This window comes from Arvicola amphibius, chromosome 4 (genome assembly GCF_903992535.2).
Source record: "Arvicola amphibius chromosome 4, mArvAmp1.2, whole genome shotgun sequence".
NCBI classification, from domain to species: Eukaryota; Metazoa; Chordata; class Mammalia; order Rodentia; family Cricetidae; genus Arvicola; species Arvicola amphibius.
The window spans coordinates 62,601,737-62,742,865 of record NC_052050.1 but is presented as its reverse complement, the minus strand read 5'-3'; the positions used below and the strand labels follow the sequence as shown (position 1 = coordinate 62,742,865).

The following is a 141,129-nucleotide window of genomic DNA, read 5'->3' as shown; positions in this document are numbered from 1 at the left end:
CTTTTCACGTGGGTGCTTTGGATTTGAACTCGGGTCCTTATGCTTACACAGCAAATGTCACACGCTGAGCTGTTGCCTCAGTCCCCGAGAGAAAAAAAAATCAGCCAAGCATATACATTCCTAATTAAGCACTTAGGAGGCGGAGGCAGGAGGATTAGTAATTGAAGGCCACCCTTTGCTACATAGTGAATTTGGAGGCAGCCTGAGCTATTTGAGATATTGTCTCAAAATTTTTTAGAAATGTAATTTTAATGTTAGTATTGGGTTTACTTTTATGATTTAGAACTGGCTTTTGAGATTTTTATAGAGCGTATACTGCCCTGTATATACATCTAAATTGGTGACACACTGATGTGACCACCACTCAGGTGACATTGCAGATAATTTCTCATAGGCCCAGGAAGGTCTCCTGTGTCTGGTCTCAAGCAACACCTTCCAGAGATCAGCCCCGTGAACACTTCTGTTGTTGTTAGGGACAGAGTCACCTTTAGTCCAGCTGGCATGGAACTCACCATGTAGCTCATACTGACCTCATGGATGGCCTCCAACCTCAGCCTCTGGGGCGCAGGGATGGCAGGTGTGAGTCCCTGAAGGTTACTTTATCTCCATTCTCAGGTCTGTCTTTTCAAAATATCGTACAAGTGTGGAATCCCTATAGATGTCTCATCTGATTTTCTGATCCATGCTGATCTGGGGGTCCTCTGGAGACACTCAGGTACCCTAGCAAGCAGCCTGCTGCGTCATCCTCTGACTGGCACTATGTCTGTCTCTGGTGAACCCTTCCTGTTGTAAATCTGCTTGATGAATGAGCAGGAGAGGTAATTAGAGTATTAAGAGAGGGGATCTGAGGGCCTAAACCCAGAATCTGGTGATGTTCTTGCTGGGTGGGGTCAAGCCTCAGGAGCCTTCCTGGCTCCAGATGTCAGAGGGCCAGAGCGGGGCTGTGCCCGAGCTGGGCTGTTCTGGGCAGCAGGAGCCTGTGCTTGTACTTGCTCCCTTCACCCTGCTTTCCACCAGGCCCAGGTTCGCCCCTTATGCGGGTAGGTCTGCAGATGCACCAAACTTTACATGGGCTCCACCACACCTCCACGGCTCTCCATCCCACAAGGGAGGGACAAGGAAGGGTGATGTTTCTCAGAAGGGCTTCAGGAAAAACAGTCAAGTCCTGGAAGGGAGAGGTGTGTCAGAAGAACAGCACACACCAGGGATGGACCAAGCAGGAAACAAGCACAACCCTGGAGTTTCTGTTCCCAGTGCCCTGGAGCCCTGCAGGAAGGAGGAGGTCGCTTTTTCAGTCTGAGTAAAACCTAAGGGAAAGAGAAGGATGATGGAGTCTGAGGTCAACTGGAATACACAGTGAGCTCCAGGCTAACCTGGGCTACATGGTGAGATCCTGTCTCAAAAAAAGGAAAAAAGGAGAGGAGAGGAAAGAGAGAGGGAAATGGAAGAAAAAGAGAGAAAGAGACACATGGCAGGGGAGGGCAGGCAGACAGACAGACATCATTAAGCCCCTTGTCTAGGTGGTGGAAGCAGTTGGGAAATGGGCGGAGGTGAAAGGCCCTAAGCAAGAAGTGCTAAGGAGCCCTGGACAGAGACGCAGGAGGGTTCAAATCTCTCTAAGGTTTCTGGGAAGAACTGGTGGAAGGATTCGTTAACCCCCTAGTTAGTGACAAGGAGAACCGAGCTCAGCTTGTGTGTAGATCGCACCAGATTGGGCATGATACCCCAGGCTCTGGGCTCGCTTCTCCAGGGCTCCCCCATGTGCCTCTCGTGGCAGTCGCGATTCTAGTGCCGAGATAGGGGAAGCTCTGAAGTGGGAGAGAGACAAGTTCTGACTGTCTACCCTCAGACTGACTCAAGGCCTGTAGTCAGCTGGCCACTGGAGACTGAGATCCATGCTGGGCTTCTGTGAGAACCCCAGGAGCCTTCAGTCTTCCCTTGTAATCCCCACTGGCCAGCTCTAGATCCAAGGTGATTATGGTTTCCAAACCAGTAACAGAAATGAAATTCTCTGACAGGTGTATTTTTAAAGGACAGAGTTGGTTTCATTTTAATTAATTTGTTAATTTGTTTTAGTTTTTTTGAGACAGGGTCTCATGTATCCCCTGCTGGGTACTGTAGCTGAGGATGTTGAACCCTTGGTCCTCCTGCCTCCACCTCCTAAGTGCAGGAATTACAGGTGTTCGCTACCATGGCCAGCTCTATTTTCTTCTTTTTAATTACACATAATGATCACGTATATTCATGGAGCACAGTGTGATAATTTAGTACATACAGTGTGTAATCATAGGGCAGAGGCAGAGTTTTCATCCATTTACACTATTACTGTTGTTCAGTATCTTTTCAAATCCCCCCTTCTTGTTCTTCACAAAATGTGCAAGGAAATCAGGCATGGTGGTAGGCGCCTGTGGTCCTGTCACTTGGGAAGTTGGGGCAAGAGGATGGAGAGTTCAAAGCTAGTCTGGGCTACAGAGTAAGACCCTGTCTCAAAACTAAACTAAAGCTGGGTGTGGTGGCTCAGGCCCTGTGATCCTAGCACTTGGGAGAAAGAGGCAGGAGCATCAGGAACTCAAGGCCAGCTTTAGCCACTTGAAATCCTATATCAGTAAACAAACAGAAATACTAATTAGGTTGTTGGTTAGTTATCTTATTGTAAAACATTAGAACCTTTTCTTTCCCTCCTTTTTTTGGGAGGGGGGTAGGTTTTAAAATATATATATGTATGTATATGAATGTTTTGCTTGCTTGTGTGTCATGTGTGTGCCTCATACACATGCAGACCAGAAGAGGGCACTGGAGCCTCTGGAACTGGAGTTACAGATGGTGGTGAGACCCTGTGGGTGCTGGGAACAGAACCTAGCCAGTGCTCTAACCATGGGTCACCTCTCCAACTTCCCTTTTGGTAGATTTTTGCTGTTGTTTTTCTGATACAGGGTTTTTCTGTGTACTCCTGGCTGTCTTGGAATTCCCTCTGTAGACTAGGCTAGCCTCAAACTCTAATATCTGTCTGACTTGACTCCTGAGGGCGGGGATTAAGGTATTCGGTACCATGCTCCGTCTTTGGTATGTGTGTGTGTGTACACACACACACATTTTTTTTGAGGCAGGGTCTTACATAGTAACTTCTAGAACTCCCAGGCCAGTCTGATCTGCTTTGCGTGAGGCTTATCTCAAGGAAACAAATGGATTCAGGATGTGAGATTTCTGTGTCCTGTTCCTCACTTGCAGATTTTACCCATTCCTCCATGAAAGCCATTACACATACGTCCACAGTATTTCCGTGGCCACATAAAGTTTAGGGTTGATGCAGTATGGCTAGGGCAAACATGGCTCCTGACTCCAGCAGACACCTGGGCTTCTCAGTGCTCACCCCACAACAGACACAGGGCACAGCACTCTTTAAAGCCAAGGGTGGGTGGAGGGACGCTAGGGCTGGTGTTGGCTTCACCTTGTATAGTAAATGCCTGTGGCTGCCTGGGCCACCACAGGTTCCCTGGCTTCGTTCTTTTTTTGTAGCTGGGGACTGTGGGTTGTTTTGATAGCTCCTGAGGCTCCGCTCGCCTCTGCTCTGGAGTCACCCTGTCGGCATGGTTCTCCAGGGCAGGGCAGCTGACAGGAAGACAAGAGCAGCCCAGTGCAAACTTCCTCCACGCAGGGAAGAGCTGCTCGAGGGAGTTGTGTTTCCCAGAGGGCCCATCCCTTTTAAGGAGATGGTTGCTGGGAATTTCGAGCACCATTTTCCAACAATACACGCAGTTAAGGTGATGGGTGTGTGTATCATACTGAATCATGTGCACATATACGATGAATAAATGTCAATAAGTGCACCACATGGGAAAAGAGGGAAAACCTGAGACTTCCGGTTTCAAAGTCAGGATCCACTTCCTTAGTCCTAGAGATGAGTGAGTCCAAGGGGTGGAAAGAAGCCTGGATTCTGATCATGGTGATGTGTGTGAGTGTGTGTGCATGTGTGTGTGTGTATGTGTGTACATGTGTGTGAGAGTGTGTGTGCATGTGTGTGAGAGTGTGTATATGTGTGAGTGTGTGTGAGTGTGTATGTATATGTGTGTATGAGTGTATGTATGTGAGTGTGTGAGTGTGTGTATGTGTGTGAGTGTGTGTATGAGAGTGTGTGTGCATGTGTGAGAGTGTGTGAGTGTGTGTATGTGTATGTGAGTGTGTATGTAAGTGTGAGTGTGTATGTATCTGTGTGTGTGTGTGTGTGCGTTTCATTCCTCAGGAATAATTTGAAAGCCAGATGCCCAGTGCCCAGGTTCACAGAGGGAGTCTGGAGTCAGGCAGGCCCTGAGGAAAGCAGACAGAAGTAGGTTGTAAAGCTGAGTCGAAGGGTGAGCAATGACAAGCCCAGACGAAACCCCAGTCCCTGGCCCTGGCCCTGGCCCCAGGGCTGGTGTCTGTGATGACTGCAGAGGACAACCTGTCCACGTGTCTGTCCCTCTGTCTACTCATCCACTCCTCTACCCACCACCTTTCCCTCTGTTCATTGCTCCCCGCTCATATCCCTCAGCTTCTCTGAGGACTCCTGGGAGCCAGGCTCTGAGCAGACAGAACTGACTTCTGATACCCAGGTTGAGCAATTATCTAACGTACCGAGGGGCGAACAGGAACTCGCGAATACAGTGATGGGTGGAATGGGGTGAGAGAGCAATCAGTCATACACAGGTGGCAATCCCTCTGCCTCCATTTGCTGTAATGCGACTACGTGTTTCCGTGGTGAACTATGTTCCTGGAGAAAGGGACCTAATCGGTCGTTTCTTCACCAACATGGGGACAGACACAGGGGAACAATCTGTATTAGTCAGCTCAAAGCGTGTTAGAAAATACATAGAGCATGGTATGTCTCATAGCAGATGGTGGATGTCTCAATGAAGGTGTGGAGGGTGGGCCTTGGTCTCTCAGTGTCACCACGTCCCCATCAGTTTTGCCTTCCGTGGGGGCATCCCTAATGTTTCTCTTAGTGTTTGCATTACTTCTTCCTTTTTAAAAACATAATATTATTATTACTGCTTTTTTTTTTGAGAATTCCATACAATTTGGTCACTTTTAACTCTTCCCCCCCTAACTTCCCGGGCCCACCTTCTCCTCCCTCCTCCCACTTTTCCTGTTTTTTGTTGTTGTTGTTGTTTTTGTTTGTTTGTTTGTTTGTTTTGAGATTATCTCAAAGTAGACGTCCTGGTCCTTTGGCTCTTACAATCTTTCTGTGCCCTCTTTCCTGAGCTGTGGTTGTGGGGATTGTGTTGTAGATGTATCTGTTGGGGCTGGGTACCCCACAATCAGTTGCTCTCTTCACTTTGACCAGTTGTGGCTTCCCATACTGGTCTCTCTGTGTGCAAAAAGAAGTTTCTTTGGTGAGGGACAAGAACCACTCTTAGCTGTGGACATAAGGATACGTATTTAGGGTGCAGTTAGAAATTATGCTGGTTTAGGAAGGAGGCAGTAGTAGTTCTCTTGTAGACTCCACTTCTTATGAAGACATCATATTGTGGGAGGACCCACCCTCACACTTCATTTTAACTCAGTCACCTTTTCAAAGGCTACCACCCCTAAAAAGAGTTACGTTCTGAGATCTTGTGTGTTAAAGCCTCAGCAAAGCAATTTTGTGAAAACACAATTTGTCCCAAAACACAGACAATAGCTTTGAAACCAAGAACTACCTACCACAAAACACACACCTTTGGGCTGGAGAGATAGCTCAGAGGTTAAGAGCATTGCCTGCTCTTCCAAAGGTCCTGAGTTCAATTCCCAGCAACCACATGGTGGCTCACAACCATCTGTAATGGGGTCTGGTGCCCTCTTCTGGCCTGCAGGCATACACACAGACAGAATATTGTATACATAATAAATAAATAAATATTAAAAAAAAAAACACACACCTTTGATGGGCTCCCGAGGAAAGGCATGGTTTGCCTCACACAGCAGAGCCAGCATTGACAGAAACACATCAGAAGATGTAAACTTAACTTCAAGGAGCCAGGCCCATCTCTGAGAGGCAACCTTGTGATGATCCTTTGGGTCTTGGAAACCTGGTGACCTATCTCGCACTTCTTGGGGACTGTTGCTTTATTATACAAGGTTTCAGGTTCCCAATCTTCTGTCTTTCACTGTGGTACTGAGTTAAGGGTCTTCTCATTGCAGCAGAAAGTCTGTAGTAGCCTCAAGTGGTGGTGGACATTGGGAAATCCCATGTGGTGGGCAGGTCTACCTCATTTTTTGCACGGCAATGCAGACACGTGCATGTGTCACTCTCTGAGTGAGAGGCTTTGGTACCTGAAGGGCATTTTTGTGGGCTAGCAGGAAGAGTGGCAGGTCCACTTGGGAGGACCCATGACTAAGGCTTTCTTGGGTTGGGGAGTGCCTGGGATGTTGCATCACAGGTCCAGTGATAAATCTTCTTCAGATCAAGGGCTATGGCCAGTCCTCCTTCATCCCTAGTCATTTGCCTAACTGCCACATCCACAGCTATGTTCCCAAGCTGGCTGGCTCTCACCCTCCTGTCTGTGCTGAGCTTGGATACCCAGGCCTTCAACAGCCAGCTCGTCAAGTGCTTTGAGGACCCGCAGTATGAGGAGCTGCTGCAGCTGGCTCGAAATGGACTGGGGCAGACAGCAGAGAGGAAGCAGGTGGTGGTGATTGGGGCAGGCATGGCTGGGCTCACCGCTGCCAAGATCTTGCAGGATGCTGGCCACCAGGTACGTGATGGGGCAGGGGAGAATCTCTTGTGGGAGGATTGGGCTCTAAGCAGGGAGGTAGAAGGTCAAGCTTATAGACATTCCTGGGGAGCTGGGGCTGAGAGGGAGCTCTAGGGCTCTAGGGTAGCTGGGTTAGGAGGGCAGATACGCTCACCCAGTATTCAAGAGTGGCTTCCAGAAAGAGGCAGGATGAAGCTGGGGCTGTAGCTCAGTGGTAGAGTGAGGAACACTGTGTAGTTTCCATCCGCAGCACTGCAAAGGAAAGGAAAGAAGGAAGGACGGATAGAAGGGAAGAGGGAGGGAAGGAGGAAGGATAGAAGGGAGAGAGGATAGAAGGGAAGGAGGGAGGGAGGGAGGAAGGAAGGTTAGAAGGGAGGGAGGAAGGATAGAAGGAAAGGAGGGAGGGAGAAAGGATCCAAGGGAAGGAGGGAGGGAGGGAGGGAGGGGAGATAGAAGGGAAGAAGGGAGGGAGGGAGGAAGGATAGAAGGCAGGGAAGGAGGAAGGATAGAAGGGAAGGGGGGAGGGAGGGAGGAAGGATAGAAGGGAGGGAGGGGGGATAGAAGGGAAGAAGGGAGGGAGGGAGGCAGGGAGGGAGGAAGGGAGGGAAGGAGGAAGGATAGAAGGGAAGGAGGGAGGGAGGGAGGAAGGATAGAAGGGAAGGAGGGAGGGAGGGAGGAAGGATAGAAGGGAAGGAGGGAGGGAGGGAGGAAGGATAGAAGGGAAGGGGGGAGGGAGGATAAAAGGGATAGGGTGGTAAGTCTGGATCACAGACACAGGGGAGGAGAGTGTTGTATGGGGGGTATGCAACAAGGCTCACTGAGTCCATTAAAGAGCTGTCTACCTTTCCAGGTGACTGTCCTGGAGGCCTCAGGGCGTGTAGGTGGCAGAATCGAAACCCACAGAGTCCCTGGAGCACACTGGTACATAGAGCTGGGCGCCATGCGGATCCCAAACAACCACAGGTAAATAGGAGGAAGGCCAAGATGAGGGCTGTCAAGGGAGGACAGTGGATGGAGCTCTTTGCTGGAAGCCTAGGGTTTAGGGTCTGACTCAACTGACTTCTCAGCCCTAGGGCAGCCCAGGAGTGTCCCCCAGCCTCAGGGTTTAATCCACGTAAGGAGAGAGCTGTGCTAGGTTTGGCTGCCAAGGAGCATGGGTTCAGGATCAGAGAAGAAAGGTGGTCTAAGATAAACCTGCTGCAAAGTCAACAGCAGCCTTCTGAGTTTGTAAATGAAAAAAAGCCTGGTATCCTTCCAGGAGACTCTTTCTGAATGGGTGAGAAGTGTGGAGAAGTTCAAGAGTAGTGAACGTAGCCTCCAGGAAGGCTGGCTCCACAGACACACCCCGCACACCACCCTCATTGTGCCCCCAAGAACTGGAATGTTTAGGAATGTTCACCCTTGAAAGTGTGAAGGTTGCAGGTTCTGCACAAAGTGGCCAAGATCTCAGCCATCATAGAGGTCCATTGGCAGGAAGTCCAGCTCACTCTTGGCCTTGCGGCTTCTAGTCTACTGTAATGCCCAGGGTGCCTGGCATCCCTCTCATGGAGAAAGGCCAGGGGTGGTCTTGGTGAATCCAAGGGAGGCAGGAGGTAGGCCCAGGGAGCAGGAAGGGCTGTTGGCTCGCTGCTCTCAGAGCCTGAAGTCTCTGTCCCCCTTCACAGGCTTTCTCGTGAGCTCATCAGGAAATTTGGGCTGATGCTAAAGGAATTCAGTCCCTGCAACAATCAGACCTGGGTGCTGGTGAATGGAGTCCGGCAGCGCTCCGGGGCAGTGCAGGCCGACCCTGGGCTGCTGGGTTACTCGCTGAGAGCTGACGAGGTGGGGAAGACGGCAGAACAGCTCTTTGATAAGTCGCTGAGGAAGGTAAGGCAGAGTGGAGGGCAGCCCACCTCTTCCCCCAGGGTCACCGGGCACGAACACCCTCCAGGTCATCTGATTCCTCAGGGAGGAGCTTTAGTGGACCCCAGATCTTTGAGGGTAGGAAGCCTGCACCAAACTGAGCATCACTGGCCTCCGCTCCCTCTCACGGCTCTGTCCTGTGTCAGGCACCGGCTCTGCAGTCAGTATATTCTCAGACCCCAGACATGGGTGCCTGTACAGACATGTACAAAGTAGCAGCTGAGAAATCATCGTGCTGGGACCAGGTTCATTTCAGAGAGAGCCCTGCAAGCTCTGGGTTTGAATGTGCTGTGTGACTCCAGACATAACAGTTGCCAGCTCCCTTCTCTCTTCTCCATTATTGCCAGAGCTTCCTGTTCCCGGGTTGCTATGAGGATTAGGTGACTGGACGTGTTAAGGTGACAAAATGGTGCTCGTACAGGACCAGTGTTCGTTTATTTTATTTTATTTTATTTTTTTTTTCGAGACAGGGTTTCTCTGTGGCTTTGGAGCCTGTCCTGGAACTAGCTCTTGTAGACCAGGTTGGTCTCGAACTCACAGAGATCCGCCTGCCTCTGCCTCCCGAGTGCTGGGATTAAAGGCGAGCGCCACCACCGCCCGGCTCAGTGTTCATTTATTGAGCAGTCGTAATGGCTGGCAGTTTGTCAAGGAAGAACAATTAGCACTCTACCTTGACTGCCTGCCCACCTTCTCTACCTGGCCCAGCAGTGACGATGCCATTGCCTTCTCCATGGCCTGGAAGGACCCCAGGATGACAACTGAGCTCAGTGGGAGGCCCCTGCTCGGGTGTCCCCCAGTGTTGTCCTGCTGTGGTTCACTTGGAGTCAGCATACCCAGCCTCTCTCAGCAGCTCTATGGGGCCAGCCTCTGATGCCTACATGCTTCACAGTGACCTAGAAGTCCACAGAAGTGTCCCCAACACAGGGCAAGGAGGTAGACTTGAGGCAGAACCTCAAGGCTGATAGGGGAGCCTGGACACCTACCTTTGCATACCTGGTATCCATGCGAGGTGAAAAATCCCACCATCCCAGATTTATTAGGGCACAGTTTTGGAAGGCAGGATTCATTAAAGTGTGACACACACACACACACACACACAGAGAGAGAGAGAGAGAGAGAGAGAGAGAGAGAGAGAGAGAGAGAGAGAGGAGAGAGAGAGAGGAGAGAAGAGAGAGAGAGAGAGAGAGAGAGAGAGAAAGAGAGAGAGAGAGGCTGTTGAACAAATGTAGTGCACAGGGAAGGGGGAAGGACAGGGCGGGTTGAACAAACTCTGTAGGTCGACCCTCACTGCATGTCCTCCCTGTCCTCTTCCCTCCTGAGATCGTGGAAGAGCTGAAGAACAGCAGCTGCCGTGAGGTCCTGGAGAAATACGACTCCTTCTCCACCAAGGTCAGTTCTGAGACCTTATGCCCCGACGCCACCCCAGCGGGACTGCTTCCTGGGGCGTATTGTACTACACTGTACTTGTCTAGTTTAACTGTCTGCTCCGACAGAATGCAAGCTCCATTAGGGGAGGAGAGAGGGAGGGGGAGAGAGGGAGGGAGGGAACTAAACAGAGACACTCCAAGGAGGGCAATCAAGGTTACTTAGTCACAGCTTGCTGTATCAAGGGGGTCATCCATAATTCCCACAGAGCCGAGGCAGACAGAGTTATGGGAAAACCTTATATAGGTGTGTGTTGCTTAACAAGGTGCTAATGTCTCAGAATGTATCTTTAGATGATTATCTAGTTGTGCAAAAATCACAATGTTTACTTGCATGAACCAAGACGGCTACAGAGTTGCTTGGCTACACACTGGCTGGGGACCACTGCTGTATGTAGGTTCCCACTGATGAAAACATAGAAACCAGAACTATGGTGACAATCAGGAAAGGCTGGACCTGCGGTATAGCCCACGGGAGTAAGAGCTGGTCTGTCATGTGAGGCCCCGGGTTCAATCCCTGTCATTGCAGATAACAAAAGCACAAGGAAGGTTCCAGATGTGGCCTGATTGGAGGCTGTTAGCTCCTGGATGCTGGAGCTAGCTCACCCATGGGGCTGGGGACGGGAGGGAGGGTGGTAGGATTGTCCAGCTGATCCTGAGAGAGAAGCTGATAGTCACTTCCAGGTCCTGACTGTAGTTTGCCTCCGTGGGCTGCTTGCTTCAGCTGTTGGGTGGGTCAAAGCCTGTGGCCATGTGTGGTCTGACAATTGCTTACTCAAGAGAGAGATTAGAGAAGAGACAAGTCAGAGATTTCCAGGACCCACACCCCATGAACATGCCCTCAGATGTGGGGCAGAGATAACCTCTTTGAACCTTGGTGTTGGCAGTCCTAACAGATCCAGCATGTCTACAGGAACCCTGGTGTTGCTGTTCCTAGGATTTCATGGCCCTCTGGTTTAGCCTCTGGGTTATACAAGTATGTTGAATAGTGGCACTTTTCCCAGCCGGCAGTATCTGGACATCCTAGCAGGTTCTTTCAGAGCCTGGTCTCTGGCCCTGCGTGTGCTGGTGACAGGGAGCAGTGCAGCCCCAGGCAAACCAGATGGCCACCCACTCTAACTGGTGAAGCCATTCCAGCCAGCTTTGTCACAGCCATATGCCGGCTTTATCTAAGGCACAGAGCCGAGAAAAAAAGCATAGGGCACAATCAGGGCAGCAGGTGCAGCATGAGCCAGCTCTGAGGTCACTTGCTGATGGAGTGGCTGGATCAGCAGGTGATGGGGCAGGGGTGGAAGGTCAGGATAGGATGATACTCAGATTTGATACTCAGATTCTTCCTAACCTGGTCTTCTGTGGAAGCCAGAATGGGTCCACATGGGCAGACACAGAGACCAGGACTCAGTTTCTCCATCGGCAAAGCATGAACCCTTATCGTTATTTAGAGGATTATACGAATGAACGGCTGATAGTGTGTAGGCTGAAAACCATATCTACTGTTAGCTGTTGTCCCTAAACAGGGACCAAGGGGATCGTGTCTGGACACATGTACAAGGTGGCCTTGGGGCTCAGGGGCTACACACGTGTCCTTCTGCTCCATCTAGCTCTGTTCCTTGCTGTCCCTGCATAGGAAGCAAGGCGCACATGTTAGCTCCTTATACATTCTCATCTGCCTGCCTCATTTCCTCAGGAGTACCTGATCAAGGTGGGGAAACTGAGCCGCGGGGCTGTGCAGATGATCGGGGACTTGCTGAACACAGACTCTGGCTACTACAAGGCCTTTACGGAGACCATGCGTGGCATCATCTCCTTCTTCCAAGAACCCCGGTGAGGAACGGGGCAGGACAGGGGGTCACTAGTTCCTGATGAGGATGGCAGTGAAAGGAGGAACTAAGAAACTGGGAGAAAAATTCCTCCAAAATGGGAAGCCAGTGTGGTGCTGCGCAGTCCCAGTACTCAGAGGGCAGACACGGGTGGATTTCTGAGTTTACTAATCTCAAAAAGGGAGGGGAGGACAAAGGAGGGAATCCTGACTCAAAGAACTCTGAGAATTGCTGGAGCAGATGGGGGTGTTAAACACCTGGGGTAGAGCCTGGAGGCGAGCCTTCTGAGATGCTGCCTACGTTGGGACTCCACCCTGAGAACCTCTGGATAACACTAAGGGTCTATGGAAAGAGTGTGAGCCTCACCTGCTCTGTGACAGGGACTCTGGCCTCAGCTCTGCTTCAAGGGGCACTTGTCATCTTTCAGCCCAGGAAGACTTAGCAGGGATGCAAACCTGAGACTCCAGTCACCGTTGGTCCCTGACCACGTGATCTGTCGCTCTAAAGATAAAAGGGCGCCAGGCAAGGTGGTGTGCACCTGTGATGCCACCCGAGGTAAGGGTGGGAGGATCTGAAGTTCCAGACTCAGCTTGTCTCAAAAAGCAACAACAAAAAGATAAAGATAAACTGGTTTTGTGAAGAAATGAAAATAAAAAAAACAGGCTACAGAGCCGGGCGGTGGTGGCGCACGCCTTTAATCCCAGCACTCGGGAGGCAGAGGCAGGCGGATCTCTGTGAGTTCGAGGCCAGCCTGGTCTACAAGAGCTAGTTCCAGGACAGGCTCCAAAGCTACAGAGAAACCCTGTCTCGAAACACCAAAAAAAAAAAAAACAAAACAAAAAAAAAAAAACAAAAAAAAAAAAAAAACAGGCTACAGGACAGCTGAATGGAAGGCCCGGATATTGATTTATTCAGACATTCTGGTCTTCTGGCATGGACTCTTGCCCTTCTTATCAATTTGAATACAAGCCAAGAACTGCTTTGAAGGAGCGTGGGAGGAAAGGAAGTCCTAGGAGGACTAAGTAAAACAGCTTAGTAGTATTTAGCTACTTTCCTTGGAAGGGCTATAAGAACCCGGGGCCAGGGCTGGGGAATCTGGCTCAGTTGCTAGACTGCTTGTCTAGCGTGCATGCATGAAGCCCTGGGTTCCTTCCTAAGCACCACTTAAAACTGGGAGGAGCAGCAAATGCCTATAACTTCAGAACCTGGGAGGTGGAGGCAGGAGGATCAGAAGTTCAATTCTGGGTGTTTGTCAGTTTCTGATCAGGCATCCTGGGTGGCGAGAGGAGGTAAGTGACCAGAGGAGGGAGTTTTATGAGCTCAGGGTAGATGCATGTTTCCAATTTGGTCACCTCAAAGCAGTGCCTTTCTCTAGGTCCCTGGAGCTAATGGACACTCTGCTTGCCCTTGTTTCTTTGCCAACAGTTTGTCCCCCTAAAACATGGCTGGGACATGCCTGTGAAGGGACTGAGTCATTGTCCAGTCCCAGTGGCCTGTCCTCTGAAGGACCTGTCCATCAACCCACTCATCTCCCTCTCTGCTGTTCACTCTCAGGTTTGATGAAATCGTTGGGGGCTTTGACCAGCTCCCCCAGGCCCTACACAATTCGCTCGTCCCGGGGACTGTCTGGTTCAACTCCCCAGCTGAGGAAGTGGAGATGGCTGGCGACTGTGTCCACGTGACCTACAGGACACCTGACCCTCTGCAGCCCAGGGCGCGGGTGACTGCCGATTTTGTGGTGGTAGCCAGCACTGCCAAGGCTGCCCGGCTCCTCCGATTCCAGCCATCTCTTTCTCTCAGCAAGCAGGATGCTCTGCGCTCCGTCCACTACAATAGCGCCACCAAAGTGATCCTGGCCTGCACACAGCGTTTCTGGGAACATGATGGCATCTTCAGTGGGAAGTCTAGCACTGACCGGCCTTCCCGCTTCATCTACTATCCCAACAACATCTTCCCCAATGGTGTGGGTGTCGTCCTAGCATCTTACACCCTGGATGATGACTCCTCGTTCTTCACAGCCCTGGACCACACCCGGGTAGTGGACATTGTTCTGGATGACCTAGCTGCTATTCACAATCGCAACAAAGAAGAACTCCGTGCTCTCTGTCCCTACTCCACAGTCAAGAACTGGAGCCAGGACCCCTATTCCATGGGTGCCTTTGCCTTTTTCACCCCTTACCAATATGTGGACTATGCCCAGGAGCTCAGCCAGCCAGAAGGGCTGGTATTTTTTGCAGGTGAGCACACAGGTATGCCCCATGGCTGGATTGACACAGCTATCAAGTCAGGACTTAGGGTGGCAAAGAACATTCAGGAGGCTGTGGACTCATCTTTGACAAGGAACCCCAGAAACACAAAAGAACACTTCCCCAAAAGTGAACTCTAAACACCCATATGGGCCTCAGGAACTACAGTGATTCCAAACAAGTCTGTCCATCAGAAGACGATGCAAAACCCACTTTTACCCATCTTCGCTTTGCTCAGATTTGACCCAAGGCCCATGACCCCTGGATCTGTGACAACAGATCAGGAAGAACTTGTGGCACAGAGAGAAAAACAATAAAGCAATTATTGAATTCAACTCTCATTGTTTTATTTTTATTTAAAAATTTTAAACTTAAATTTTATTTATTCTTTCTCTCTGCGCGCGCGCGCGCGCGCGTGTGTGTGTGTGTGTGTGTGTGTGTGTGTGTGTGTGTGTGTGTGTGCAAATGCCATGGTTCGAGGCATGGAGGTAAGAACATAACACCAGGGAGTCAGTTCTCTCCTTCTCCTTCTACTGTGTGGGTCCCAGGGATTAAGCTCAGACCCTTGGCTTGGTGGCAGGTATCTTTAGCCTCTGAGCCATCTGGCCAGCCCAAGTGTTTCCTGATATTCTAGAGTCACCTAAATAATTTTAGAGTTGTGTTCGGAGGGCAGATGAGACCCTTGGCTTTCTTGGGCCTCGGCTTTTATCCTTTATCTAGTCCTAACTCTCTGGCTTACTTTTTTATTGCTATGGAGACAGCATGACCAAGGCAGTTTATGGAGAAAAGGAGTCTATTGGTGGCTTACCATTTCAGAGGGTGAGTCCATGACTATTGTGCTAGGAATCATGGCTGCAGACAGGCAGGTGTGTTGCTAGAGCAGAAGCTAAGAGTTCACATCCTTACCTGAAAGGAGAGGGGGAGGGAAAGCTAACTGGAAGTGCTATGGGCCACCCCAGTAACACACCTGCTCCAACAAGACCACACCTCCCAGTCCTTCCCAAACAGTTCCACCAAGGGGGACATCAAGTCTTCAAACATATGAGCCTATGGGGGTTGTTCTCATTCACACCACTACCCTCCCCTCCTCTTCTCAGTTCTCTCCCTTCCATGTCTGAATATTTTTAAGACAAGGTTTCTCTGTGTAGCCTTGACTGTCCTGGAATTCACTCTGTAGACTAGGTTGATCTTGAACTCATGGAAATTTACCTGCCTCTGTCTCCTGAGTGCTAGGATTAAAGGCATGTGCCACCACTGCCCAGATCCATGACCAAATTTTGAGGAAAGTTGAGATGCTGGTCACTTGAGGCCACCGTGGCCAGCAATCTGCTCCATGCTTTCCTGTGTTGTTCCAACAGCCTCAGTGGACACATTCTAATAGTGTTGTTTTGGGGATTCTCACAGCCCCAATAAGTCAGGCTTGTCCATCCATTCTTAACATACTGTTTAAGGAGACAAACAATGTGGCCAGCAAGATGCCTCAGCATGTAAATGCACTTACCACAAAGCCTGCTGACGAGTTCAGTTAACAGGTTCCTAGTAGTTGAGAGAACTGACCACTACACACGACCCCAGAACACGCCCCACCCCTATAACTCCAGATTCAGAGGATCCAATCCACTCTTTTGACCTCCACAGGCACTGCACACACGTAGTACATGTACACACACACACACACACACACACACACACACACACACACAGGCAAATACTCAAATACATTGAAAATATCTTTGGAAAGAGAGTAAGCCAGGTATGGTAGTACACACCTTTAACTCCAGCACTCAGAAGGTAGAGACAGAAGAAACTCTGAGTTTGAAGTCAGCCTGTTCTACATAGAGAGTTCCCGACCTGCCAAGGCTACATAGTGAGGCCCCGTGGAAGGGGAGGATAATAATGGCTGGAAGCAGAGAAAGCAGATGTATTCGGTGTAGCCACACGGGGAAGAATCAAGTCAGGCCATCTTCAGGGTTGCTAACACAGTGTAAAATAGAAGGCACCATGTCTGAATAACCAAACCATCCTGTCAAGGTGTGGCCCTGCCCACACTGACCCATCAATGTCTCAGTTCTTCTGGGGAGACAAGCTCCATCTCTGCCTGGTGCCAGGCTCTGGCTTTTCCCCTCTCGCTGCAGGAGACTTCCGGAGGAATTCCAATCCCTTGAGGTCCATTGTCTCAATGGTCAAAGACAGGACCCAAGGGTCTCTCTGCATAACATCTTCATTCTCACCAAACCCATCTAGCCGTCACTCCAAATCCTCGGCCCTGTCTTATTCTCCTTTGTGCTCACATAACTAGTGATTCACACTGGGGACCTGTCACAATGAGTAGGTTAGGTGTTTGATGAATACATTCTCGGAAGGCCCAGGACTGCATTCTGACTTGTGTGCCCTACTCCTCCCTGTCCTGGCAGACCCAAGAGGAGGGGTGTAGAGATGGCAGAGTTGATGCTGACGATGCCTTCTAATCAGAGAGATAACAAGATGAAGGGTGTAGAGATGGATGGATGTTCTAGACGAGCCCATCATTTGGCAGTGACTTGGTCTGAATTTTGCCCTGAAGGGAACTCTTGGGGTTTTGAGTTAGTCACCCTGAGGGTCACAGGAAGAGACCAAGTGGCTACATAGTGAGGTGATAGTTCAAAACCAAAGACAACTAGGCACTGTCAAGAATCGGCTGAGAGGCCGGGCGGTGGTGGCGCACGCCTTTAATCCCAGCACTCGGGAGGCAGAGGCAGACGGATCTCTGTGAGTTCGAGACCAGCCTGGTCTACAAGAGCTAGCTCCAGGACACAGAGAAACTCTGTCTCGAAAAACCAAAAAAAAAAAAAAAAAAAAAAAAAAAAAAAAAAAAGGAATCGGCTGAGACCCCAAAACTCGGGAGGCAGAGGCAGGTAGATCTCTGAGTTTGAGACCAGCCTGGTCTACAGAGCGAGTTCCATGATATAATTTTCTTTGGGCAAGGTAGGCATTATTTTATCTCCTGGAGTTGTTCACCAAACCACAACCATGACAAACAGCCCTGGCCCAAACCAGCCAGGATCTCACCTCCGCAGCACACCCGGAAGGCATGTGGAGAGACACTCAGGCTATAGGTTGTTTCTCCCAGGACTGACTCACCCGCTTTCTTAGTCTCTCTCTCCCTGCAGAGAGCAGTGAGCTGTGTACTCCCACTTCGGTAGGGAAGAAAGGGTCTAAGCTGCAGTCCATCACTGCGGGGGAATCTAGGCAGGAACTCAAGCAGCTGGTCACAGTCAGGAGCAGAGACATGGCCAGGACAGATTGGTCAGTGGTGAAGAGCACTTGTTGCTAGCTCATGAGGATTAGAATTTGCTTGCCAGGAACCATGTAAAGTGTCTCACAAACACTGTGACTCCAGCTCTAAGGGTCAGTGCTCTTCTAGCTTCTTTGGGCACCTGCACACACATGCGTGCATACTTTCAAGAACATACACCCCAAAACATAACAATGTGAAGCTGGAGACATGGCCCAGTGGTTGCTCTTGCAGAGGACCCGTGTGCTGTTCCCAGCACCCACATAGTGGCTCACAACTATCTGTAACTCCAACTCCAGTGGATCCAATGCCTTCTTCTTTTGACCTCTGAGGGCACCAGGCATGCACATGGTGAACATATCTACATAGCTACCTACATACATATGTCCATACATACAAGGAGACAAAACACTCATACAAATAAAGTAAATCCAAAAATTTAAAAATAAATAAAAATTTAAAATTCTTTTTAAAAAGAGCAAAAAGAGAATAGATGGACACATGCTTTGTGCTTAATAACTTTCTTTAGTCTTATAAAGGTCAGGGCACCAAACCAGGGAGTGGGGCTGCGGGCTCTTTCAGCCTGGGTCTTTCCAGGTGGTCTTTCCAGTTAAAGCAACCAAGACGCTCTCCAACGGACACTCCAAATGACCTGCTGTTCGGGGAGGCCTCGGAGCCTCTTACAATCCAGCTCCTTGTTCTTCCTCTTGGGGTACCCACCAGAACTAGTTGACAAGACCCCGTTGCTGAAGACATCACATGATCTCAAGGCGAAGATCAGAATCAGAGAAGTCAGATCTGCTGGCCAGTTGCCAGAGTGCAGGAAGGCGCAATGCGGGCGGCAGGGAGAGAAAAGGCATCAGTGGTCCCACCCCGCTGAGAACCCAGCGAGCTAAACCACCAGCCTTCCGGGTAAGAGGTGCCTCCTAAAGCCATACTGGCACGACGATTGCGAAGCAAACCAAACGCTCTCTGATAGGTTTTGAGGCCTGCTCCACAAAAGGGAACTCATGCCTGGCACTGCAAACGTAGTTAAAAAAAAACCTATGGCCAAGGAGGCTTAATGTCCTAGGAGGAGCTGGCTACTACTGTTTGCTAAATCAGCATAATGCCAAGCTGCCCTCTATGTACTGACACTCACATTCACCGACAAATGCTACTCTCAGTCTGAGGGGATCTTTACAATGACCGGCGGTGAAGGCAGAGACGGGCGGTTCATGGTGCAAGTGATGGCGGACCGCTCTGTTCTAAAGAGAACATTGGTACCAACCCCTCTCACAGTGCAAAGGAAGCAAGCGGAGGAGGGAGTGGGAAGAATGTGAGGCCAGAAGACAGGGAGAAGGGCTGTGAAATTCCCTCTCCTGCGCATGGCATGACCATCGCAAGCATGGTCAAAGCCACAGTATTCACTGCATAAGGCTGGGCCTGGGTAAGATGCCAGTCATAGCTAGGGGAGGGGCCACGTAGCTTTACCTCTTCCTGTTGAACTATGGGGCTACTGATGGATTCTGGGGGTGGGGCAGAATTGTCTTGAGTTGTACCTACTGGTAAACCCACCAGGCTCCAGTGAACACTTTGAAAGCCATGGTCACCCAGGCCTGGTTAAACCCAGGGGTAACAACAAAACAGAAAGGCGTGAATGGGAAAGAGACTTGGGGGCGGCAATAGGGGTGGAAAGGAGGGAAAAAAGGGCCAGGGAGTAGCCAGAATGCACTACGGAATTATCAGAGAACCAAATGAATAGGATCCTTAGGGGGAAATAAAGAATTTATGGTCTCAGGACAGGAGCTGCCTTCCTAAAGTCCACTCAAATGACCCAAGAAGGCCAGGCTAGGGGACTTCTCTCAATTGCTGTGGAAAAAAAAAATCCCAGCCCCTGTCAAGGGAGTGACTATTTATTAAATTTTTTTTTTTTTTTTGGTTTTTCGAGACAGGGTTTCTCTGTGGCTTTGGAGCCTGTCCTGGAACTAGCTCTTGTAGACCAGGCTGGCCTCGAACTCACAGAGATCCGTCTGCCTCTGCCTCCCGAGTGCTGGGATTAAAGGCGTGCGCCACCACCGCCCAGCTATTAAAACTTTTATATCAGTTCTCATCTGGTAAATTCTTTTGCCCTAGTGCCCTGGGTCACTCCACCTACAACAATCTCCTCGGATTTCAGCAACAGCAGGGCCTCTCAGGCAGACCCCTGTGTGCCGACGTCATCGTCAGGGAGCCAGCTTCTTCCCTCAAGCAATAAGGACTTCTCTGAGCAGTCTTGCGGGGCCAGAGAGCAGTAAGACCAAGCAGTCTACACACTGACCAAGAGCAGCTATGCAGGCCTGGCTCCCTGCCCCACTTCTCCCCTATTTGATCCTAAAGCTCACGCGAGTGCCACAGGGCTGGGCTGGAATGCTCACCTTCTACCTTCTTCAACTGCACTAAAATTTGTATTGTGTTATTTAAAAATATTTTAGATTATTTTTATATGTAGTGTGTGTGTGTGTGTGTGTGTGTGTGTGTGTACAGAGAACAGAAAGAAATATGGCTGAGCAAGTATCTCTACTGTAGGATGTAGAGTCCTTTAGGAACGTATCCGAGAGTGGAGAGGCTCGGACATGTGGAAGTTTTTTGGGAAATCTCCACACTGATTGCCATAGTGGCTTAGACCCCCACTAGCAGTGGGTGATGGCTCATTTCCCCACATCCTCGCCATCATCTGCCATCAGTTATTTTCCTGATAGCCATTCTGACCGGGGTGAGGTGGAATCTCAAAGTAGTTTAAATTTGCATTTCCCTGATGGCTAGTGATGTTGAGCACTTTGCAAAACATTTATTGGATGTTTGTATTTCTCCTGAGAACTCTCTGTTCAGGTCCTTAGCTCTTTTTAAAAACTGAGTTGTTTGTTTTCTTGTTTAGCTTTTTAATCTTTGTATATTCTAGATATCGATCCTTTATCAGATGGATGGGGGTAAAGGTTCTCTCACACTCTGTAAGCTGATGGACTGTAGAGAAGCTTTTCAATTTCATGAGCCTGGTTCCATTTGTCAATTGCTGGCCTTATTACCTGAGCAACTGGAGTTCTGTTTAGAAAGTCCTTATTTCTATCTAAGTCTTGAGATGTTTGCCCTACCTTTTCCTCTATTATTTTTTAGAATCTGAGGTCTTAAATTAAGCTCTTTGGTTCATTTGGAGCTAACTTTTGTGTAGGGTGAGAGGTGAGGGTCTAGTTTCTTTTACAGGTAACACCAGTTTTCCTAGTACCATTCAGTGAAGAGACTGTCTTTCTCCAACACAGACTCTTGGCATCTCTGTGAAAAGTCAGGTGTATGGGTTTGTACCTAGGTCTTCTATTCTGTTCTTTATATAAAGATCTGGTTTTTGTTTGTTTCAGAACATGCTGTTTTGTTACTATGGCTCTGTATAGTATATCAAATCAAATTTAAAATCAGGGTTAGGAACATCTCCAGCATTGTTTTTGCTTAGGTTTGCTTTGGCTAGCAAAGATTGTTTGTGTTTTCAGATAAAATTTAGCTTCCTTTTTTATTTCTGTGATTTTTATGATTCTGATGGGATTGCACTGAATCTGTAGACGGCCTTTGGCAAAATAGCCAGTTTTGCAATATTGTCTCTTCTGATCCACGAGCATGGGAAGCCTTCCCATCTTCCAGAGTCTTCTTGGATTTCTTTCTTGACTGTCTTTAACATTGTCATTGTAGAGGTCTTTCACTTCATTGGTTGGGTTTATTCCAAGGTATTTTTTTTTTTAAATTGAGTCAATCTTGAGTAATATCGTTCCCCAGATTTCTTTCTCAGCATGCTCGCCTTTGGTTTGTTGGAAGAGTACTGATTTTTGTGTTAATGTTACATATTGTCACTTTGCTGAAAGTGTTATCAGCTCTAAGAGTGTCCGGGAGGAGTGGTTAGGGTCTCCCACTTAGAGAATCAGATCACCTTCAAGTAAGATACTTTGTTTCTTTCTTTCCCTCCGGAACCCTTCTTATTTGTTCTCGTCTTACTGCTCTGGGACCTCCAGCTTTCAACTGAATAGAAGGGGAGAAACTGAACACTGATTCGGTGGGAAAGTTTCATGTTTTTTTTCTCCATTTAGTACAATGGTGGCTACAGGTTTGTCACGTGTAGCCTTTACTACGCTGACATATGTTCCTTTTATTCAGTATTTCCTTAAAGCTTTATCATGAAGCGGTTTGATTTTGTCAAAAGCTTTTTCTACATCTTACTGAGATGATCACATGGTTTCTGTCCTTGTCCGTTTATACGATGCTTTATATTTAATAAATATTTGCTTGTGTTGAACCATCTCTGCATCTCTGAAATAAAGTCAACTTGATCAGGGTGAATGATCATTTTGATGTGGTTTGGAGTTAGATCTGCAAGTGCTTTTCTGAAAACTCTTGCATCTATCCCCATCAGAGAGGCTGTGGTCTATAATATTTGTGTGTGTGTTTGGCTTTAGCATCAGGGCAATAGTGGCCTATCAAAAAGAGCTTGGAGGTGGTGCTTCCTTTCTGTTTCATGCAGTAGCTTGAGAAGCATTGCTGTTAGTTGTTTGAAAGTCTGAGGCTTCCTGAAAGCATCTTATTTGATTTATTGTGATTTTCATTTCCAGTATTCCAGTTTGTTTTTTCTTCAGTATTGCTACCTCTTTGTTGAATTCCTCTTTTTTCTATATTGCATTGATTTAAATATTTTTTTTTACTTAGTTGTTTGTGTTTTCTTGAAATTTGTTCAGGAACTTATTTATAACTTATTTCATTTCTTCAAACATACTTATAATCATTTATTTAAACTGAGATTTCATCTACTACCTGGAAATCAGAAACACAGCTGCCCTGTGCCGTGTGCCACACCAGGCAGGGCTGCTCGCAAGATACAGGACACAAGACAGAACAGACAAACTCTAGGCCAGCAGGTGAACTCACTGTGTAGCTTGGACTGGCCTGGAAATCAAGAGGTGGACCAGGTTGGCCTCAAACTCAGAGAAATCTGCTTGCTTCTGCCTCCCAAATGCTGGGATTAAAGGTGTGTGCCGCCACCACACCTGTTCCTGGGAAAGCCAGGTTTAAGATCTGTTAGTAATAGGTTGGGGATGATGGGTAGTGGTGATGCACACCTTTAATCCCAGCACTCGGGAGGCAGAGGCAGACAGATCTCTGAGTTCAAAATCAGCCTGTCTACAGAGCTAGTTCTAGGACAGTTAAAGCTACAACACAGAAACCCTGTCTCAACTGCCCAGACCTCCCATCCCGCACCCCCCCCCCCCAAAAGAAAAGAAAGGAAAAGATGGGTTTGAAGGTATCTTGGCAAGGGAAAGGTTTTACTGTTGCCGAAGGGTGCACAGCTGTGTCAAAGCAAGCAAGCAAGCTTACTCTGGATCCCCACTGGATTTTTACTCCGAACACTAGGGGCAGGGCTGAGCCTCAAAATCTTGTACAACTGGCTGATTTAAAACAGTGCAGCTGATAAGCACACTGTGACCTTGATCACAGAAAGCTTTTCATTTCGGAACGGTGTTGACTCAGGAGGGACTGTTGACAAATGGTGTTTTTTTCATTTTTTAAAATGGTGTTTTGGGCCTGGAAAAGATGGTTCAGAAGTTGCAGAGTTAATTTGCTAGCACAACACCCATGCCAGGTGGCTCATGACAGCTCCAGGGCACACACCCATCCATGTGCACGTGTGCACACACATAGTTAAAAGTATTTTAAAAATTTAATGGCATTTCCCTTGCCATATTTAACCCTGGCAGAAAAAAACAGCACAGGTCTCTCATAGTTCACACAGTCCTAGGCATTCAGAGTACACAAAACAGATCTGGAGAGCTAGAAAAGGGACCGACGGAGAAATGAATACTTTGATTGATGGCTACAGATGCACAATCTTATGAAGATGCTAAAGATGTTAAGAAGGTAACAGGTGAGCCTGGAGACACAGCTCACCCAGAAACACATGCCTACTCTGGGACTGAGCTCCAGCACTGGTGGGGGGGAGGGGAGGAGCCTGATATTTAGAATGTAAATGTCATCTAAATGCTTTCACTTGTTAATACAAATTATTTTCCACAGGCAATGGAAATTTCTAGAATGAAAAGCATGAACACTGTGGCCAGTAGGAGCTTGAATGTGGCCGAGCTTTGACAAAGAATGTAGGAGGACACACAAACGACAATGTTCTTAGTGTCTGTGTGGAGCAACAGTATGCAACTTTCAAATGGTAGGATGGGAGATGGGCCCTATCATCTGTCTATCTCTCTATCTCTCTATCTATCTCCTACCTGCCGTTTGTCTATTAATCACCTATCAGTTATGTATTAATAATCTATCATTCTATGATTAATAATCAATCTATAATTTATATAAGATAGAATGATAGATTATTAACAAATAATATTTTTAATTATTTGTTAATAATCTATCATTCTATCTTTTTATTATCGGTCAATCATTTATTTATCATTTAACTATCATTCATTTATCATTTTATTTGCTTGTTGTTTTTTTTGAGAAAGGGTTTCTTTGTGTAACCCTGGCCATCCTGGAACTTACACTGTAGATCAGGCTGCCATCGAAATCAGAGATCCACCGCCCTCTGCCTCCCAGGTGCTGGGATTAAAGGCGTGTACCACCACTGCCCGGCTCATTTTATTTATTTTATTATTCATTTATCATTTACCTATTATTCATTTGCTAATTGATCTGTTCATCTATCTATCTATCTATCATCTATCTATCATCTATCTATCTATCTATCTATCTATCATCAATCTGTCTATTATCTATCTATGAATAATCTAACATTTAACTGTATACCTATCATTTATCTGTTTGTCTATCTTCAGAGAAGCAAAGAATGTGACAACATATTGATCAGCGTTGACTCTAGGTAAAGAGAACACTAGTGTCTGCAGCACTGTTTCTAGAAAGGCAAGCACTGGCAGAAGAGCTGCTGTGAGGGTACCCTGGGTGTATGTAGCACGGATCTGAGCAGGAGCCAGGCGGGGCTGGCGGGGAGTGCTGCTTTGGGTCGTATTTCAGCGTCTACGCCTGACTAGCTTGTCTGCTGGTGTCACAACCTCAGTACGGTTCTCTGTTAAAACAGAGTTACCGAACTCGAACTCACTTTTATTTCTTTAGCGAGGTATTCAGTCTGAGTTTTACTAAGTAATGAAACTTTTGAAAAGTAAAGAAACAAAATGAGTCGCTTCCCTGACCGGGAATCGAACCCGGGCCGCGGCGGTGAGAGCGCCGAATCCTAACCACTAGACCACCAGGGAGGACATGCTGGCTTTCCTTTCTAGCAGTACTAGACCAGATGACGACAGGGTTGCCGGGCAACTGCAGTGGCCAGGGAGTAGGCAACTAGGCACCTAGCAACTCGCTGCCCTTGAGGAACTGACAACGCCGGCAGCTGAGAGAAGTCTTGCACGGAAGGATCGGCTCCTGAGCGGAGGAAAATTTAAACAAAAAAAAAAAAAAAGAAAGAAAAAAACATGTGTCAGAAGTGGGATTCGAACCCACGCCTCCATTCGGAGACCAGAACGCCCGTAGGGAAGGCTCGCGCCTTGAGTCTGGCGCCTTAGACCACTCGGCCATCCTGACACCTGAAGTCTTGCGCCTTCCCGCTCATCCTGGAGCCTGTTGAGCCTGTGCTACGCGTGCTGCCACGTGTAGCCGCCCGACAACGTCCCTCCCCGCTGGCTCCAGCGTCGCCGCCGCCTGTAAACCCAGAAAAGCGATGCCGGGAGAGACGCAGGCAGCACGTAGCCGCAGCTGCGGACCGCACGGTCACCCTGTTGCCTTGCAAACGCACCCAGCGTTCGGGGCTTAGCCGACTGGGAGCCAGACTAGGAGCTCCAGGCTTCCCCCTCTCTGAGCGACCTGGCTTAGGCGAGGGTGGCTCCAGCAGCGGCGACACGACTCTGAGAGTTTTAGCTTGCAAAGTGGGGAAGGCCCAGGACCTCCCTGCAGAACAGTCCTGGACGGGTTGGCGGGTGGCCCAGTGTTTTTCTCCCAGACACCCACCCCCCACCCCATTTCTTCCACGTAACCCCAAAACTTTCCTTTGCCCTGGTGAGCTGCTGAGGGAGATAATTGGTACAGCTATTCAACCCGCGAGAAAAAACCAAAACCAATCATCACCAACAAAACCACACAAGACTTTGATAGGTAGAGGGTTCAGAACTGCTGGGGGAGGCCTCATTAGAGCAATATCCTTTTGAAAAATATTCCTCAATAACTAATATACACGGGCAGAGCGATTGGTTCAAGGTTATTATCCTCAGCTGCACAGTGAGCTCTGGAAGCGCGAGAGCTGGTCTCAACGAAATGAAGCAGAAGACTAGCACACGACCCCGCCAATCATGAGTTTTATATATGTCGAGATCTTATTCAATTAATGAATGAAGCTAAAGAAAAAAAATACCCTGCCCTTGTTACACTGGAGAGGAAGGCTATTCTATTGAGACTATGGTAGAAGCAGAGAGAAAGAACGCCCTCTCTTTTCAGGGCCAGCAAAGACAGCTGTGGGGTGTAGCCAGGGAAATGGTGGCCCGGGTGGGTGGAAAGTTCTTAAGAACAGATGTCAAGGACAAGAGCATTCCCACTAAACACGCCCTATGAAATTCTTCCAAAAACCAAGCCAAAGCCTTAGACAGCAAAGGTGAGGGACGATGATAAAAGGTTCATATAAAAAGGTGAGGATAGTGAGAAAAAGCTGTCTCTCGGAGCAGGGGGAGCGAGCTCTCCATGGACGAATCCCAGAGGGTAGCTGAGGCCAGAGACAAGTGGGGGTCAAGGCTCAGGCCTAGTCAAAAGAAGGCTCAGAGGATAGTAACTGAAAGTTGGTTAATGATGATTTGTAGGACGTTGAAACCACACAGAGAAGAGTTTGAGATTTTAAAAATAATCCACTCTTTTGGGGTCCTCACAGACTGGGCGTAACAGTACCCAAAGTGGTGAATGAATGAATAGGTAAAGTACACTGAGTAAAGAGATAGCTGGTAGACTCTGGGGAGTTCGTGTCCCCACTGGAATCAGTGATGCTTGACTGCTTGACTTTACCACTCTTCTTCGAAGCTGTCTTTATCTTTTTGTCTTTTTTTGGTTTGTAGAGACAGAGTTTCTCTGTATAGTTTTGGCAGTTCTGAAACTTGCTTCTCAAACAAGGCTGGCCTGGAACTCACAGAGATCTTCCTGCCTTTGCCTCTGCAGTGCTGGGATTAAAGGAGTGCCCCACTACCACCAGGCAACTCTCTCTCTCTCTCTCTCTCTCTCTCTCTCTCTGCTCTCTCTCAGAGCAAAAATTCTTTCTTTTAATAAACAAACAAATAAATTAGAGACAGGGTCTCTTTACATAGCCCTGAACTATGTAGATGAGGCTGGCCTCAAACTCACAGAAATCCTCTTGCCCCTGTCTCCTCAGTGCTGGGATTAAAGATGTACATTATCCTGTCTGGTGATCATGACTGGCTGCAGGAGAAAAATTCTTCATTAAAAAAATTATATGCCGGTTTTTGCAGGTGCCCTCAGAGACCAGAAGAGGGTGCTGGGTCCCCTGGAGCTAGAGTTACAACTTATAGTGGTCTGTCTTGATGTGAGCGCTGGAAACCAACTCTGGATTTCGGCAAGAGCAGAAAGCACTTTTACCTCCCAAGGTATTCTTCCAGCCCCATGAAGACAATTTTTAAAATTTGTTTTTGGAGACAGGGTCTCACCCTATAGCTCTGGTTGGTCTAGAATTCAATATGTAGATCAGGCTGATCAGCAAAACTCACAGAGATCTGTGTACCTCTGCCTCCTAGGTGCTGGGATTAAGGTGTGCACCGGAGCACCACATCTGGCAATCATCTTTAAAAATAAAAATTAGTATTCTGTATGTATGTAACACGTGTGGGCATGTGTGCCATGGTTCATGTTTGTGGAGGCCTGGGGACAACTTTGTGGAGCCCATATTTCTCTCCTTCCACCCTTATATAGGTTCTAGGGATTAAACTACAGCCGCCAGACTCGCTCAGCAAGCAGCGTTTGTTGCTGAGATACCTCACAGTCTATGGGGAGGGGCTTGAGTATTGAAACACAGTTTCCTCAAACATCCCCTCCCGGAATGGAATCTGTGAAAACTGCTCTCTGTAGCAAACGCCGTGCAGATAATTGTTTGAAGCACTGAGATGGGAGATTGTCTGGATTACCTAAACTGATTCTGTCTTTGGAACAGGAGAAGGAAGGCTTGCCCTCAAAGGAGGCCACGTGACCGACCGTGGAGTCAAAAGCTGATGTGGTGTGGTCAGAAGGGGGTGGGGGGGATGCTGGACACCACTGGGAGACAGAAAAGGCCAGGAGAAAGTTCTCTCCGGGAGCTCTACTTGACATGTGGCCCTGTCAGCATTTTGGCGCTGGCCTTCTGACCTCTAAAACTGCCAGGGAGTGAATTTCTGCCGTCTCCAGCTTGTCAGTGTTGTAGTGATTTGCCACAGAAAAGCGGCCAATAGTGCAGGTGGCTGGGAGTGAGGTTTGAGCTCACTCTTGCAGCTGTTCATTGTTGATATCCTTGTGCCAGGCATTGCCCTAAATTCTTTATATTTTTAAAGATTTTATTTATTATGTGATGTGAGATTCCCCTCTGTAGGCTGTGAATATTTTGTTGGTCAATAAGGAAACTGCTTTGAGCCTATAGCAGAGCAGGGCAGAATAGAGCTAGGTGGGGGAAAACTAAACTGAATGCTGGGAAAAAGAAGGCGGTGTCAGAGAGAAGCCATGTAGCCCCATGGAGACTGGAACTTTACCCAGTAAGCCACAGCCTCCTGGCGATACACATTAATGGAGATGGGTTAATTTAAGATATGAGTTAGCCAGGAATACACTTAAGCTATTGGCCAAACAGTTTAGCAAATAATATGGTTTCTGCGTGATTATTTCAGGGCTGAGCAGCTGGAAACAAACAAGCAGCCTTCCTGCAAAATTATGTGTAGTGTTCTGTCTGCATATATGCCTACATACCAGAAGAGGGCACAAGATCTCATAATAGATGATTGTGAGTCACCACATGGTTGCTGGGAATTGAACTCAGGACCTCTGAAAGAACAGTCAGTGCTCTTAACTGCTGAGCCATCTCTCTCCAAATCCCTAAATTCTTTATATGCAAGAAGTGTATTAACTCAGTTAACCATGAAGGGCCAACTAGGCAGTCAAAGGAGTCTGGAATACAAAGAGGGAAGCCAGAAACATAAACCTCGTGGGCCATCAATGGGTGACCTATATAGATCACCCCCAAAGAAAGCATCTAAAAAAGTAGCTTGCCAGGGTCTGAACCTGGTGCACTTTATCCTTTGTTAACAGTTGATTCCCAGAAGAAAAGCCAGCAAGGAGGGAGGAAACCAGGATTAGGTGAAGTCAGAGAGCGAAGCTGAGGAGAAAGTGGGAGGAATGCATTGGCAGAGGAGAAGAGAGCTAAACTCTCCTGCAACACAGAGGTGCAGTCCTGAAATGGCAGTACTTCCGAGGTGGAGGCAGTTCAAAGTCACCTTGACTTCATAGTGAGTTGGAGACGAGTCTGAACAACATGAGACCTTGTCTTAGGCAAAACAAAAACCAAAAAGTGACATCGGAAAGCCCCGTTGGGGTTGCTTGATGGAAATAGTTCCGTCAGAGCCATTTGTAGATAGGTGAAATGAAAGTCTGCATAGAATCTAGGCCACTTCTTGAAGGAATGTTGATAGTAACAGGTTATGGGCTGCAGCTGGAGGGTGGTCTAGTAGTTCAGAAAGAGCTCCAGTTGACTTCAGGAGGGGGATGCTGCAACTAGCGTTTGCTTGGTGGCAAATGAGAGGCAGAGATGCTAGCAGAGAAAGGAGCAGTTGACTACAGCAGGACCAGGGCTAACTACAATTCCCGGTAGGCTTTGCGCGGGGCGCACGGCGCGCAAGCGCAGGCCTCTGGCCTCCCTCTGTAAGTCCGTCTGCAACCTCCGACGCCAAGGGGGACTGTTTCTTCTTAAAGGAGAAACGGCGGCGGCGAGCGCGGTGGGCCCCGGTCCTCCCGCGGCTCTCGGAGGGAGCACGCGGAACCGGGAGGCGCACGCGCAGTCTAGGCGAAAGCGGGTTGGGGCGCGCAGGTAAGACTCCGGCGTGGGCCCGCCCGGTGCCCAGGCAGTGCGGGACGGGCCTCTCCTTGCCTGGGAAGCAGTGAAGAGGCCGAGGCACGGCTACACGCAGACCCCACCACCCTGGGACAAGGAGAACAAATTTCCCAGTGGAGGTCTCTTGTCCCTGCCTGCGACCCCCGTTCCCCAAGTCCCATCCTGGCTCTAAGAATGGGTGGCTGGATCCGAGAGCCGCGAGTGCTTTGGAGGCAGTGTGCTCGGGTCCCCATTCAGCGCAGACGGAGCTGGGGCTGTGTCTGCCCGGCACTCCCCGATGGCACCACGTCCTCCCGCAGACCCGGGCGCGAATGGCCTCTCCGGTGGCAGATGCTTCCCGCCGCCGGCGGGAGAAGCGTAGGCTGTTGGACGCGCGCCGCAGCAAGTGCCGCATCCGCCTGGGCGGCCACATGGAGCAGTGGTGCCTCCTCAAGGAGCGGCTGGGCTTCTCCCTGCACTCACAGCTCGCCAAGTTCCTGCTGGACAGGTTAGGGGCCGAGAGGGATTGGGGTGGACACCGAGGCAGAGCGCCCAGTCTGTTCCTACAGACTCGGTTTTCTCGCTCAGTCAGGACAGGCTGCTCCTCCCCTCACAGCCCCAGGGAATGGGAGGTCTGTAGGGTTGGCCCCTTAAGTGTCTGAGTGCCTGGGTGCGGGTGATTAGCTTCCTAGGTTCTGAGCTGACTCCAAGCTCTTCTCTGGCAGGTATACTTCTTCAGGCTGTGTCCTCTGTGCAGGTAAGTAAAAGATGGCAACAGGTAGTGGCAGCTCCCAGAATCTTATGCCCAAAGAGAATTGGATCAGAAGCCCTTAATGAGTTTGGAAAGGGGACGAGCCCGAAATACCATGGTGCAGCAGCCTTTGGGAAGAGAACTTTGTCTCAGGACCTGGGATGGGTGTGCCTAGGCTTAAAGCCAAAGCAGAACAACAAGAGCAAAACAAACCAACAACCAAAAGCAAAACTCTCCAGAGACTGGAGAGACAGATGGCGGAGAGGTTAAGAGCCGGTGCTGCTCTGGCAGAAGAACAAGTACTCATGACAGGGGGCTCCCAGCTGCCTGAAACTACAGCTGCAGGGGGACCTAACACCGCTGACCTCCGGGAGCACCCGCATTCATGTGCACACCCCTCTCTCCCCAACACTAAAGCTAATTAAAAATAAGATATTTTTAAAAAGAGTACTTTAAAAAACGATAAACCAGATTTGAACCGAGGTTGCCCATGGATTTGGAGGGATTAGGATGCTTTGAGTGGTTTTCTGGGTGAGAGAGATTTCCAACCTTGCATGACTGCAACATCTTACCTCCAGGTCCAGAACCTCTGCCCCAAAAGGGTCTGCAGTACCTGGTGCTCCTATCTCATAGGCACAGCCGGGAGTGCAGCTTAGTGCCTGGGCTTCGGGGGCCTGGAGGTGGAGATGGGGAGCTTGTGTGGGAGTGTTCAGCAGGCCACACGTTCTCCTGGGAACCTTCTTTGAGTCCTACACCTTCAGAAGTGCCTAAGCAGCACCCCCTTCCACAAACTACTGAGAGAACCTGGTACTCAGAGGCCAGGAGGAAGCAGGAGCCTGAAGGTGAGTAAGGAAAGAAGGGTTGTGGAGAAAGAAAAAAGTTTTCCAATCTTCTCTAGCTGAGAACTGGTTTATAAAAATGATCTTGTTATTTGTTAATATATTGATTGAGACAGGGTCTCATATAGCCAAGGGGCCTTGAAGTCCTGGTCCTGCCTTCACCTCCTGAGTGCTAGAGTTACTAATAACGATCCTTTTGTGCTAGCAAGGAAATATATCCTCACATGCATTGTTAGGTATAGGAAGCAAAACCATAGTGATGGTATACTACCTTTGACAGAAACTAGAAATAAGGTTTAAAAGAGAATGCATCTGTAAAAAGTGCCACCTAGCAAACCAGGTTGCCATTGGGAAGAAACTGTCCTCAGCCTTTTGAGCACAGGCCTCCTTCTCTTATGTCCTGCTCGTGCCGACAGGTTTGGACCATGAGCAGCATGAAAGGACTCCAGAAACCAGGCTGTCCAGGTGAGGACGGGAAGTGAGGGACAGGCTAGAGCTGCACAGGGTTGAGGTGGCAGTTTCTCAGGATTGTCTTTCTTGAGCTTGCAGGGGACGAGAATCCCCACCGGAGACCTTCCCACCCCCGGGAGAGGAACAGGATGCAGACGAGGATGAGGATGAAGAGCTGCTCAGTGATGCCAGCCCATGGACCTACAGCTCCTCCCCAGATGAGCCAGTTGGGATTGAGGGAGGATGCTGAACAGATTGAGAGAGGGAGGAAGCAGCTGGCTCCTTATAATTCAGAGATGTGTCAGCTGGAGGGATGGACTTGTTGCAGGGTGGGCAGGGCAGATGTTGGGAAAAGTGAATTGTAGGCTTTGAGTTGGGAATGTGGGAAAGGGATGAAGTCTGGGGGAGGCTGAGAGCATGAAACCTGCTGTGGGAGTTGGGATTTTTTTTCCATTTAGGGGCTGGACTTGGTTAGGGCTTACTGATTGCCCAGAGGGATAATGTCCTCCTCCTCCTTCTTTTCTTTCCAGTAGTGAACCAGATGTCCTTAAGCCGCCTCCATCCCCTGTTACCCATACACCTAAGGAGGGAGAGATACCACCAGTACCTGCAACTCTCCCTGCTCCTTGTGTTGTTCTTTCCTCTCTGGCTTCTACAGCTGCTCTAACATCAGATGCTGAGGCACAGCTGGAACTCAGCAGGACCCCTCAGGCCTCTGTAGAACTGCAAATGACCGAGTCTCTGGACAGGTAACCTGATGGCTGAGACAGGGAGGGCCAGGGTGCCCTGGGATGTGTCACTCTTGAGGTGCTTCGCTGCTTCTTTGCTACCCATAGGCCTGGGAGTCAGGCCCAGTCTGATCCGAACCCGACCTGGGATGAGGACACTGCCCAGATTGGGCTCAGGAGAATTAGGTAGGACTGGGGAGATCGGACGGTGTGGGGGGAGATCAGGAGTGAGGCAGAGCGCACAAGAGTCCTGCTCCCATTCTCCCCACAGAAAAGCTGCTAAAAGAGAGCTGATGCCCTGCGACTTCCCTGGCTGTGGAAGGATCTTCTCCAACCGGCAGTATCTGAATGTGAGGGACACAAGCCGAGGCCTGTGGGACCACTGGGGTTGGGGTTGGGGTGGAGAAAAAGACACTCCTGGGCTGAGGTGTAGATATAACTTAGTTGTAGTGCAATTGTCTAGCATGTGCAAGGCAGCACACAGCTTTTGGAGTAGAGGGAAAAGCCCATGCTCCAAAGTTAGTAAGGGCTTCTGGCCCCAAGTATAGGGAGGGCCAGAGAGATGGTGAGGCGTAGGTGGACAGGGTGGACCTGAGAAGGGCACCTGCAGGTCAGTCTTGAGCCTCTTATGTGGGGGACTGCAGCAGCTGCTGCCATTAACTCTGGGAACAAAGGACTAGAATGCGGAAGGCATCCAGGACTTCATGAGCTAGGATGAGACTAGATCACATAAGAAGGACTTGCTATTGGGAAGTTCAGTTCGAAGCACTATCTGCCAGGTGGGGGTGTAGCTCAGTGGTAGAGCACCGGCCTGTCATATGCCAGGTCCTGGATCAGAACCCCAAACTGAAAAAAGAAAATAGAAAACAAGAACTTCCTCCTCCAAACCCAAAAGAACCCTTTTCCCTCAACAGTGCTCTACTTTGAGAGCCTATGAAGCCTTTGTATTTTCAAAGCAGGTTTAGGAGAAAACCCCACCTTGGTATGTATAAATAGCAGCAGCCAGAGCCTGACTGCAGCACACATCAATGGGGGTCATCATAGTCACTTAAACTACACTCTGTCCCTAACAGATAAACCATGAGTGTCACTCAGAATGTCATTTTGTGCAGGCAACTCTGGACATTGCAATAATGGTGTGTAAGGAAGTGAGTGGGTGGGCATCCAGAGGGAGCAGGTGAGGGCAGTTAGTGGTCAGGGTGGAAGGATAGTTGTGCTACTTAGGGCATAGGTAAAGTGGTGGCCCAGACAATGACAGAACTGTGGTAGGAAACAAGGGTGGAAGAGGAGCCTGCCTGCCCACCCAGCTCAAGTCAGTCTCCCTGCGGAGGCAGCCATCCTTTTGCCTCGTCTCGTCACCCATTCTTAGCACCACAAGAAGTACCAGCACATCCACCAGAAGTCATTCTGTTGCCCCGAGCCAGCTTGTGGCAAGTCCTTCAACTTTAAAAAGCACCTGAAGGAGCACGTGAAGCTGCATAGTGGTGAGTGCTGGACCCCTTCAGCTCCCTGGGGAGGACGGCATCCCTTAGTCCCTGTGTGCCATTAGCCCTTGCCTGCTTGAGACTGTTGTGAAATGTCTACTCTAGTCATGTAGGGTCATGAAGAGATAAGAAAGAAGGGGAGAATGGAGAGCAGGAAGGGCAACTTGTTTCTGTGGTCAAAGCTTTGAAGCAAGACCTGAGTGAAGTGAGGAGCAGAGGGCAGCACATGTGGGAAGCATCCATGTGTTCCAGGAATGGAAAGGAGGCCTTGAAGGCCACAGTAAGGATGATGTGGCTTCTACTTGGGGATGAGTCCATTGTGAGATCTCCCAAGATAGGGAGATAGCTGACTTTCAGAGATGACCATGTGGAGAATCCGGACTGTAGATGAGTAGAGATGTTGTACACTGATGGTGACAGCTTGGGTTTGTCCATAATAGTTGGTGAGCAATGCCTGAGGCTCTTACAGGAATGCAAAAGGGCTGTGTGAGAAAGATGGGTGAGCTGCAGGTGGGACTGGCAGGGGAGAGGGTGACTAAGAAGATTCTGGCCTGGGCAGCTGGGTAAAAGGTGATGAGTCCCTGAAAGCAAACAAGGGACTGGTGGGTAGGAATCTGGGTTAATATATGTTAATTAGATGTCAAAATGTAAGCATGAGATTTACAGAATGGCAGAAATCTGTCATGAGTATATGGGCAGTGTTGGGAGCCATGGGGCTGGAGTGTGCCTGCACAGGAGGGAGGGAAGTCTAACATAGTACACCTGCCTTCGGAGCATAGGCCAGGGGGAAGGCAAAGAAAGTGGCAGTGCAGAAAACTGCTCAAGGAAGGAGAACAGGCTGACAAAAGCTGCAGGCCAAGGAAGGCGTGGGGCCTAGATAACAAGACCCTGTGACAAGAGCTCTGCTCTGGGGATGACACCAAGAGTGTTGGAGAGAGCGGTTGCTCTCTTTGGACAGAAGCCATTGTAGAACTCATCAATAAAAGGAAAGACCATGGGGAGGGTTGAGTATTTATGCCCAATCTTACACAGGACAGGGGGTAGGTTTGGCCTGAGTAGGACTTTTACCGAGCAATTACTGCTAAGGGACAGGACAGATTGGTAATGTGAAAGAAGGCCACAAAGACAGCTGTGGAAACAGCTGAGAGGGGCAAGGGCTATGAGAAGGTAGAAGGGATGATGGTGACCTGGAATCATCAGATTGTCACACTGGACCTGGTTGGAGCTAGGAGGCTTGAAATGTTTGAGGTGGCTGGGTGCTTGGGAGTGATGTCTGAGCAGAGCGGAGGGTAAAATAGATGATGATGAGACAAGGGTTCAGTACTGCTGTATGACAGCAGATAGAGGAGAGGATTTGAAGCCAGAGCTTATGGTGGGAGGTGCAGTGATGGAGGAAAGAGTCTGCAGGTGATGGCCAGGTCTTCAGAGAGCTATGAGATAGTCGTAAGATGCAAAGGAGGTTTCTGCTGTAGGCATTTAGGTTTAGTGGCAGAAGAGAGGAACCACAGTAGCCTGAGAGCTGTCGATCAGTAACAATGGTGACACCAAGTGCTGCTGGAATTAGCAAGTTCAGTAAAAGGAAGACTGGCCACTTGTAGACATGGCACTGGGGGTGGCAGGTCCAACATGCACCTGGAAGATTTCTGGTCCTGGGTATGTGCCTGCTTCTTGGTACTTCCTATCCACACAGGCCTCCAGCTCTCCATTAATTACTCCATTGACAAAGATGCAGCCCAAGGCCCCAGATAGAGGAGGTATCCCTGTGCCTAGGAGACAGTTGGAGCTAGGGCTTAAAGGTGACAGGAGTGCAGTTTTAGATGCTCCATTGTCTGTCTCACTTAGTTTTTAGGACCAGTCAGGTATTAGGACCTAAGACTCCTGAGCCCCAGTACTTACCTTCTGTTGGGGATGGTGGGCTAAAGCCTGAAGATATGTCCCTTGTGTGCCTACAGATACCCGGGACTACATCTGTGAATTCTGTGCTCGCTCTTTCCGCACTAGCAGCAACCTTGTCATCCACAGAAGAATCCACACAGGAGAGAAGCCCCTGCAGTGAGTGCCAGGGGCCATGGAGGGAGCTGGTATCTGGCAGCCAGGAAGTGGGCAGCAGAACCTCCAGGGAGGTGAAGGTGGACCAAGGCTTCTGTCTCTGGCTGCAGGTGTGAGATATGTGGGTTCACTTGCCGTCAGAAGGCCTCTCTAAATTGGCACCGACGCAAGCATGCAGAAACTGCAGCTGCCCTGCGATTCCCTTGTGAGTTCTGTGGCAAACGCTTTGAGAAGCCAGACAGTGTGGCAGCTCACTGCAGCAAAAGCCACCCAACCCTGCTCTCTGCACAGGAGTCACCTGGCTCTTTGGAGTCTAGTCCCAGCATCTCTGTGGCTGAACCCCTGCAATCTCCTGAGGGCGCTAGCCTCTCTTCCTCTTTTGACTCTAATTCTGCCCTCTCAGCAGCCAGCTCTTCACAACCTGGGCTGCCAGACCTCAGGGATGCAGAGAAAAGCCAGATGGTGGTCCCCAGGAGCTAGGTATTGAGTGAAGTTGAGGGTAGGGCACGACTGGGCTCCAGATACCTTGCTTTAGCATTCCTTAAGGAACAATAAATGGTATTTTATACAAATGTGGGCAGAACAAATGCTTTGGTGTTACAGAGTTAAGAATCTGAGAATCTTTTGAAAAAAGGATGTTATCTGTGCCAGAATGCAGCAGAAACTGATCCGCTCACATGCCCAATTTCTTTCGAGACTTTTCCTGTACAGTGTATCATCATCTGACCTGGTCTGGGGGCAGGCTGCACCCTGCAGTTTGACCTGGTATGCAGTACCAAGCCCTACAGAGAGACAGCTGTTCGGAGTTAGGTTAAGTTCACAGCTGAAGCTCTGTGAATGAGGCCACAGTCCCTGGGGAGGCACCTCTGGCCCCCCCATGCCTTTTGGCTTTGCTTCAGGCCCACAGAACTGGAACCGGTTGACAATGGAGTGACACTACCGAAATCACGAGCCAAAATAAATCCTTTAAGTTGATTTTCTCAGGCATTTTGTCACAGCAGTGAAGAAACCACCACCAAAAGGGATGAGAACTTGGAACTCATTTTGACAAAGGGGTTCTTGGTGTCACAAACCCAAACAAGTAACAATTTCACTACCTATAAGCAGTCATTGACCAATTCCAGGCTTTACATCCTGCCCTTACCCAGGACTCCAGGGAACTTGTCTCCTCGTGCCTTGAAGCTTCATCTGTAAATAACATTTTGTTTTACATGGTGTCACTGAGCTTTATGGACCCACATAGTCCTGGGCTGCATACCAAGGCAAACAATTCTTACCTGGCTAGAGAAAACTGTCCCAAGAGCCATTTATTGGTGGAAGGGGAGATACTTCTTTGTGTGTGCACATGTGCCATGGATGGTACATATGTGGGTTCAAGAGCTCAAACTCAGGTTGTCAACTGGTGTTGAACCATTTGTTGGGCCCTAAGAAGCATCTTGTAAAAGGACATATGGCTAGCCAGGCTACTGGCTACTTTTACCTCTTCGAGTAACTTGCCACAGATTTTGGTCCTTTAATGAATGGAGCCATTCCAGTTTTCCATACTGCCTATGTTTCACCTCTGCAACTACATGTCTTAAGTAAGAGAAAGCAGTAGAGATAACAGATCAATAAGAAGCAAGAGATCTAACTGAACAAATGTTCCTTAAAGAGCCACACCAACAACGGAGAGCAGAGTGGCAGCAACAGAGCACAAACACCTAGTCTATCTTGCATAGGGATGTGGTGTTGGTTCCCTGACTCCTAGTACTTAGAGCTGGGGAAGATGATGGAAGAGCTGGTGGGGATCTCAGTTTAGAGACAAGGCAAGCTAGGTGAATACCTAGCCATCTGAGCTGCCCTGTTCCTTGGGGCTCAATGTGTGTCCACCCACACCCCTCATGGGGTCCTCTTAGCAAGTTTCCTGAAATGGAGACACCAAGAGCCCTGGTTTTTCCTGTTGCATTGGCCCTGTGAGGGCAAGGGGAGGACTTACTGTCACCTCAGTGACTACAGTGGTGGTGGTTGTGGCTGCCATGGCAGCTGCTCGAGCACGTCTGTGGGACCGCTGGTGTTGTGACAGTGACCGGCCATGGCTAAAGAATTTGCCACACTCCGAGCACTCTGCTGTCCGCTCACCTAGGTGTGTCTTTCTGTGCAGTGCAAGTTTGGAGGCAACACTGAAGGACTTGCCACACTCTGGGCACTTGTGTGGTTTATGGCCAGCATGATTGCGCAAATGCACATTGAGGTTGGAGATGCAGGTGAATCGCTTGCCACACAGCTCACAGTGGTAAGGCTTTTCCCCTGTGTGTGTGCGCAGGTGTTTGGTTAGGTCTGAGCGGTCTGTGAAGCCCCGGCCGCACTCTGGGCACGGGAAGGGCCTCTCACCCGTGTGGCTGCGCTGGTGCACAACAAGGTCATACCGCTGTCCAAAGCCCTTGCCACAAGTGGGGCACACATGTGGCCGTTCACCCTGGTGGCTGCGCTGGTGGCGCAGTAGTGTGGAGCTCTCGCTAAAGCAGCGTCCACAGTCGTTACACGCGTATGGCTTTTCTCCAGTGTGTGTTCGCTGGTGCCGCACCAGCGTGGCACTCTCCAAGAAGCCCTTGCCACACTCAGGGCACTTGAAAGGCTTCTCCCCTGAGTGCCTCTGGAGATGTCGTGTAAGCGTGGAACTTTTGCTGAAGTTCTTACCACACACACCACATTGGTGGGCCTCAGCGCCAGGGTCTCTGAGACTGAGCACCACGTGGATACGGGAATGGTTCCGTAGCCCAGCACTGCTACGGAAGGCCCGTGGGCACTGTGTACAGTGGTGGAGCGTGCTAGGGGAAGGGGCAGTGGCAGTGGTGGTCTCCGGGGGGTGCGCCCGTGCCAGGTGAAAAGGAAGAGCACTCTGCCGAAAGGAACGGGCACACAGTGGGCAGCGGTGCGGCTTCTCTGGTGGGTGCTGACGGACCCGATGCAGCAGCAGTGCAGGGACGTGAGGGAAGCGGTGGTTACAGAGGCGGCAACGGCAAGTGTGGCTACGCCTCCGGTGCGTCCCCAAGTGCAGGTCCAGCAGGCTGTTGTGACTGAAGCTCTGGCCGCACTCACTGCAGACGTAGAGGGTCTGGCCAGCATGGGTCCGCCTGTGTGCACGCAGATCTGAGGCTCGAGCACAACGTTCACCACACTCTAGACAGCGGAAACGCTTATCACCACCATGGGCACGTTCATGCCGCAGCAGCACTGCACTGTACCGAAAACTCTTTCCACATTCACTGCAGGAATAAGGTCTTCCCCCAACCGCTGCCATGCCAGGTGCTGTGAACATGATGCCTGTCTTTCCAGTCAACAATCTGTGGTTTTAATACCTGGAAAGTACCAGGCTGTGGCCTTGAAAACTGGTCTGCAGATTCCTCGGTTTCTTCTTTCAAGAGCTGATGTCCCCGCCGTTCCAAAGGCAGGCAGGAACTGGGCTCATCATTGTGATCCCTGCAGGGAGGTCACCCTAAGTCCAGCACTGGCTGCAACAACTCTGGCTGGGGACACAGAAAAGGTACCTTGAACTCTTTAGGCCTGTAACATATTAGCTGGCCTAGCTCTCAAGAGAAGGAAGTCACTCTGAGTCCTAGAATTCAGAGGGGTGTCTCTGTAGTACCAGGTAAGGCAAGAGGGGCAAATGACACTTGTCCAGTAAATAAGCATGTGTGGATTCCAAGGAGAGAGTGTGTGTGGTCTTTGCTAGAACTAGAAACACACAACATTGCTGGGGAGGCCAAGAGGGAAGTAAGTACTCAACCTATTTTCCGGTGTGACTGAAGCCCCTGGGGATTTCTCATTGCCTGGCATTCCTCCTTGGTCATTTTCTAATGCATCCCAGTGGGGATTCCCTACCTAGCAGAAAATAGGTCTGCCACACTTGCTGATCCAATGGGTGATACAGCTACACTGATCACACATCATACTGGTGTCTGGGAATAGTGACAGATCCCAGGCCCTGAGGGAGAAGTCACTAGTAAAGTCAACCAGGTGAGAGATCAGTCAGCCTTTGTTTTTATATGCATGGGACATCACACAACCTCTAGTAAGGTGTGCTCTTAGATCACTGAGCAAAAGCAAACAAAATGGCCAATAGTCATTCTCTTGTGGGAAATAGAAATATATCCCTCAATACCCAGCATTGTTGGCTTGGCTGAAGAACCTACTGACTGGGCCTCTTACTTCTGTAGAGTGGAGTCAAGTGAATGAAATGCTTGGCCAACAAGAAACCAGAGTGAACTCTACATCTGCTGCTTCTCCATGCTGGGTGGAGGATCACCATGGATATGTTCCTCTTGTGCGTTTTTTTCCTGAAGGAAGGACTTTTTTTTCCCCTTCTTCAATTTTTGAGGCAGGGTCAATCTATGTAGTAGTTCTGGCTGTCCTGATATATAGACCAGGCTGGCCTCAGACTTAGAGATGCACCTGCCTCTGCTTCCCCAGTGCTGGGATTAAAAGGGCACATCACCACATTCAGCAGGAGGAAGGTATTTCTTAAATAGTTATTTTCAAATACCAAAACTGGGGTTGGAGAGATGGCTCAGAGGTTGATAGTAGTGACTACTTTTCCAGAGGTCATGAGTTCAATTCCCAGCAACCACATGGTGGCTCACAACCACCTGTAATGATATTTGGTGCCATCTTCAGGCCTGTAGGGACACATGCAGGAAGAACACTGTATACATAATAAAGAAATCATTAAAAAAAAAGCAATTCCCAGTACCCACATGGTGACTCATAACTAACTGTAGTGAGATCTGGTGCCGTCTTCTGGCATGCAGGTAGAGCACTGTATAAATATAAATCTTAAAAAACAAAATCAAAACTGAGGAATAGTGCCACGTGTATTCATTTATTCCTCATCTTACCTGTGATACACTTCACTTTTCATGTGTGTCCCTCCTGTCCTACCCCAATCTGGAATATTATAAACCCCAGGATACCTTATTCAAAGATGACTTTTAAGTCCCGCAAAGCAGGGGCACCTTTGTAGCCATAGAGCAAACTTCAGAGTAGTTAACTCTGAATCCTCCAGGGAGAGCTTTGCTTCTATTTTTAATTTAAATATTTATCTTATTTTTACTTATGTCTATGCATATGTCTCTGTGTAAGGGTATGTGCATGAGAGTGCAGGTACCTACAGAGACTACAGGACATCAGATCCTGTGGAAATGGAGTGACAGGTAGTTCTAAGACACTTCAAGTGGGTGCTAGAAACTGAACTTGGATCCCATGGAAAGAGCAATATGTATTCTTAACTGCTGAGCCACCTCTCCAGCCCCTTATTTTATTTTTGATCCAGGGTCTCATGTTGCCTTGGCTGGCCTTGAACTCCCAGAGAACTGCCGGCTTCTACCTCCCAAATGCTAGTCATTTAAAGGAATAGTTGCCATCATAAAACTAAAACCCAGTGGCTGGTTTCAAATGTCCAAGAGCAACACTCTGACTCTTAGAGGCTGGCATCTCAGCCCATGCTTTTGTGAGCTCATCCTCTCTTAGGCCAGTGGTTCCCAGGGAACATGCCCAAGGAAAGTAACCCCAATGCACAACACATATAAATATATAAAAGGCAAATAAAAAATATCCCATCTCTTCAGTATAACAGACAGGAGTGTAGGGTGTAAGCTTGCTACTTGGCCATTTTACATCTCTTCCTTACCTCATCCCATTACATGAGCAAAGGTCTGTTTCTGGGGAAGAAGCCTGTAAAAAAAAATTATAATGCTTAGAACTCTTAGAAATCATCCATCATTGATTTGAGAGTGAGTCTTATTATTTATTTAGCTTCTTTATTGACTCTTTGGGAGTTTCATATTACGTACCCCAATTCTGCTCACCCCTCATATCCTCTCCTCACCCCTGCCAGGCCCCCACAACAAAACAAAGCAAATCATGCAAACAAAAGCAAAACCAAAATTCTTCCCCCAAACCAAAACAAATCTGTTTGTTTCTCCTCCTTTTCAACATCTCTTCATTTGTGCTGGTGGCACTGGGGCTTCAGTGTGTCATCTGTATACCCCTTTGTCCTGTCAGCTTTACTGCAAATGTCCACTGCAATGAGTCACTGGTCTGGTTCAAGACCTTTGGCTTCTGGTACACTGTCATCACTGGGTCCTCAACAGAACTCCACTGGGATATCCATAGAGACCCAGGGTTGGGGCTGCAACCTGAGGCCTTGGTGGTGTCCGGTGGCCATGCTGCTGCCAAAACCATTCCCACCTGAGTTGCCATTCCTTCCACCCAGAGCCAGGATGTTGTCCAGGCTCAGGCTACAGCTAGGGACTGTGTTGATGTCTGTGGCCTGTATCACCTCAGGAAATCAAAGGGCCATGCTGAGCCAGCCCCACCCTTTGTTGGCCTTCCCTCTCACTGGTCACTATAAGAGAGCTGGCCCCTGCACTTGGGAGAGATGGCCCCTACCCTCACCTCAGGCAAAGCTGCCTTTCACATGCTGGCTCCTTGGTTCCTTTTCCCCATGGGTAGTGGGCTTCTCCTGGACCCCCTCCTCAGGCTGCTGCCACACTAGGTTAGCTGCTCCGGCACCAGCTCTGGCTTCTATTGCTGCAACTGCTACATACTCTCAGCTCACAATTACACACCAGCAGCTACAGCTGCCCTTAGTCAGGCTATGCACAACTTGTGTTCTCCACCCAGGCATGCTACACGGCTTCAGACATCCTCACACTTCACTGCCATCAGCAGCAGATCTGGTGAGACACCTGGTAATTCTTAAAGGGTGAAATTAAGATTTGAAAAAAAAAAAAAAAAAAAAAAAGAAAGGAAGCCGGGCGGTGCACGCCTTTAATCCTACTTTAATCCTAGCACTCGGGAGGCAGAGGCAGGCGGATCTCTGAGTTTGAGACCAGCCTGGTCTACAAGAGCTAGTTCCAGGGCGAGAGCGAGAGCGAGCGAGAGAGCGAGAGAGAGAGAGGAGTTTAAAGAGGTTTTTTTTGTTGTTTTCTATGTTAAAAATGGGAAACATGATGCAGGTCTCTGTATAGTTCTATAATGAATGGTTTGAAAATTGAACAATCAAATGGATAAATCAACTTAGTTATAATTGACATAATGTCAATTATCAATTTGGTAACTCTTATTTTACCCCCAAAAAGTTATTTGATATTAGTGACAAATACAAAAAACTGACTGATAACATTCTTAGACAGACAGACTAACAGAACTAAGAAAAATATTTACACACAGAGGAGTTTACAGCAGAAGTTACCACACCATGGTATTTTGAAACTGAAGGGGAGCAGCCCAAGGCTATTAGATAATAAGACTTAATTTATCCAGTTAATCATTCAAGAGCAACCACCAAGTGATAGGCATCCCCAAGGCTATTCAGAAGTTAACTGGGAACCTATAGAAATGTTAGATTTGAAGAGATTTAAGAAACCAATAGTTTCATATGGTATGCATTCACTTTTTGTGAAGCAGACGTTAAACTCATGGTCCATTTGGAACAGAATCATTCCATAAGACTGGAAAGACTTAGTTACAGCAGTATTGGAAGCTGGTCCTCAGTTACAGTGGAGAACCTAGTGGAGAGATGAAGCTAGGGCCATTGAAGAGCAAGGTAGAGATAGAAGTTATGAGATTTCCCAAGGTCAAAGTTTTGGTGAGGGCTATTATGCTGATGTGGAAAGACAGGTTATATTTGATGATCAGACCTTGTCCCTATGCTGTACAGCAGCTTCGAATGCTTAGGACAAGATTAGAGAATCAGGAAAGAAAACTGAGCCATTTGCTAAAATTATACAAGACCCCCAAAGAACCTTCACTGATTTTTCAAAGATGGACTTCATCTGTAAATAGAATGATATCAGATACAGAAGTTAGAAGAATATTAATTGAAAATGCTAATTCAGAACATAAAAGGGCAATCGGGCCTTTGAAAGCAAGATCAGCACCCACAGAGGAATGGATTAAAAAACAGCTGATATTAGATCTCACACTTGTGGTGATACTTGGATAGAAGTGACTTCTAAAAATTAAGAAAAATCAAAAGGGTTTTATGTTTTAATTGAAGCAAACCAGGTCATCTGAAAAGAGATTACAGGTAAGATGTTCCCAGGAACAATTTTTTTTTTTTTTTTTTTTTTTTTAAAGAGAGATTCCAAACAGAAGGCCCTAGCCTTCTGGAAAACACAGAAAGTGCGACAAAGGCCAACATTGGCCTAATGAATGCAGACCAACATGGGACAGGCAAGGTAACCCTTTGCCATTGGGAAACACCATGGGGGGGCCTCTTGCAAGTCCCATATTAAATTTAGTTCAGTCATTCAGTCATGCTCCTCCACAGAGCAATTAAAAGACTTAATGCCTGTTATGGAAAACCATACTGTTCTGGATGACAGAATAGCTTTAGAAGATAAAACAAAAATTTCAAGGAGAAACCATAAAACACATTTTAGCAAACTTCTATAAATGATCAAAGAACAAAGTTAAAAATATGAATAAATGGCATTGTAGTTGAGAGTTTGATAGACACAGGGGCAGATGTAACAATAATTGCACCAAGATCTTGGCATCAGAATTGGCCTCTTTAGGAGGTAAATGTTTGATTGGAGCTTTATCTTAAGTAAAACAAAGTATAAGATGGGCTGAATGTATAAGGCTGGAAGGACAGAGAGGAAAAAAAAGGCCATATGGGGCTAACATAGCAATGAATTAATGGGAACATGACTTATTACAGGAATGGAATGCCCAGATTAACATTCTTCCAATCTTGGGAACAAACCAAAAACTAACATATGTTTCTGAGAAAAACATTAAAAGGTATTATAAAGAACAGCCACTGACCATACAGGTTGTACATAAACAGGGCACAACAGCTGCTGATCTTTCAAAGGTACGAACAACACTATCTTAAAAATGGTTAACTGACAACCCTGTCTGGGTGGAACAATGTCCTTTAATATCAGAAAAATTACAGGTCTCAGAATAGCTGGTACAGGAACAGCTAAATGCTCAACATACTAAAGAATCAACCAGTCCTTGGAATTCTGCTGTATTGTTATTAAAAAGAAATCTGGAAAATGGTACTAAATCTAAGAGTTATTATAAGGTGATTCAGCTAATGGGACTGGAATTCCCTTGCCTCTCTATCACCTAAAGGATGGTCTATTATACGGACTGATTTAAAAGACTGTGCTTTTTTTTTTTTTAAACTATACCTTTGCAAGAACAGGATATAAAAATTGCCTTCACAGTGCCTACTTACAGTTCCCAGCCTGTTAAAAGATATCAGTGAAAGATTCTTCCACAAGGAATGTTAAACAGTCCTACCTTGTATCAATATTTTGTATAGCAGCCACTGGAAATAATTCATAATCAGTTTCTTCAATCTATAATTTACCATTTTATGGGTGATATCTTACTAGTTGATTCAGATGCAGATACCTTAAAGAAAATGTTCGAAGTAAAAAAAAATTACCTCATTGGGAATTATAAATTATTCCTGAAAAACCACAAGGAGATTCTATCAATTCTACCAAGGATATAATAGAGGTTTACAAAAAAAGTTCAACCACAGAAAGTACAAATCAGGAGAGATCAATTATGAACTTTCAATGATTTTCAAAAATTTCTGGGAGATATTAATTGGCTATGTCCCACAATTGTACTGATAACCCAAGAACTAAGTAATTTATTTCTAAACTACAAAGTGATAAGGACTTAAATAGTACAAGAAAATTATCAGCTGACGCTGAGAGAGAACTGGCTTTGGAAGAAAAAAATTTGTAGAATGTACATGTGGATTGTCTGGATCTGCAGCTTGATTGTACTCTGCTTATTTTACCTTCTACGCATTCTTCTATACTGAAATTCTAGTTCAGAAAAAATAATATATAACAATGGATATTTTTATCATACAGTAAAAAAATTAAAGAACTAGTTTCTGAGTTGATTCTGAAAGGAAAATTAAGACTTCATCAATTAGTAGGAATAGACCCAACAGAAATTGTGGTACCTTTTACTAATGCTGAAATTTCCTCATATTGGACAGAAAATGGACACTGGCAAAGAGTTTGCAGGAATTCTTTGGGAAAGAGTAGTAATAAAATATCCCCAAATCAAGAGATTTCCGTTTATAAAAACAACTCATTGGATCTTTCCTCACACTGTAAAGAGAATACCAATTTCTGGAGCCCCTACATTCTGATGCAAACAAATCAGGAAAGTCAGGCTATAAGTCAGGAAATTTAAGTAAAGTGGCTGAAAGCCCTTATAATTCTGTTCAAAAGTCAGAATTATATGATCTTCTCATGGTATTATTAATTTTCCAGAACCTCTTAATATATATAGTTACCGACTCAATATGCAAAAAGTTGTTTCACATACTGAAACTGAATTTATTCCAGATGTTTTAGAATTAACTTTGTTATTTATTCAATTACAAGAAATAATCAGAAACAAATATCATCCCTTGAGCTGGGCAGTGGTGGCACACACTTTTAGTCCCAACACTATGGGGGGGGGGGCAGAGGCTGGCAGATCTCTGTGAGTTCGAGGCCAGTCTGGTCTACATAGTGAGTTCCATAACAGGCTCCAAAGCTACTGAGAAACCCAGTCTTGAAAAACCAAAATAAATAAATAAATAAAATAAGTCATCCCTCGAATAAACACAGATCAGATCCTATATGGATCTATCAGGCCATATAGTATAAGGTAATGGTGAAATTGATGAACTATTAGTGGGAAAGTGTTAGAAGCCTCAGAATTTCATAAGAAGCACAATGTTAATAGCAAGAGTTTGAAAAAAAAATTTTCTCATCACTTGGCAAAAAGCCAAGGAAATTATAAGGCAATGTCCCACTTGTTCTTTGTATAATCAAACACCACTGCCTACAGGAAGTAACCCAAAGGGTATCAAATAAATGAAATTTGGCAAATGGATGTGTTTCATTTTGCAGAGTTTGGAAAATTAAAATGTGTACACCATACCACAGATACATAGGATTTCAATAGAAAACTGCTTTAAGTTCTGAAAAGGCTGATTCTGTAATTATACACCTATTAGAGGTCATGGCCATCATGGGTATACCTGTATACAATTAAGACTGACAATGCTCCAGCATATGTCTCTAGTAAAATAAAACAGTATTTCTACACATTATAACATAAAGCATGTTATAGGTATACCACAAAATCCTACAGGGCAAGTAGGTATAGAAAGATATAATTGCACTCTAAAAGATAGGCTTAATAAAAAAGGGGTAATTAAGATCCTCCAGAGATAGATTATATGATGCTTTATTAACTTTAAAATTTTTAAATGCTAATGCTGTGGAGAGACACTGGATAATAGAAAATAATGCTGAATTAAATCAACCTGTATACTTTAAGGATATGTTGACCTCAGAATGGAGACCAGGATATGTGCTAAGTTGGGGAAGAGGCTTTGCTTTTGTTTACATAGGAGAAGAAAAACTATGGATACCATTAAAATTGATAAAGATTAGATACGAACTGAAGAGAGCTTTTGATAGAAGAGACAATAGATACTTCATCAGTGTGAACAGTCTATCTAAACTAACTTATAAGGCTAACAGATGCTTTTCATTTGATCAGATGTAACTTGCCTAAAGGGAAATTCCTTAAAGTTAGGGTTGGGACAGGGTTGTTTTTATCTTTTCAGAAGAATGAAGGCATCTAACTCAAGAATCTGAAGACCACTGGACAAATGAGGCATCTGAAAAGAAAAAAGGATAAATCATCCAGAGAAAATGTCCCAGAAAAAAAATAAATTGCCTTTTGGTATATCACATTTCCAACAGGATAAAATTTCATAAATCTCAAATGTTTGTTTCTGCTGTTCTGCAAATGGTCTTTTTGTAGTTCAATTAAAAATTAAAGCTGGCTTTGGAGTTGGAATGTGGCTCTCTCCTATTCTAACCAAAGCATGCTTGTTAAAAGAAAATCTAAAATCTCTGTTCCATGTCAGGAGAGCCACTTGATATGGGGACAGAAGAAAAACCAATTTTAAGGGACTATTCTATTACCACTAATCTCAGAATTCTTTGGTTTTATTTTGATTCTTTAAAATTTTAACATTTAAATTTATAAAATTAACATACAAATTTAAAGTTTCTGTTGTGACCATTCCTAACTGTGACCTTTGAAGTCTTCAAAAGGAGGATGGGGCCCCACAATAATGATTCCACCTGGGCTGTGGTCATGCCACTAAGCAGTCACACCACCCAAAGATCGGTTTTGTACTACAAACTGCTCAGAGGAATTTCAAGGTAGTGAGCTAAAATGGTCCAGTCTCACAAACTACTCTAGCCAGGCCTCAAGATAAGCCCTGTACTTTGCCATTACACAGAGACTGGACAACAAATGATAAAACTAGCTCTCCCAGGACTTAATAATTATCCCAATTTTTTTTTTCAGGGACTCCCAGACAACAGGATGCAATTTTAAGAACACAATACCTCTCTGTGAGTTCGAGACCAGCCTGGTCTACAAGAGCTAGTTCCAGGACAGGCTCCAAAGCTACAGAGAAACCCTGTCTCGAAAAACCAAAAAAAAAAAAAAAAAAAAAAAAAAAAAAAAAAGAACACAATACCTGCCAGGCGGTGGTGGCGCACGCCTTTAATTCCAGCACTTGGGAGGCAGAGGCAGGCGGCTCTCTGTGAGTTCAAGACCAGCCTGGTCTACAAGAGCTAGTTCCAGGACAGGCTCCAAAGCTTCAGAAAAACCCTGTCTCAAAAAACAAACAAACAAACAAGAACACAATACCTACATTCCCAATAGGTAGGGTAGGCGATTTTTGGTTGTTCAGGGGGTTACGGAAGGTGTTATTGGTAATGGTCAAGAAAAAAAGCTGAACAAAGAAAGTTAGATTCAGGGATCTCATTCTAAAGAGATAAAGGGGGATATAAAAATGATAGGATAAAAGGGTAGATTATTAAATCTACTTTTAAACCAAAAAAAGCAACTACCAGTCTAAATATTTTACACTGGTATGGATTTCTGTATACTGATAAAAAAAATTGAGGTTATTTTTGCTACACTAGATGTTTCTACTCTTGTTTAAGATATTTTTGTATATTGATACAATTTTTGTTAGAACCTACTGTACCTACGTTTCTACTCTATAAGGTTTTGTACATATACAGCTCATTCAACAATATAAACTTCTAGTCTTTGAAATTATTACAAACTATTCACTTATTACAAACTTGTAGTAATGTTAGGTATGTTTTCAAGGTCAAGCAGAGATATATTTTAGGTAGATAGGTGGTCTTCAAACACTTCAGAGATCTACAGAATATGGCATTTAAGATGTTTTAATAACATAGTTCTTTAAATGACAGTATGACACATCTGCTTCTGGCAGCACTAATCTACTTCAGAGAAAATGATGTGGATTGAAAAAACTCCAGATGGAGCTTCTTTTCCTTGTTAGCCACTGGGCAAACAACCGCCCTTGCTTTAACTGCTGACAGTATGGTGTTCAAACTGGACAAGGACACAAAAGAAGGTGACTGCTGAACTTTGCTGAGACAAAGTGGGGCAGTCCTTAAAAATCCCTGCGTCACAGAAAACTCTGTCAGATATCCTAGGCCTACAGGCTAAAGATGGATGTCCCAAAGCTATAGAGGAAATGTCATTTCTCAGTTTTGGAAGTTGATTGCTTGGCACTTTCTGTTTACTTCAGTAGTACTAAACCTCAGGTCCCTGATGGGAATCGGAGATTAGATAGTTACAGCTATTGTTTTCCTTGTTATTACCAAATTCAGAAAAGAAACTCACAATAGTGTGTAAGGTTGAGAGACATTAAAAGACAGTTTTGGTAATACAAGTTAGAATAGAAAGTGAATTAGGTACAACCTTTTGAACTCATCAAAATAGATAATGGAGGATCTTCTCTGAATTTGTCAAATGCAAGTGATCTGGACATTGTTAATGTAATTTTCACATGTACATATTTGTACATATTTATACATATTGTATATAGTTTTACTATGTTAGTTATAATTTTCCTTCTTTTTTAGACAAAAGGGGGAAATGTGTGATATTCTGATCATGTTCTGACAAATAAAGCTTGTTGGGAGTCAGAGGGCTGAGCTAGCCACAGATGATCAAAATTAACCACAGAGGTTTTGGAGGACTATAGACAGACTGAAGAGGAAAGTAGTAAGGCGGAAGAGAGAGGGACCTCAGCCCTTAGAAGGAAGGAGTGGAGCAGGTATGATGTAGGTGGGTCTTCTATCTATCTGTTGCTTTCATTGGTTAATTAATAAAGAAAACTGCTTGGCCTGATAGGTCAGAACATATGTAGGCTGGGAAGACAACAGAATGCTGGGAAGGGAAGGGAAGTGAGTCAGTCACCATGCTTCTCCTACCCGAGACGAACATAGGCTAGAATCTTTCCCGGTAAGCCACCACCTCATGGTGCTACACAGATTATTAGAAATGGGTTAATCAAGATGTGAGTTAGCCAATAAGACGCTGGAACTAATGGGCCAGGCAGTGTTTAAATAAATACAATTTCCGTGTAATTATTTTGGGTAAAGCTAGCCAGTGTGCGGGAGCCGGGTGGTGGGAAGCAGCCCGCAGCTCCTTCTACACAGGTAAGAGAGGACTAGTAGCTTCTCTGCTCCTTCAGGTTCTTACCCAGTATCTGACTCCTGAATTCTTATTGATAAAGAATAATTAGGATAATGTCTCACCCAAGATTCAGCTACAATAATCTTAGGACCCTGAACAGGAAATGAAACTCAAATGAGGGGACAGAACTAGGAGTGGGAATGTGGACTGTGGCTCTCTCCAGGGAAAGTGACTCTTCACTTGGATTCTTCCTACCTCTAGAAAACTGAGAGACACTGTTGTCCTGGACCCTGAAATCAATTATCCATTTCTCATTGGATGGTTTATGGCCAGTGTGACATACTCAAGGAGCTGGCAGAAACAGGAGTGACAACTGCTTCCACCTCAAGAACCAAGTCTGATTATGATCCAAATACAAATCAAAAGTTTTGCTTTTACAAAGATTGTGAATTCTGGGAAAGTTAGAGATTAGTATGTAGATAGGTAAAAAAAAATACAGACACCAAGAGCTTATCCTCTGTCTAACAAATGGGCAAAACTGAAGGCCAGACATCTCAGAACTGGGAGAACATGGCAGAAGCAATGAGCAGTCTCTTGCATCTTCTCTGGGACAACTAATGAATTGGACACAAATAACACACTCTAGGCTGTAAAAAAAAATGATGTATAATCATGTGCCAATTAACAATGGGACGAGTCCAGAAAAATGTGGGCCTGTCATTGTGAATATCATAGAATTTATTTATACAAACTCAAGACAATACCAGGTGATCAAGGGATCACCAACATACAAACAAGCTAAAATGCTATTTTGTGTCAAGTGGCTGTATTAATCTAGTATCCAGCTCTTTCAAATCTGTTCTCTATAGTCCCATCCACCATATATATTATATACACTTTGCCTGAGTTGGGATTGCAACCTGTAAAGTTCCCTGGAAAAGCCGCACATATGTGGAGTGATTATGAAGACTTGGAATGTTGCAGATGGAGAGCCCAAATCATCTTGTGTTATCTTTAGTCCTCTTAATAGTCCTTTATTACCCACCTGACCTAAAATCCTTTATAATGTATCAATTTAGGAAACTATTATCTTTTACTAACTTAGAAGCCAAGTATGTCACCAGAGAGCAACTAAAACCTATACCATGGGTGTGGAAAGATGGCTCAGTGATTTTAAGAATGTCTGCTCTTCTCGCAAAGGACCAAACTTTGGTTTGTTCTGAGCACCCACATAGGGTAGCTCACATGTTTATAACTGCTGTTTCAGGGTACCCGATGCTTTCTTTTGACCTCCATGAGTGAGTTCATGCACACGCACGCACACACACCCAAACAACATAAAGTAAATCTTAAACCAAAATCAGTCTTCCCATACCTTTTGTTTGCAGATTTTTCTCATTGGCTACCTTTACTTTAGGTCATACTTTTTTTTGAGACAAGGTCTCAGGTCAAGCTGTCCTCAGACTTGCTACCTGGATCATCATGGTGGCTAATAATATGTGATACAGGAACTCGTTTCTTAAGTTTTGTTTTTTAAACAACAAAAAACCCAACTGTTACTCTGAGGCTGAAAGACTGGTAGGGGTGATAAATTTATCTTGGCTTCCTGCCCTCCCCGCAAGACAGGGTTTCTCTGTGTAGCCCTGGCTGTCCTGAAATTCACTCTGTAGACCAGACTGGCCTGTGACTCAGAGATCCAGAGTGCTGGGATTAAAGGCATGCACCACCACTGCCCCGCCATTTTCCATCAGCCTTAATAGCCATTTATCTCTCACCTCTGTATCTAACAGCCTTTAAAAGACATTAACGTATACCCTTAGCTTCCATGAACCTGAAAGCTAAGACTATAATCACACAGCATCTAAACCTTCCAGCAGGTATCTCCCCAATTCTGCTGTAGCCTGCCTACATCTCACATTACCTTTGGGGAGTTTCGTTTTTATGTTGACACACCTGCTCAGAGGGAAGAGAAAGGCAAGCATCCAAATTCTGGCTCTTCCGTGACTGTGCGACCTTGAGCAGAGGACTTAGGCTATCTGTACCCGCAGCCTGGGTTAACTCAGTACAAGAAACCGGGGTTTTCTATGAAAAGGGCAAAGTCAAAGCAGCCATAAACCTGAGAACTGAAGCTGCGCGGCACTCGCGATTTACTCTTCAGGACCGCCCTTATTTAGGCGGACCCTGAATCCGGGGCTTAACTTACTGGCCGACAGCCTGCCAGGTCTTTCTGGCTTTCTCGCTCGGCCGCAGGAATCCTTTCCCACCGCGGAGGCGCACGCGGGCCTGCCTGAGCCACGGGCGGGTGCCGACGCCCCCGAGTGACGCGAAAGTTCCTCGGGTCCCCTGAGGCCGTCACTACAGGCCGGAGGCTGTCGTCTCCCCGTGACCCGTCAGGCGCACGACTTCGCGGACGCGCGGCCGGACAGATCGGTCGTCCCGGAGCGGCCTGCGCAGGCGCACTGGCCCACCGCGCCTGCGCCGCTCGTCGCCCTCCGGTCCGGGCCGCTCGATCCCGGGTCGAGAGGAGACGGCAGCCGTCGAGGGTCGTGGCCCCGTCCGCCCTGCCTTGAGGCCCTCAGCCCCCTCACCAGTCGCCGGGGACAGCTCCGAGCCGCGTTCACCTCAACGCGCCGCAGACGGTGCAGGGCTCAGCATGCGGAGGAAGGGGCGGGTGCAGCGCGGGGCGGGGCCAGAAGACAGCATGCTGATTGGCCTGCTCTGCCTGCAGGGTCACCACAGCGCTGTTGCTGGTTGTTGGGGGCGTCGATCCCGCGCAAGCGCACTATTGACCTGACCTGGCGGAGGGCGAAGTTAACACAGGACGCCGACCTGTTGACCGCTACCTGCTAACCTGCCTCCCGTTTCGGGTGTCTGCACGTGGGTCCTTTCCTGCCACTCAGAAGAAAGGGCGCCGAGCCCAGGGCCACCTGGAGACGGGTCAGGGCCGTAGCAGGTTACCGAGGGAGGCCGGTCGCCCTAATCTGTCACCAAGTTCGTATCTTCCTACACAGCGACGCCAGACCGGACGTCCAATATCTTGATTAATCTTCCCTATAGATTAATGACCTGCCCAAGAGCACCGCCAGGGACAGCGGTACTTCTGTTTTGCTGGCCAGCTGCCTCAGGCTGAGACCAGTGCGTGCGGAGACGGCTTCCAACACTGTAGAGCACCGGGGGTCCAACTCATGAATGCATGCAGTTAAAGACGCCTAGAAAGCGGATCAACCCCAATCCGGAAACCTGCTGGGGAATTAGCTCAGGTGGCAGACTGTTGGATTAGCCAAGGCCCGGAATTTCTTTACCAGTACCACATAAAACGGATTGGTCGTAGGCAGGCTTGAAAATTCGAGCACACCAAAAGCAGACGCAGGAGGATCAGAATCCAGTCATCCCTTGCCTCTGCGATGGTTAGTTTTGTCAATTCGATAGGACATAACGTCACCTGAGAAGACAGTCTCAACGAGGTCTTATATGGATTGGGTTGACCCGTGGGCAAACCTGTAAGACATTTTCACAGAGGTTGGGTTCTGCACTGTGCAGGTTTTGAGAGACGACTAAGAGAAAGCTTGATGTATCCATTCGCTTTGGTCATGGCTGTGCGCGTGGGGCATTAAGCTGCCTTAAGTTCCTGCTGCTCTGCCTCCTCCACAGTAATGGCACTATATATATATATATATATATAACCTAGAGTTGTCCGCTAAAATAAAGTCTTGCTCCATTTAGTTGCTCTTTGTCAGGGTGTATTACTACAGCATCAGATGTGAAACGAGGACTCTGTTGAAATAACGACAAGTGTAGCTTAAAAGTTGCTTTTGTGTGTGACTTCTTTTGTAGCGACTTCAGTTTACTTTTTAGACAACAGACTGAAATGTCGCACAACATAAAAATATGGCTTTGTCTGTCTGTACGTGTGGGCTCAGGTTTATGGTGGTTCCCAGGGTGTTATCTTCTAGGTGCAGGCAGAGGAACTGGCACCACCAGATGTTACATATGCTTGTGGTGACCTGAGTGAAAGGCAGCGATTACTGAGGTTTGAACTCTTATTGCAGAACAGGTAGGCTTTGGTTTGGGATGGTCTCACTGTGTAGCCCTGGCTGGTCTGGAACTCGATATGTAGACTAGGGTGACTCCAAACTCACTACCTGCCTCCGCCACAGCAAAATAAATATTCAGCAGAACTCCACAGACAAACTACATATGAAGGATGCCCATTCAGCAAAAAATGGACAGATGACTATGTTTTCGTTGAGGCACTCTGCTTAATCTGTAGGGAATTTGTGTAAGTTTTCTAAGACTATGACTTGAAAGACAAACTGCCCAATTAGGTGCTTATCAAGGGTTGTATGGTAAGGAAAACCAGAACTGGAAAACTTCATTTTGGTACACTATCCTTATCTCTTTTCAGTTACTACATTACCTGCCACTTTTCAAATGGGATGCAGAGTTGCAATCTGACATCCAAGTTAAAGGAAAATCTGATTGTGTCTGATGTTTATAGACACACCCACCACTCACCTTATTCGTGTCAGCAGCTACATATGAGCAACTATTTTCAAGAATGAAGCACTATTAAGAGTGAAGTTAGAACAAAAAGCTGATGAACACCTGTGAACTGAAACTACTTCCTTCCACTGAACCAGATATTTATGTATTAGGTCTTCAAATAGCCCACTAAGCTTTAGTCATCAGTGACTGCAAATCGGGGACCTGCCCAGAGATTTTAAGACTCTCTGAACAGAGTGCTGCATAATTAGAATCAGTATGCAAAACATTTATATATGCTAGTAGAGATTATCAAAATTGTACATGGACACCCCCATTTTGCTAGTGTTGTGTATTTTCTGGGTGGCCCCAAATGATAGCTCTTGTCTAATGTGGGCCAGACAAAATGTTAGATCCCAGCTGTAAAACTTGCTGAGTGGAGCAGGGCAAGAGTTCTAGGAAGTGGAGTGGGTAAAGATTTTGGGAGAGTTAACAAATCATGTGACCCCTCTTTTTCTGTAGGCTGAGCTGTGAACCCAGACCCTTAAATATGCTTGTCAAATGCTCTACCACAGAGCTACATGCTCAACTACTCACAAGCTTTTCCTGGTGCCAGGGTGTCTGCACATGGCTGGCTAATGGAATATAAATAGAATATCACATGCCCTATCCATACCCAAGAGTGAGAGTATCCCTCAGTGGGAATGGCGGAACCAGCTGTATCACGTGAGGCCTGTGAATGTAGAAGGCTTGCTGTAACTACTGTGTAAAGGTGAAATTCAGTTGTATTCATCATGTTACTATATCACTAAGTATATTTTCCATTATGTGTTTCAATTTCAGTTCCACATGCAAAACATGTCTGCTCCTGCTTCAAATTCTTTTCCAAGTAACTTCATAGTGGTCAGCTGAGTTTCCAGAGATGGAGAGAATGGAGTACAGCAAAGTGAAATATAGTAATTTAGAGCTAGAACAGAAAGACTGGGTTAACCGAGTCCTGAATTACAGAATGAAGGTTTTAATTAATCTCGGTATTAATGGGAGAGTACATCAAAATAGCTTTCAGGAAATTAAAGAAGATAAGCAAAAACTTACAAATGACATTAACAATACAAGTGATTCTAATGCCTTGACAATTATCTTTTAAATTAAGCTAGACAGTAATCTTTTCAAGAAAGGTTTTTATTTTTTACTATGTCTATGTGTGTGGGTATGTGTATGTGCACTGACTCCCCCAAGGCTATAATTGTGAGCTTCCTGACATGGGTTGCTAAGAACTGAATTCATTCTCAAAGAACAGCATGCTACTCCTAATTGCAGAGCCATCTCTCTAGCTCTTATTAGTAATAAATTTAATAAAAATATGATTGAAGTTCCTGCTGCTTATCAAGTTTGGTCAACTTCCAAGGTGTCAAACACTTATTCCTACAGAAAGACTAATGCTCCTTTTTACACTTCTGTAAGTGAGCTGACTATGAAGAGGACCAGTAGCACATGAGCGCCATGGACTGGGACAGAACAAGAATGAAACACTGGTGAGGTATTTAGAGACCAGACTCACAAGTTCATGGTGCCTTAGTCTTTAAGGAGGAAATTAGGCAAACAGTAATGTTAAGGGAAAAATAATGTCTATACTAATGCTTACAGCGCTGAGGCAGAGGGTCATGGCACTTCCAGGCCCAGAATACAGTGAAACCATTTGAACAAAAATCTGCACAACCTGCTGCTGCTGCTGCTGCTAACCCTTAATGGTCCTTTTTCTGCCCCTGGTCTGACACAGATATCCTCTCTCTCTTTTTAAGGCTTTTAAAATTTATATTTTTAAAATTTTAAAAATGTTACGTATATATGCATGTGCACCACATGCATTCAATGCCCAGAGACCAGAAAAGGATGTTGGATCCCCTAGAATTGGAGTTACAGATAGTTGTGAGCCACCACCATGTGGGTTCTGGGAATTGAAGTTGAGTCCTCCCAAGAAAGAAATCAAGTTGTCCGGCTTGCACAGCAGTACCTTTATCTGCTGGGCCTCTCACTAGCCCAGACCTTTGTTGCTATCTTTTATTTCCTTCACAACAGACCCTAAACTAGCTTCATTAAAAACTAGTTTTTTTGCCAGGTGTGGTACTTCATGCCTTTAATCCCAGCACTTGGGGAGGGGCAGAGGGAAGTGGATCTCTGTGAGTTCCAGGGCAGCCAGAGCTACAAAGTGAGACCCTGTCTTAAAAAACCAGATAAAATAATAGTAATAATAACAAGAACAGCTAGTTTTTCTGAGCTGGAGAAATGGCGTAGTGATTAAGAGCGCTGGCTCTTGCAGAGGACCTGGAATCAGCACCCAGCACCCATGTGACAGCTCACAGCATCCATAACTCTGGTTCTAGGAGATCCAATGTCCTCTTTTGATCTCTGGGGGCACCAGGCACGCATGTGGTTCACATACATAAAGGCAGGCAAAACACTCATACAGAGGATAAACAAAATCTAAATAGAAGAATTTTTAAAATTAAAACTTCCAACTTGTGCAGTGCTAGGGACTGAACTCAGAACCCAGACAAGGGCTGTACCGCTGAGCTGTATTCCCACACTTCAGTTTTACTGTTTTGGAGACAGCACCAACAGTCCTGTCCCTAGGATGACCCAGTCTCTTATGTCCCATTGAAATGCCTCTTTGAGAAAGCTCAATGCCGTCAGGAAAATGTACTGTTTATTTTGGGCAACACCTGGTTGCTGATAATAACAGGTCCCGGACTTACTTTTCTTAGAGCACTTACTAAAAAGGGCCTACAATTCTGAATCCTTCCTTTGTCCCTTTATGGTAGTGTACATATTTCTTACAGTTTAGGAGTATCCTTCATAAAAAGCCAAGGGCCATACATATCTTTGCAATGTAGTTATTAGGAAAGACAGGGCCTCCGTCTCTTGGTCTTGGAGACATGAAAACGATCCTTTGGTCTAACTTTAGTTGGGTCTCTGACCCCTTCTCTAGGCCCACCTGTACACTATCTTGTCAAACCTGGTTTTAATAAAGAATTTTGTGAAGTAAGTTTACCAAGACCACTCCTCTACCCATCCTGCACGTCAGGATCCTCAGTATAGACACAAACCTTACAGGACTGTCTTCAGCAAGAATCCAGTTTGGCTTAACCAGCCCCATTTTACCCTACTTTTTCCTCTTATCAATATTCCACCCCAACACCGATCTTTGGCTATAAATTTCCTTTTGTTCACGCTGTAGTTGGATTCCAATCTCTCCCCCAATGCACTGGCCCCTGTATCTCGTTCTACAATCCTTATACAGTCTTCCTGATCGTTCTTTAACAAACCACAAAATACTTTTTAACACGAAGAAGAATCCTAACGTAACTGTCAACTAGAAACACGCTGGCTCATAGCATCTACAGTGAGCAGCTCTGTAATTCCTTTCCCTTCTCTGACTACGGAACCCCCGTTCTCCTTCCTCATTCACGTTCCCTTTAAAACACCTAAAGACCCCTACGCAATTAGGAATGCAGCTCTTGACTAGACAAAATCTTGTAACCGCTTTATCAAACACGGGCTGTGTTGGAGAGAACCCAATGGGACGAGAACTTGGCCAAGGTGCGTGCTTTATCTCCAGGGAAAAGCCTGACCCGACTGAGGCAGTCAGCACCAAGCAGATACCCCACCTTGCAGCTCTTAGCCGCGGTCCTTCTTGCCTAAGTAGCAGGGGCATCCAGATCACCCACTTATGGAGTAAGGAGTGATACACTGGGCTTAGTTCGAGCCTCGTCCTCCTCCTCAAAGCGAGCAACGCTGAGATCCCCGCCATTCCCGGCGTAGCTGGCGTCCAGAGAGGCCAGCCACTAAGCGGGAGCGACGGCGCCGGCGGCAGGGAGGAAGCGGGAGGTTCGCTCACCTTTCCTGATACAGAGTCAGCCGGTTTCACTGAAGTGAGAGAAATCACCTTTGGACAACGACTTTTGTTTTTAATAGCAATCCCCGGGTGCGAGAGAGCCGAAGCCACCGAAACCAGAAGCACACAACACCACTTCCGGTTCACGTTTGGAGGGGACCGTCCGCAGTCACCGCCTCTATGCCGTAAAGCAAGATGTCCGCTCTCTTACGACACTATTACTAGCACTTCCCTGGTCGGGAGGGACTCTAGGTCCCCATCACCCGCTGTAGTTTTTCTCAGAATCTTATATTCAGGCGCTCATTTCACTTAGACTCGGTGGGGGTAAACTGGAAGCCAGGAAAGGCGATGTTGGACAAAGAGCGGCGCCATAGGGCTATGCTTGCTTGTCAGTGAGGAAGGGAGGGATAGCGTTGTTACGCGATGGCATATTTCCGTTTCCTCTCCGCCAAGGCGTTTTTGGTTGGACAGTCTTGTTGCGGGGAGGGCGGGGGAAGATTGTTTGCTCCCTAGACGCTCCCCGCACAGCAAGGTAAACTGAGGTAAAGCCAGAACGGGGATATTTTTGCTTTTGGTCATTAGGGATGACTGGGACTCAGGCCTTGGGACTGAGGAAGAGTGTGGTGTTAGAGCCTGGAGGCTCAGATGGTCCTCAGGACTGGTGAGGCGAGGTTGAGAGGCTTAGAAGGTGAATTGCTAAGCCGGAGAGGGTGGTGGGGGACCGGCTGGATCGAAGGAGGGAGTGGATGAGAGGGTGGGGGCTCAGAGGGGAGTCTGGAAGATGCTGACTAGGGAGGGGCTGGAGTGAGAGGAACAGGGACAGGGGCAGAGTCGCACCTCAAGTCCTTGAGGCCTGAGGAAAGAAGTTGAGGTGGGGACTGGTCAGACCACACAAGTTTGTGTTTGGGATACAGTGGTGTCTTTGGGAGACCCAGGACTTGGAAGAGGCTGCTGGCCAAGGTTCTGATGCTGACATCATATATAACTTGGCCTTTGTTTCTCCTGCAGCTCCCCAGAGGCTCATCTCTTAGCCTCTGCTCGGACTTAGCCGTCTCTCCATCTGCCACCGCAGCCTGGAGGCGCTTGCCTCCACCCACCCGAATGGTGCTCCTCTTCGTAGGCCTCGGCCCAGGATCCAGGCCCCCTTTGCTCCTTGATTTGGGGCTGTTGCTGCTGGGGTCTCTTGGTGGACTCCCTGTGGTGGGGTGTGAAGAACTTTCGCACAGACAAGGCTTTAGTTATAGGGACCTCGCCAATAGTTTGAATCTCGGCCTCTAACCGAGCGTGAGGCTCGTCCTGTGCCCTCTTTCCCCCTGCCTTTGAGAAGAGAAGCCCTTCTCTTTGACACCCAAAGCCCAGGAAGCCTCAAGCTGGGGCCCTGGTCCCAGCATGTCAGCCCTCTCTTGTGCATAGGGCTCTGCCCTCTTCCAGCCAGCATGGCTGATTTCAAAAAGGCTCCAGGAGGCCGAGAGACTCCCCAGGGGGAACTGCGGCCAGAGGTGGTAGAGGATGAAGTCCCTAGGAGCCCCGTCGCAGAGGAGCCTGGAGGAGGTGGAAGCAGCAGCAGTGAGACCAAGTTGTCCCCTAGAGAGGAGGAAGAACTGGATCCTAGGATACAGGTGAGAAGGCCGAGTGGATGGAGGGCAGAGAAGCCCAGGTTCCAGACTCGCTGAAGAGATGATGTCCGAGGAGCAGGGTCTTAGACTTACTCTCCCACAGTGCACTGGGGTGGGGAAGGAAAACAGGTATGCGCACCAAGCATTGTGGTTTATCCTGACAAGTGCCAACGGAAGTGCTGATGTGGAGCCCGGGCCCTCCTCGGGGTATGCTGGGTGATGGTACACTTCAGGGCATAGGACCTTTGTTCTTCTTTCTGACTGAGCAGAGGGGCTGGGAGCCCAGATGTCTTGCATGTACTGGAGTCAAGAGGGAGTGACTGAGATTGGGGAGCAGTTTTGAGGCTAAGTGAGGGGATCTTTCCATTTTTCTGCCGCCTTCTTGGCAGTGTCTCAGAATCTAGTTGTGTGATCTTTCGGGTATTTGAAAGGCACTATACAAATTTCTATATATATATATTTGAGACGGGGTATTTTAGACCATGGTGGGCTAGAACTCAAGAGAGCCGCCTGCCTCTGCCTCCCAAGTGCTGGGATTAAAAGTGTGACCTTCATGCCCAGCAGAGAGTCTCTTATATTGCAAGGATTTAGACCAGTTGGGATCAGTCCTTGATATACATTCCTGGCTCTTGGAATTGTCGATTTACCAAAAGAATGAGAGAACAGTGTATGGCCATGGAATGTGTCCAGTCTAGTTGGTAAGGCACGGATGGTTGTGTAAGAGACAGCGGGGAAGTGGGTATGAAGTGACCGAGCACCGTGGAGGAGATGGCTCGGTGAAGCTGAGCTTTCTGTAGTGTTTCAGGGTGCTGGCTAAGGAGGACTCTAAGGGAAGTTTCTTGGGAAAATAATGGCCAGCATGTGCTTGTGTTTGGGGTCCAACTATGCCTTTTGGGTAGGTTGCATCTCTGAGGTTCTGTTATTTGGGGTAGTGATTTATCTCCTTCTAGGTAGCCAGAGCATCCTAAAGTTTGAATTCTTGGGCTTGTCTGTCAACAAACCTTAACTGGGTAATGCCAATTACTTGCAAAGAAAGTAAAGCTGGTTTTGGTGTGTGTGTGTGTGTGTGTGTGTGTGTGTGTGTGTGTAGTAAGGCTTCTCTTGGGCTGTTTGTGTGCGTGTAATGAAGAATTTGGTGAGCTAGTCTTTTCTGGCATGAGTCAGTACTTTATTTCTGCTCTACTTTATGGTGCTGAATTGAAAACAGCTCAGCTTCTCATGCTCATTCTAAAGACTTGTCCTCCACTGAGAAAACACACAAAAAAGTCTTGAGCCTCTGCCTCAGCCCCATGATTTGTGATTGTTGAGAAAGTTAACTTTTTTTGAGTTTCAATTTGTCTATAAAGTGGGGGATTTGATTTGTCTGATTTGCACAGCTCCCATTCGCTGTGCACAGAAATCTAGAATTCTTTTTTTTTTTCAAATACTTTTGCTTGTTTCTTTGGTAGCGTTTATAGATCGTTAAGGAGCTCTCTCTGTTCCTCGAGGAGAAGGGCGTATAATGCACTTCTTATACCTTCCTGAAACATCCCCTGCTCTGCTCTGGAGAAGCCTTCTCTCCTGCCTTCTTCCATCTTGCCTCTTGTCCTGTGTGCTTTCCCAGTAATCATGGATGCAAAGGAAGTAGAATGGAGAGGCACACTTGTGCTGCTCTGCCTGAAAGGTAACACCAGAGTCCCTGTGGAAATGTAATCAGGTAGACCAAGACCTGCAGTTCTTACTGTGGCTGCTGGTGCTGATGGGACATTTCTGCCACCACAGTTCTGACAGACACGAGCTCTGGGAGTGTTGGATGCCCTGAGGACGCGTAAGGTCAGCTTTGCCTCCAGGGAGCTTGCAGTGTGACCGGCACCAAAGGGGTTTGTCTCTTCTGCTAAGCCATAGAGCACTTAGTGGAGCGTGGTAGGCTGCACGGGGAGGGAAGGCCCCACATTCCACCCCATTTAATGACACAGGCACAGATAGGTCAGTTCTTCAGCCTGACTTTGTAGATTTTGCCATAGGAAAAAGCAGCCTGGTGGGAGGAATACCACAGTTTTGAGGTGGTGGCACAACATTTTGCCCTTCTGCGTTTGTATTCTCTGGTACCGAGGAGGTGAGTTAGCAAGAGTTTGCTTTAGTGTTGATAGTGCATGCCTGGAAAATGTGCCTCGGCTCTTTCAGGGAGTGTCCGATTTTCGGAATTCTCAACACATTTAATGTGTCTCCATTAACAGATCCATCAAAACCCACTAGGGAGTTTTCAAAAACATTTCATTTACTCTGCCAAACAGGATAAGATGTGAAATTAAAGCACAGCCAGGGCTGAGTCCACTAGGCAAGGGGTGGCCCAGAGGCAGGGCTCTGACCTATTTTGGAATATTTTGAATTTCTTGGAAATGCTATCCTCAGGGTGAGGCTCCCTAATGTGGGGCTGGGTTTCCATGGCTGACAGGCAGGTAGCTCTTGTCTGTCATCTGGTGGGATGTCTGGAAGTAGACTGGAGACTGGTCTGTACCTGCCTGTAGTATCTGTTTACCCCTTCAGAAAAGGTCGTGTCTCCATCAAGGTTTCCATTGGAGTTCCTCAAGTCCTCCAGCTTTTGGAAAGAGGGTTGGTGGATGGAGTGGGAGGATTGGTGGTACTGGGATGGGCCTGGCCCCCTCTGTTTTCCCTGCCTCCTTGGGTGTTTTGTTTTGTTTTGTTTTTTGTGAGATAGTGTTTCATGTAGTTGATGGTCTTGAACTCACTATATAGCTCATGTGACTTTGAACTCTGATCATTTTGCTTCTGCATCCTGAGTGCTGGGGATTATAGGTGTGTGCCACCATGTTCGGCTCTACTTTCTTTTCTATGGATACTTTTTTTAAAAGCTACGTGGACACCCTTGCTTTACTCCCAGTTCTTCAGGGTTACTTTGCAACCTTAGCGTCCTCCTTTTCATCTGTTAGTCATCACCACCTGGCCCTGTTTACTCATCTTCTGCTTGGGCTGTTGGTGGTTTGTGGAAGAGGACCAGGAGCATCCAAGGGTGGAGCAGAAACATTGTAGTCAAGCACCCATGCTTTGACTCAGTGGCCTGGCCTTCTGGGAATGCACCCAAAGTGCCCCAAGAAGGTCATCTTCCTGCTGGCTGCTGGCTTTCTGACAGATGATGCATGCTGACTCAGACCCTGTCCTCCCTGAATTCCATTTTCGCTGAGTGCCAGCAGTTCCTGGTGGAACAGGCCAAATGGAATGTGTTGCTGACTGTCCACAACAGCACTCTGGGTGCTCAGCGGCTACCCACTGTACTTCGCCATGATGCTTCAGTGTGGCTGTTCCTCCTTGCTTACCATGCCTGTCCGTCTGTGGAGGGCTTCTCTTGGTTCCGTGAGTTTTGTGAACACTAGTTAGATCTATCGGCAGGCTTTGTCCTTTTTTTCTTTCTTTTTTTTTCCTTTTCCTTTTCTTTTCTTTTCTTTCTTTCTTTCTTTTTTTTTTTTTTTTTTTTTTTTTGAGACAGGGTTTCTCTGTATAGCCCTGGCTGTCTTGGAACTTATTGGACACATGGGAGCAGTTTCCTGTACTTTTAGTTTTTCAGTGTCTTTTCGAAGTGTGCACTTGGGCTTCTGTTTATGAAATAAGTGAGCTCTTTCATTCCAGTCCAACCCCCTCACTGGGTTGAGGGCCAAGCCAGGCGATTGGTAGCCAGCATCACATCTATGCAGAGGGGGCAAGATGGTGGAGTTGCTGTCTAATGGCTGTCATGGATGAACAGCAGGCAGACTGCATGGACTGGTGGAGGCAGCACCTGGAGCTGAGCACCTGCCCTGTGGAGCCTGTGACTAAGTACCTGGCATTTCCCGATGCAGAGCCCTTGGCACAGCTCAGCACTCTAACGGGTATTCTCAGATTTCCAGGATCTGGGATTGAATGTTTTCTCTTAGGCAAGGGAGAATGATTTGTAACCAGCACCTTTCTTAGCTCTCTGTCCCATCACTGAGAGATCTAGGGTGAGTCCATGCTCTTCTCTCAGACCCAGGGACCAGTGAGACATTCCAACTAGTAGGTCTAGTGATTTTTCTCCTGAGATTCCTCCTTGCCACTACCAGATCATTGCATGGGGGGGCGGGGGGAATGGAGGCTTCTGAGATGACTTAGTGGTTAAGGGCATGTACTGCTCTTACAGGGGCCTGAGTTAAGTTCGTAGCACCCATGTTGGGCAGCCCATAACCAGCTGTAACTCCAGGGGAATTTGATGCCTTGGCCTGTGCAGGCACCTGCACTCACATGCATACCCCTCATCCTATACTCATAATTAGAAAAATGAATAGGTGAGAAGAGTTGTACTGCATTGGATGGGATCTGGTCAAAAAACCTCTTGGAACCCTTCCCTTCCCTGGTCTTTGGTCTTCATTTTGATCATCCAACAAGCCCTTGTGTTTCTGTGTCCTGCATTTCCTTGGGGTCTTTCCCCTCTTCTTCCTCTTGGAACACAGTAAATAGCTTTTACTTCTGTTTCTGTGATCCCTCCAGCTTTCCTTCCATTGCTCGGATTTGTCATCTTACATCTCAGACTGAGTGGCCCCAGGCTCTAGGGACTCACTCTGCCAGTTGGGTCTCTATTTTCCGCTCTTCCTATGGTGCCTGTCTCACTGGTCTTTCTTTGTGCCCCTCAACTTGTCTCCCTGGAGCACTTGCTCTACTTCGCCTTCTTGCTGGGAACAGGGGCTCCAGGCATCTTGCTCCGGCTTTTTCTTGCCCAGGTGGCTGACCCTGCAGTCTCTGGGGTCCCTGTACCCGTCTTCACACAAGTCTACTGCTGCCAAGAACCTTTTGCTCACTGATTGGAGTCACCACCTCTGTGTGTGCTATGTTCTAAATTCTGCCTGCCTCCCTCCCTCCCTCCTTCCCTCCCTCTCTCCCTCCCTCCCTCCCTCCTTTCTTCTTTCCTTCCTTCCTCCGGTGCTCTTAACCTCTGAGCCATCTCTCCAGCTCCACTCATTTTTTTCTCTTTTTTCTACATTCTTTTTAAAGATTTATTTAAGCCGGGCGATGGTGGCGCACGCCTTTAATCCCAGCACTCGGGAGGCAGAGGCAGGCGGATCTCTGTGAGTTCGAGACCAGCCTGGTCTACAAGAGCTAGTTCCAGGACAGGCTCTAAAGCCACAGAGAAACCCTGTCTCGAAAAACCAAAAAAAAAAAAAAAAAAAAGATTTATTTATTTTATGTGTGTGTCTTGTCTGCATATCTGTATGTGGACCATGTTCATGCAGTACCCTTGGAGTCTAGAAGAAGACACTGGATTCCCCTGGAGCTGGAACTGTAGGTGGTTGTGAACTACCATGTTGGTGCTGGGTCCTGAACCCGGTACCTCTACAAGAGCAACATGTAATCTTAAACCCTGAGACATCTCTACAGGCCCTGTGCTCACATTTTTTTTGGGGGGGGGGTGTTTCTCTGTGGCTTTGGAGCCTGTCCTGGAACTAGGTCTTGTAGACTAGGCTGGCCTTGAACTCACAGTGATCCACCTGCCTCTGCCTCCCGAGTGCTGGGATTAAAGGTATGCGCCACCACCGCCCAGCGTGCTCACATTTTTCTAAATATTGAGCAGTAATTATGTAGTAAGCATGTACTAAGTGTGTGACCCTCCTGGCCCAGGAAGGAGAATCCTTTATCTTCTAGAAAACTTCCCCCATCAAGAGGAAGTAGTGTGTTCTGGTGGAGAGTGAGGCTCGCTGCTGCTGCTCTGTGTGTGTGTAGGACTGCATCCCCTGAACTGGGGTTTCCTCATACTTGCCATGGGGTCTGACTACTCAGTTAAGTGGAACTGGGAAGATTACAGGAGACTGTCCTCTGGCCCAGACAGTGTGCCACCGGAACAGTCCCTCCTGCATTTCTTAGCCCTTTTCAAGTGACTCACTCTGCTCCCCAGTCTGCTGGGATTTTCTCTCTGTTTTTCCTCCCTGCCTAGTGTCGTTCACCTGAGGCTCCTCGTGCCTGTTCTAACTCACACCCTTCTTTGGCAGGAGGAGCTGGAACATCTGAACCAGGCTAGCGAGGAGATCAACCAGGTGGAGCTACAGCTGGACGTGAGTGTCTCATTCTCCACACCCTCGGGCTGCTCTCTGGGGATCTCTCTATCTGTGTTTTCCTAGGCTGAGACAGTGATGTATCTGAGAAATGAGATTCTGAGACCTGTATGCCTGCTTTGTATCTTCCCTTCCAGGAGGCCAGGACCACTTATCGGAGGATCCTGCAGGAGTCTGCAAGAAAGCTTAACACTCAGGGCTCTCACTTGGGGAGCTGTATTGAGAAGGCCCGGCCCTACTATGAGGCTCGACGACTGGCTAAGGAGGTATGCCTGTGTTTTTACTACTGTGACAAACACTAAGACCTTGGGGGAGGTAAGGGTTTCGTAAATTTCCAGGTCATAGTCCATCACTGATGGAAGTCAGGGCAACAACCTAAGCAAGAACTGGGACAGAACCACGAGGAACCAGCTTGCTGGCTCACTTGAGGGCTTATACTTAGCTAGCTTTCCTATATAGTCTAGGACCACCTGCTCAGGGAATGTGCCACCCATAGTGGGCTGGACTCTTTTACATCATTTAGCAATCAAGACAATGTCCTATAGACATGCCCACAGGCTGGTCTGATCTGGACAATTCCCCAGCTGAGATTCCCTTTCAGGTGACTCTAGGCTGTGTCTAGTTGACAGAACTAAGCAGGAGGGCAGTTGGACCTACAATCAGGGAGGGCTTCCTGCAGGGTCTGTTTCTGGACTCAGTCTCTATATGGAGTTGAGAATAAGGCACCAGACGTTCTCTGAATAGCCTGTGAGTTGAGGTTCTTAACAGTTATAGGAAATGGGCTCAGTGGGCCAGTGAGACGGCTCAGTGGATAAAGGCGCTTCCTCCCCAGCCTGATGACGTGAGGTCATTCACTGGAATCCACATGGTGAAAGGGGAGAGCTGACTCCTGTGTATTGTCTTTTGACCTCCACATGCATCGTGTGGCATTTGTGCTCTCTCTCTCTCTCCTCTCTCTCTCTCTCTCTCTCTCTCACACACACACACACACACATATAAATACATAAAAAGTAAGAAAATGGTCTCATGGTCAAGAAATGGTTGTGTGGCGGCATTGGGTCTTGTCCAGAAAATTTCGTTCAGTCTTACTAATGGCTTCATTCTTTCTATCCTTCCTTCTCCCTTCTCTGGGCTAAGAAGTATTTTGGTCTTTTTCCCCAGATTTTGGGATATATGCCTATATATAATGACATACCTTGGAGATGACAATCAAACCAAAACAGGGAATTCATGTACATTTCATAAGCATCCTATACATATAACCTGATATACGTAAATATTTTTATTTAAAAATAGTTGTTTTATTTATGCGCACGTGTTTGCGTGTACACACACACACACACAGAGTCTGGCTAGATTTCATGGGGCCACCATGTCCTGGCAGCAGTATCTTCTCCATGTTTCTGCATTTCTTTTTCGAATCTGTAGAGCATTGCTTTGATGGCATCTGTTCTTAGTGTGGTTTGGGAACTGGAGCTGACAGTATAAGTAGGCCCTCCTCTTTGTCTTTCCTTACCCCTTTGAGGGATCTTAAGGGTGACTGAGGTCCTTCAGGACTCTCCATCCTGATGGCCCTCTCCGCACAGGCCCAGCAGGAGACACAGAAGGCAGCATTGCGCTATGAGCGGGCTGTGAGCATGCACAATGCCGCCCGGGAGATGGTCTTTGTGGCTGAGCAGGGTGTCATGGCTGACAAAAATCGACTGGACCCTACCTGGCAGGAGATGCTCAACCATGCTACCTGTAAGGTAAGGGGCTGCTCCGTTTTACATTGCTTCGTCTCACCCCCTCACCCCTTCTGCTCTCTCTCCCCCTCCAGCCTTCTCTTAGCTCTGGTTTCATTTAGGGCGGAATCTGTCCTACCGCTGCCCTGCTTGCCCTCCAGAGCTTCCATTCTAACATTTCCCTCTTAGGAGGCCTCCTCTACTCTCCTCTGTCCTCTGGGTGGGGCTGACCCACGAGCTGCTTCCAGGCAGTGGCTTTGGATTCAGTACCTGCGTGTTAGGTTCAGCCGTGTAACTCCCTGTTCCTGTTTCCAGGAAGTTTCCCTTCACTGTCTTGCACTCTGCCAGTGTATCTTTCTGTGCCATTTCCAGGCTCCTAAAAGTAGACTGGGAAAGGGGGCACCCTGGCATGGGCTCACTGTGCCTCCTCCAGCTTGTCCGTGGCATGTGTCAGCTCCTGGGTAGTGACTGTGTCTTTCAGTTTTGGATGCCTAGAGAAGACACTTTATCTCTTGTGAGCTTCATGAATGGGTGTAGGTGTGTTGGGTAACCATAAGGAGGGGGGCATCCACGAGCTTGTCTGGTTCTCTACTTCTCCTGGAAATCTCCTGGTTCCATGCTGTTCTGGACTATACACAGATAGGGAGCGTGTGGAAACCAGGAGAAGCCAGCAAGCCTTTCCATAGGCAGTGCCCCCTGTCCTGTACTCTAGCCACTGGCACTGAGGGGCCCGCAGGATGATTTGGCTGCTCAATTGCAGTGTGCTTGAGGGTGTTCAGCCACACTTAGGGAATGAGCTGGCTGTAAACACCCTTCCATGGTATCAGCAAAGCTGAGTGGCATGTCATACAGGCCATGACAGGCAAGACTGTGGGGAAGAGGTGTTTACAGAGGCAAGTGCTTGAGATCTGTGTCCGAAAGAGATGGTAAGAAGCTCTTGCTGTCCCCAATCCCGGTCCGTCTCACTTTGTAGACAGTGTATGTGTGTGTGTGTGGGGGGGGGGGGGCTTTGTGTACATCCCTTTTCAGGTTCCCCCAGGCAGTGTGCATAGTGGCAGCCTAGGGCTGATGAGGGGCATGTATGTATGCCAGCTCATTGATGTGTGTCCTCCTCCCTCTCCGGGCCAGGTGAATGAGGCAGAGGAAGAGCGGCTTCGAGGTGAACGGGAGCATCAGCGTGTGACTCGGCTGTGCCAGCAGGCTGAGGCTCGGGTCCAGGCCCTGCAGAAGACCCTCCGGCGAGCCATTGGCAAGAGCCGCCCCTACTTCGAGCTCAAGGCCCAGTTCAGTCAAATCCTGGAGGTAGCTAAGCTTGAAGGATGGGCCGGTAGAGGAAGTGCTGGTGTCCTTCTTTGGTCAGTGCTGGGGACTGATGCGGGTAAAACCTTGCCAGATCAGCCAAGTGCTCTAGCAAGTGCTCAAGGACCCTGCAGGAGTGGGAGGCCCGAGTGAGCGGTTTGAGCTGGTAGAGAACATTGATCAAGAAGCAAAGGTAACTGAGGAAAGTGAGAATTGGTGGAAGCTGGGAATGGGGGCAAACCAGCCAGATGCAGAGGAAGAATGGAGAGAAAGGGAGGAGGAGGAGCCAATGGGAGGAAGGCTGGGTGGGGCTCAGGTGAGGAGGGACATTCAGAGGGTGTAGCAGGGCTGGAAAAAGCATTGCAATTCAGTATTGCCGAGGATATCTAGGGGCTTTGGGGAAGGAGGCTGACCTTAGGGAAGAGTGCTGAGTGGGTTCAGAAGACATCTTATGGGTTACCTGTCTCCCCCTGCAGGAGCACAAGGCCAAGGTGACAGAACTGGAGCAGCAGGTGGCACAGGCCAAGACCCGCTACTCAGTGGCTCTGCGTAACTTGGAGCAGATCAGCGAACAGATTCATGCCCGGCGCCGGGGCTTGCCTCCTCACTCCTTGGGTCCACGACGATCCTCCCCTGTGGGGGCTGAAGCTGGTCCTGAGGGCATTGAGGATGGGGACAGTGGGATTGAAGGGGCAGAGGGCGGGGGCCTGGAAGAGGGCAGTAGCCTTGGGCCTGGTCCAGGCCCAGATACGGACACACTGAGCCTGTTGAGCCTGCGCACCGTGGCCTCTGACCTGCAGAAGTGTGACTCAGTGGAGCACCTGCGTGGCCTCTCAGACCATGCCAGTCTAGATGGCCAGGAGCTGGGACCCCAGAGTCGGGGACGCCGCGGAAGTGATGGTGGAGTCCGAGGGGGCCGGCACCAGCGCAGCGTCAGCCTGTAGCTTTGTGCGGTGTGCTGGCTTGACTTCAATATGGGCAATCAGGGCCCCGCAGGCCTTTTTCTCCTCGAGCCCTGTCTGCCCCAGGTCTGGTCTGCAGCTTTCCCTGGGCAAGGTCAGCTGTGTCTCAGTCCTGTGTCCCTAGCTTTCTCACTGTTCCTTCTCAGGAGGCAGCTCTCTCTTTGCCTTACCCACCCAGAAGGCTTGCGCTCTGGCCCTGTCTCCTCTTCCCCTCCTGGCACTTGAGTCTCTCATGCTCTCTGATGTCCTCTTCCGACCTGACTTCTTTCTGTCTGACTTTTCCCCTCAGGGAACTTGGTCAAGAAAAGACGCAGGAAGGTCATGTGAGAACACGTGTCCTAGCCCAAGTGGTTGGACAGGCCCTCACCTGTTGCTTCCTGGCATCGTCTTCCCAGAAGGCAGCTCCCCAGGGTGCCCTAGATATGCTGCTGAGTCCCGGCAGCCTGTGCTCTTGTCCTTCTGTCCTAGCCTGCCTGTGAGCAATGTGTAAACTGTCCGTGTGCCTCTGGAAGACACTACCTTCTGTCAGTGCACCCCTTGTGACCTTCGCTGCTGTGCTGTGTGTCAGGTGGAGGAGCCCAACCTTGTTACCAACGTGGCGATTAGGACCAACTCAAATGGCCCATGTCTGTGTGGTTTGTCTCCAGCTGGGCTGGGCCCTTCTCATTGCCAAGGTGCTAGTAGGTCCCTGATGGGGTCTATGCTGGAGGGTAGCGATGTGAGATTCTCAAGGCTGAGACCTTGCCATCCCCACCTGCCTCCTCGTGTGTGGCTCTGGGCTTGCTTTTTTTGGGGGGGGGGTAGAGGTTGAACTGGAGCTTGGCACCCTCCTACAGGGTGGCATTAGGGAATTTGGTGCTCAAAATTGTTCTCTATCACTCTTCCTCACGCCAGATAGTACCTACTCCAGGAACCTTTGGTGAGCGCTTTAAGCACAGATGCAAAGCCTCCCGTGTGTGGGAGGAGTTGACCTGAAGTGTGGGGTCCCAGCCTCAAAGAGCAGCTCTGGACGCTGGTGCTCCTGGGTCGTGTGAAGGGAAACCACACCAGATCTGGGTGCCTTGGAAGAGCTGACCTCCTGCTCCATCAGGAGGATGGGGAGGGGGCTTGCCCAGGGCTGGGGGAAGAGCACCCACATCTCACATGGGAGCTCCCAATTTTCAGGTTTGAGGATGGTCACGATGAGAACCGTGGGGTTTGAGGTGGCTGTTCAGGAAGAAGAGAAATGAGGACACGCGTGTGCGAGTGCATGTGCTGGTGTGTGTGGGAAAGGGTCAGTCCTGGTTATTTAATAAAATAGTTTATGTAACAGCCGTGAGTACTGTCTGGTCACACACAGGCTATGTGGACAAGGCTGGGGAACCAGTGCCCAGAAGACTGTGTGTGTAACGAGTGCTGGGGTGGGCTTGCTGCAGAGGACCTACAGGGTTGGAGTGACCATTGTTGGGACTAAGACTCCAGAGTGCTGGCACGGCACATAGTGTCCTGGGTGTGTCCGCACATAAGGAAGGGGAGGGATCAAATTAGGAATCTGCAATATCATGACATATTCACATAGGTAGTGACTCCTGACTTGGAGCATGTCTGACGTGTTCACATAGGTAGTGAATCCTGACTTGGAGCATGTCTGGTTATAGGTAGGAGAGGTCTGAATGTATTTAGACAAGAATGGGAGAGACCTGTGAAAAATCCAGTAAATCGGGTCCACAAGGAGCCTTGGAGGTGAAGATTGGACTGGAGCTGAGCCTTGCCGCTTTCCAGTGCCTTCTAAACAGATGTGACCCGCATCTGTAATCCTATCATTCAGGAGAAGGAAGGATGATCAGAAGTTCGAAGTCACCTTCAGCTACATAGAGTTTGAGGCTAGCCTGTGCCACATGAGACCCTGTCTCAAAAACAAAGCCATGATCAAAAGACTCTGGTCTCATTATAGCTGGGGCATGCTGCTGGCCTTTAGAGCTGAATTGAGGTAATGGGTCAGCCCAGGAGGGGCTTTAGGTAGCAGGGAAGGGCAGGGTGGAGGCCCAAGGTCAGAGGTACAAGCAGAGTAGTGATCCTGTGGGCATTGGCTCCCCAGGGCCATCGGGAGCCAGTACAACAGCATTCACTATTGACAGGCACCGTCCAGGTCTTCCTTTGAGGCCACCTTCCCCGATCTGTCAGGAGTTCTGTGAGTTTGTGGCTTACATCCTTGGTTGGATAGACTTAAAAATTAGTTGTCTGCAGTCAAGATGTGGAATGGGTCATTCTGCTGGATATAGTGAGGTAGTTACTATAGTTAGGTTTAGTGGAGTATTTTATGTTAAAAAAAAAAAAACCACCTAAAATGACTTTTGGCAAACTTAGTATAATATAGTTCTCAGGAGTGAGCTTCTGAGGTGGTGCTGGCCGGTCTCTGGGAGCAGGCAGAGTCCTTAAACTCCTGGTGCAGTGGAGCCTCAGGATGCTTGGGCTGCTTTCATGTGCTTTGTCCTATCTGCCAGATAAGGTGAGTGAACAGAAGCTAGGAAGGTCAGAAAATGTCATGAAAAGACCAGTCTCTCTGGAGGTGCTCCCCAACAGCAAACCCCCACCTTGCTAACAAGGGTGCTTTTTACGTAACCAGCATCTCTGACCACACACATTTGCGATGACTCATTCTCATGTCCACACTGTCATTCCACATGCCACCTGGGATGAGTTCTAGAGGGTGTCATTCCTGTTGAGGGGCTGGAGCTTCAGGCTCCCCTATGCTCCGCACACACCTTGTACCCGGAAATCTGTAAAGGTGTTTTTGCTGTTTGTCCCCCTTGCAACCCAAACCTACAGCAGTCGACTCGGTTAGGAGATCAGGATTGAGCGGTACAAAGCCCCAGAGTCAAGTCTTCAGTCTTTTGGGGAGAGCTTACAGTTTTATCACAGCACAGCTGTGTGTAGCCTGGATGCTACAGTGACTCTTGTTGATTCTCTGCAGCTTCAGATCTTAAACCCGGGCCCCTGCCCTTGTGCACGACGAGGAAATGTTTACAGAGATTGCATTTTCTTCTCTTGTGTGTACTCGACAGCTTGACGACTGTGACTTGGAGCAGGAGGGTGCTTCTCTGGCTGTCACTCATGCTCTATCTGCAGCAAGCAGAAGCCAGCTGAAATCGGCAATTCCCTGGCATCCCGAACGTGACTCTGCCCCGATGGTCTGTGCACACGTGGACGAGTCACTCTGCTCCCAGTCCCTGTCCCTGTGTGCTTGGAGGGGGCTGGATTAGATAGCAAACCTCAGGTAGTTGAAGGCACTGAAGTGGCAGTGAAGACTGTCCTGTGGGGTGTTTGGTGCATGATGTAAGATAATGTGGTCATACAGAGTATGGGGTGGAGGCGGGGCAAACTGGGAACATGGGGAAAGTCCAGTGGTGGTGGAGTAGTAGTCGCTGCTGCTGAAGATTCTGCTTTCTGTGTGAGGCGATGCCTGCTGGTATTGGGTGTCTCCTCTGGGGTAGACAGGTGTGCTCATCACACAGTATGAAAACAAACAGTTGATATGTTGATGTATAACGTGGAGGAAGGGGTCATCAAGAAGAGTTTCTTTTCTAAGTAGGAGAGACCACTCAAGACCTAGGATGCAGTGAAGGAGCAGGGCCCTGGAGTTGACGGAAGGGAGACTCACCTGCTGCCTCATTGTGAATGCTCTGTCTAGGTCACATTTCATCCATAAAGCATGAAAAACATCCAAACTGCATATTGCTCCTAGAAAGATTAACTTCTGGCTACTTAGATTAAAAATATAGTTATGAGAAAAATAGTTTTTCAGGCATTTGGACATTCTTTTTTTATAGTCCTGGGGACTGAACCTACTGAATTCGGGATCTGCTACTGAGCTCCACTCCACTCCCCACCACTGATGTCTACCCCATGCCCCATCATTGAGCTACACCCTCATTCTGCCTAAGCCTTTATGTTAGTAAAATACTAGGAATTCAGATTACAAAAGTAACATCTGCTTATAAAAAAATCCAAACAGGACAAAATGAAGTTGAGTGAAGGATTGGTGAGTCTCCTCTCACCCATCTGTCATTCTCACGAAAAACCACACCTTTTCAGGGCTTATTAGGGTCCCATCTTTCCGAATCTTTTTTTCTGTCCAGATGCAACACTCACCTGGACTTGGCTCACATCACACTGTGTTGTAACCTGTAGGTGCACTTCTTGTGTCTTTGACATCTTTGCATGTTGGCGGGACAGTAGTCTATCCTGAGCCATCCCTTTAAGGCTGAGTGTGGGATCTCAGCACAGAAGCTGAAGCAGGAGGATCAGAGTTCAAGATCAGCTTGGGCTACATAGTGAGAGGTCTGCCTGAGCTGCAGGAGAACTTGTCTTAACAAATTAAAGCCAGGGGCTGGACAGATGGCTCAGCAGCTAAGAGCACTGCGAGTGTGCGTGTGTGCGTGCGTGCGTGTGTGCGTGCGTGTGTGCGTGTGTGTGTGTGTGTGTGTGCGCGTGCGTGTGTATGTGTGTATTGGGGGCCAAGGAAGCAGCATACACACTACAGCCTGTGCGGGCATCAGAGGGCAATCTGTGGGAGTGGGCTGTCTCCTACCACGTGGATCCAGTACAGAACACAGGTCTCCAGTGTTTGGCGGCAAGTGTCTTAACAGCTGAGCCATCTTGCTGGCCCTCCTGGTAGGATGCTAACATACCTATACGCATCTACAGTCTCAGTCATCCCGATAAATTTACAGGTGGGACCCCCTTTGCTCCCAGAAGTCATTTATCAGCCCATGTCATGTGGAGCTGGATAGATGGTTACATTGCTTATCCCTCCCCACCCCCTCAGGTGCACAGTGCATCCTAAAATGGACTCAAAAGCTACTTACCCTTGCAGGGCAAGGCACAACCTGAAAAAAGTTTTACACTGCATGGAGTGACTTAGAGCAGGACACAGCCTGAGGTTAACACAGAATAGTTTTTGTGAGACTGTCTGGGAGTGGTGAGACCTGCCTGACCCGAGGTCGTATGTATTCTGGCCTTAAGTTAACTGTTCTTTAGCCTTTTTACTTGCAAGTACTTTCATATAAGAGAAATATTAACTCCATGCCTTCAAATTCGCAGTAAATGCTAATTGTGCTGCTGTCTTAGGAGGCTTCAACCAGGTTCTAGAGTGAAGGGCTCTTTCTTTTACTTCCCCATATCTTTATAAATGTCCCCATATTTCTATCCTGTCTTAGACAGGGTTACTGTTGTTGCAATGAAACACCATGACCAAAGATACTTGGGGAAGGAAGGCTTCATTCAGTCTATGCTTCCACATCACAGGACATCATCAGAGGAAGTCAGGACAGCAGCTCAAACGGGGGGGGGGGGGGGGGGGGCGGCTCGAGACTCTAGCTGAGGTAAATGCCATGGAGCAGCAATGCTTACTGACTTGTAACTCATGTCTTGCTTGGCCTGCATTCTTAGAGAACCCGGGATCACCAGCCCAGGGATGGCCCCATCCACAATGGGCTGGCCCATCCCTGCTCAATTGCTAATTAAGTAAAGGCCCTACAGCTCCATCTTATTGAGGCATTTTCTTAATTGAGCTTCCCTCCTCTCAGGGGATTATAGCTTGTGTCAAATCGACATAAAACTATCCTAAAAGTTAGCTTATCTAAATTTTATTTTTATGTCTATGTTTCTGTGTGTGCCTGAGAAGGGCCAGAAGAGGGCACCAGATTCCCTGGAACTGAAGTTCCGGATAATTGTGAGCTGTCCTGTGTGGGTGCTGGGAACCGAACTCACATCTCCTGGAAGAGCAGCACACTCAATTGCGGAACCACCTCTTTAGCCCCACGTTTGTCTTTTTTAATTGACATAGGAGTTTGGGTGGCAGAGCCAAGCTTGTTGAGGCTGTCAGGCTCAGGCTTGACTGAACTCTTAAAAACAAACATCGAACTCTGAAACAATCTAAGAAAATACAAAGTATGCGCAGCATCAGAGAGGAAGTGACCCCCAAGATACATGTGTGATTGGCTGGGAGAAGTGGGAAACGGTTCCTAAGGGAAATGCCCAGTGTTTTGTAGCATAAATGTTGGCAGAGGCGCCAGTATTGTACACAACCACACTGGCTTTATTACCCTCGCTTATCTTGACTTGCCTTAGGTTCCTAGGTGTGGGGCTGTTCCTGGGGCTCTCTGAATTCTTCAGCTGCTGACAGATAAGAGCTTTATGGACCTGGTGTCAGGGAAATTACCAATAAATGGAGTTTTAGACAGGCCTCACCCTCCGTTGGCTCCAGTGCAGGTTGTTATCTAACACTGTAACAGGAAGCCAGACCCCATGAGGGAATAGAGTACACAGTAGAGAGAAGGCATGTGGGAGAGCAGTCACATTCCTGGAACATCTTTAAATTTTTCCCTGGAGGGGCTGGAGAGATGGCTCAGCGGTTAAGAGCACTGCCTGCTCTTCCAGAGGGCCTGAGTTCATTTCCCAGCAACCACCTGGCGGCTCACAGTCAACTGTAGTAAGATCTGGTGCCCTCTTCTGGCCTGCAGGCATACATGCAGACAGAACACTGTATACGTAAGGAATAAATAAATCTTAAAAAAAAAAATGCTGCTGGCTGTTCTTCCTGAGACATGAGTTCGATTCCCAGCACCTACATGGCATTTCACAGCTGTCTGAAACTCCAGTTCCAGGGGATCTGATACTTTCACACCAATGCACATAAAGTTAAATCGTTAAAAAAGAAATACGAGGTCTTGTTTATACTCTTAGGGCTTTTATAAAAAAGATTGCTCGGGGCTGGAGAGATGGCTCAGAGGTTAAGAGCATTGCCTGCTCTTCCAAAGGTCCTGAGTTCGATTCCCAGCAACCACATGGTGGCTCACAACCATCTGTAATGGGGTCTGGTGCCTTCTTCTGGCGTGCAGGCATACACACAGACAGAATATTGTATACATAATAAATAAATAAATATTTAAAAAAAAATAAAAAAGATTGCTCAAATTAAAAAAAAATATTTTCTGGAAAGAACTCTATTAGGAAGAGGACTGGGAGAATGAGCCTGAGGATTTGCCTGTGAATTCCACAAATCACATGCCTGGAACTCAGCGGACTCGAAACATGCCATTTGGTAGTCAAAATGCAGATGCTCAGCATGGAGCTTTTATGTCTCATGGGATTTTTCTCTTATTATTTTATGTGTCTTTTGTCTGCGTATGTGAGCAGTGCTTGTGAGACCAAGCCAGAAGAAGGTGTTGGAGCCCCTGGAACTGGAGTTACAGACAGTTGTTCCCATGCAGGTGATGGGAGCTAAACCTAGATCCTCTGCAAAGAAAGGCAGCCAGTGCTCTTAACTGATGAGATACCTTTCCACTCATTTTTTTGTTTAATTAAGAAAGAGATGTGTGTATGTGTGTAGGTGTATGTGTGTGTCTGTGTTGCGTATTTGTACGTGATATGGGCGCTTTCGGAGGCCAGAAGAAGGAATTAGATGTCCTGGTGCTGGAGTAGAGGGAGTTGTGAGGTATCTGAAGACCCAAGCAGGGTCCTCTGTAAGAACAGGAAATACTCTTAACAACTGAACCGTTTCTCTAGTCACTTACTGATTGTTTTAATGGAATGTGTTGGGTGTCTCCACAGTTCTGTTTAGGTGACTGCAGGGTGGGGTAACTGCTGCCGCGCTTCATGCAGAACACACTAAGATTATTGGTACACCAGCACGCAGACATATACATGCACATATTTTGAAATTTTGGAAATTTAGTTGTGTTGTCAAATTTGGTGAAAAAAAAAAAGAGTCTCCCATCTTACCGTGTTGGGTTGGCATTATAGAGAATTTAACAGCTGTATTGGTCTAGACACATTAAACTTACCACCCCCCTTGTACAGAGCTAACTCAAGGCACTAAATGTGTAAGTTCTTATCTCTGTGGGTTTGACTACAGGAGCTAACATTCCACTCTCTAAGTAATGAAGAAAACATTGTTGCTTTCCTGAAGACTCTCAGGCTGTGAGACCTCTGTGCTGCGTGGGATGTGCCTTTTCAGGTTTGAACATCTAATGCCCACACTGCAGTGAACACAGGGAAAGGCCTATTTACCTCCCAAATCTTAAACATGGTTCAGAGCCTGCAGCCTAGAGAAGGAATTAAAATTTCCCTGAGAATCTCATGGGAGAAGGAAAAGGCTGAAGCCTGGTCTAGCCAGAGGGAGAGCTTGTCTTCTGTGCACGATTCCACACACTTCTGAGGACTTGTCAGACCACCTTGCAGGAGACTGGAGCTGAGATGGGCAGGACCATACCATGATCAGGACTTGGTAGCAATGCAGACCTCTGGCCATCTAAACATAGCCTCATGTTAGGACACCAAAGATGAACTGGGCGGGGGGATGGGGTTGCTGAATTTTCCTTGAATAAATGCCTGTTCATCTTCACAATGTACAAGTTCTGAGGTGACTTTTTGGCTGTTGCTGACTCAGCGGACCCCTGGGAAGTGTGTGTGCAGACTTCTGACATGGCCGCCGCACACACATGGAGCCCACCTTTGCAAACGGGGTTTTATTGACCATGGAGCACTTGTGCCAGATACTTCAAATTCCTTTCATCCCTGTGAGTGTTTTTGAGGACGTTTGAACCACAAGATAATCTTGGAAAAGCCTTCTGTGACAGTCCACTCATGCTCTACATAAGCCAGATGGACATATTTGAAATAAGAAAAAAAATACTTGAATTGGGTTGGAATTGTGCACCTGAAGCCAGGCTGAACTCTGGACATACCAGCGGCTTTCTGCTTCTGGATCTAAGTGACAGTCTACAAAAATCATATAGGAATACTGGCTCTCTACTGCCTATGTCACCAATATCACATGTTGGAAATTTACATGTAGTTCCTAAAATAGCACCATAGTCCAGAGGAAGTTATTCCAGTGCTTCAGAAGGCACGGGAAGCCTGGGGAGCAGGTACAGGAGATTCCCTTCGTGCTTTCTGCCCTCATTGGTTCTTCTGCTTATTTTCCCTTCAGACCTGCTACTCCTCCACAATTCTCCATTCTAGCCATTGATTATGACAAACCAAATAAAACAAAAACGCAACATTTGTGGTTCCCAAAGAAAATAAAATTGTTGAACTGTCGTAAAGTTTCTAATTTATTTTCTTTCCCTCCTTCCTCTTCCTTCCTTTTTCTTGGTTTTCTCTTTCCTTCCTTTCTTTCTTCCTTCTCTTTCCCTTACCTTCCTCCTTCCTTCATTTTATTTATTTATTTTTGAGATAGAGTTTCTCTGTATAACAGCTCTGGCTGCCCTGAAACTTTCTCTGTAGATCAGGCTGTCTAGAACTCAGATCCTCCTGCCTCTGCCTTCTCAGTGCTGGGATCAAAGGCCACCACACCTAGCTTTGGTTCTCTCTCTCTCTCTCTCTCTCTCTCTCTCTCTCTCTCTCTCTCTCTTTCTCTCTCTCTCTCGTCACAGCACATGTGCAGTGGTCAGATTGCTTGCTGCTGTGTTGTGTACTCCAGGCGATCTGACCTGCAAGCTCCTGGGAGCTTCTCCTGCCTCTGCCTCCCACCTTGTCCTAGGCATTCTGGGATTACAGCTGCATGGCACACATCCAGCTTTGTATGTGGGTTCTTAGGAATAAACTCAGGTTGTCAGGCCTGCATGACTAGCATTTTTACCCCCTAAGCTATTTCTCAGGCCCTTTTTCCTGCTTTTCTCATGCAGACCAGCCTGCCTCAGATTCATTATTGGGAGAGGCCTTGAACTCCTGACCCTCTGACATCTACTTTCCAGTGCTGAGATCCCCAGCATTCCAGCTCCCGGCCTTTCCTTCTCCTCCTCTTCCTCCGCTTCTTCTCTCACAGAATTTCTATGTAGCCCAGGGCTAGACTCAATTTTGCAAACCTCCTACTGCTGCTACCGAGAGATGGAATTACAGGCATGGGCCACCATACTCAGACTTGAATGTCTTTTTTTTCCAGTAATTTGCTTATCTTATTTATTGTGTGTGTATTTGTGTGGGTGTGTACTTGAATACTACAGTACATGTGTGGTGGTTAATGGATACCTTACAAGAGTCTATCCTCTCCTTCTGCCGTTTGGGAGCTAGGGTTTGACCCCAGGTCATCAGAATTGGCAGCAAGCACCTTTATCTGCTAAGCTATCTTGAGGGCCAGTTCTTATTTTTTATATTCTCCTCTCATGTATTACATCCAGTCTGCAATTTCCCCTCCTTCTCCTCCCCCTAATCTCTCCCCCTACTGCTCCTCTCCTCTAAATCCACCCTCCCCTCATCTCCCCTCAGAAAAAAGAGCAGGCCTCCCAGGATCATCAACCAAATACAGCATAATATGCTAGTATAAGACCAGGCACATATCTATCATATCAAGGTTGAATAAGGCAATATAATAGGAGAAAAAGTGTCCCATAAGTAGACAAAAAGTCAGCAACTGCCCCCAGTCCCGCTGTTAGGAATCCACAAGAACACTAAGCTACTCAGCCATAACATACATGCAGAGGACCTAGGTAAGACCCCTACAGTTTCCCTGAACTCTGAAAGTCCTATGAGTTCCAGTTGATGTGGGATTCCCCTCTGTATACTGAATATGTTTTATTGCCATTATTAAAGAAGTTGCTTTGGCCTATGGTAGGGCAGAATATAGTAAGGCAGGAGGAAATCCAAGCAGAGATAGAGGAGGAAAGAAGGCAGAGTCAGAGAGACACCATGTAGCTGCCCAATAAGCGAGAGGTAACAAACACATTTCCTGCTTCATGGGAAAGTCTGCCAGTTACTATGGGCCAATAGGCTGAAGATGGATGTCAAAACGTTACAGAAGATGGCTGGTTCAGGCTCGGTGTCCTCCATTACTAGGCGTCTTTGCTAGGGTCACTCTTGTAGATACCTTGCAGTTTCCCTTACACTAGGTTTCCACCTTGCCCCTGAGATGCCCCCTATTCCATTCGTTTCTCCCAGTATTTACTCCCCCCTACTACTTGATCCTCCCGTTCCCACCCTCACCCATCCCTAGTCCACCCACAAAATCTAATCTATGTCCCCTTTCCAGGGAGATCCTCGCACCTGCCCTTAAGCCAGGTGGATCTGAGTTTGAGATCAGTCTGGTCTGCAGAGAAAGTTCCAGGACAGCCAGGACTATTAAAGAGAAACCCTGACTTGGTATGGGGGGCAAGGGAGAATGTCTATTTGAGGGCCAATTCTAAACTTCTTTTAAAGAAGACACAAGTCAAAACAGCAGTGCCACCTGCCACACCACTGAGGCTCTAGGAAGGCAGTGTATTATTTGGAGACAGACCAGGCTCATCCACCTGCCTTTGATGTGGTGCCAACGTGGCCTCCCAGACTGGGTGGCACAGGGGGGACAAGAGGAGGAGGGGGGCTCACCCTCTGCCTCTCCTTGCTCCTCCCTAGCTCCCACCTCCACCCCACCTCCCTCTATGAAGTCTTCTTCCTTCTTTCCACCTTCCAGGGAACCTCTGTGGCATGCCGAAGGGGGAAGTGCCCTCCGTTTGCTTCCTTCTGGAGTTTCTGATGCTTTGACCCTGGGCTCTGGTGCAAATGCTGTTGTTGCCTGTCCACGAGTTCCGGCTTTGGAGGGTGGGTCTAGGTTGGGCTCCTCAGCAGTGGAGCACACACTTCCGGGGAAGGAGAGCTGAGCCTTTAGGGGCTTCTCAGCATGTTGTTTAGCCTCGTGTGAGGAGAGCAAGCTCTTCCTCTGACTTTGACTGGGCCCTACATGAGGAGATGGCCCTGAACAGAACCGTGAGAGGACACAGGACTTCCTCCTGGGCTCGGCTCACAAATCTCATTCGTTAGGTATATGGGGCCAATGGCAAATTGTTTCCTGGACTATTTCATAAACGAGTGGGGTGAGGCACATCTCATTTTCCCCCAGGTAGGTATAACTCACCATTTTAACAGATTAGGAAGGCGTGACTCACAGAGAAGGGAGCACACAGCTCATAAGCTTCCACTGGAGTCCAACAAGCCCCAGCTCTTTGCACATCATCTTAACTGCTTGTGGAAAGAAGCAACACAGAGCATTAAACAGGTCTCAGCGGCTATGAGTATGGGCCCGGTGACATCCCAGCAAGATGGTTTTCCAGTGCCCTGAGCAGAAGCCCTCTTCACCAGTGGGACTTTTGAACATTTGGTTTTCTGTGTGTGCCCGAGTATGTATGTGCAACACAGATGTGCAGGTGTCCCCGGAGGCCAGAAGATGGCATCAGAGCTCCTAGAACCAGAGTATGCATTGATCACATCCACCCACAGCTCACTCTTCCTTCCCCACAGATACCCCCTGCCTCCTTTATGTCCTCTCCTTATTAGTTTAACCCATAGTCCAGTTAGAACTTATCGACTGATGCTGTTGACCTGCTGCAGGCCTTGGCTTCTAACCACAGCCCCAGTGAGTTCATGAGCACCACAGCTGTGTCATCTCTGGAAGCCAGTATTTCACAGTGCTCCTCCCCACCGTTACTTTCATTTCTTAAAGATTTAATTACTTTTATTTTGTGTGTATGAGTGTTTTGTGTACAAGTATGTATTGTGTCTGGAAACATCCACATTTCCCACACTCCCCTGGCTTCCTCTTCTTACACAGGTTTACAAAAGGTCATTTGCATGCAAGTATATAACAGACTTTGAGCATATTCTCCACGCACCTCAGTGTCCTCCCCTTCTCATTCCACCCTACCTTCTTATTTTTTGAGGTACAGTTGAGTCCCTCACCCCACCCCAACCTGTCCCACCTCATCATGTGTGTGTTCATGTGTGAGCCTGGGAAGCTCTTTCTGAAATAAGAATCAGTGAGTGGAAAACCCAGTTTTGAAGCAAGAACCGAGGCAACTGGGCTAGCCCTTCCTTTCAGGTTCCCACAGCACCTACATCTCTCCAGGGTTTCCTTGATGGGTCACCTCAAGGAAGCAGCCTGGTGTTGCCATCCTGTCATGGCCTGGAACCATGGTCTCCCTAGGTCACCTTCAGTGACGTCCTGCATGAGTCATCAAGTCATGCCACCACCAGGCTGCCTGCCACTACCTCCCGATCTGACGCCCCACTTTTTGGTTAGCAACTGCAGGCCTTCCGATGCACTTTGGTCCAGGACCTCCATGCTGTGGCACTCTCTGAGGCTCAGGTTTAGGCTCTCCAGACTTACTTTGGTGGCTTCCCTCACCCAACAACCATCTCTTCCTTTGTCAGGCTCTTGAAAATGGGACTTCCACAGTGGTTTGTGGGCTTAGCTGAGTCTTGAGCCTGAGGGACCCAGCCTCAGGCTCAAACCAGCCCTGACGGGTCAATTAGAGGCTCTAGGAGAGCACTTGATGGGGACAGTGCTGGGACAGAAGAACATATCCAGAATGAATCATACCAGGTACCGGGCCCTCCTCCTAGGCATTCTAGAATCAGAGTTCATGTAAGAAAATCATACACTTTTATCTTCCCCTATGTCTGGGCTCTTATAAGTAGCTGCATGGATCTGGAAAGTTCTTGGGGTCTCCTGAAGCCAGAAGAAAGCCACACAGTTGATTGTTTGTTCTCTTGTGGGCGACACCAGGGCCTAGTCTCCCATCCAGCTCAGCTCTCCCACCTCTAGGCCTCACTCTTTGGCTCATTTTTTTTCTCAGCTATTGCACACGCCCAGGAAGAATATATGCAGATGACTTGGTTGACTGCCAGGCATATGACTGGTGTCATAAAGAGGGACAGAATGTTTGCAGAGTCTTATTTCCTCTTCTACCTTTGCACGACACATGTCCGTCCTTGAGAGATACAAATGCCACCTGTCTTTTTTCCTTGTGAGACCTTAGACACCCCAGAAGATCTTGCTCTGCTGGGTGTCAGGCTGCTGTGAGCTGTAAAAGTGACGAGTGATTCCAGGCCAGTGTGACATCAGCCCAGTTCTGCATTTCATTGGCCTGTGTCTATGTGCACATTATCAAGAGTGGACACCAATAACGTTCCTAACTCAGGAAGATGATAATTAAGACTTCCAACCAATTTCTTTTCCTCTGTCCACTTCTCTTAAGGATGAGGAAATTGGTTGTGACTCACTTCACTAGGCTAACCTAAGTCAAAAAGTCTCCCTCATAAAGAGGAGCCTCCCTTCGTAGCCCAGGGCAGCAGGCCCTTGGCCTATTCCCCACACTGATGAGTTCATCTGTGCAGCTGTTTTCTGCCTCTGCTCTTTAGCTCCTCCCACTGCAGGTCTGCATCCTGCATCTTGAGGTTTTAGGATACAGAAACTCATCTCTTCCCTTTGCATAAGGCAGGTGCAGTACTATGGAACCCTCATGGCTGTTGCCAGCTGTGTAGATATCAAGGGAGAGACAATAGCCATGTTATCCTGTGCATCAGTCACCATAGAGGTTATGTGAAGCTGTGGTAGCAAGTCATCCCAAGGGACTAGATGTTACAACATCACATATTTGTTCCTTGCGTATGTTATCTCAGCTAGTTGTGATTCTGTTCCATGCCATTTCAACCTAGAATAAGGGAAAAGGTTCTAGACGGGATAGTGGCGCATGCCTCTAATCCTGGCATATGAGAGTCAGAGGCAGGAGGATTGCTGCAAGTTCAAGGCCAGCATGGTTTGCACAGTGAATTCCATGCTAACCAGTATAGTAAGAGCTTGTTTCAAAACAACAACCAACCAAAATGAAACAAACAAAACAAAATAAAAACAAAACAAAACCAAAAAGGGAGAAGGAAGGGATGGAGGAAAGGAAGAAAGGAAGAAAGAAGGAAGGAAGGAAGGAAGAAAGAAAGAAGGAAGGAAGAAAGGAAGATAGAAGGAAGGAAGGAAGGAAGGAAGAAAGGAAGGAAGGAAATATTAGACATGAGTTATTGGAAGCTGGGCATAGTGGCACTTGCCTTTAATCACAGCACTCTAAGAGGTAGTAGAAGAAGACGGATCTCTGAGTTCTAGACCAGGCTGGTTTACATAGTGAGTTCCAGGACAGATAGGTCTTAGTTTGTCTCAAAAACAAACAAACAAACAAACAAATAAAAACTAAACAAACAAAAAGAGTACCAAACAGCATCAACAAAAAAGAATTGTTGATTGTCGCCGGGGAGAAAAAAAAAAGAGCATTGTAACAGGCCTGGCAGAAATGAAGACAGAAGAGAGACTGTGTCCCTCAGTCTAGGAGACTATTGAAACAATGAACCCCGCAGGAATAGGGATCGCCCCAGGAATGTCATGCTGGGAGAAACACAAGCTGCCAGTGTGGAACCTCATCTCCCAGAAGAACATTTCACACGTTCTGCCCACTCATCCGACCACCTTACAGGCTAAGACTGCAACCCAGATGATGTCGGGGGGTCAGTGGTGGGCAGAACCACACCTTGACAGGGACTGTTTAGGTGTGCGCATCCTTGGCTGTCTACTTAAATTTTAATTTTACTTCAGGACCTAAGAAGACATATTTGAGGGGTTCATTAGATCCCTTTGTCCCTCTTTCCAGTGGGGTCACCTTGAATACATCTATTTCTGCTTTTCACTTTGATTTGGCTCTTTTCATACACTTATTGAGGGCAGGCAGCCCGACCTGACTTGGAGCACAGGTTGTTACCCCCAAGTTCAATAACACGTGAGAATCTGTCACTAATGCTTTTACAAACTGCGACATAACTTCTGCTAAGATTTATGGGCCAAAGCAGGCCTTAGACCAAGTGTGACATCTGGAAGCATGGTCCCACGCTCTCAGCCCCTGCGTGGCTCTGAGAGTGTAATAGTCCTTTCAGAAACGTAAGGGGATCTGAAGCAAGGGTTGCACCAGCCCTTTCAGGGATCTTCTATGTTGACAGCAGCTGGTGGAGAAAACGGGCATTTGAGAGAATCAGGACACCCGGGTCTTCACCAGGGTTGCCAGGGTCAGAGTCTGGGCCCTGTAGGCCTCACAAGTGAGAACCAATCATCCATCCTTAATAGGTCAATAAAGAGATAAATCATAGGGACAAGGAGAGAAAGGATATTTAATGTGGCCACATGGGAAAGAACAGAGAAGTCAAGAGATCATATTCTGATATGAGGCTTAAGTTTAAATAGAGGGCAAAACGTGTGCTGTTGTCGGAAGCTGTTAGTTAGTTCCTGGCTGCCCAGACCTTGAAATAATCACTCAGAAACTATATTATTTGGAGTACTGTTTAGCCAGTAGCTTAGGCATATTGCTAGCTAGCTCTTACATCCTAAACTAACCCATCTCCATTCATCTGTGCATCACCAAGAGGCCGTGGCCTACCAGTGGTGGCTACATGGCTTTTCTCTATATTTCTTTCAGCCTAGCTTCACTCTGCTAAGCCATTGGCCGAAAGCAGCTTCTTTATTAACCAATGGCAATAAAACATATTCACAGCACACATCACCTCCCACATCAGTGTGCATAGTCAAGCAGTGTGTGGTCCTGTTCATCATTGACCCATCCTTGCCTTAGCTCCTGAAAGGTGGGCTGACAAGTCAGAACTGTGTGAAATCTCTTTCTGGGAGACAGGTCCCACTCTGGCTGGTGGCAGGATTTAATTTGTTCTCTTTTCCTAGCATGAGACTCCTGGAGACATTCTAATTTCTTGGGTCCATGGTTTCAATAGTCTGAAAGCCAAAGAGAGGGAGGATAATAGCAACACTTAGGCACTGTCTTCACACCTGCAAGGATGGTTACAGGCAGAGTCTCATTTTGCTTCAGTCAAGTTTTGCATCTCCTCTGAACCTCTGATTCCTCATCCTCAAAGAGGGGCCTGAACTCTACAAAGGATGAGGTTGGTCCTGGCTGGAGGTCATGATCGCTCCATGGACACCCTTGACCTGTGAGGAAAGCGAGTCATGCATGTGTCCCAAGACCAGAACGTAGACATGATTTGGAGATCTCATCCCCGGACTCTGCAATTTCAATTTCCTTTTAATTTTTTAAATTTGGCTCTGGCTCTCCCCACCCCATTGTTATCCCCTTGTTCTCTACTTCCTAAAACCTGATTTTATTTTCACCAGAGTTCCCACATGAAGAGTCGTATCTTATAGTTCAATCTTGACTTCACTGCTGGTGCCTTCCTGAAAGCTGTGCCTACATTTTCAACTTGTTTTTCTGAACTATCTACCCTGTTTCTTCCCACCTCCTACCCCACACCTTTCATAAAATCTAACTCAATTGCAGTTTGAAAGTAACAAGGGCTACTTAAAAGTATCTTATCTCATTAAATTGCCTTAAGGCAGATACTTTATCTCCCAAGATAACCTCTGCTTCATAGGGTTTCTGCCAATCCAGGAGACCATGAAATGTTTAGTGTGGGCATGGAATGATCAATGAACATTGACATCATACCTCAAGTGGCAAATCCAATTCCACACTTGACCTCTGAGGGGTCAGTGTTCATGAATCTCTGTTTCATGCAGAATTATGAAAAAATGCAGAATGCCATCTTAGGTGTATCTAATGTGCCCACCTAACTGTACAAGATGCGTAAGAAACATAAGGGAATCTTGTGTTAAGAGCCAGGCCCCATTTCCAAGGTGTCTCATTTATATATATGTGAATCTTCAAAAAAGGAAGAAATTGCTGGGCAGTGGTGGCGCACGCCTTTAATCCCAGCACTCGGGAGGCAGAGGTAGGTGGATCTCTGTGAGTTCGAGGCCAGCCTGGTCTACAAGAGCTAGTTCCAGGACAGGCTCTAAAAAAAGCTGCAGAGAAACCCTGTCTCGAAAAACCAAAAAAAAAAAAAAAAAAAAAAAAAAGAAAAGAGAAAAAAGGAAGAAATCCAAAATCCGAAGCCCTCCTGGTCTGAGCATCCCCCAGAAAGGCTTTAGAGGTTGAGAAACGTGTTTCAAAGTATTTTCTAAAAAATATTTATTTATTTATTTATTATGTATACAATATTCTGTCCGTGTATATGCCGGCAGGCCAGAAGAGGGCGCAAGACCTCATTACAGATGGTTGCGAGCCACCATGTGGTTGCTGGGAATTGAACTCAGGACCTTTGAAAGAGCAGGCAATGCTCTTATCCGCTGAGCCATCTCTCCAGCCCTCAAATTCTTTATAAGCATCAACAGTGGCAGTGGTGGGCTGTGGCATTCTGTGGACAGGACAGGAACGCTGAGCACTCTGTATTTGTCAGCTTCTGACACTCTGACAAAAGACCTGGGAGAAGTAATCTACAGAAGCAGAAAAGCTGTGCTTTGGCTCCAGGTTTCAAAGATGCAGTCACTTGGTTCTATTGTTTGGACTCATGGTCGGGGAGCATCGGGGTGAAAGCCATGGCTGAGCAAATCTCACCTCACCGAGGACGTAATCAGGACTGCAAGAACAGGGGCTATGGACAAAGCGTACCCTTCAAAAGCATGTCCTAGGGACCCACTTGCTCCAAGAAGTTCCCACCACCTAATGATTGATCTGTTCAGCTATGGATTTATGAAATGTATTAGCACATAGGTGAGGTCAGAGCCCTCATGATCCAGGATCCACTTTTTCAACTTGTTTCTTGAGCTACCCTCCCTGTTTCTTCCCACCTCCTACTGTGCCTTTCAGAAAGTCTAGCTTGATTGCAGTTTGAAAGCAACAACCACTACTTAAGTACCTTATCTCATCATTAAATTGCCATAAAGTAGATACTTTATCTCCCAAGATATATGTAGTATCAAGGAATGCGGCAAGGAGCTACCTCTGAACTCTGATGTACTGAGTAGCAACATGAGAATCCTTAGGTGCCCGTTTGATATTCTATTTGAGCACTGGCTTCAGAGAATCTAAGCTGGAGATCCTGAGGACAGCATGCTTGACTCTACCACCACATTCCTCCTGGTCAAGTCTCTTCTCGGAACAGATACATGTGACTGATGTACTTAGACCACAGTCAGAGTTCACCCCAATACATCTTTGCTCTGATCCACCAGGCTGGGCTCTAAGATGGGCTGCATTGACCACAATACCGTGAGAGTGATTCAAGGGGATGGAGTGTCCAACACGTATGTGGAGGTCTGACACAGAGGCATAGACAGTAGGAAGGGATGACTTTGAAAATCCTTCAGTGGGAGGATTCTTCGGTTTTGTCCTTAGCTATTTTTTTTTTATTGTTTATCTCAACATGCCTCTTAGTTTATTGGAAATGTGTAGCAAGCAGGTTGAGATGCTGCCCTAGAGAGTTCAGTGGACTAGCTGCATCCTGTTTGAGTGATGGTTTATTGCAGGACACAGATAACAAAACCCACTAGAGAACAACCTATGCCACAAGAGCTGGCACTCTCCTACTACCCACACCCATCACTACACCCTTCCATGATGAAGCTTCATTTCACCTAGGGCGTCATAACTAGATTGCAGGGCTCTTGCAGGGACTTTCCAAAGGTGGCTGTCCATGTGCTGGGGCCCCTTATTACTATAGTAACTACATTGTAAATCTAGAGAGAAATGCAGTTAGCGATTAACCTCCTATGTCAGTTCTTGGAATTGGTTGCGAGCAAGTACCACTCATACAGAAATTAGGGGTGGAAGGTCTGGGGAAGCAGGGTATGTTTCTTCTTTTTTTTCTTTTCTTATTTTTTCTTTTTCTTTTTTGATTTATTGAGACAGGATTTCTTTGTAGCTTTAGAACCTGCTCCGGAACTTGTTCTGTAGATCAGGCTGGCCTCGAACTCACAGAGTTCTTCCTGCCTTTGCCTCCTGAGTGCTGAGATTAAAGGCATGCACTGTCACTGTCTGGTCATGGTATACTCATTAAGCTTTCCACAGGAGCCTGTGGACTATTCTATGAGTTCTTGCACATATGTTGGAGCCACTGTAGAACATTTTGAGGACCCAAACTGTGTCTCTCCATTGTGTAGTAGTGTTGATGGGTGTTGGCACCAGGGATGTGGTGTGCAAGGCTATTGTGTGCAGGCTGTGATGTGTAGAGCTGTGGTATTTAGGTTGACTACAATCTGAACACCATTCAATTTATAGAATGCAGGGTTGTGGTGTTCAGTTTGTACTGTGCAGGTCCATGATCTTCAGTTTGTAGTGCGCAGCTATGGTGTGCAGGCTGTGGTGTGCAGGGCCGTGGTGTGCAGGGCTGTGGAGTGCAGGTTGTGGTGTGCAGGCTGTGATGTGCAGGGCTGTGGTGTGCAGAACTAAGGCATGCAGGGCTGTGGTGTGCAGAGCTGTAGCATGCAGGGCTGTGGTATGCAGGCTGTGGCATGCAGGGCTGTGGTGTGCAGGCTGTGGCATGCAGGGCTGTGGTGTGCAGGCTGTGGTGTGCAGGCTGTGGCATGCAGGCTGTGGTGTGCAGGGGTGTGGTGTGCAGGCTGTGGTGTGCAGGGATGTGATGTACAGGGTTGTGGCGTGCAGGCTTTGGTGTGCAGAGCATGCTGGTTTGCAGTAAGGATCCTTGACTGATTTTTTAAGTTCTTACTCTTTATTTTTGATGTAAGGAGACTAGCACGACTTTTCATCGGGTAGATGGTCTGGAATAAACCATTCAAGGAAGGTCTCTCAGTGCAACTTGATGACATCTTCCTGTACTCATGGAAAAGCTGCCTGCACAAGTTCAGCCTGTATTTCCAGGTCAGGCCATGGAGGTTTGAGCAGACATGGCCAGAGTGAGAACCCTGCCTGGACTTCTGCAGGTAACCCCAGCAGAGCTGCTGGTGACCCACCTTGCCCTTAGGTAGCTGAAGAGGGGAAAGGAAAACCCTTGATATCTTAAGATTATTTTATTCTTTTTTTCTTTCCAAGACAGAATTGCTCTGTATAGTTCTGACTGTCCTAGAACTTGCCCTGTAGACAAGGCTGGCCTCAAGCTCACTGAGATTCACCTGCCTCTGCCTCCCAAGTGCTAGGGGTAAAGGCATGCACCACCAAAGTAGTATGCGCTACATTCTGGTCAGATTCATATCCTCCCTTATCTTCTTCCCACACACCCACCTCCTTCTTTCCCCTCCTCTCATCAAGTCCTTTTCCACTCTGTTTTTATTTTTTATAAGCCCACAAGTTGAGCTGGACAACTCGTGTGGGCACGAGTGTGACACCATCCCTTGGAATGTGAGAAACTCGCCAGTGGCTATGTCCCTGAAGACAACAGCCTCCTCTCCCCATCAGCCCTCTACTGTTATTAGCTCCCCTAGGTGGGATTGGACCTCACAAGGCTCTTCCCCATCTATGATTAGATGAAAAACCTTGCTTTTGAGACCTAGCTTTTCTCCTCCACATCTTTGAGGTTCTGGAGGCCTAGGCTGGTGTCTCTCTTCCTCAGAGCTGTTACCTGCATACTTCGAGCTGTTGCCTACATACCTTTGTGGAAATAAAAGGTACTCTATTGTTCCCAGAGCCCCGGTGACATGAGCAGGGAAAGAGGCCATCGGACACTGTGTGTTTGCTCCGAGTTGTTTGCATAGCCAGAGGAAGCAGAGAAGCAAGGATTGACAGTGGAAGATGCTGTGATCAGGGCACAGGAGGGAAGAACCTGGCTTTTGGATCATCCACCTCTGTCATCCACCAGAGCCTCCTTCGGCTAAACTAGACTGAAAGTAGCAGAAAAAGGATCCTGGGAAGTGTTTTGGGGGGAGATTTCCTTTTGGAATTGGAGAATCACGAGACTCCATCAGCAAGTAGGCTATAGATGAAGGAATAGTGATTTGGGGCTACCCGTCTCCAAATAGTGTTTCAGGATGAGTACTGGGTAGCCACATGATGACCTCCCATAGGCATGGGGAGGGTTCTTCTGAGGATGAGCTTGGACTTGTGAAGCCAAGAGATTTGGTCAACATCTATGACACCATGAAGGCTCTGGGGAGGGGATGGTGGGTCCCAGGACACAGCATCTTCCCTTCTTCAGATTCCTGCTGGAGCACAAGGGTTGAGGGACAAATTAAAGGAACTGAGTGTCCACATATGTTGTGATAATTTTTGTAATTAAAGACTTTACTTTTAAATGTTTATGTGTGTGCCTGTCTGTTTCTGTCTGTCTCTGTCTCTCTGCCTTCGTGTACGTACACAGGTTCTCATGGAGGCCAGAAGAAGGTGTCAGATGTCCTGGTGCTGGAGCTACAGGTAGTTCTGTTTCACCTGACATATTTAGCCACTGAGCCAATTCTCTATTCCCAGAAGTTGGTGCATGAAAGAAAAAAAAACAAGCAAAGGGCGCATGCAGAGGCTGCTTGTTCATTTCCCAGCCACCCAGACTAGAAATAATTACACAGAAACTATATTAATTACAAAACTGCTTGGCCAATATCTTTGGCTTCTTATTAACTAACTCTTACATCTTAAATTAACCTATTCCTATTATTTTATATTTTACCATGAGGCTCGTAGTTTACCGGTAAGGTTCAGGGGTGGGCATCTTTCTCCTTTGGCAGCTACATGGCATCTCTCCGACTCTGTCCTTTTTTTCTCCTCTATCTCTGCTTGGAATTCCCACCTTGCTCTATTCTGCACTGCCATAGGCCCAAAGCAGTTTCTTTATTAACCAATGGTAATAAAACATATTCACGGTATACAGAGGGGAATCCCACATCAAAAGGTTGCAAGGTTTCCTATATGCCTTGACCTACCGATGACCTCCCCTTCAGAGGGGAGTCATCACAAGTGAGGAGTCTACAGTGATTTGCACATCATGTCAGATGACAGCCATAGTACTGGTTCAGGTGCAGCAATACAGTCAGTGTATACTATATTTCCAGACTTTTTGTCACATTGATGGCCTCCGAGAATGAAAGGCTGTGATTCTTAGCTCTGGGCGTCTTTGAAGGAGGAGTGGAATTTAGAACTTGAGCACATCCTCCCTCAAAACAGAAAAGGTTGTTGGGAATCTCGGGGACAATTATTTCAGCTTTCAGATGGAGAGTCTGAGGTCCAGAGAGCCGGCGGTGTTTCCAAGGCCACGCGGCCAACCAGAGCCTGAATCTGGAGGTGGGGTGGGGTGGGGTTGGGTTTGGGGGTTGGTTTTCTTTGCGCTTTCTTGAGTGCAGGGCGATCAATGTGGTCACCTGCTGTGTGATGTCCAGAGGGTGAGATGGGAGGATGGCATGATGTTTTTGTTTGGGGCGGGGAGATGGAGGACTGCTCACCTCACACCGGTGAGGGGGTTGGGCCCATGTGGGCTACCCTCACATTTACTAAAGCCAACCCTAGAGAGATACAAGGGGATTTCCAGAAACGAAATTTATGACCAGTAGGTCTGAAAATCAGGCCGGCTTTCAAGAACCACTGCTCCCCCACCCCGCGCCGCCCAGACCTCCATTCCCCTTGCCCTTTGATCTCTGACAAAGGCTGCCCTTTCCCTGCTCCAGGAAGAACCTGCCTTTGAGAAGTCCCCAAGGGTCATTTAAAGTCGGTGGCAGGGTGGAGGAGCACTCTGAGAGAGAAACGAAACCAGTTTTCTTTCAGCTTCTCCTTCCATGCCCCAGAGACCGTCCCCACTCTGCCTCTTCTCAGGACTCGAGAATCTTCCAACCTCCTTATCTTTCAGGGAGAAGGGAAAATATAACACTGTGTGTCACAGGGGCGTTCTGCCATGCATGAGATTTCATCCATGCTACATGACATCTGTCTCACTAACATATCAAAGACTGACCCGGTACGGCATCAAGGATCCAAGTACCCGTGTGTGCATTGAATAAATGACTGACCCCCAAATACGTGAGCATAAGTTGTAAAATTAACGAAACACCAGACAACTGAAAAATTCCCACTAAATACTGAACCCACCCCTCCACACACAGTGTACAGGGAAGGAAGGGCTCAAGCCTGGTAGCAGAGCCTGATAGTGGGTGGGTGGAGACATTTCCACCAGATCCCAGGTCCCAGGTTCTACACAGATGATCATTTCCTGTTTTTTCTTTGTCATAGTCTTACCATTTCTTAGGGTTTACGAGTCTTGGGCCTTAGAATTTCACTCTTCTCGTGCTTCTGTAAAGTTTCCCATGTAACAACAGCACCCTGCCATCCATGGTCCTGCATCCTGGTGACTTAGCAACAACACCCTGCCATCCATGGTCCCGTATCCTGATGACCAGCTTTTATTGGGTCCTGATATAAGTGTATGATCCCTGGTGGCTCAAAACTACCCTATTTCTCCTTTCTTTAGGTGACCACTAACTAGACAAGTTAGTGGGACTTGATAATCCACAATCTCATCAAGTCTGTGAACTTCCGTTTTCCCTAATCGTGCTATTTGGTGTCTCACTAGCTCAGCACGGTGTCCCCTAAACCCGGAGGCCCCACCTGTCGGTGTATAAATGCCCCAGGTCCTCTTCAGCTGTTTGTTACAATCGGTAGGGACTGTGTGGGTGTTGTTGGCAGGAGGTGGGGTGTAAGGGATGAAAAACAGCGGTACAATCAAGTTGCAGGGGTAGATCTTAATCTGTGATACACTGTGGCAACGGTGATGTGGTAGGAGCTGAATCAGCTTCAGTGTCCACAGATGCTTATGTTTTAATCAAATGCATTTCTTCTTTAGCAAGTATGTGGTTAGATTATGTGGTGGTTCAATGAGAGTGGCTCCCATAGGCACATATATTTGAATGCTTAGTCATCAGGGAGTGGCCCTATTTGAGGAGGATTAGAAGGATTAGGAGGAACGGCCTTGTCTGAGTAGGTGTGGTCTTGTTGGAGGGAGAGTACAGCTGGGGGCGGGCTTGGAGGTTTCAAAAGCCCACACTGGCCTCAGCATCTCTGTCTCTCTCGGCCTGTGGATGAGGATGTAGCTTTCAGCTATCTCTCCAGCACCATGGTGATAGTGAACCACACCTCTGCAACTGTAAGCAAGCGCCCAGTTAAATGGTTTTTAAAATTAGAGTTGTCTTGCTCATGGTATCTTTTCATAGCAACGGAAACATGACAAACACATAAGTATTTTTAGGTGTAGGAGTCATATTGTTACCACTCCCTCTCAAATTTATGACCTCTTCTTTATTACTGTTATTTTCAAGTCCTGTCCACAGGCGCACGCATGCGCGTGCACACCTACACTCACACCCACACCCACGTCATGGTACATGTATGGAGGTCAGAGGACAACAGCTTGCAGGAACTGGTTTTCTCGTTTTGCTGTGTGGGTCCCAGGGACTGAACTCAGATGGTCAGGTTTGGCAGTAAGAGCCTTTACTGACTGAGCCAACCTTAAAGATTTATTTTTTAAGTGTATGTTTTGAATGCATGTATGCATGCATACTATGTGCGTGCCTGGAGGGCAGAAGAGAGTGTTGGATGCAGCTGTTGTGAGCCACCCAAGATGGGTACTGGGAACCAAAGCCAGATCCTCTGCAAGTGTAGCAAGTGCTGTTAATTCCCGAGTTATCTCTCCAGGTCCTCCCTGAGCCATCTTGCTGGCCCTAGTCTGTGCCTTTTGATTGGTGTGTTTAATTTATTCATCCATACATCGTTCTGGACACAGGTGGTATGCACATAGAAGAAGGGAGTGTCTTGTTTGCACTTCTCTGGAATTCAGCTTCTGCAGTGTGAGGCGTGCTACATCTTGCCAGTCCACGACTAGGTTGGATCTAGGAAAGCAGCAGCTGTCTTGGCTGTGCTTGCCTGGAGTCAGGCTTCTAGCTTGCAGAGAATGAGAAGGAGCCAGGGTGGGGGGGCAGGGTGGGGGTGGGGTAAAGGGGGGGTGGACTTAGGGCTGCAGACACTGCTGCTCTTACAATGTTTTGTCAGACCTTCTTGAATAAATAGCTTTTGAAACAATTAATCGATTTATTGTGTATGTGTGTGTGTTTGTGTGTATGCATATGCCCCATCTGAATGCAGGAGCCTGTGGTGGCCGGAAGAGGTGTCAGATCCCCTTGGAACTGAAGTTAAGGGTGCTGGGAACTAAGTCCCAGTCCTCTGCAAGAGCAATACGTACTCTTAGTCACCCAGCCATCTCTCCAGCCCTGAATAAATACTTGTTCGCTACAGAATTTTGCTTGACTGGTTGTCAAGATGGTTTTCAGCAGTTTGCTTGTTCTGCAGGGGGTCTGTGCATTGATTCCTAAGATTGCTGTTTCAGAAAGGGGAACCACCTTCTAAAATATTGGCTTCATTTGGAAATTAAATGTTTAGCTTTATTTTACTATACTGGGCTGCATTAGGTGTGTTAGTCCCAGTTATTTAAAGGAACAGAACTGATAGAATGAATACATGTATTTTAAAAGGGGATTTATTAGATTGGCTACATGATGTGGCCTAGGTAGCCCAATAATGGCTGTCTTATGGTGGAGAGACTGAGACCTGGCAATGATCGGTCCACGAGGCTGGATGTCTCCACACTCCTGGCCGGACACTGAAGCTGGAGGATTCCCAGAGAGCTGCTGGGCTTCAGTCTACTTTAGAGCTGAAGAGAGTGTTTCTAATACTGGTGGAGGAATGCAGCAGCAACAGAGTAGATGAACTTGTCAGCAAGAGTGAGGCTAAGCAGGCAACAAGCAAAACTTCCATGTCTCTTAATCTGGGCTGCGCAAGAAGCCCTGATTTAGTGTGGGTTTTTTCTGCTTGAAATAATCTGATCAAGAAAATCCCCCACGTGAGAGCTCAGAGGATTGAATTTTAGTTGATTCCAGATCCAGTCAAACTGACAACCATGATTAGTCCACACATAGGCCATTTTCACAAAAGTGTATGAAGTGCTTTGAGCATACGACACGCTTGGCACTACCTCCCTCTCTCGTTTCTCTCTCCTCTCCTTAGTCCCGTTCTCTTCCCCACTTGGGTGTGAAGTGCACACACATGGTTTTATGGATCTATGTAAAATCTAGGATCCACAAATGAGGTAATACATGTGACACTCATCTTATTGCGACAGACTTAATTCAAGCAGTATGGAAATCAGTATAGAGGTTCTTCAAATAACTGAATGCAGATGCATGTGACCATCTCCAGCCCTGCTGTGTGTGTGCTCTAAGGACCCCGAGTCAGTGTCACAGGTACACGCACATCAGTGTTTCCTGCAGCTCTATCCACAACAGCTTTGTTACAGAACCAACCTCGGTGTCCAGAGCAGAGGAGTGGGTAGAGAAGACGTGGCTTAGGCACACCATGGAAGCTTTTCCAGCCATAAAGAAAAATGAAGTTATGTTTTTTGTAGGAAAACAGATACGACTGGAGATGATCAAATTAAATATTATCTATCTATCTATCTATCTATCTATCTATCTATCTATCTATCTATCATCTATCTATCTATCTATCTATCTATATATATATCTTATCTATCTATCTATCATCCATCCATCTATCATCTATCTATCTATCTATCTATCTATCTATCTATCTATCTATCTATCTATCTATCTATCTATCTATCCTTTGTTCTTTGTGAATATTCCAAGAACCTTTAAACTCACTAAACAACTCTGAAAGGCTTTAAGTGCTGGTGTGATGCATGGAAGGTCTACACAAAGCCAGTATCCAAATTCAGTGGTCATTTTTTGGATCTGAAGAGAGATGAATGAAAGATTGAACTATCAAAGGAGCTGCTCACTGTGTTGGAATCATGTTCCTAAAACCGGCGGCATCATTGGTCATCACCCTCAGAGAGGCTGGAGGCGCTGTCTTGCTCTGAGATGGACCAGACTGTGCACCTGTCTCTATGTGGTACCCCTGTGGCTCCCATCCTGGGTGGCATGGAAGTGATGTGTGTTGGGGAGGGCTCAGAGCCACCCTTCTTTCTCCTCATCCTCTGTCCTCCTCACTCATTTCCAGTTTTCTTGCCTCCCTTTTGTCCTACGATGTCTTCATTCTTCTCTCCCTTCCTCTCGCTTCCCCAGGAACCCATATGCCACCCCAAGGAACCCAGAAATCCATCTCTCACTCCCTCTTGGAGTCTCCTATACCTTGGCTCTGGGGTATGGCCAGTTGCCAATGCAGTCTGTCATCTGTTCTCTGTCCTCTGTCTGTGGCTTCTGAGTCTGGAGGGTGGAGGGGTGAGTTAGAGAACAGTTGGATGCAGGCCAGTCTCCTTGGCAGTGGGGAGTTCCTCACCTGGAAAGACTATTCTCGCCACACCATGAAAGGATGTTAGACTCCTGGCCTGGCTCACATGTCCCATTGGTTAGGTTTAGTGGAGTCTATGACTAATTGATTATTTTCCAATCCACTTCATAAATAAGGGGTGATGAGACACTACATGTTTTCTCTCAGGTAGATACATTTTTTTAACTTTATTTTTTTCTGTTCCTCTTTATTATTGCCAATTGGCACATAATAACTATATATATTTATTGGTACAAATTGAGATTTTGCTGTATGTTTATAAAGTGTAACAATGAAAGGAAGACAATTATTATGCCCATCAACTCAAACACTTATTATTTATTTAATTTTGTTATTTAACTTATGTGCTTGTGTGTACCTGTCTGCCATGTGTGTGGTACTCTCAGTGGTCAGATGCCCCAGATATGGAGTTACAAGTGGTTGTGAGTTATCATGCCACTGCTGAGACCCGAACCCAGGTCTTCTGGAAGAACAGCAAGTGCTCTTAACCACTGAAGCTATCTCTTCAGCTCTGATCATTTCTTTGTTTCGGGAACCTTTAAAGACCATTTGTTTAGCTATTTTGAGATATGCAGCAATCATGAACTCCACTATTCCCAAATGCCAGCCTGCTCCAGGACTCATCCTGTACCTCACGGGAGCTTTGTTGCTACAAACTTATCTTCCTAGTCTCACCTCCTTCGTCCTCCTTCTAGCCTCAGTAACCCATATTCTACTCTGTATTTCCCTTGTTTCTTTTTCCCTAAATAGCCATTATCTATTTATTCATTCCCAACATAATATTTTTATTGATTATTTGGGAGCTTCACACAATGCACCCTGATCACACGCACTTCCCAGTCCTCCCAGGTCCACCCTCCCACCATTTGCCCTCCCCTCAAAAAGAAAAAAATTTGCCAAGTCCAATTTGTATTGCCTGTTGCCATATACTCATTGGGATACGGACAAATTCCCAGTGGCCAGCCCTTAAAGATGACTGAGTCCTTCATTCCCCCTCTCACCAGAAGCCGTCCACTGTGAAGAGCTACGCTTCAGCATCCCTATCATGATTTTCAAGGACTCTTTCCAGTGGCTTCCATCTAGACATTCCGGGGGTGGGGAGAGATCGTCACAGATGTCCTCAAGGTCTCTCATCCTCAACTATGAGCCTGTAGCCATTGATACCACCATAAAAGAAGCTTCCTTGCCCACAACAGCCAGCAGCAGCAAAGACTGTGTGGACTTCCACATGGTTTCTAATAGCGGCACATATCACGGACATTCACATGGCCTCTGGTTGCAGCATGGACCATGGACCTCAGCATGGTCTTCAGTGGCAACCCAAATCATGGATATCAACACGGCCTCCGGTGGCAGTCCTGGTCATGGATATTAGCATGGACTCCTGTGGTAGCCCTGGTCATGAATATCAACATGGCCTCCTGTGGCAGCCCTGGTCATGGACATCAGCATGGCCTTGGGCCACTCTGTATTTCTATGAAACCAATGTGGTAAGCTTCCATGCATGAATGAGAACATACAATGCTTCTTTTATTTAATACAGTGCCCTTTATCTAGGCCGCTATAAATGTCAGAATTGTATTCTTTTTCATGACTGACTATCATTCCATTGTATATATACACTACTTTTTCCTAACCCATCTATCCAGGAATGGCCACTGTTGGGGACTCTGTATACTGACTGAGCAATGCTGCAATGCGTATGGATGACCTGGCATTTTGTCCCCTTGGCAGATGTACCTAGGGGCAAGACAGTTGGGTTACATGGAGGTTTTATTTCCAGTTTTCTGGAGCCTCCATGGAGTTTTCTACAGTAACTGAAGTAATGTGTGAGTTTTCCATTCTCCTCATGGTGGGTGGCATTTGTTGATTATTGATTATTTATATGTTTTGTTATTTGTTTATTATTTATGTTTTGTTGTTTGTCACCAGCATTTGTTGTCCTCTCATGACAACTGGGGTGAGAAGATGTCTCACTGCGGTTTTGATTTGCATTTCCTTGGTTAGTCATCAGGGTGGTGGTTTATTATAAACACGTCATGGCTGTTTATACAGCCTTTTTATGAAATGTGTGCTCAGGTCATCGGTCTGTTTTTGGCTGGACTACTTTTTCAGCTGTTGAATATCTGAGTCCCCATGTATTCTGGACCCCACTTCTTTTTCAGAAAGAACAAATTGCACATCTTTCCCCTTGTGTAAGCTGTCTTCTTATTCATTGTTTTCTTTGCTGACCAGACACTTTTCAGTTTGAAATAATTTCATTAGTCAATTTTTTTCTTTTACCTTTTGTCTTTGTTTTCTTCTCTTACTTTTATTTATTTATTTTCCCTTTTTTTCTACATCAGACTGGTATTGTTTCAATGTGATAACAAGGTTTGTGGGAGACACATGCCACTCAATGGTGTCAGCATTCAAGCACCGTGCTTATGAGCTTTTGTTTCCTGTGCTTTCAAAGTTTGTCATTCATTGCCTTGGGTAGGTTGTTTCCTGTGTTTCATTCTTGGGACCCACGTGACAGAGGGAGAGAACTGACAGTTGTCCTGCCACCACACACACACACACACACACACGCACACACACACACACGATAAACAGATGCAGTGAGAAGCTGCCTTTGCCAACATCCTGGAGCTGCCATTGGTAGCTCTGAGACAAGGCTCTGCTTTCATTGTTCATATGGATATCCAGTTTTCCTATCACTACTTATTGAAGAGACCATCTTTCCTCCAACACATATTTTGGCAGTTGTATTGAAGACCAGTTGTCAGGGCAAGACACACGGATGATTTCTAAGTTTCCAAATATGCTCTATTGATATATGTGCTGATGTTCATGCTAGTGGTGTTTCGGTTTTTATAGCTTTGCCCTATGTTTAAAAATCAAATGCTCTGATTCTTCCAGATTTTGTTTCAACCCAGGACTGATTTGGCTATTTGGAGTCTGTTATGCCTTTATATGAATGTTAGTATTATCTTCTCTAGCTCTGAGAAGAGTTATTGGTATTTTGATGGACATTGCATTTTGCATTGAATCTGGACTTGTTTTGAATAATGGCATTTTACCAAGATCAGTCCCTCTAATTCAGGATCACCTATTCCGTGTGCTTTCTTTTAGTTTCTTTCACTGGTATTTCATAATTCTATTATAGGGTCTGGATTAGTTACTTTCTTCACTACTGTGACCAAATACCTGACAAAAGCAACATAGGAAGGAAGTAAAGGTTTTCTTTTTGGGCTCACTTTTCGAGGGTACAGTCTATTATAATGGGGCAGTCGAGTTTGCAGGAGCTTAAAATATCTCAGAAGAAAATTGATCATAGGACTGTATGTAAGACATGAAGCTTCTAGAAGGAAATATAGGGGGACTCCTTCAAGCATCAACAGGGGTTGTCAGGAAGCTGATGAGAGAGAGACACAGAGAGAGACAGAGACACAGAGAGACACACACAAAGAGATTCTGATCTTCAGTTTATTCTCTCCTGTTTTCATTGTAAGACTCCAGCCCCTGCAATGGTGCCACCCATGTAAGGGTTAACTTTCCCAACTTAATTAACCCAATCTATAAACACCCTTACTGACATGCCCAGAGGTCAGCCTAGTAGGTGGTTCTAGAACCTGTAAAGTTGACAGCCAATATCAACCACCACAGAGTTCTTTCTTTACATACTTCCTAAACTTATCCTAAGTATCTTATTGGTTTTTTTTTTTTTGGTGAGAGTATGAATGTAATTTCTTAAATTTTCTCATGTGTATGTTTATTATTGGCATGTAAAGATGCTAATTCTGTAACACACCATTTTATGGAGAAGGAAATCATAACCTTGGAAGGAACATTGACTCACAGACCATAAATTGCTCTATCATGTTGCAAGCAGCTCAGGTACTCTTTGCCCATAACCTAAGCTGCTTATGAGGAAAACGAACACAGGATATGAAAATGAGCTCAGGAGAAGGGTGTGAGCACAGTCCTGTAGATTCTCCATAAATTAGTTTCTTTTGTGAACTGGTAATTCTGTAGTAAACTTGGTTCAGTTCCCCAAGCAAGCTACTCTGTTCCAAAGCTGATGAGACTTTTGGGGTCATCTTGCCTTTCTAATTCCCGCTCTGGCTTCTTCTCAGTTCTCAGAAAGGTGTTCTTTGCTGGAATTCTGTGTGTCTGTGGAGTCAGCCCTGTTACTTCCTGTGTTCACTTCATTTTGATTCTATGACAACAGTGTAACTTGCATTTAACTGTACATGTCTGTCTGCTTGTAGCTGTTTTCATTAGATTTCTAAAAAGCTAGTGAGGGCAGGGAATTTATTTGTCTTCAGCTTTCTTCTCTTAGTACCTTGTTGAGTGAGTAAGTTTAAAACCTGGTGGTGAGGGCATGTGGGAAAAGAAATGAAGGCCAATGGTTAGAGAAAGGGCAAGGAGTGAGGGGGGATACCATCTTGAAGATGCAAACTTTTATTTATGTGCATGTGTGTGTCTGGGTGGGTGCATGGCATCTGTGTGCAGGTGCCCAAAGAGGTCAGAAGAGGCTGTCAAATCCCTTGGGGCTGGAGGTGGCTCTGAGCTAACCTGACATGGGTCTGGGTCTGATCTGGGTCTTCTGAAAGAAAAGCGTGCACTCAGCTGAGCCATCAGTCCAGTCTTGTTTACAGGTTTTGTAGAACTGATTATACTGAAAGTGTCCTGTGATGGTTAGCTGATTTGCTCCTAGACACACGCTCACCAGAAAGGGCCTCGTGGGTGGGTTTGCCCATATCACTGACAGCACAGTGAAAATTTCCTGAGCCAGCCTTCCAGTCCTCTGTGCATTGTGCAAAGACCATCGTATATTTCTCTCTTAATCTTTTGTTCGTTTGTTTTGCTTTTGATACTACTTTGCTCTATTTGAAGGGTTGGCGCAAAGTACAAAACCTAGGTGAGCACTTTGGCACAGCTTATAGAAACGATACAGATATCTCCCAAATCTCTTGATCTTTACAGCCAGTCGGAATTGCAGCTTCCGTTTTCCTCCCAGGTGAAGAGCCAGAGATTCAAATGGTGTGTAAATTTCTAAGCTCGCTTGACTGGTAGATGACAAAGTGCACTCTGAGGCTGGGTTTCACCCAGATCACTATGCCGTGTGGCCTTGTGTGTCCCTCTAGGCTGAGGGTCTCTGGTGTGAGCTTGTGGCTACAGAGCTGGCCATTGCTCCTGTGGCCCCTATGACTCGTATATAATGTATGCCAAATCTCTCCCCCATGAGCTCTTTCTTTTAAAATAAAGATTTACTTAAATTTTTAAAAAGTTTTTTGAGAGAGGGTTTCTTACAAAACAGCCTTGGCTGTTCTGGAACTCACTTTGTAGACCAGACTGGCTTCAGCCTCAAACTCACAGATCTGACTACTTCTGCCTCCTGAATGTTAGAATTAAAGGTGTGAGCCACACCACCTGGCTTAAAAATATTTTTTATGTGGGCAAGTGTTAATGTATCACATGCATGCAATGTGCTTAGAGGCCGGAGGACAGCCCTGGATTCACCAGAACTGGAGTTACAGATGGTCGTGAGCCACCATGAGGGTGCTGGGAACCGAACTGGGGTCCTCTGAAAGAGCAGCCAGTGCTTTTAACCTCTGATCATTTCCCCAATGTTTCTATTCTCTCCTTTAATTCTTAGAATAGCTTAGGAAGTGAGTGATGATGTTTTTCTCATTTGGAAGACGTGAACAGAGGACCATTTATCTCAAAGAGGAGCAAGGACCACGGGCGAAGCTTATGTTTCAGGACACGACTGGGTCCTCTGTGAAGTGACTGGGGGTATGAACATTGAGGGCAGTGATTTTGATGATTTTTTAGCCTGTTCTAATATTGCAACTATAGTAATAAGGTAACCAGAGAGAGTTCTCAGAAGAAACAGAGAACAGGTGGGGCAAGGGTGATCATTCTTGACTGACTTCTCTGTTGAACTCTTGTCTTGCTCCAGCCTGTCTTCCTTGATTACTCTGCACACTTTACTACAATGGGACTCTTTGGGGAACTCACATCCATGCTGGAGGCTGAGAAAAACCCTGGGAGGAACCCACTTCCTATAGTTGCTTCAGGTTTACATACTGGTATGACTTTCTGGGACTCAGCTAGGCTTCCCTCAGTGGAACCTGGTATAAAAATGGTTGACTTCCTCCTCTTTCTCAGAAATGATTGAACCAGCGAGTCTGAGTCACTTTCAGGGATTCTCAGCTCAAATCCCAGCACTTGGGAGGCAGAGGCAGGCAAATCTCTGTGAGTTCCAGGCCAGCCTGGTCTACAGAGTGAGTTCCAGGGTAGCTAGGACTGTTACAGAGAGAAATCCCATCTTTAAAAACCAAACCAGACCAAAGAAAAACAAAAACAAAAAAGAGTGAAAGCTGAGCTGATCGCTGGGACCGGCTTCTCCTGGGTTGGGACCGGCTTCTCCTGGGCTGATCGCTGGGACTGGTTTCTCCTGAGCTGATCGCTGGGATTGGCTTCCCCTGGGCCCTTGGGCTTCTTAGCTAGTTAGCCCGAGGGTCTACTTTAGGAAGTTGGCTTCTCCTAACGTCTGGTGACTGATTACAGAGATGTTACCCCTGGGATCTTAGTAAGTGGAGTTAGTGTTTCCGACCCTTTGGGTAGAGAGGCTCGGTACTACCTGAGCTATGTTGGGATGCGTGGAAAACTTCTTATGACTGAAGGTTAAGAGGAGAGACATATTTGGGCCTCAGTTTCTTTGCCTGCCAAAGGACATGTGATACCCATTTGTACTCTTCAGGACATCAAGGGTACTAAACCCAGGGCTGTGAGGGGAGGTCATACAGAGCTTCCCATCTGAACCCAGGGCTTGTTGTTGCCATCAGTGTTGGCCCCGATGAAGGAGCTTGAATGAGATAATCTGTGTAACCCCAAAGGCTCAACACCCCTCCCACATTCCTGACATAGTGTCTTGGAAAACATGGCGGAGTGACAAGAAGCTTTCAGGAGCAAATGACCAGCAGCGGTTTTATTAGGGCAATTCTTGGGATTTCACACAGGGAGCTTGGATGGGGAAGAAGGTTAATAAGTAACTTATGTGACATAAGGGGCAAAGTCTGGATTCAGCTCACATCTTTTTGGTTGCTTTTGTCTCTCTAGCCTGGGTATCTGAGCCTCTTGAGGAGACTTCTCTTTGGTTAGTGCAGTTTTCCCGTGCCCGTCTTCATTCTAACACTGGATGGGGCTTCCCAGGGCTGTCAAACAAATTCATGGGCCCTTCAAGTCCTCCGTGTGCAGCTGGGGCAGCTAACGCTTGGGACTCCTCATCCCTGTTCATTCTCCTGTATCCACCACCCCATCTTGCCCCATGCTAGTTGATTTTGTTGCACCAATGGGTGTGTAGATGGAAACAACAGTATTCTGTGAGACAGGGGACTGCTCTCCTTCAGGGAAACCCCCCTCATCAAATAGCCTGAGGGAGGATGGGCCAGAGAGAATAAGAACTGGCCACAGTCTCTGCTTAGAAACCTGACTCAGGTTGTGCAGTCTCTACTATCTCTACTAGATGATTCTGATGTTTCTACTTAAAATTCACTTTTGTACCCCCATTTGGTTGATGAATCGACCCTGATTTTTTGCCTATTTTGCATGTTTATCATATTTATTTATATATATGTATATTTATTTGTTCTGTTTTCCTTTCTAGAGAACCCTTCAGGAGAGTAAAGGCCACAGGCACTCCCAAATGCATAGGGCCAACTTGACATATGGAGGGTGTTTCAGGAGTGTCTAGGGAAAAGAGAGAGAGAGAGAGAGAGAGAGAGAGAGAGAGAGAGAGAGAGAGAGAGAGAACATTGTGTTGGTAGGACAACAGAAAGATGAGGAGAACCACAGTATCACATGAGGGGGTGGGAGGATGTCTCAGTGTACCTGACCTGAGCTCTAATCAATGCTGGCTGCCCAGATCAATCACAGGAACCTGCCCTGGCTGTCAGAGAAGGCAGTAATCCCTGTTGTGGGTTTTGACCTGTGTATAGCCTACTGTGGGCAGATTTCCCTTCATGGCCCACCCATCATCCCATGCAGCTGCACAGTGGATTTAGCTTTATCTTGGCTGGAAGACTCCAAAACTTAACCAGGTGAAGTCATTTGCCAGAGAGACTTGAACCTCTTTTCTGAGTGGTGTGGCCCTCCTGTGATCTGTCTGGCCCTGCCCAGTGACCTGCCATGGGCAAGCCTCTTATATTTTTCTTCTGTAGTTGGGGTCCTCATCTACAAATGGGGATTTTGCCAGAACCGGGAGTGGACTGTTTTACCAAGCTGCTATTCTGGAATGCTATTCCCAGGCCATGGAAGTGAGTGCACTATGGGGGACACTGGAAGGTGCCAGGAACACACTTTGTCCCCTCATACACTGTGGGAAAGGCAGGTGCTTCCAATTCCTGCAGGTCTCAGAGGGAACACCACCTACACAGGGGCCAAGGGTTAAGTATCCTGATCGCTATGGTTGGGCAGGGCACCATCTAACAACCCTACGCTGGGCCCTGGGTAACAAAGAGGCCCCTCCCTAGAAGGCAGCTGGGCTTGTAGGGCATACAGCCACCTGATATATAAGGGCTCTCCCCACACCTGCTCCAACACACTGCCAGGATCCACCTTTCTCGGGACAGTGTCCCTAACTGGACCCAGAAGGTGAGGGGACTCTGAGGCTGGAGCCTGATGCTGGGAGAAGCTGAATCCTGGGGTGGGCATGGCTTTGAGGGAACTCAGGCTTGCTCTGGCTAGTGTTCAGGGTGTTCTCGAGGTTCTTTACTGCCAGTGCTGCCCACTGCTGTCTTGTTCTCAGGGTGGGCAGGCTGGAGCAGAGGTTGGGGCTGCGGGTGTGTTTGCTTGGCATTGTGTTGTCTGTGGGGCATGGTGTCTCTGAGCTCCGGCTTCCCTGGCAGACGTGAGCAATATGGCAGCATGCTCTCAGTGCACTGGAAGATTTACTAATAGATTGTTGGAAGGCATGGAAGGGACTGGAGATGCAGCACAGTTGGTAGAGTGCTTGTCTAAGAAGCAGGAAGTTCTGGGTTTGATCCCTAGCGCCTCATTACCTGGGTATGGTGGCACATGTCTATCAACCCAGCACTCAGGAGACAGAGGCAGGAGGATTAGAAGATAAAGATCATCCTTAATTATGTAACCAGTTTGAGGCTAGCCTGGGCCACATGAGACCTTGTTCTTCTGGCAAAAAGAAGTGATTTACAGGCCTTATGCTCCACCACAGGATTGTCTCTGCCTTTCTGCTGTCTGCTAGCCAGGTCGTGACTTCTCTGGGTTTGAAATAAGACTCGCCATCAGGCTGGCGGGAGCTGAGGTGATCTGTGCAGTGAATGTCCTTCTGTGACTGCTTCTCCCCCAACTTTTGTCTCCCTTCCCCTCCTCTTGCATGGTAACAGTGCTCTAGAGGTCTTTCCCCAGCATCTGGGGGTTTCAGGCCTGGAGGACTGTCTTGGTATATGGAGGAATATGTAGCTGAGTGCAGAGCTGTGTGTCACATACTCTACATAAGACATGTTCGATTTGCCCTCTGGGTTTCTAAACCGTGTGGTCACTGGGAATGCATATGGGTTTTTGTCCCTTGGCTGGACTAGCTTCCCTTATTTTTTTACTAGTCCCTAGTCAGTCAACCAGAAGGCCATGCTGCTGTGTGTGCTGTGTGGTGGGATGTGTGTTTGATCTGTGGTACGGGACGGAGCAGGAAGAGGGGTATCCTGAGACAAGGTCAGCTTAGCTTCAGTCTGTGGCAGCTGTCATGGGACAGTCAAGCTTCAGAGCAAGCCCACCGGTGAGCCTGGCTGCTTCCGCTTCTGCCAGAGGTTGCATGTCTGTGGGGTGGAGACACCAGCCTGTCTTCAGGTAGAACTATTCACTAGGGCTCCACAGGAGACAAATGTTCTGTCTGCCATGGTTAGTGGCAGCTGCTCGGCACAAGTGACCGTTGACTATCTGAACAGTGAGCGGTTCCTGAGCCGAGGGACAGGTGCGTCGTTACCTACCATGAGTGAGTTAATCTAAGGACCCACATTGGTTAAGGCTGCCATTTATAGGGTAATAAGATTATGATCAACGAGAGTTCCGTGCAAATATTTGCTTCCCATGCTGCATTGCTACTCAGACAAAGAGAAATTCCTTGAGCTAAGACTTAGGATCCTAACAAATGTGGCCAAAACCTAGCAAACCCCAAAGATCTAATTCAGATGACTGGCAGGTAAGGAAGGCCAGGTACTGAGAAATTGGTGCCACATTAATCTAACTCAGGAGCTTAGATGCGTTCAGGCCCTGGCTTCTGAGGTGTGCCACATGAGTTGGATGCAGAATGGAGTGGGAGTGAAGGGTATGTATTGTGTCTCAGCTCTGAAATCCCCAGGAGTAAGAGCTTGGTTCTGAGAGCATCATTTCTCTCTTCTAGGGCTCAGTCTTGTCCAGGTGCTAAGAAATTACTCAGATTAATGCATGTACAGGGCTTGGAGCAGAGCAAGGGTCCACAGGTATCTGAATAGGTGGTGGCAGCAAAGCCCCCTGAGCATCAAAGTGAACGCAGGAGATCCCTGCATGGAGAAGAGACAGTGTACTCTGAAGGGAATTATTTCTGGGAGGACACAGATCCTGTGGCAGGGGAGATAAGGGAACTACAGAACCCAAGGGAGGTGAGGAGGACACAAAACCCAGGGCCACTCTTTTTATCTGGGACCCAATTAGGATTTGGATCTCAAATATACCACAAACGCCTGGTCATTAGCAGTGGTTCTATAGTGAGATGCTGGAACCTTTAGGAGGGTGGCCTGGGAGGAGGAAGTTAGCTCATTGAGTGAGACCCTGGGACACACTCCTCTTTCATGGTCACTCCATGGCTGCATTAGGTGAACAGACCTTCTTCATCATGAACTTCTACAAAGGCCCGCGTGATGGGGCAAAATAACTGACACCTCTGAAGCCATGAGCCTTATAAATCGATCATCTCAGGGATTTTGTCATAGTGACAGGAATCTGACAGACATGTAACTCGGCTGCAGCAGACCTGGAAATTGTTCTGTCTGCCCATTTGCAGCTGAAACTCAATCTTGTGTCAGGCAGGATGGATGAGAGTCACAGTTCTGTGTACCTGTGCAGGACTGAGTTTTCTACCCTAGAAACAAGGACAGACCACGTACTAAGCTTGTTTCAGTGTCTTTCAAACACTTTTGATGGTAGGCATTCCAAGATCATGGACTGCTTTCTTTTGTCTTTCCAGGTTTGAGGCTCCGTGGCCCTATCCTTGGGAGAAGCCAGCCCCGCCATCATGAAAGGCATCCTCATTGCTGGTGTCTTTGCAGCGTTTGCCATCACAGTTATAGGTGAGAGAAGCCCCCTTCTGGATAAAGTCTTTTTCACCACATCAGAGTATTCTTGTTCTTGGCATCCTGGTACCCACCACCTGGCCCTCAGAGAGACCACTCTGGTAGTGGTCATGGTTGGATCTTCCTGTTGAGGGTTGATGAATAATGGGGAGAAACTAGTGGGCATTGTTCTATCTCATGGGATCAGTTTGGGGATCTTTAGAGAACAGTCAGGCATCCCATCTGGATCTTTCTTCCTGTGGTGGGTGTGGTGCTCTGGGAATGTCTACTGGTTGTTAACTTCTATGAATACTTTCTCCCCTCAGACTCCTTGAGTTGCTTACAGTGCTCCCCATCCACTGAGAACTGTTCCACTAATAAAACTGACTGTGGCAACGAGAAGTTCAAAAGTTGTGTGGAGTCCTCGGTCAGCTCCACTCTAGGTGAGTGGGGTTGCCTCTATCTCTGGAACTTGTGGGATGTGGGAACTAAAGAGAGCATGTACAAGGAAGGACACTTGAATTTTGGGTTGTGCTGTGAGGCTAGCGTGCCGTAATGATGACTCCCCAGTGGTTGAGGTGAGCAGAAGCTGCATGGCAATATAGGCACAGAATCAAACAAGCAGATAAATCCTGTGCTATCTTGGAAATCAATACCACTGATCAAAACCTTGCAACCTTGCTCTAGGTACTTTTTTTGGTAGATGTAAACAGAGCAACTCAGAACTAAATAAGATGCAGGTATCTTGCCTGGAACATGTATGTTTTTCAGCCATCTCTTCTCTCAGCTTCCTGACTCCTTTCTTTTCTAGATCAAATATATTTTCCTTGGTGAACTCCTCCCCAGGCATTCTGACTGATGGGAACCTCTTGAGGCTCTTAGAGTTCTTCCATGCACAAAAGCTGGACAGGCAACAAATTGACATCTAAACCTTGCAAGGCCTTAGTCAACAATGGGGCTCAGGAGATAGGTCAATCAATAAGGTGCTTGCCACACAAACATGAGGACCTGAACTTGTCCCTCAGCATCTATTTAGAAAGGCCAGGCATGGCAGTGCATGCCTGTAATCTCAGCAGTGGGGCAGCAAGACAAGATGATTCCTGGAGCTTGCCAGTCTAAAACTGGTGAGGTCCAGACTGGCTCATGAGCCTTTACCAAAAAATAAGTCAAAGAGTCATTGAGAAAATCAGTGTTGATCTCTGCCTCTTGAATGTTAGAATTGCAATTATATGCCAACATGGCCAACTAACTTTACTTAATTTTTTTTTGTGGTGCTGGACATTAGACTCAGGGCTTTGCATATGCCAGACAAACACTCTACCACAGTTCCTCAATTTATTTTGACCAATTTGATGTAACAGCCACATATAGCTGATGTCTCCATACTGGGTAGCTCTGACTGGGCTCTCATGCAGTTTCTAGGAAGGAGCCATAGATGGTACTGTGGTGATGTATCATATACCAAATCCCACTATGCCTACTTTATTATTTTTTCAGCTGTTAAGACAAATTAGTGGCCTGGGAGGGCTGTATATGTGTTAGACTAAACCACCATCTTCTGGTGTCACTCCTGAGTAGCATTTGTACCCAAACTTTTGACATGATAATACATTGTCACCCACAAAGTTCATGTTCAAGAACTGAGAGAGGTGGTTAACAGAAAAAAAATTGTGAAAACTTTCAATCATGTGTTGAGTAAGTTTACAACTTTGTGCTGGGTCTCATTTACATCTCTCCTGGCTGCACGCCCACATGAGGCTCACAAGGTGTAGGTTAGCTAAGGGCAGAGTTTAACCCATTCATCTGCTAATATGTTAAAGGAAGGAGTTCTCTCTGATGGGAAAGAGCTTTCTTTTTGCTCTTCCCCCTCACTCCCTGCCCAAGATAAGATATCACTACGTAGCCCTGACTATACTGGAACTCATGATGTAGATCAGGCTGACTTCAAACTCACAGAGATCCACCTGCCTCTGTCCCAAGTGCTGGGGTTAAAGTGTGAGCCACTATGCCCCACTGGATTCTTCACATTTTAAGAAACCTTCTGCAGTTTCTCCCAAGATGTGCTGAGCAGAGGTTCAAGTCAACTGCTCCTGTATGAAGCACTGTCTCCTCCAGATGCTGCTCCTCCTGGAGTCTCTCCAGATGCTAACAGTCAGTGTTTGTCTTGATGTAGGAAAGTCCCCGTATTCGTACGAGAACAAGTTCTGCTCAGAAGATAAGTGCATCAGCAGCACTAGTGCTGTAGTGTCCTTCACGGTGCGTGTGTCTGATGATCAAGAATTCAATTTTTCAAGCCAGTGTTGTGAAGGAGAGGCATGCCCTGGCAACAATGAAGGTTTGTACTGGGCCCAGCAGTCTGTCCTGTGTCACACCTCCATGCTCCACCCTTGATTTTCTGCCGGCTTTGTTTGGCTGGTGATGGATGTTTCAAGACCGGGCACTTTAGCACACAGGTGGATGACATCGACATCTGACTTATTGCAACCACAAGAGAAACATGAAAGGTACCCAGCCAGCCCAAATACCATGCTTTCCCCCTTTTCAGTGAAGATGCGGATCTCATTTGTGTGCCAAGTGAAGCAAGTGCTCATTAGTCATTCTTAAACTTTGTGATCTCAGGGCCTCAACCACCAGTTTCTTTAGACAATATCTCCTGCAGTCTAGGCTCACATCAAACTTGCTATGGAGTCAAGGATGATCTTCACCCAGTCCTCCTGCCTCTGCCTCCTGAGTGTTGTGATTGTAGGTGTGTGCCTGTAGTATATATATATATATATATATATATATATATATATATATATATATATATATATATATATAAAGGTATGTGTCTCAGTAACAAGAGTAACTCCCCAAGTCTTTTGCTTATATGGTCTCTACCTGCTGACATTTACTAGGTTAAAAATTAAAGTGAAGGCTGGGCGGTGGTGGTACACGCCTTTAATCCCAGCACTCGGGAGGCAGAGGCAGGCGGATCTCTGAGTTCGAGGCCAGCCAGGTCTACAAGAGCTAGCTCCAGGACAGGCTCTAGAAACTACAGGGAAACCCTGTCTCGAAAAACCAAAAAAAAAAAAAAAAAATTAAAGTGATGCGGCGAAGATTGGAAATAACCAAAAATAGTCCTTTTATAATTATTCAATTTTAATACAAAGGGAGATAAGGGAACTTACAGAACCAAGGGTCCAGCGGAGCCGAAGGTGAGCGCGGGGCAAACGAACGGCCCACCTTCCGGCTCCCCAATCCTATTTAAGGGGCATGGCTACCCCGCTGGAGCAGCCACGCCCCTGAACGCAGGGATTGGGCCAGCTGCCCCAACATTAAAGTGAAACAAATTCATGAATCTTAATTCATTTACTCAAAAGTAAAAATATTTAGCCAGACAAGGTGGCACATGCTTTTAATCCTAGCACTCTGTAATAGAGGGAGAGACAGGTGGATCTCTATTAGTTCAACACCAGCCTGAGTTACATAGTGAGACCCTGTCTCAAAAGACAAAAACAAATAAAAAGTTTACTAATACTAATAGAGTTTTACAAAGAAATAGCTTCCAAAAAGCATTTAGTAAGATGAATGGCATTGTTCCATATATATGCATATATGTACATATATGTATATAAATTAAATATTTATTTATTTTAATTTTACATGTATGAGATTGTACGTATGTGTACCATGCATGTGAAATGCCCACAGAAGCCAGAAGAGGGTATCAGATCCGCTGGAGCTGCCATGTGGTGACTGGGAACTGAACCTGGAATTGAGCCTGTGCTTCTAATTGCTGAGACATCTCTCTATCACCTCACCCTCAAATATATATTTTGAAAGAATGTTTTAACTTATAACTTAGAAGGAAGCTGGGATCTCATGTTTGCTTGTGCATTTAGTCTGATTTAGTCTCACGAATAATGTGGGGCTTCTGGAAAATTCTGCTGCATGCACAGAAGGCAAAAGGAGTAAAAGAAACAGATAATACCTTGTTATAAAATTGGTTTTAACTTTTTGGGATCCTTGCAGCGCCACAGGGATCCAGGGGTTCCCGGACTACAATTTGAGAAGTGGTCATCTATGTCAAAGTCTTCATTTAGAACCATTGTTCTTAACCTGTGGGACATGACCACCAGAAAAAAAAAACATATTTCTGATGGTCTTAGGAACGAACCCCCAGCTATAAATTAATTTTTGTTGCTACTTGATAACTGTACTTTTGCTACTGAGTGGTGTCCCAGTTCCTAAGACCATCGGAAATATGTTGAAAACTGCTGATTTAGAAGAAGAAAAATTTGAGGGCAGAGATGGTGAAGTTCATTATCAGAAGCACAGACAGGTGCAAGGCTGGTTCTCAATGTGATTTTTTTTATTTTTATTTTTTGTTTTTCGCTTCATCACAATATGAAAATGGACCTTGTTCATCTGCTCAGGACAAGTCTTAATGCCAATCAGATACCTATTGGCTAATGCTTCAAACAGCTGGCTGGCATTGACATTGGCTACAGTTTGGATTTTTTCCTTTCTTGCTCATGTCAACCCCAGAGCACTGTTCTTGCAGACTGGGTGCCCCATAAGGGTGTGCCTCAGGGGTTATGCATAGGAAATGTTTGGACAAAGCATGTATCTTTAGGGATAGATCTGAGCTTCCCAGTGGCAGACCCTCCAGCAGCTTCTCTGCCTGCCTGTCCCCTTCTCCCCAGGGCAGTGTGATGGCATGATTCTAAGTAATGGCTTTCCTTTATCCAGGTAGTGGAGAAGAGGGTGATGGTGGTACTTCTCGCGCCGACACCCAAATCCAGTGTCCTTCTTGCTATAGCTCCAACACAACAACAGCTTGCAAGGAGGAAATCCGGCAGTGTTCCCAAGGAGAGCGATGTGTCCACATCATTGCTGACCATGTAAATGGTAAGTCTGGGGCTTCAATTCCTTAACATGGCTGGAGCTGAAACACATCAGGCCTTGATTCAGGTGCTGAGATAAAAAAGCAAAAGGACTGGGAAGGTTAGAAGCAGAGCAGGGATTATCTCAGGATGCCTTTCAGCTAGAGACTGCCAGGTGTAAATTGAGACTGCTCTATTTCCTGCTCTCCCAGATCTGAATAATCACACAGAAACTATATTAGTTACAACACTGTTTGGCCAGTGGCTCAGGCATATTTCTAGCTAACTTTTACATCTTAAAGTAACCCCTGTCTATTAATCTGTTTATTGTCATGAGGCTGTGGCTTACTGGTAAGGATCTGGTGTCTTTCTCCTTCTGCAGCTACATGGTCTCTCCCTGATTTCATCTTCTTTCCTCCTCTGTCTCTGCTTCGATTTTCCACCTTGCTATATATTCTGCCCTGCCATAGGCCAAAGCGTCTTCTTTATTAACCAGTGCTAATAAAACATACACAGCATACAGAGGGGAATCCCACATCAGCCACAAAGCCTTCTGCTGGTCGCCACTTCTGCTCTTAGTCCAGTACTATTTCTGGTTGCCTTTCTCCTGCTCTCCTGTGGTTAAACCCCAGGCTCACTTATCTGACTTCATGACCCTCTGGCACTTGCTTTGGTACTAGGATGCCATTGCTCAGTAAGAGTGAATAGGTGTGATTTTAATATATATATATATATATATATATATATATATATATATATATATATATGTTTTTTCTATATCTTAGATTGGGGCAGCTAGGGTCATCTGGTTATTTCTTTATTTTTCTATAAAAGTAATCTGACAGTGCTACCATTTTGTCAGAGTATCCACCTACCTGATGGCAGCATGCGATGAACATTTGCTTTTTGCTAGCCCTGGGGCCACTACTACCCTGTAGCTCTGTCCTTATTTTCTGAGGACAGAGTAGATCTCTACTTTGCTACTGGTTGTTTGTGATGAATGTAGGGGGGTGGAGCAGAAGGTGGGGGAGGGGGAAGAAGGCAGGGGCGCAAGGCTACTCAGCAGTTAGGTCTGGAAGTGAATGTGTAGTGTCCTTCTATAGTACATTGGGTGGAACCAATGTGTCCATCCTGGCTAGTGGAACTCTTGGGAATGTGATTTAGTGACTTCCAAGAAGGAAAAAAAGTGGTACAAACCAAAAATAAATAACTAGCCTGTCTCACCTAAAACATAGCTCAGACTAAAAGGGTTTAAGGCTTGCACCCAAACACAAATTTCATTTCAATTTTTGCTTGTCAACTTCAAAGCCTACCTATAACCATGGAGTTTCCAGTGGATCCAAGCCTCTATAGATTTTCTTATTCTGGAATGTCTGTTCTCTCCCTCGCTTTCTCGGTATCTCTGTTTCTCTATCTCTCTTTCTTCTCCATCCCCTGGGCCCTCAAACATACAAAATATACATTGTACCTCTGAGTTAAACCACAGCAAAAAGTCACTTTCCTTGAAATGGTTGAGGTACCCACACTGCCCTGGTCTTTAATTCTAAAGTTGTGCCTAAAGGCAGCAAAAGATCTCTGTTCATCTCATGCCCGTGTCTCCTGGTGGTGTCATCTCATTGACACTAAAAGTCAGCAGGTCACAAATTTTCTTTATTGTTTTGTTCAACGTCACTTTCAAATTTCTATCAAGATGTGCGTAGCACGGCACTTCCTGACTCATGTTAGCTCGACTCTCAGCACTGATACCTGGGACGAAACAACAGCAAACTTTTCTTTCTGGGGTTTGGAGGTCTCTTTCACACATTATGCTCTGACAGAACCAAGTTACTTCATGCCTCTGGGAGATCCCTGTTTCCCAGGGAATGCTTGAGTTGCTGCTGACAGACCCATAGGGGCACAACCACTCAGAAGTAGCTGCCGTTGTGACTATATCATTAAAAGTGCTAAAGACCTTTTACTTTTTTTAATCATTTTTTTTTTTATTTTGCAAACCAACCACAGTTTCCCCTCCCTTCACTCCTCCAGTTCTCTCATCCCACCTCCCTTCTACCCATCCCCCATCCACTCTTCTTCTGTCTCCATTCAGAAGGGGTAAGGCCTCCCACGGGAATCAACAGAGCATGGCATATCAAGTTGAGGTAGAATCAAGCTCCTCCCCCACTGCATCAAGGCTGAACAAGGCTTCCCACCATAAGGAATAGGTTCCAAAGTGCCTGCTCATGTATCAGGGACAGGTCCTGGTTCCACTGCTAGGGCCTCATAAAAGACACAACTGTCACCCAGATACAGAAGGCCTAGGCATCTGAGCTGTCTGTTCAGAGTTCATGAGCTCCCACAAGCTCAGGTCAGCTGGCTGGAGACCTTTTTCTACAATAAGAAACTGTGTAAGCAGGCGGAACTTTGAGGTAAGATAGAGACGCTGAGCATTTCCTGTACACTTTCTGTAGACTTTCCTTTTTCTGAAGGAAAACTCAAGCAGGAAAAAAATCAGACCCAGCGGAATGAGAACTGAGGGAAATATTGGAATTTGGGCTGGAGCCCAGGGTACCCATTGATTCATTCCCTTCTGAATGGAGAGTTGAAAGAACTGCCCCTGAGCCTGTTACCCAGGCTTGCCCTTTTTTTCTTTTTCTCCCCCTCATCTTCCTCTCCTTCTTCCTTCTTCTTTCATTCCCTCCCCTCTGTGTTTTTCTTGATTGAGTCTTGCCATGTAGCTGAGGCTAGCCTTGAATTCATGATCTTCCTGCTACAGTCTCCCAAGCACTGGGCTTGCAGGTGTGCACCACCATGCCCTATTTGTTCTTGGCCTTTTCATCTGACAGCTCCACAGGAACACAAGACAAGCAGCATCCAAGATCTAGCTCCCATCCTTTCTTTAAGCCTGGATCAGCAACCCACATCTCACAGTCTCAGTTGCTTTTGGGGTTGGGTGGGGAGGGATCTAACTTCTGACCTTCATAGTTCTTGTACTGCTACTATTTGGTGTTAACTCCGGACTTCCTCCTTGAAGTTGGCTGTCAGAAGAGGGGCTCAATGGCTTGCAGATAAATAACTTTGCATGGGCTGGGGCTTTGGTGGTAGGGTTGTATAGAGTTATAGAGTTCTGACTGTCTCATTTGCATCTTCAGGCACTGTACATAACAAAGTGGAGCTAAAAGGGTGTTCTAATATCGATGAAGCTACTTGTGACATCCTGAATCCTGGGAACGTAACAGTTGGAGAATTCACTTTCCAGACGGTTAGCTGCACAAATGAAATTACAACCACAACCCCAGCCACAGTCACCACGACCCCTAGTACCAGCACAAGCATCAAAGCTTCCTTCATCTCCTCTGTCTTCGGCAGCCTCCTTCTTCTGAAGCTGCTATTCTGAGGTCCCTGGGCTCTGCCCCACCCAGTGTCCCATGGGCGTCAATGCCCTTTCTGTTCACATACCTTCCAGTTTAATTGTTCAGTGGGTTGGAAGTCACAGGACTCCAGGCAATGGTAGCAGCCACATTATGTCCTTTATTAAAGTGTTGTTTCACTTCTAGACAGTCTTTCCTGATACGTTCGGGTCTGGGTGTGGTTCAAGTTCCTGCTGACCCATTCTCATCTCGGGTGGAGGTAGGGTCTTTGCTCTGGAGATAGAAACTTCTTTGCCTCAGGACTCAATGATATCCCTGCTCCTGGTCCATATTGTTTCTGAGAAGCTGAACCTGTGGCCTTGCTGGCACCTTCTATTAGCATCCCTGTACTCCAGTGTTCTACTTGCTACTTCCTGTGCAGTCACATGCAGGAGGTGCCCCTGCTGAGCCTTGTTGTCCCCTGTGCTGCTCCTACTACCAACACAGAAGTTCAGCAGCCTTTCAGTCTGGTACGGCATCATGACATCTGGTTATTCAGCAGTTGTCCAGAGACCCAGAGCAGATGAAGGAAAAATGTCATCCCAGAGGCCTGTTCTATGAAGGCCCAAGAAGGGCAAGCGAAAGGACTGCAGAGGACCAAACTGCTCCCGCTGGCTGCATGATCAAGTCTCCAGGAAGATAGAGGACAGAGGAGCTAAGAACCTGGGACTAGGAGGTCTCCTGTAGTACTGTGCAGATGGAGTGGGCTGCAGAGCCCTGGTTCCTTCACTCAGAGAGTTAAACCTGATCCTCCATTCCATATCAGACACCCAGGGGGCCAGATAGCCACTCAGACCCAGGCTTGCAGGGTTCAGGTTTAACAGTAAGGTGGACATTGAGCTAATTTTGGATAAATGGGGTTTTCTGCAATAAAAAAATCAAAAGGTGTAAACCAGCAAGGGTCTTTATTGTAAAGAGTATTTGACAATGACACAAGAGCAAGTCACCACGAGGGCTATGATAGTACACATCGTTGTGTTCACTCTGATTTACCTTAGCTCTTAAAAAACTATTTATTTTTACTATTCTGTGCACATGGTGTGTGCTCACAAGTGTGCAGTGCTCTCAGAGGCCAGAAGGGGGTGCCAGATCCTCCAAAGCTGGAGTTATAGGTGATGTTACAGCCTGATGTGGCTGCTGGGAAGGAAATTCAGGTCCCCCACAAGAGCAGCAAGTACCCTCTCTTATGTGCTGAGCACTCTCTCCAGCCCACCTTAGCTCTTTATTTTCAGTTTCATGTTTACCTAAAAGTTATAAAACCAGGAGGGCTTGAGAATGCCTTCACCCAGGGCTCCAGTTTGCTGTCTGTTGCTGTGATAACATAATCTCACAAAGAGCTTAGGAGATGAGGGGCTTAGCTCAGCTCACAGTTCCAGGCTACAGTTCGTCACTCAGGAGAAGTCATAGCCTCAGGAGTCTGATACAGCTAGTCACACAGCGTCCACAGTTAAGGGCAGAAGAAACATAAGCACACAGCATCCCTTGCTGACCTTGATTTCCTCTCCTACAGTTCAGGACCCTGTGCCCAGGGGATGGCACCACCCACAGTGGGATGGGTTTTCTCGTATACTTAATGAAGACAATCTCCCCCACTACAGGACACGCCTCCAGGCCAACCTAATATAGACAAACCCTAACTGAGACTCTCTTTCCAGGTGGTCCTAAGTCAAACTGATTTAAAGCCAATCATTCTACTCCACCTCTTGACAACTGGTCATACAACACAACACTTTTAAACCATGATATTCCAATTCCGAAGATTTTTATTTTTATGTTTTGCCTGCAAGCATGCCTGTGCACTGTGTGAATGCCCTCAGCGCTTCCCCCTCAAAGCTAGGAGAAGGCACTGGATTCTCTGGGACAGGAGTTACAGACAGCTGTGTACAATCACAGGAGCAGCAGCTACTCTGGCCCCAGGATAGCTCATTTCGTCTTCCATTTTAGATCTGTTTCTCCAACCAATAGAAGTGACAGAAACGCACAGAGGGAAACACGGAGAGACACAGAGTAAGGACAACCCAGGGTGGCCACCACACAGTCTTGAGCCAGGGGACTCTGGTGACGTCTCATGCAGAGCCCAGACACTAGGGCTGGGTCCACCCTATGCAGAAGGTACCATAAATACCTTCCTTCTCCAGAAAGAACAGATCTAGGTGACTGTTTAGGGTGGAGGATTTGGAGCAGAGGTGGGAGAAGTTCCTGGGGCTCCAGAATGTCTCAGGGTGTACACTCCCTAGGAACTGTCAGTTCCTGTTCAATGGATCCAGAGGTTCTGAGGCCTTAGAGTTTCTGGGAATTTCACCAGGGTCTCTAGAATGTTGCTCTCCTTAAAGAACGCAGACTCTTTAATTTTTTTTTTATTTAAACATTTTTTTCATTTAATTGCATACCGACCAGTTTCCCTTCCTTCCTCTCCTCCCATTCCCTCCCTCTGACTCCCCCTCCCTATTTCCTCGCTCTGAATCCCCTTCCCCATCATCCACTCCTCCTCAGTCTCCATTCAGAAAGGGGCAGGCCTCCCATGGACTTGAACATATCACGGCACATGAAGTTGAGCTAGGACCAAGCAAGCTTCTCCCCATGCATCAAGGCTGGGCGAAGTAATCCAGCATGGAGAACAGGTTCCTCAAAGCCAGCTAAGTGCCAGGGACAGGCCCTGACATCACTAGGAGCCTTACAAACAGACCAAACTACACAACTGTCACACATGTGCAGAGGTCCTAGATCGGTTCCATGCAGACTCCCTAATTGTTGGTCCAGAGTTCATGTGCTTTCACAAGATCAGGTCAGCTGTCTCTGAGAACACGGACACTTTAAGCCAATAGGAAGTCTTTATTTGCTGGCTGGAGGGCTACAGGGTAGCTTTCCCAAATTGTGTAACCCTAAGCCTCACCGTTCTTGGTCTTTTAAGCCCCAAAGCTACAACCTGTTTGACACTTTGGTTAGCAAGAACAGTTAGCAAGAAGTAAAACTACAGAAGCCCAAAATCAAGGTTAGTACATTTGGGGACTTTTCCAGACCTGGGACTATGGACAAGGTCTTTGATGGATTAGGTCTTTGTTCCCATTTTGGCAGGTGTGGGGGCCTGCATGCTGGGCTCTAAGATTAGAATTGTGCCTATAACATGACATCAGTTGTGCTAAGGTCTTGGGGGGTCTGAGTCCTGTTACACAATCAGATCAAAATAACCCCAAATTCCAGAAAGGCACATACCAAATTTTGTGGTTCCTCTGTACAGTATCTGAAGCTCCTAATGGATTAATTTTTTGCTCCAAATGACTTAAGAAGCCTCACCCTTCCAGCTCTGCCACCTGCCACACATACAGCTTTTCTCTTGGGTTTAGGGTGGCTCCACTCCAGACCTGCAGATTTACGTCGTCTTAGCATCTTCACTACCCTGGAGTCTCCATGGCAACTGAGACCACCTTCACAGTTCCACACAAGGACTGACTCTGTTACACAATGTCAGCCCTCAGATCTTCTCCATGACCCCCTAAATCCTGTGTCTTTTATGCTTTCCAAACTAGTACCATGTGGATAGCACTTACATCCACAAGCTCTGCTGCCCGTTTAAAATGTAGCCTGCCTCTTTTGGACCATAGCTGTATCAGGATCTGAGTGTTGACTTGAGGAGATGCCTCTATTTTGCCTCATCGAAGCTTAGAACGTCATTTCAGTGCTGTTGATTTCTCTGACAGTCACAGCTGCGTCTTCAGTCCCAGCCCAATCAGCACACAGAGATTCTCAGCCAAAAACGCCACACAGAATGACCCGTCCGCATTCCCAATAAAGTCTTTGATATTCTCTAAAACCCCATGTGTTGATTCTCAATTGTCTACATTTCTTACAGAATTTTAATCTTCCAAGCTCCCATTGAAATGTCCCACCTCTCCATTTCCAGCATCCAGTGGCTTTTCTAGCCCAGTGTGCCAAAAGCTCTCTCATCCTCCCTAGAATATAGTCCAAAGTATAAAAGCCATATGGTCAGGTCTACCACAGCAACAATATCATTTCCTCAGTATCAACTTTTTCTCTGGTTTAATTTCTGTTTCTATGATAAAATACCCTGACAAAAAGCCACTCAGGAGAAAAGATTTGTTTTAGATCACAACACTAGGTTACAGTCCATCACTGCAGGGCAGGAGCTCGAGATGCTGGTCACACCATGTCCACAATCAAGAGCAGAGAGAAATGTATACATACATTTCACTTTCTTGTTTGCAGGGTCTCTATGGTGGCTTGAATAGGAATGGCCCCCATAGACTCATGTGTTTGAATGCTTGGGCCATAGGGAGTGGCACTATTGGGGGTGTGGCCTTTTTTGGAGTAGGTAGAGTGCTATTGGGGGAAGTGTGTCACTGTTGGGGTGGGCTTTAAGGTCCCATATGCTCAAGCTACCCTCAGTGTGGTATACAGCCTCCTTCTGCTGATTGTGGATCAAGATGTAGAACTCTCAACTCCTTCTCCAGCACCCTGTCTGCTTGCATGTGGCTGTGCTTCCTGCCATGATGATAACGGACTAAACTTCTGAAACTGTAAGCCAGCCCCAATTAAATGTTTTCCTTTATAAGAGTTGCTGTGGTCATAGTGTCTCTTCACAGCAATAGAAACCGTAACTAAGGCAACCACTAAAGTCTGAAGTATGGTTTCTAATTCCAAGCCTGGATTTAGGCGAGCACCTCTTCATGTCTTAGCTTTGCTACCTGTGCAGTGGGGACAATGATCATGCCTGCTGCGCCGGCTTAGGAGAGATGTATATGGTTTTTGTGATGTGTTGTACCCAGGATATGGCAAAGAATCAATGTTAGCGGTTAGCAGAGGATGCAGTTTGGAAGCTGGTCCTCTCAGAGACTTCTTTAGCATTCATTATTATAAAATGAAAATATCAACTCTGAAAAATGTTGAAGATGACTTGTGTCCTTCAGTACCAAATACTCAGCCAAAATTTAATTCTTTATGTGAAAATTCTCAAGCACATCCACTTTCTTAGTATGCAAACCTGCTTTCCTCATTGAGAGACAGCGAACATTGCTTGGTGTTTTGACAGCAGAGGGGGTCTTTGCTGTTACTAAGGGAGAGTGCTGTGTGTGTACATCTGACAACTTGGGGATGCATCATCTGTTCCTAGACGTTTACACCCAGGTTAAATCTGCCAGATTTTCACTTCAATGATGATTCATAAGTATCACCCGCAGGTCTTCATGGTAGAAAAAAAGTCCCATTTTTAATGTTAATCTTGGATTAGACATGAAAATCTGCTTTACAGCTTCTGTGATTTGATGTCTCACTGATAAAATACTTTTCAAATTCTCATGTAGTTATCATGACCCTTCGCTCTCTAAGCTCAGGCCTTCTTGGTCTCTTTACAAGATGGACTTTCAATCTCTGCATAGGCAGGATCCATGTCTCTGTAAATCCTGAAGAAGCCTTGGTGGGCTGAATAGATGACACAACATTTAAGAGCACTTGCTGCTCTTGTAAACGACTGGAATAGGTTCCTGGTACCCCTGTGTGGGGGCTCACAACTGTTTGTGACTCCAGTTCCAGGAGATCTGATACCTTCTCCTGGACTCAGTGGGTACCTGCATAAATGTGCCCCCCCAACACATGCATATACACACACAAACTTACAAACACACTCACATATGCACATACACACATGCAGATACATGCACACATATACATACTTGGATACACACATACATACACACATACAGATGTATGCACGTATACAGGTAAATCTTGTTTTTTTTGTGGCTTTTTGAGATAGGGTTTCTCTGTGTAACAGCTTAACAGCTCTGACTGTCTTAGAACTATCTCTTACAGACAAGGCTGACCTCGAACTCATAGAGATCCTTTTGCCTCTGCCTTCTAAGTGCTGGGATTAAAGGCATGTGTCACCACTGCCTGACCAGGTAAATCTTTTTTAGAAAGATTCAGAACAAGGGAGTTTCTGTCATCACCAACCCTTAAGATTAAGGGATCCATGTCCTAGAAGGAGAAACTGAGGCAGGATAGAAAGATAGGAAAAACTAGACACAAACCATGCTTCTCCTGAAGACATGTATCTTCGCTTCCTTGTGACCCGTGCACAGTAACAACGCTGTTGTTGACCTAGGTTTTTCTATCACCAGTCCATAAACCCACAGAATGCACCTCATAAATGTTATGAGCTCTTATGAGCTCATTTACTAACGAAATGTTCTACAGCTAAGAACAAGCCTAGCAACCCATTTAACAGTCTGAGTCCTACAGTGTACTTAAGAACTCACTATGTCATATGTGAATAACTATTATTACGGTGAGTCAATACGACTTCCTTAGCACTCACATCTGTTATGGAGTCACTGTCCTTATGTGTCTTCATCTGGGTCCTAATGACCTCAAATCTACATTCAACCTTTTTAAAAGAAACTTTTTGCTTCAAAAATTTAAGTAAGTGGGTGGGGAGTGTGTAAAAACCATTCTTGGTCTGTTGGAGATGCTGAAGGTGAGTATTCCTCTCTCCCTCCCTCCCTCCCTTCTTCCCTCCCTTCCTCTCTCTTTTTCTCCCTCCACCCCTCCCTCCTTTTCTCTCTCCTTTCTTCCCCTCTTCCCTCTCTCCCTTCATCCCTTCCTCCCCCTGCTCTTCTCTCCCTTCTTTCCTCTCTTCATCTCTTCCTTCCTCATTCTCTCTCCTTGCCTCTCTTCTCTCATACTCATACCTTTTTTTCTGGATTAAGTGTTTTTAGAACACACCCATAATTAGACCTATCATTTTTTTTTAATATTTCTTAGGCACCAAACCCTTCTCTCTGGTCACACTGAGTGAGACATCAATACGAAATCCAACAGTCCTATCTGGACTCTGACCATTTTCAGACTTAGGAATGACTTGGTCTTTTTCGGCAGAGGCTTCAGCTCAATCCCAGTCTCCTTTGCGCCCGCTCCCCACTGTGCCCAGTTTTGCCTGTCACAAAGCCCTGTCAGCAGAGAGTGACTCAGGGACAAGGTACTAGGAGATTGTCTTGAGATGTGATGGTTTTCTATTTTAGTTTACTGTTGTCTTAAGCCCTGACTCCTTCTGCCTTTGAGTCATGCTGCTGGCAATCACCCTGAAATGCCATTTTTCCTTGTTCTTTCATTGGCGTGGAAGCGTCACGGGAAGTCAAGCCTCTAGGGGGCGCTATTGAACTTATCGGTGCCATGATGCAGTTTTGTGTTTCCCCTTTTCTCCCATTTGTTTTTTAGTCAACATTAAAGCCATATTTTTCATACCAGAAATCAAACTATCCAATTCCTTGGGGGACTTTCTGGGACAAGGTCTCATATAGCTCAGGCTAGCCTCAGACTTGCTATGTAGACCAGGAGGATGAACTTGAACTCTTGATTCTCCTGTTGTTACTTCCTGAGTGCTGGGATTACAGATGTGCTCAGTGGGGGTCTGAATTCCATATCAAGATGTAAAGTACCTCTGGAAAGCCTAGATAATGTTTTTGTATTCCTTTCAATGAATGAGCCACTCAGATAGACTTGATTCTCTTGTGAAGACTGGCATTAGATTGGAGGGCCCAACCTTGTGCTATTGACACTGGAGGCCAGATGCATCCCTGAGGTGTACACTTCCTGGTGTGTCTCAGGACATGAGTAGCATCCCAGACCTTTTCTCTCTAGGTGCCAGACACTCCCCTGGATCTGACAACCTAAGGACAAAACCATTACTGCAAGAAGAGGGATTATTGGCCATTGTTCTAATTTGCTTTTTGTTGCTGTGATGAACCCCATGGCCAACAGCAACCTGGGGAGAAAATGGTTTATTTCCTCTCACAGGTTAGAGTCTGTTATCAAGGGCGGTCAGGTGGGAGCTACAGCAGTGTGTGACTTGGAGCAGAACTCACGGAGGAATGCCGCTCACTGGCTTGCTCCTAATGGGTGACTCAAAGGCATCATGATTCCACGGCCCTGATTTTGTATGTAATCCAGGACCACCTCCCTGGGTGGCATTGCTCACCATGGCTGGGCCCTCCCATACAAATCGTGTATCAAGAAAATGTGCCACAGACTTGCCTACTGGTGACTCTCATGGAAGCATTTCTCAACTGAGGTCCCCTCTTCTTCGATGGTTCCAGTTTGTGTAGATTCCTTCCTGCAGAATGAAGTACCAATGTACCCTTATAAAACAGAGCATGCAGGACCCCTGCCATCACTACATGTAGTTTCTAGCAGATATGCACTGAGATGCACTTCTTGAAAATGCCAGCTGGAGGCACTGGGAATGTGTCACTTTTCCTGAGGAGACCTGAACAGTGTCTGTTCATCCAGAGAGTGCACTGACCACAGACCAAAGAAACAGACCCTCCCAAGTCTACCTGGGTGAACCAGTGAGTGTGCTGGGGTTGCTCAGTGAGGAACAGGGGTGACATAGCAATTGCTCAGCCATCTTTCCATGAGCCACTTATGAGAACCAAGGGCTCTGATAAAGACTAAAGCAAAAGGCAAGGGTTTTTGGCATTACTGCTTTGTGAATAAAGTGGCTGTCCTTTGCTATAGGTTTTCCGCTGTAGCTGACCTCCCTTTCTGTTATGTATTTGAAAATGAATTCCCTCAGTTCAGAACTGTTTTGGGAAAACAGTTTTCTGCTGCCAGGCCTTGTTCCTCTCTCCCAGGTAAGCACAGAGATCTATCTTCCTGCAATTATCTTTATCAGCAGGCATTTGATCAATATTTAGGGTTCAGGCAAGAACATGCTGTTTAAGATATTCACAGATCTCTGAGGACATAGAATTACTACCTGCCCCAAGTTGCTGTTCTGGTTTTACCCCCACTTAAAAGATTCTTAACCTCTTATGCTGTCTTTCACCTCACTTGATCACTATAGTTCAGGAGATTTACTTCTTGTGTTTTACTCTCAAGGATCACAGAAGAGATAATTAACCCTAACCCAGAGAAAGACCCACAACACCCACAATCAGAAGGGCTGATAACAGCATAGCTCGGAACTGATAATTTAGAGGCCTGGGTCTCTCTGTTCAGAGTAAGTCTAACTCCAGACCTACGCCCACAGAAACTACAGTGTTTGGTGTGTGTGTTCTCTGATCAAGAGCCATACGCTTCTCCCTGATTGTTTACGTAGGTTGCCTGGTTACCTGGTAGCCTCTATACTTACGGGAAAAAAGAAGAGGCGTGCTGATTTAAACAATCTGTGCCCTATTCATAATTTTACTGAAAATAAACCTTTTAGCTCTTTTACCTACCACCTAATAGTGTAGTGCACTAACCTTCCCCTCTAGAATTCCCTGATGATTTAATTTCTTTCTTAACTAACTTTCTCCATTGAGAAGTTCACCAGTCTTGTACTAGCCACTCCCATGGATCTCTCTCTCTCTCTCTCTCTCTCTCTCTCTCTCTCTCTCTCTCTCTCTCTCTCTCTCTCTTTCCCCCCCCCCCCCCCCGTGTGTGTGTGTGTGTGTGTGTGTGAAAACCCTGATCTGATTTCTTATGCGGCAAAAGAATTCTGGTCCTGGAACCTTCTAGGGGTAGGGAATTGCTGGTTTTAAGGATATATATGACTGGGAACATTTGTAATGGGTAGAACTAAGAACAATGTAGAACAAGGGAGAACAAGAAGGAACAATGAGAAATGATGGATTGAAGAGAGAAGAATAAAAATTATAGATAGACAGAACCTGTTGTGAGTAGATTTCTTTATCCTCAGATCTTTAGCCTACCTTTAGTTCTTTGTGACATCTTTAATTGAACTCTGAAAGGGAGTCTCAAAGGCTGGAGACCTTCAAAGGCTCCCTATACCATACATGTCCAGCTTTTATGTGGGTTCTGGGGATTCAGACTCAGGTCCTTATGCTTGTGCAGCAAGTACTTTACCAACAAATCATTTCCTCAGCCCCAGATCCGGTCTACTTAACCAGAGGCAAATAGATAAGATGCCTTCTGAGTGCGTGTGTGTGTGTGTGTATCTCTCACACACACAACATATATAAGCATATATATGCATATACACGCATATATGTGTTCATATATATTCATACACACACACATATGCTTTGTGTTTTGAGACAGGGTTTTCCTGTGTAGCCTTGACTGTCCTAGAACTCGCTCTATAGACCAGGCTGGCCTTGAACTCAGAGATCCACCAGCCTTTGCCTCTCAAGAACTGGAATTAAAGGTGTGCACCTTTAATTAAATAACCATTGCCTGTCTAAATATATATTTTAATACAGTCAAAAAGATTTAATTACTTCACCGAAAGCCAATGATTCACAATATCACTGATTCTGAATTTTATTGTCTACAAACACGCTCACACATAACACTCATCATCACTATCATCCTCCAAGAAAAAGCAAAATATTTCTCAAAACACAATGTGAAGATGAGATTCTGTCGAATCCATTTTTCTTACTTTAAATTCTACTGCTAAAGTGTAAAAACATTTAGCATGGAATCTCTCCTCAACAGATTCTCAGGGGGGAGATCAACAATAGGCGCCTCATTCATTGCCTATCAGAGCTCCAGAATGCATTCGTCTCGTAAGAGATTCAAATTCAGGATCTCAGAGAGAAATCTTCACTCCCGTGTTCAGTCGAGACTGTTCACAACAGTCAGGTGCCATCTGACTTTTTCTGGGGAGCCGGGAACAATTCATGTCTAGGGAGTCTATTCATCCTACGCAGAAAACAATGACAGATGAAGGAAATGATTCCACACGAGCATGCCTTGGCAAACCATGAGCTTATTTTGGTTGCTTCCAGGCACCTGGATGAGGGATCACTTATGCCACTGGTTCTCAACCTTCCTAATGCTGTGACCTTTAATACAGTTCCTCATGTTGTGGGGACCCCCAACCATAAATTAGTTAGTTACTACTTTGTAACTGTAATTTTGTTACGGTTATGAATTGTAATGTAAATATCTCATATGCAGAATGTCTGATATATGACCCTCAAAGGGATTGTGGCCCCCAGATTGAGAACCACTGGTTTACATCAGCATTGTTGACTTGAAGGCAGATGCATGGTTAAAAATTCCATCCTTGCATGGGTAGGGCAGAACTGATACTGTGAAGAGGGCTAGATTACCGAATACAATCTACAGATTCAATGCAATCCCTATCAAAATTTTAGCATTCTTTATAGAGCTAAAAAAGAGCCACAGCGTTCACATGGAAGCACAAAGGACCCTGAACATCCAAAGCATCCTGAGTAGGAAGAGCAATATTGGATATAAGAATATCCAGTCCCCATTGACATGGAATCAACATGGTACTGTCACGGAATATCCAGTCTCCGTAGACATGGAGTCGACATGGCACTGTCACTAAACAGAAATGTCACTAATGGGATAGAACAGAGAGCCTGGAGTAAACCCGCACAGTTACAACCACAGAATTTGTTTTTCGAGACAGGGTCTCTCTGTCTTACAGGCTTGGCTGTCCAGAAACTAGCTTTGTAGACCAGGCTGGTTTTGAACTCATACAGATCCTCCTGCTTCTGCCTTTTGATTGCTGGGATTAAAGGTGTGCACCACCACAGCCTGACTCAATCACATACTTTTTGGCAAAGCCTCAAAAGTACATATTGGAGAAAGACTCTTTGGCTCTTTTGGGGGAACATGAATTTCCATGCTGTCTCAGTCAGTGTTCTAATGCCATGAAGAGATGCTATGACCATAGCAAAGCATTTAACTAGAGCTTGCTTTCATTCAGAGGTTTAATTCACTATCATCATGGAAGGAAGCATGGAGGCACACAGGTAAACATGGTGCTGGTGAGGTAGCTGAGAGTTCTACATCCTAATCTACAGGCTATAGAAAGAGAGAGAAAGTCACTGATCCTGGCTTGGGCTTCTAAAACCTCAAAGCCCTCCCCCAGTAACACACTTCTGACAACAAGGCTACACCAACTCCAACAAGGCCACACCTCCTAATAGCATCACTGCTTGGAGACCAAGCATTCAAATCTATGAGTCTGTGGGGGCCATTCTTAATCAAATCACCACTCATGTGTAGATGGATGAAACTAGATCCATATCTCTGACCACATACACACAAAAGCAATGCAAAATTGGAAAAAAAAAACCTTAAGGTAAAAACCCGAAACTTTGAAATTGCTAGAGAAAAACACAGGAAAAATGTTCCAAGTTACAAACATAGGCAGAGTTTCTGGGAAAAACTCCAACAGCTCAGGAAAGAACTCAAAGATTTAACAAGTGGGGCAGCAGGACTTTAGGAGGCTTCCGCACAACAAAGGAAACCTGTGGAATATTACTTTAACTATGTTTAGGTGTGTTACCTTTTTATGTTGCATTTGTTTTAATTATGTAAATCTGTGTTGCATTTGCTTCACCTTACCTGTTTAAGGCACCTGATTAGTCTAATAAAAAGCTGAATGACCAATAGCTAGGCAGGAGAGGGGCAAGCGGGGCTGTCGGACAGAGAGCATAAGTAGGAGGAGAGGAGGAGAAGAAGGGGGAGAAGGACACAAGAGGCCATTTATTGAGTCACCCAATTACCCAGTCAAACAGCAATGGAGGAAGCAGAAAAGTAAGACATACAAAAGGAAGCCCCGAGGCAAAATGTAGATGAAGAGAAACAGGTTAATTTAAGTTAGAAAAGCTGGATAGAGACAAGCTTAAGCTAAGGCTGAACATTCATAACTAATAATGTCTCCATGTGATGATTTGGGAGCTGGTGTGTGGCCCAAAAGAAAGCCTGTTACAGGAAACAATCTCCAGAGTGAAGAGATGGCTGCAGGGTTGGGGGAGCTTTGCCAGCTACAAATCAGACAGGGAATTACTATCTAGGAAATGTAAAAACTGCACAAGACAGAAACCCATCCAATCAACAAGTGGGCTAACAATACAATAGTTCTAGAAATAGACATGTCCAATACTTTAGAAAGTATTCAACATCCTTCACTGTTAGGAAAATAAAAAATCAAGCTGCTTTGAGGGTCATCTTACCCCAGTCAGAGTGGCCAGCCCTCATAGTGACAAATACTGGTGAGGGTGTACAGAAAGGAGATTCATTACTCTCTGTTGGTGGGAATGGAAGCTAGTGTAGACCTTAGGGAAACCAACACGGAGGCCCTCAAAAATTGAAAATAGTGCCACTACATGAGCCAGCTATACTAAACCTGGGTATTTATCCGAAGGACTCTAAGTCAACTTACTACAGAAACATTTGTACCTGTGTTTATCCATGCTCCAGACACAATAGCCATGAAATGGAAACAGCCCATTTGACCATAAACAGATGAGTAGCCAATGAGAATGAGGCACATATACAGAATGAAATTTTATTCAGGCACTGGGCAAGGGCATTTGCAGGAACATGGTTACAGTTGGAAATTGTGTTAAGAGAAATAAGCCAGATTCAGGCAAGCACAAGTCTTTTCTTCTATGTAAAGCATAGAATCAACGTTATGTGTGTGTGTGCCTGTGCATGCTTTTATATGTTTGCGACTATGTGGGTCATCAGAAACAGGATTCTGAAAGGGAATGAAGAGATTTTTTTTTTTTTTTTTTTTTTTGGTTTTTCGAGACAGGGTTTGCAAATGAGATGCATTTAGAAGGAAATTAGAGGAGAAGACTAGCCAGGAAGAAAGGGAGCTGTTAGCTGGAGAGAGTGGGAGGGTCACAGACGACGCAATAGAGAGGGAAACGAATGAGAAAAAGTCGACTATGACATCAGTATAAAGATGCCTTGATGGAGTCCATTATCTCGTCTGTTGACCTAAAATAATTTTTAAATAATCTGTATAATTAAAAGAACATAGCCTTGGTCCAGTTGGAATTTCTTATTTAATAATGTTGGAGAAAGTTTCCTACCTATAGTGTCAGCTTTAGCCTAACTGCAATTAACAGAAGCACCTGCATGTTCTCCCAGAGGAAGATGGCCTTGGTTAGTGATGGAATTACTCTGCTCACAGGAGAATGGTGTGTGGGAAACCTGAAGTGTGCGGTGATGCTCAGGGAACGAAGTTAGGAACCAGCATGAAACTATACGAAGTAGATTCTAAGTCAATTGAAAAGGGCTAGAAAAGAGATTTTAAGTTTTAGTAAAGAGATTAGAGAGTGTATAAAAGTCTTTTTCTTGGTTAATGCTTATAAACTTGCTTTTGCATCTACCTGAGCCAGGGAGGTGATGTGGTTGGTTCATCTCTGGCCTCACCATATGTGCCATTTTCCCTTTTCAGCATCTGTGCGGCTGTACTCTTACTGTTTATGTGGACCTGGGCTCACATCCAACCATAGGACAGATATGACATGAACTGTTGGCGAATGAGTGTCCTTATTGTCACTCCAAGTTCTCTCGGTGCCCTTTTCAGACAGTAGCTGGAACAGATGTCCAAATGTAATTGCCATCCCCCCCCATCTCTCTCTCTCTCTCTCTCTCTCTCTCTCTCTCTCTCTCTCTCTCTCTCTCTCTCTCTCTCACACACACACACACACACACACTGGATTAAAGACTCTAACACAAATGCTTGTAGGAATCTCTGTTACCCCTGGACCTGTAGCATGAATTTTTGGAGAGAATCTGTTTTGCTTCTGTGTTGTGTTTCAGCCCTCCCTGTAACATTCTGATGCTGTGCTTTAAAATATTCTACTAGTGTGTGTGTGTGTGTGTGTGTGTGTATTTTGTACCCCTAGCTGACTTAAAACTCACTATGTAGCCCAGGCTGGACCCTCAACATGTGGTAATTGTTTTGGGTCACTCAGAGATTTATTATGACCACGAATCAACTTTCATAAGAATAAATTTTAATTTAGGTACTGTGTATCTGGCACCAGGTCTGCACCTGAGAGCATCCCAAGATACATCATCTAGCCATATCGGTCCAGGGTTTATAAAGGCAAATCCCCTAAAGTTATAATTTTGGATCTTGCAATTGTCTTTTTGAGCAGAGTAAGACAAGTTTGATTACAAAAGCAGATATAGCAGTTAGTTTTATGACCTAATAATATCCTGGAAGAACAACAAATTTTACAAGATTAGTCAATTTAAGAAGAGTCTTCAAAGTCTGGGAAAAATGTGTGTGGACTGGTAGGGTACAGCCTGTATAAATTAGGTGATTGCAAGTCAGGGGATAACATGTTAGAGGCCTATCTATCTATCTATCTATCTATCTATCTATCTATCTATCTATCTGTCATCTATATGTCTATTTATCTATCTATCTACCTATCATCTATATGTCTATCTATCTATCATCTATCTATCTATCTATCTATCATCTATCTAAAACATCTATATTTTACTGCAGTAATTAAAACCTTAAATGTAATGTTAATAGCCACATTCTCCCCTTGGAGTTGTATCCTGAGTAAAATCCTTGACTCCCTGGTGGATACTTGTTTGTATTTCTAAAGCCATATATATGTATATATATATGTATATATATATATATATATGTGTGTGTGTGTGTGTGTGTGTGTGTGTGTGTAGATTGAACAGAGAGTTCTTAGCATAATGAGAAGCATCTTTAAGTCTATATTTGGAAGGCATTTGAAGACAATTCAAAATTCTGAGCTTGTGACTATGATAATAGTAGTCAGTGTTTTATCAAGGCCAGATAAATAGTGTATTAAAATGTTATTGATTAATATGTTAAAACTTTGAACTTTGGAAGGTTTAACATTATGTATCGCTTTTAAGTTTTATTTTCAAAACCTTTAATAAATTTACCCCTCAATTAAGTTAATATAAATGAAGATTTATGTATTATGATCAATAAGTGTTTGATCTTTCAATAAAGGACTAAATAACAGGTCATCTGGATGTCAACTTTATCTCAAATGTCATGACCTAGAATCCGGCCAGGGTTTTGAACAGACTGAGATGACGGAGATCTGTATTATTCTAAAGGATGACAAAGGCTCAAAAAAACAGGTAAATGACATTTTATATATATATATATATTATATCTGTTATATATCCATGACTATAAGTAACAGAAACTTACAGTATTTTCTTTTTGGTAAAGCACGTAAGTCCAACTGAAGACTGTGCTTAGCAAGCTCCTCCCTCTCCCTCCACCCCATGGGTTACTTTCTCTTTGTTAATTTTAGAATGGGAGTGGGCTTCTAGGGTACAGCCTGTACAAGTTAGGGACTTATATATTAGAGGAAATAAAAAAATATTTATACATCTTAAGCAAGTAATCAAAACCTTAAATATAATGTTATCCATTAATCTTCTTGTTTCAGCCTCCTGACAGCTTGCATTGTAGGCATGTATTTTCAAGTCTGGCTGCTATTATTATTATTATTATTATTATTATTATTAAATTATTTCTAGTATGGTAAAATATAATACATGTATATAAATGGACATAATAGAATAGAAAATCATCAAAGTCTCTAGACTGACATGAAATCTGAAGGTACCTGGCCAGAAGTTGTATATCTCAGGTTAAGATGTCCACCGTGGGCTTTGGTGTCTGATCTTCTGATGGCAACAGCGGGGTAGCAGCCTGGCTTAGGGAGGCAGAGGAGCTGTAGCTGCTTTGCGGTATCTGCATTTAGAAGGGGTTCAGTGAGTAGAAAGGGTTCAGTTTCTTGTTTACTACTTCCCAGCCCAGAATGGTGCTTGACCACCACCCACATGTATTGCCATAGACTAAGTTGATCATGAAGGGCTTCTGGAGAGCCTGGAGGTTGAGGTAGTGGCATTCCTCTCTAAGGACTGTGTCAAGGGCCGTGAGTCTATGGTGTCACTGGCTCAAGTTGAGGTGTTCTGTTACATCTTGGGAGTGAGAGGTAGCACACAGAAGTGCAGATGCAAGAGAGACGGATGGAACCACATCTGCAGTATCTGCCACCATGCTGAGGAATGCAAGCTTCCATTCCAGCTCTGTCAAAGTATCAGCCTATGGTGTCCTCATGTTCCCTACAGGCCCATAAGCTCTCCAGCACTCAGGGAAAGCCTGTCTACTTCTTTTTTTTTTCTTTTCTTTTTTTTTTTTTGTTTTTGTTTTTGTTTTTGTTTTTCGAGACAGGGTTTCTCTGCAGCTTTTTTTTTTTTTTTTAGAGTCTACTTCTTGGATGATCTTGGGACAGAGTGCTGAGAGGTTGGGAGCAGCTCAAGTCTGCCTTGTGGATATCTTTTTTTCACCACAGTGAGCATCTATTTAGAGCATATAGCCTATTATTAACTACACCATTTTTGTTAATTAAAGCTGAATTTTATGGTATAATGTGAATTCCTGCTGGGAGATTGGAAATTAGTCTAAACCATAACTTCTTAAGTCATCAGTCATGACCCCAATGGAGTTGTGTAACTGAATGTGAGGTTTGTAAAACAGACACGCACACACACACACACACACACACACACACACACACACACAACTCTAAAGGCTTCTCATTATATAATGACCAAAAACTAATTCTAAATCTAAAACGCTGTGAGTCTGAGTTGTTTGCCGGAGTTCTTACTTGCCCGTGTTGCATGCTGCATCTTCATTGCCACCTTGGTACTGAACACACATGTGTTCTCCTCCTTCTGTCATGCCACGTGACACTAACCAACTCTGTGAACTGTGGTGTTTGATTTATACACATCAAGGTCCCCACTCCTACAGAAACAAAATTAATTACAGAGATGAGACTTTTAATATTTTCTAGCATCATCCACAAGTTTGTAACTATTAGGATAGTCAGTCATGGACTATAATGTATCATAATGCTTAAGTTAAAAAAGATCACTGTTTGAGTTTCATAGGGGACAAAAAAGAACATCAAGTGAACTTTGGTTTGGCATAGGGCATAATTTCCAATAATTTCTGAAATGCCTCTAAACATATGGATTTATGAGAAGCAGTCTTCTCAGAAATTGTGATTGTAAAATATTCCTTTATGTATTGAAGATGCTATATGGCCTGCACTATTCATTCAAGATATAAGTCTTAAAAACAAAAAAATATTATTATATGTATGTTCATATGAATGCATGTAAGCCATGATGGTTGTATAGCATTCTGTGGTGGTTTGAATAAGAATGGTCCCCATAGGCTTCTATATTTGAATGTTTAATCATCAGGGAATGGCACTAGTTGAGAAAGATTAGGAAGTACGGCCTTGTTGGAGAAAGTGTGTTGCTTGGGGTGGCTTTCACATGGGTTCTGGGGATTGAACTCAAGTTGTCAGGCTTGTGTGACAGGCACTCTTATCCCATGAACCATCTTGCCAGCCCTATTTAATTTTTATATAAAGATAGATGAATTCATTGTTAGAACCCAGACCCTCCAGCTGTAGTCTCTATCTCCTCTCAGAGGGCCACTGTGACCTCCCCACGAGTCCTTGCAGATAACAAAACCCTATACGGGGAAAGACTATAGGCAGCACAAGTGGCCACTGTCGTATCTCACACTAGCTAGGACACGCTTGTCCAGGAATGTCTTTGGGACTTTTGTATACTGACATTAATCAGAACTACAAGAAGACATAGATGTCTTAGTCTAGTGAACAATGTCTCCTGACTTTGGACTTATTTCTTTATGATATAATATCTTCTCCCTCCCCAGCCGCTTTACAGATTCAGGAAGTTCCTAATGCCTGATGGAACCTGCAGTAGCAGTTTAAACAGTGGGACTTTGTCTTTCCTTCCTAGTCAGAGCCATGCCAACTCAGCCAGAGGTTACTTACCGCTAGATGTGTAAGAGATTTCTTTAGTACACATAACAAAAGATGATGCTGGTCCCACCAAAGCTAAGTGCCCACCATAAAAACAGGTTCAATGAGGTAATAGGCAAATCATCTCAAGAGCCACAAACTTAATCTTCAGTTCCTACAAGTCAAACAAGAAAATGCCCTGAAGCATCTGAGGCTGTTGCAATCAAGAACATGTGACAGGTGACAATGTGCTGGCTGTCCTTTGACTCCTCAGGCGAACATCTGTCACGTACCTGGAAAAGATTCCGTATCTCAGCTGACCAGAATTTTCACTCTACACAGTCTTTTGAGCCATCTCCATGGCATGTGTCATCCAATGATGTCTACCATGGGCAAGAAAGAAATAGAGAAACGGAGGCAGGACCTGATTGTGAAGCAGCAATGGAGTTGCAAAGCCAACTGCTAGCTCTCAGAAGATGACTTCAGGTGGCGCCACAGGCACCAAGCGTTCATGCTCTCCAGGCCTTCAGATGTCTTGGATAATTGTCCATTCATCAAATACTGACAGTCCGGAGTTCACTTCAGCATCCAAATTCACAAGCTCAAGGTTACTGCGGTAGCTTTAGACCTAAATGCTTAGGGTGGGCTGAAATGCTCTTACACGTTTGCGCATAGATTGCTCTCCTTCCACCTGTTTAAGGGATTGTGGGGAAGGTGAATCTCTAGTCTGCACAACTCTAGGTAGTGGTGGGGCTGGATGGCACCCCAGTTTAATCCTATTCATTGCAGCAAGCCTGTCTACCTTCCCAACCTGGTCCACAGCCTTCTCATCCTCCACCTAACCTAGCAATCAGCTTCCAGCATTCTGCCCACATCTATCTGTCCATAGACACCATCTCATTCATTTGGGAGCTCACAGTCCATTAACTGTGTTCAACAGCTAACTAACCAACCAATCTGCCCAACCAATCAAGTTGAAAGCAAACAAAGGAATGATTCTTTCAAATGGAATCTCCAGCATTTCCTCTTTAATCTGATCTTCCTAGAGCTCAGCCTGCCACTGACAGGACTACCAGTCCTCAAATAGTATTGAGGCTATGCTTCATAGTGAACTCAAGTTCTTCAATTTAACTAAAGCTATTAGACATTGGGAAGGTGTTGCAGAATCAGCGCTAGATCTCAGAGTTCCAACTTCCAGGATCATGAGAGTGTAAGTTCTGTTCATTTCGCCATCTCTTTGTAGGATGTTGTTGATCATAGTCCTTGTAAACGCATGCTTGGATGGACCAGGAGACTAGAACAGACCAGCTGCCAACAAAAGCCAGAGTTCTTAAAAGGATTTCTGGAAAAGAATGAAAGAGCCATAGGCTAGCCACAGTCTTTCTGATAAGTCCAGTTCTACACCATAAATGCCAATTCTTGGACATGTCTGTCTTGGTTGAAACTGTGTAAGACTCTTCCCAGAGCGACAGCTAAGGCTCAGTCAAAGGGACTGGGCTTTTTCAGATCTGGTTGTCACAGTTTTGGAGGGAGTTTTATTTTGAGATTGGGTTTTGTTATATAATCCTGTCAGCCCCGGTACTTGGCTACGTGGTGTAGTTTTGCCTCACACTTGTGGCAACCCCCTGCTTCAGTCTCCTGTCTTGGATTAAAGATGTATGCCATGAGGCCCAGCTAGGTGTCACATTTTAATCCTAATAACATATTTGAATAATTGGATCTGTTTTATCTTACTTTCTAGGCTTACATCATGCCATTTCCATGGAAGCGTGTAATGACCTTTCAGCGTTCCCTCCGCAACACACTGCCCTCTCTCACTGGCCCTTTGTTCCTCTACATACGTTATCTTCTGCTCTCATGTCAACCGTACACACGTGATTTTAATTAGCTATGAAATCTGTGGTTCACAATGAAGAAAATAGGTGATATTTGTCTTTCTGAGGCCGCTACGGCATTGAGTGTGATCATCTCCAGCAAATCTGTTTTCTTGTGGATAATATAACTTCATTTTTCTTCATAGCTAAGAAAGTTCTGTCCACGTTCTCTTTATCCTTTCTTCTGATGTGGGAAATCTAGGTTGGTTCTCTGACTTAGCGGTTGTGAACAGTGCCGCAGTGAGCATGATGCACAGACACCTCTGGGTCCCACAGGAGTGCCACAGCTGGGCCGGATGGTAGATCTAGCTTTAGTTCTTTGAAAAAAAGTCTACACTGATTTCCTTAGTGACTAGGCTATCTTATATTCCTCTCAGACCACTAGAAGGATTCCTTTTGGTCCACATACTAACCATTATTAGTTATTATTTATTTTTTGCATGGCTAGCATCCAGAGTGGGGCGTGATGGCATCTCTATGTAGTTCCTTTGTGTGGATAGTTTAACGTTTCCTTGCTGGAATCTGCCAAGTCAGTCAGGTCTCTACTAGACTCTCTGAATCACACTAGGGTGTGTGCAGTCCCAAGGGTGGTGGCTGCTGCTGCTGCATAGACCTGTCTGACTTTTTTTTTTTTCAGCTAGGCAACCTGCCTCTCCCATCCCAGTTTCTTAAACCTTGGGTGTGTTTCTCGAGAACATATGAGATTTCATGGCCCAAAACACCTTCATCATTTACAGAGCTCACAGTAGTTGCTCCTGAGGAGGCAGAACAGATGTGAGAGCTTTTGACAAACTGCACCGGGGGTTCTGCTGTTTGGATGATGAGATCTTGTGTAATAGACTTAGAGACTCACACTCATCATTGGGATGAGCATGTTAACCCCCAGATTTGAAAAAAGACAGTTTCTTTGCAAAGCCTTAATGACTGTCATGTTTGAGTACTCCGTTTGTGACATAGGGTAGGAGTTTATCAAGACCATGTGAGCTAACCTGTGGTTCTGAATCCCGCACTGTAGCTTGTCCAGAATTCTCTTTAAGAAAGCCAGTGTTGCCGGGCGGTGGTGGCGCACGCCTTTAATCCCAGCACTCAGGAGGCAGAGGCAGGCGGATCTCTGTGAGTTCGAGGCCAGCCTGGTCTACAAGAGCTAGTTCCAGGCCAGGCTCTAAAAAAGCTGCAGAGAAACCCTGTCTCGAAAAACCAAAAAAAAAAAAAAAAAAAAAAAAAAAGAAAGCCAGTGTCTTGGAAGCTATTCTACCCATCTTCTAGTCTACTTAAGCATGGCCTGAAAACCCCTACCACAACAATGCACCACAGTGGGACGACACACAGCACACAGTTCCTATGACCCCAGAGGCTGGAAGGGTGGCATCCAGGGTCCACAGGTCTGGTTTCCCTGAGGCTTTGTTCTTAGACTGTAGTGAGCATCTTCCCCTATCTTTATATGATCTATACTTGGAATATGTTGAGTCCTGACCTCTTGTTGGATTAAGGGCCCACAGGAATGACCTTGTCTTGTCTCCTTTCTAGGAAGATTGTGTTTTTAAATAAAGTTACATTCTGGGGTGCAGGGATTTTGTTTTCTATGTGTTAATTTTGGAGACTCGTTTTGTTGCTAACAACAAGCTTAACTCAGTCCTGTTAGCTCACTCACACGAGCCCGTGGGCTGGTGAACATGCCCTGCCCACAGATCAGGGAGGGTCAGAAGGTTTGAAAGGTCAAAACTAGGATATTACCCTTGGGTTAGAACCTGTAATTGAGGACGAGCTGGAGAGCTCTTGCCTATTTCCTGACACCAGGGTGGTGACAGAAAGTAGAGGAAAAGTCCTAAGACACTCAAATGAATATTTCTATAAAAAGAAGAGAATGTGCCAGCATCTGGAGATGAAGCATGTGAGCTGATTTTGCATTATTTGTCCTTCTACTTTATGGATGTAGCTGAGAGCAGAACTTGAGTTGATTGTGGAACATCCCCTCATTACTGTCTGGGGCCTGGTGGTTGTGTAAACAGTGGGCTGAGTTCTGTGAAGTTCTAGCTGTTGCACAAAGAATAAGTGTTGAGATTGAAAGTCCAGGAAACACCAGCAGAAATGATTATCTTTTTATGGAAGTTGAAGCTCTCTCTCTCTCTCTCTCTCTCTCTCTCTCTCTCTCTCTCTCTCTCTCTTTCTCTCTCCCCTCTCTCTCAGCTAGGTTTTATTATGTAGCTCTGCCTGACCTGGAAGTCTTTATGTAAATCAGGTGGGTCTAGAATCCACAAGGATCCACCTGCCTCTGCTTCCTGAGTGCTGGAATTAAAGGTGCTCACCATTATGTCAAACTCACCCTCCTCCCAAGTTTGGCTGAAGTGTTCTGCTAGCCAAGGCACATAAAGCCCTGAGATTCCAGATGGATGAGCTGATGTTTCCTGACCTGGCTTAGATGTGAAAATGCTAGTATTTTTGTCCACTCCTAGATGGTTGGGTTAGATGTAGGAAGAGGATCAGTTTGGGAGGTAGACAGGCTCCTTGGTGTACATGGGCTTAAACTGAGGCACCAGCCAACACAGCACTGGCTATCATTGTGTGGACTGGAGAGCAAACCTTCCCACAGCCAATTACACAGGTTGAATGAGAGTATCTATGTGTGATCATGTAAGGTCACGCCAGCCAGCCAGGGCATTTAGAGTCCAGGTTATTGGAGTAGTCCTAATCTGGAAGTTTGCTGAGAAGAGCAAGCGGTCCTTGCCTGCCTGAGTGAATGCCCAGCCATGGTGCTTAGTGGATATTTCGGACAGATGGGCCACCATCC

General features: G+C 46.4%; 5 protein-coding genes and 3 non-coding genes across 19 annotated transcripts; 4 read left to right on the top strand and 4 right to left on the bottom strand.

Annotated features, from left to right (window-relative positions):
- Window positions 1-6,428: 6,428 nt before the first annotated feature.
- On the top strand, window positions 6,429-14,242 carry LOC119811486 (L-amino-acid oxidase-like). The gene is made up of 6 exons (XM_038325416.2): window positions 6,429-6,710; window positions 7,561-7,673; window positions 8,375-8,576; window positions 9,933-10,001; window positions 11,724-11,860; window positions 13,411-14,242. The coding sequence occupies exons 1-6, from the start codon at window positions 6,429-6,431 to the stop codon at window positions 14,240-14,242; spliced, it is 1,635 nt and encodes a 544-aa protein (XP_038181344.2).
- A 10,333-nt stretch (window positions 14,243-24,575) lies between these two features.
- Window positions 24,576-24,647, bottom strand: Trnae-cuc. Its single transcript has one exon. It is a non-coding gene; the product is annotated as a tRNA-Glu (tRNA).
- Window positions 24,648-24,866: 219 nt separating this feature from the next.
- Trnal-caa lies at window positions 24,867-24,972 on the bottom strand. The gene is made up of 2 exons: window positions 24,935-24,972; window positions 24,867-24,912 (listed from the first exon to the last, which is right to left on the bottom strand). It is a non-coding gene; the product is annotated as a tRNA-Leu (tRNA).
- Window positions 24,973-29,308: 4,336 nt separating this feature from the next.
- Znf692 (zinc finger protein 692) lies at window positions 29,309-36,358 on the top strand. 2 transcript variants are annotated; one of them, XM_038325065.2, is made up of 12 exons: window positions 29,309-29,482; window positions 29,806-29,993; window positions 30,211-30,242; window positions 30,815-31,078; window positions 31,492-31,540; window positions 31,625-31,747; window positions 32,056-32,274; window positions 32,362-32,439; window positions 32,525-32,603; window positions 33,623-33,737; window positions 35,690-35,789; window positions 35,897-36,358. In XM_038325065.2, the coding sequence occupies exons 2-12, from the start codon at window positions 29,818-29,820 to the stop codon at window positions 36,264-36,266; spliced, it is 1,605 nt and encodes a 534-aa protein (XP_038180993.1). In that variant the 5' UTR covers window positions 29,309-29,482; window positions 29,806-29,817; the 3' UTR covers window positions 36,267-36,358. The 2 variants fall into 2 exon arrangements, with proteins under 2 accessions (XP_038180993.1, XP_038180994.1); XM_038325066.2 differs by lacking the exon at window positions 30,211-30,242 and having other exon boundaries at window positions 30,870-31,078.
- Window positions 36,359-36,731: 373 nt separating this feature from the next.
- Znf672 (zinc finger protein 672) lies at window positions 36,732-58,889 on the bottom strand. 10 transcript variants are annotated; one of them, XM_038325068.1, is made up of 5 exons: window positions 58,735-58,889; window positions 52,943-53,852; window positions 42,219-42,499; window positions 41,452-41,495; window positions 36,732-39,292 (listed from the first exon to the last, which is right to left on the bottom strand). In XM_038325068.1, exon 5 carries the CDS (start codon window positions 39,082-39,084, stop codon window positions 37,678-37,680), a length of 1,407 nt encoding a protein of 468 aa, XP_038180996.1. In that variant the 5' UTR covers window positions 39,085-39,292; window positions 41,452-41,495; window positions 42,219-42,499; window positions 52,943-53,852; window positions 58,735-58,889; the 3' UTR covers window positions 36,732-37,677. The 10 variants fall into 10 exon arrangements, 9 of the variants coding, with proteins under 9 accessions (XP_038180996.1, XP_038180995.1, XP_038180998.1 ...); XM_038325067.1 differs by lacking the exon at window positions 42,219-42,499; XM_038325070.1 differs by lacking the exon at window positions 42,219-42,499 and having other exon boundaries at window positions 53,710-53,852.
- Window positions 58,890-59,183: 294 nt separating this feature from the next.
- Window positions 59,184-71,696, top strand: Sh3bp5l (SH3 binding domain protein 5 like). 2 transcript variants are annotated; one of them, XM_038326893.1, is made up of 7 exons: window positions 59,184-59,273; window positions 59,740-60,350; window positions 66,338-66,400; window positions 66,538-66,666; window positions 67,987-68,148; window positions 69,253-69,426; window positions 69,900-71,696. In XM_038326893.1, exons 2-7 carry the CDS (start codon window positions 60,168-60,170, stop codon window positions 70,365-70,367), a joined length of 1,179 nt encoding a protein of 392 aa, XP_038182821.1. In that variant the 5' UTR covers window positions 59,184-59,273; window positions 59,740-60,167; the 3' UTR covers window positions 70,368-71,696. The 2 variants fall into 2 exon arrangements, with proteins under 2 accessions (XP_038182821.1, XP_038182822.1); XM_038326894.1 differs by having other exon boundaries at window positions 59,187-59,263.
- Window positions 71,697-100,626: 28,930 nt separating this feature from the next.
- LOC119813872 lies at window positions 100,627-100,726 on the bottom strand. The gene has a single exon (XR_005285315.1). It is a non-coding gene; the product is annotated as a small nucleolar RNA U13 (small nucleolar RNA).
- An 8,842-nt stretch (window positions 100,727-109,568) lies between these two features.
- LOC119811485 (ly6/PLAUR domain-containing protein 8-like) lies at window positions 109,569-117,846 on the top strand. The gene is made up of 5 exons (XM_038325415.1): window positions 109,569-109,623; window positions 109,932-110,048; window positions 111,779-111,940; window positions 114,340-114,498; window positions 117,602-117,846. Exons 1-5 carry the CDS (start codon window positions 109,569-109,571, stop codon window positions 117,844-117,846), a joined length of 738 nt encoding a protein of 245 aa, XP_038181343.1.
- Window positions 117,847-141,129: the final 23,283 nt, after the last annotated feature.

Excerpts from the sequence above, each read along its gene's own strand:
- LOC119811486 (XM_038325416.2), top strand. The coding sequence starts at position 6,429 with ATGGCCAGTCCTCCTTCATCCCTAGTCATTTGCCTAACTGCCACATCC. Across the intron at positions 6,711-7,560 it reads TGCAGGATGCTGGCCACCAG|GTGACTGTCCTGGAGGCCTC; the intron begins GTACGTGATGGG and ends CTACCTTTCCAG. Across the intron at positions 11,861-13,410 it reads TCCTTCTTCCAAGAACCCCG|GTTTGATGAAATCGTTGGGG; the intron begins GTGAGGAACGGG and ends GTTCACTCTCAG.
- Znf692 (XM_038325065.2), top strand. The coding sequence starts at position 29,818 with ATGGCCTCTCCGGTGGCAGATGCTTCCCGCCGCCGGCGGGAGAAGCGT. Across the intron at positions 31,541-31,624 it reads CCAGAAACCAGGCTGTCCAG|GGGACGAGAATCCCCACCGG; the intron begins GTGAGGACGGGA and ends TTGAGCTTGCAG. Across the intron at positions 35,790-35,896 it reads ACAGGAGAGAAGCCCCTGCA|GTGTGAGATATGTGGGTTCA; the intron begins GTGAGTGCCAGG and ends CTCTGGCTGCAG.
- Znf672 (XM_038325068.1), bottom strand. The coding sequence starts at position 39,084 with ATGTTCACAGCACCTGGCATGGCAGCGGTTGGGGGAAGACCTTATTCC.
- Sh3bp5l (XM_038326893.1), top strand. The coding sequence starts at position 60,168 with ATGGCTGATTTCAAAAAGGCTCCAGGAGGCCGAGAGACTCCCCAGGGG. Across the intron at positions 60,351-66,337 it reads AACTGGATCCTAGGATACAG|GAGGAGCTGGAACATCTGAA; the intron begins GTGAGAAGGCCG and ends CTTCTTTGGCAG. Across the intron at positions 66,667-67,986 it reads CTCGACGACTGGCTAAGGAG|GCCCAGCAGGAGACACAGAA; the intron begins GTATGCCTGTGT and ends CTCTCCGCACAG.
- LOC119811485 (XM_038325415.1), top strand. The coding sequence starts at position 109,569 with ATGAAAGGCATCCTCATTGCTGGTGTCTTTGCAGCGTTTGCCATCACA. Across the intron at positions 109,624-109,931 it reads GTTTGCCATCACAGTTATAG|ACTCCTTGAGTTGCTTACAG; the intron begins GTGAGAGAAGCC and ends TTCTCCCCTCAG. Across the intron at positions 110,049-111,778 it reads CTCGGTCAGCTCCACTCTAG|GAAAGTCCCCGTATTCGTAC; the intron begins GTGAGTGGGGTT and ends GTCTTGATGTAG.